Source organism: Prionailurus bengalensis, chromosome X (genome assembly GCF_016509475.1).
Source record: "Prionailurus bengalensis isolate Pbe53 chromosome X, Fcat_Pben_1.1_paternal_pri, whole genome shotgun sequence".
Classification (NCBI taxonomy): domain Eukaryota; kingdom Metazoa; phylum Chordata; class Mammalia; order Carnivora; family Felidae; genus Prionailurus; species Prionailurus bengalensis.
The window spans coordinates 126,183,960-126,327,375 of NC_057361.1; the positions used below are offsets into that span (position 1 = coordinate 126,183,960).

General features: G+C 45.9%; 3 protein-coding genes across 21 annotated transcripts; all 3 read left to right on the forward strand.

Moving 5' to 3' along the window:
* The first annotated feature begins 9,931 nt into the window (after positions 1-9,931).
* ZNF185 (zinc finger protein 185 with LIM domain) lies at positions 9,932-74,544 on the forward strand. 18 transcript variants are annotated; one of them, XM_043571593.1, is made up of 24 exons: positions 9,932-10,132; positions 23,944-24,022; positions 24,186-24,309; positions 24,735-24,800; positions 26,982-27,020; positions 27,127-27,204; positions 27,707-27,796; positions 28,590-28,676; positions 29,789-29,872; positions 30,119-30,160; positions 31,580-31,663; positions 32,133-32,222; positions 37,756-37,842; positions 40,876-40,977; positions 42,038-42,136; positions 45,010-45,099; positions 50,528-50,743; positions 61,765-61,980; positions 64,816-64,926; positions 65,979-66,059; positions 68,491-68,562; positions 70,189-70,291; positions 71,180-71,278; positions 72,218-74,544. In XM_043571593.1, exons 2-23 carry the CDS (start codon positions 23,989-23,991, stop codon positions 71,276-71,278), a joined length of 2,094 nt encoding a protein of 697 aa, XP_043427528.1. In that variant the 5' UTR covers positions 9,932-10,132; positions 23,944-23,988; the 3' UTR covers positions 72,218-74,544. The 18 variants fall into 18 exon arrangements, with proteins under 18 accessions (XP_043427528.1, XP_043427530.1, XP_043427531.1 ...); XM_043571595.1 differs by having other exon boundaries at positions 61,783-61,980; XM_043571596.1 differs by having other exon boundaries at positions 50,546-50,743.
* A 12,975-nt stretch (positions 74,545-87,519) lies between these two features.
* Positions 87,520-93,117, forward strand: LOC122477175 (paraneoplastic antigen Ma6E-like). Its single transcript, XM_043570035.1, has 4 exons — positions 87,520-89,351; positions 89,440-89,862; positions 89,926-90,276; positions 90,384-93,117. Exons 1-4 carry the CDS (start codon positions 88,887-88,889, stop codon positions 91,794-91,796), a joined length of 2,652 nt encoding a protein of 883 aa, XP_043425970.1. The 5' UTR covers positions 87,520-88,886; the 3' UTR covers positions 91,797-93,117.
* A 44,464-nt stretch (positions 93,118-137,581) lies between these two features.
* On the forward strand, positions 137,582-141,031 carry PNMA3 (PNMA family member 3). Of its 2 annotated transcripts, XR_006295677.1 has the most exons (3): positions 137,582-137,905; positions 138,192-140,187; positions 140,703-141,031. XR_006295677.1 is itself a non-coding variant. In XM_043570243.1 (2 exons), the coding sequence occupies exon 2, from the start codon at positions 138,299-138,301 to the stop codon at positions 139,688-139,690; it is 1,392 nt and encodes a 463-aa protein (XP_043426178.1). In that variant the 5' UTR covers positions 137,582-137,905; positions 138,192-138,298; the 3' UTR covers positions 139,691-140,616. The 2 variants fall into 2 exon arrangements, 1 of the variants encoding a protein (XP_043426178.1); XM_043570243.1 differs by lacking the exon at positions 140,703-141,031 and having other exon boundaries at positions 138,192-140,616.
* The last annotated feature ends 2,385 nt before the right edge of the window (positions 141,032-143,416 follow it).

The window sequence follows — 143,416 nt, forward strand, 5'->3', positions numbered from 1 at the left end:
ACTAGAAGGATAGTGTGACCACCAACTTTGTAGGGACAGCTATGGGAAGAATGAGTCTGGAAGAAAAGGCTGATAAGGAGTTTGGTTTGGACACCAAATACAATGCCTAATAGATATACAAGTGGAGATATTGAATAGGTCTTGTGATACAGGAATCTGGAATTCAGGGGAAAGGCCTGAGTTGGAGATGAAAATATGGGATTCATCAGCCTTCATATGGTATTTAAAGACATGAGAGTTCTGGGTTATTCCAAAGTTAAGTTAGACAGGGTAGGAGTGAAGAGAAGAGGTCAAAGGAAACTTAAAAGGAGCTGGTAAGGTCTAAGGGAAGCCAGGAGAGTAAGGTGTCCTGGAAGCCAGGAGAAAACTGTTTCCAGAAGGAATGTTTCCTATGTCAAAAGCTGCTGACATATCTGGTAAAATGAGAACTAGAAACTGACCGTTCAATTTAGCAACATGGAAAGCAGTGGTAGTTTTGATAAGAACCATCTCTGTGGAATGAGATAGAACAGGGAGTGTGGAGGGTTCTCTCCAGGATTGTTACTGAGAAGGGGAGAAGGGCAATAAATGGAGAACAGCTAAAGAGAAAGATGTGATCAAGAAAAAACTTTTTGGGGCGCCTGGGTGGCTCAGTTGCTTAAGCGTCCAACTTTGATTTAGGTCATGATTTTGTGGTTTCCAAGTTCAAGGCCCACATTGGGCTCTTTGCTGTCGGTGCCAAGGCCTGAGGCCCACTTTGGATCCTCTGTCTCCCTCTCTGTCTGCCCTTTCCCCGCTAGCACTCTCTGTCTCTGTCTCAAAAATAAACATTTAACAAAAGAAAAAACTTTTTTATGGTGGGAAAAATTATAACACATTTGCATGTTGATCAGAATGATCCAACCAAGAGGAAATAATTGATGACCCAAGAGAAAGGGCAAAATGTTAGTGGGATGTTCCTGAGTAAGTGGCAGGAGATGGGATCAAGAGCACAAGTAGAGACATTGGTCGTTCATCCCAAGCCAGGACAGGTCATCCTGAGTACCAGGACTCAGGACAAAAGGCTTAGACAATGATGCTGGCTAGTGGGTACATGTTTACCTGCATCACATTTTATATAATTTACATATATACCATTATGTGTGTGTGTATGTGTGTGTATATATATATATATATATATATATATATAATAAAGGGAATTTTTAAATGTTGGTATTGCTGGGTCAAAGGGAGTTTTCCTCTTTCATTTTGTTATATATTTCTAGATGACCCTTCCAGAAATGTTACAACAATTAATACTCTCACCCCTAGGATACCCATTTTCACTTTTCCATATCTGAGAGAGGGATAGGAATTTCTGACTACATTTACATTTCCTTCATATGTTAATGAACTTCTTTTGTGAATTGTTTGTTCCCTTCTTTGCTGCCTATTTTCCTATTTGCTTGCTTTGAAAGGAGCCCTTTTTTATTTTAGGATGATTAAGACTTTCCCTGTCATATGTGGTGCAAATAGCAAATAACTCTTCCTCATTTGTCATTTGTCTAATGACAGTTACAGTGGGTTTTGCCATGCAGAAGTTTTCAATTTCTCTGTCTTTTATTTTATGATTTCTGGTTTTCATGACATACTTAGAAAGACAGTCCACACCCCAGGATTCCTTCTAGTACTTTTATGGTTTCAATTTTTTTACATTAAATTTCTGAGCCATCTGGAGTTTATTTCAGTGTGGAGTGTGAGGTAGGAAATCCAGCTTGTTTTTCCAAATGGCCAGTTGTTCCAATATCATCTATTGAATGATACACCTTTAATCCGCTGATATGAAATGCCACCTTGATCATACACACTGCATTTGAAATGAACCTTTATCCTTTCCTTCATTTATTTGGCAAATATTTTTTGTGTACCCACTCAGGCACTGTACCAAGTGCTTGGGTGAGTGGGTAAGCATGAGATGTGTTTCTTACTGTATCCAGGAGGAAGGAAGGAGTGAGACAGGAGACAGTGACTTTGCAGAGTAGTGAGTGCTGGGGCAGAAGGGCAGCCCAGGAAGAGATACTTAACTGGGTCTTGGAGTGGGAGAGGGAAAGAGTAGTATCAAATGGCACCCCAGTTTCCAGTTTGGACACCTGGGTGAATGGAGTTACCTTATCACTCAGACCGAGAGCATAGAGGATCATGGCTCTGGCTGACTTGTGGTCAGTACATGCAGCAGGGCAAGACTGGAAGCTAGGAGACGTTGGTGAGGTGAATGAAGACACTGGCTAGGACTAGCCTGGTCGTGGCAGTAGAAGTGGTTAGAAGTGCTCAGGATCTGGGTATATTTAGAAAGTAGAGCAGCAATCAGGACTTATTGATTGGTTACATGTGGAGATGAGGGAAGAAAGAAAAATCAATTTAGCCTTTGACTTGCACATCTGGGAGGTGCCACTGATGGAGATTAGGGAGACCTAGAGAAGAGAGATTTGGATGGGATGGAGTTTTGTTTGGACATGTTTAGCTTGAGTGGACCTTTATACATTGAAAGGGAGGAAAAAGATTTCCTGAACCCTCTTAGGGTCTTTGGTTGGGTCTTAAAACTAGACTGGCAGAGACAGATTAACAAGAGAGAAGCATACACATTTATTTAATATAAGTTTTATGTGATATGGGAGCCCTCTAAGGAAATGAAGACCTGAAAAAATGGTTAAACCTGAGTGTTTTCATGCTAGGTTTGGTGAAGAGTGGAGAGTTGTGAAAAGATATGACAGGGTAAAGAGTTTGAGCTAAGTGTAATAAACTAGGGGGAACTTAGCAAAGCCTGTTTGTTCAGATACTTCTTGGCATTTCCCTCCCCCTTGGATGTTCTTTTCCTAAGAGTATAGGGAGAGCACTTCTTACATGAGGGTCTTATGATCTGCTGTGGGGGGAGGGGCGGAGCAGAGGGAAGGTTGGAAACCTTCCTGCTTATGCTGTTTTGTCAAACTCCTTCATCTCAAAATATTCAATATACCATGGTACCATGTTTTGGGGTAGCATGTCCTAAAGCCCATCAATAGCCATATGGTGATTTCATTGAGCATCTCTCTATGTAACAAGCTCTATTCTTAGTACTGTCCATATAACCTTTACAATGAGGCAGATGCTGGTATTCTTACCTCTGTTGTACAGGTGAGAAGTGGAAACCCAGAGAGGACAAGTAACTTGCCCAAGGTCACACTGCTATTTATTGGCACAGCCAGGATTTTCACCCAGACAGTCCATTTCCAGAGGCTGTGCTCCTAACCTTCAACACCTCCAGATAAGTAGGGTGTCATAGACACCAAGAGAAGCATGTTTTTCTATAATTAAGGAGTGATCAACTATGGTTAAGAGGTTAATAAGTAAGGGCAGAGATGTGACCACTGGGCTTGGCAACATGGAGATCATTTGTAACCTTGACAACACTTTAGTGAGTGTTAGGGTTGAAATCCTAACGGAAATGGGTTTATGAAGAATGGGGGAAGAAGTAGAGATAGTGAGTCTAGATACCTCTTTCATAGAGTTTTGCTCAGTAGAGCAGCAGAGAAATGGGACACTAACTGGAGGTGGGAGTGGGTTAAGTGAAATTCTTCTTTTATTTTGTTAATGTTGATGGGAATGCTCCAAATGATGCAAAATAGAAAGGGATAATTACTAAGAAGGGAGTTCTTGTGAATGTGAGAAGGGGTAGGATCCAGAAATTTATATTGATACTATTTTGCATAGTTCTGTGACCTGTGCCAGTACTATCATTGCCTTGGGGCAGGCATGAAGAAAGCAGATGTTTGGATTTGTCCAGATTTGATGCCATGTCAGGTGGAGGTGACAGACAGTGCAATAAAGGAGATTCAGATGTTGACAAGAGAGTTGTTGAAGTGATGGGCCATTGTCTCTAAGCTGTATAGGGCGAGAAGTGAACAGAGAAAAGGGTTAACGGATGGGAGGAAAGTAGAGGAGCAAATGCGTGGGAAGTCCCCATGACCTGGAAAAATAGTTGTTGCTATCTTTCATAGAAGGTCAATGAACAAGCCTGCTAGAAAAGAGGAGGTAGGGGTCAAAACGTGTAAGGGCTGCAGTGAGATTCCAGAGGTGACAGGATGCAGACTGCCTGTTGGAAGAGGAGGTTGCAGTGGAATTGACAGGATCTTCAGAGATGTCAGGGTCAAAGACCTGGGAGGCCTGAAGGGTGGTGGCAAATGGTCTACAGGCATGGATGCTGAAGTCACACACTTATTATTCCACCTCCCAGTCACTTTCTCACATCCATATGATCTGGGTGGAAAAGCAGGATGAGCCAGATACAAAGACTTGCCTGAATGTTGGATGGTGTATTAAGCAGTTGGCCTGAGCTGCTGAAGAGGAAAGGTTTTCAACCAAGGGCAAACTAGTCTATCCAGAGATAGATGGGATATGGTAGAAGGAAGAGGCTTACAGAGCGGAGCTGCAGGAGGACTTGTCAGTTAAGGATGAAATGGAGAGTTTCCCTCTAAGGAGAATTGGAGAAGATAGAGTGACACTGTCCAGTAGAACTTTCTGCCATGATGGAAACATTATCTATACAGGATCTGCTAACCACATGGGGCTATTGAGCACTTGAAATCTGGCTATTGTGACTGAGGAGCTGAATTTTCAATTTTATCTAATTGCAATTAATTAAATTTAAATAGCCACATGCAGCCAGTGGCAACTGTACTGGCTAGTAGAGCTCTACAGAAATGTGCTGGTTAGGGAGCTGCAGTCCTCAAAATCACAGCTGGGCAGCCTGGGGAGGAAGGGAAGGGTGCAGGACACATTGCCAGTGAGCCTAAAAGCAATTGGTCAAGGTACAGGTATAGGTTACTGGAGCCAAGTGGAATGGACAGGGAACAGGTGTGCCCCACATCCTGGCTTTTCTGATCCCTTGTGATGAGAGCTAGACCCTTCCCTCCATGCTCACAAGATGTGAGTTTCCGCCAAAGGGGACTTTGGCCGACAGCTCCTTGGTCCCGCTCAGATGGATGAAGAGGCAGCCTCTGAACTGTTCCTTCCAATCTCTCAAAGGCTGTTTCCCTTGAGGAGCTTAAGGCAGCTAAGCACCCAGGAAAGTTTCCAGAGACTAATAGAGAAGCATACATCCTACAAAAAGTGAGTCACAGTAACCTGGTTCTCCAGTGTAAAAGAGTCTCGGGGATCCACTGCATTTCCCCTTCCCAGGTGGGCATTTCCCAAGTGCAAGAGCAATGCTTAGCTAAAAAGAACAAATCAGAAACTCTTGGAGCTGGACAGACCCTCAGGTTGCTATAGCCTCATCTCTACTGGCTAGTGGTTTAGCCAGGCCAGGCTTAGCAGGGTCCCTGAGTGAGAGGTCCCACCCTTGCCAGACAGATCTAACTATTACAAAGTCAGTTTTCCCTTGCAGCCTGTATCCCCCTGCCAGGTCTTCCACCTCAGGGTGCTAGTCAGGTCAGAGGCAGTTACACACACCCCAACACTCTGGCCTTCCTGTTTTTTGAGCAGGTGGTAGCTTCCACACCTTGTCTCTTCTGGGCCAGTCCTCACAGTGCACAGTGGGAATCAATCTTTCAAGAGGGTTCTGGGAGTCTGAGCTGCTTCTGTCACCACCCCACCACCCCCACCACCCCACCCTCACCCCCCCACCCCCTGCCACACAGGGCATCCAGGGGGCAGGGCTTGGGACTAACTTGGGGGAGGGACTCCCAGCACGGCCAGACAGCTTCCAGATTCCCCTGTCACTGAGACCCTCAGCGTGGCCCTTTGCCCGGAGTGGCTGAGCTCAGGGATGAGGGGGCGCTGGGAAGGGAGCCCACTGTCTCCTCCTCATGACTTCCCTTCCTCCTCCTCCCAGGAGCCTCCTTGCCGGCCAACTGTACTAAAACTCCGGAAAACCATGGCGGGGAGGTTTTCCAATTAGAACATTCTTTTTCCGATCTGTGGATGATTCTTAAAGCAGCAAAAATCCATTCTTCAGGGCATGCGGGGATTTATCTGCCAGCGAGGCCTTGGCTCAGCTTGTGCACTCGTGCTCTGGAAGCCTGACCTGGGGCTGCTTCAGAGCCAGAGACAAGAGACAGTCTGCATTTTGGGGCATCAGGTCACACAGGCCAGAAGCAATGGCAGAGTGTTTCGTGAAGTTATTCAAAATGGTAGATTCAAAAAGCAGTGGAGAGTCCAGGCTGCAGGGATGGGAGATGTCAACATGACCTGGGGAGGCCCGCCTGCGTGACCTGACCTCCCTGATCCCAGGGAGGCCACTGTCCACAGAGCAAGAAATCCCAAGGCGTGGATTTCGCCCCTTGGAGCTGCACTGGTCTGCCATTCCCATCAGACTGGGAACTGCTCCAAGCCAGGACTGGGTCTGACTGGTCTCTAAGTGGGTGGAGGGTGTGGCAGTGTGGTGGGGAACAGGAGGCCCAAAGGGGGCACTTGGTGAGTGAGAGTATATATTTGTGCCAGGTAAATGGACCAGTCCCTTAGCTTGGAGTACAGGCTCAGGGCAGGGTGGGGGCCCCCCAAAGGCAAGACTGGGCAGGTAGGGTCTCATCCCATGTGCTGACAGATTGGACCAGCTCCCAGCAACCTGGAGAGCAGGTTACAGACTCAGAGGTCTGGCCCTGCAAGTTCAGAGTTCCATAGGGGCCACTGGGGGTGCAACCATGCCTGGGGACCCCTGCCCTGAGTGGACCCACCCTGCTTGGAGCCAGCAGAGTCACCCAGCAAGTGAAAACTGGTTGAAGAGCTTAGGAGGATGAGGCAGCAGGGTGAGCCCTGGAAGGAGGGAGGGAAGAAGCGGATTAGGGTGCAGACAGGAGCCCAGCCCTCCAGACATGTGAACCTGAGCACCCTAGCTGGGCAGGGGCTCCATCCAGAGTAACTGGAGACCTGGTTTTCATCCTAGCTCTCCCTCAGACTGGTTGTGTGGCCTCAGCTAGATGCCATACCTGTCTGGGCCCATTTCCCCATTTGTACAATGGCAGAGTTTGGGTCAGTGCTTTGTCTCCAGTGGTCTTCAATATGAGGACACTCTTACCTGGGTTGGCTTTGAGGCCTGACAGCTTTCAGAACCCCACCCATTATCTCCCTCCCTAACCTGGGAACTCTTCAGAGCACTGCTGGCCAGTTCTTTCCAAACAGCCACTTATCCCCCTACTCATCTGCTTACTTCAACCTGGTCTCCCAGAGAATCTGTCTTCTTGCCTACTCATGAGCTGTGGACTCCCTTCCCCTTCGGGGGGGGGGGGGTTGTCACCTGCCCACTCCTGCCTCTACCTTCCAGGCCTTTTGTCTACCCAAACAGCCCAGCCTGGCCCCACCATGAGGCTCACCTTAGTTAGAGACTTGAGCAGAGAATAGAGAGGGACAGGGCCAAGCTCAGGCCAGGCAGGGGTAGAGCCAAGTCTGGGGGCAGCCAACAGTCACTAAAATCTTGACCTCCAAGTTCTAGGCCAAGGCAAAGTTTGTGAATGAGCCAATGTTGTGGTTGAGAATGGGCAGAAGGTCACCACCAAGGGGACATCTTGTGCAGGGGTCAGTGGTATGAAAGCACTTGGTGTGTCTGGGCCCAGGTGCCTGAGAACAAGGAGTCAAAGAAGAGGCTGATGAAGTTGGCAGGGACCTTGAAGTCTGGCTGAGGTGGCTGGGGGTGGCCCTGGTAGGAGTGGGGGTTTCTGTTGGGACAGTGAACAGGTGGGCAAGGCAGGGCAGGGTAGGGCAAAGCAGTTACCATTCGAGTCAAACCCGTTTTAGGTGAGATCAGCTGCAGGGCCTGGCAGCCTGGGAGGGAGGGAGGGAGGAGTTGAAGAAAGGCTGGTCTCTTAGGCTGACACTGTCATGGCATATCTGGCCTGGGCAAGGGCTGAATCACCTGGGACATGGGAAGAGCTTGAGGCTCCAGGGAAGCCCAACCCAGGGCAGCCTTCACTGACTGGTCATTGGTGGCTTTGGACCCCAGTCTTGTGTTCTGTAGCTGACCCACCCATACTTAAGGCTCTGGAGCAAGCTTTCCCCTTCCCACTGGAGGCTTTGGGAGGCAAGTACCACCTTCTTCCTCACCCTTATATCTAACCCATCACTGTGCCCTCTACATCTGAAGTTTCTTGAAAGGAAAGGGGATGTGATACACCCTAGGTCATATAGTGAGTATATTTAGGAGCTAGGAGGCCAAGCCAAATCCATGGCCACCAGCAAACCAAGCAGAGGATGGGAAGGCATTAGATACTGGCCACCAGAGTGGAAGCAGAAAAATGCTGGTTGGCAAGAGACAGATGAACTGAAGTGACTTTATATACAATCCCCCCATCCCCACTCCCTATACACATAGTCACATAGACACAGGGTCACTTCCTCCCTACTTGATAAAGCCCAGGAAGAGAATAATGAGAATTATTTCTAGAGTCTCAATCACCCCTCAATTCCCTCCTTCTGCAAATCCCCTCCAACCCCTTGTGCTTGTCTTTGTGTCCCAGCGATGACTCAGATGTGGCCCTGCCCTCTTGGAGCTCACCATGTAGAATAATAGAGGTGATGGCCACTATGCTAGAACTATGTCATCAGAGGGAACTGGGGGAGCACACAGAAGGAGGCAATCTACTTGCCTGGGTGGCACATGCAGTCAGAGAAGGATCTACAGCCACTTGAGTGAAGGTTTGGAGAACGACTAAGACAAGGGGACAAAGGACATTGTAGGGAGTCTGAGTGCCAGGAGCAAATACCCCAAGGAGATAGGACTTGTGATATTCAGAAGGCAGAAGCAGGGGAGTGTGGCTGGATGTGCAGAGAGAGGTTGGTGCCACAAATTCTTGGGGCCCCTTAAAGTTTGGCTTTTATCCTGAGAGCAACGGGAAGCCATCAAAGAGTTGCACGCATATAAACTATTAAACTGACTTGTGTGTGGAGACAGGGTGGGAAGAAAGGCAAAACCAGAGGCAGGGAAACCAGCAAGGAGGCTGGTCCTATAGCCCAGGCCTGCACTAGGGTGGTGGCAGTGGGCATGGACAGAAGTCTATGGATTGGAAGGCCATTTGGGACATAGACTTGACAGAGCTTGATGAAGGAGGAACTGTTGGTCCATCCTTTTGATCCCATCATCTGATAGGCCAACTTTTAGCCAACCCTATGCCGTCTGTTCGACGGCAGTTAAGTTCCTCACATAAGAGGCATTCCCTGGACCCACAGGCAGGGTTGGGGCTTCTTTTGAAGCTCCCTCCTTCCTAGTCCCCAACCCCGTGCCTTGCACATAGCAAGTACTCAGTAAGCATGATTCAATGACACAAGTACTCAAAAAGCACAAATGAATGACACTTATCAAACTGCACTGGTCCTAGGGATCTGGATGTGTCACCTGTGAGGTGGCCCGGCTTGCTGACAAGGTGCTCCCAGCATGGCCTTCCAGGGTGAGAACTTCTCTAGTGTTGCCGGTGAGCCAGGCTCCCTCACTTTCTTCTTCTTCCCAGCCTCTGGGATTTCCTGTATGATCTCAGCCTCTGGCCCCCTTCCCCCCCTCCCCGCCCCTGTCTGGGATCTTCATCTGTAAAATGGATCTAGGAACAGTAGTTCTCGACAGAATTAACCCAAAGCATCTGTGGAAGTCATTGGCCTTGAACCGGGGCCAGATCGCGTCGGGTGTGGGCAGGGGCGCAAGTAGGCAGCCGGGGCATTCATGTGGCGGAGACCTCCCGGTCCGGAGCCGGGAGCCCAAAGGAATTTGCCTGGAAGTTTTCCACCGTGGCAGAGCCTTCTGGAGCTTGCTCTGTGCTCGCCTCGGGGTGCCCCGGCCTTGATTTCTCCAGTAGCCCCGAGGGGCGGGGCTGGGAAGGAGCGGGAGGGCCGAGGACACTGGCGGGAGAATGTGCGGAATGTGCCAGGCGCATCTACCTACCCCAAGAGAGGGCAGAGGAAGGGGGCCGGCCGAGGGGAGGGGCGAGGGGCGAGGCACTGGGCGCCGGTGAAAACCTGTTTGTTCTCCTGCGGGTGGAGCCCAGTCCGCGCCTCCTCGCTGCCCTGCACGCTCTTCGCTGCACCAGGCTCCCGCCGTCCCACAACCGCCGCCCCGGGCCCGGCCTGGCCTGGCCCGGTTGGGCGCTGTCCACCCGAGGGAGCCCGCGCCCCGTGTCCGCCCGCTCCTCGGCCCACCCCGCGAGCCGGGCACCTGTGCCAGGTAGGGCTGTCGAGTCGCCGTTGGCGCGGCCCGGTGGAGAGGCAACGGGGTGGGGGTGGGGGACGCCCCGCCCATACCCAGTCAGGTGGCGGGGACAGCTCAGGGCCTCAGTTCCCCCTTCCATGATCCTCACCCGCTCCAAGCATTCCTCCTGGGCTTCCACCAAGGAGGCAATGAACTTGGTTTTCTGGTTTTCCCTGTAAGCAAAGAGAGTAAACTAGAGAGGCAGAGAAGGCTAGCCTGGTCCCTCTATTCTCACCCTTTCTGGAAAAATGATTTGATTGTTAGTGAATGGCCTGGGGCCAAGGTGCTGTAAGAGTTGACTGCAAGCAAAGGAATCAGGGCATCTCAGATCAGCTAGTTCACCCTGTGTCCATTTTATAGATAAGAACACTGAGACCCAGAGGCTGGCTCACCCTGGAGCCCAGAGCAGGGGGCTCGAGGATTGCTTGTGATGAGCATGTGCTGGGCACAGGGCAGTCTCCTGCAGGGCTACCAGAAAGGTAGCTGCCCAGACAGAAGGCGCCGAATCAAGTGTCACTGAGTGTTATCAACAGGATCTGCAGCAAACGGGCTCTGTGGCTGAATTGTTTGGATGGGGGTAGGGGAGCCAAGAGCCTTGTCCTCTTTGGAAAGGTAGAGTGATACCTGGCCTCAGGAAGACTGAATGCTCAGCATCTCTGTCTGCTCTGCTACTTCCGAGCTTGGGGGCATTTGGGCAGCTCCATCAGTCCAAGGGGTAACACACCAGGCCTCCTCCCACCCAAGGCTGTTGGGGGTTCAGATGAGGTCAGTGTGAGCGGGCCTGGGCTCTGGAACATCTGAGATGTGGTAGGAATTGTGTTCTCACTGAGCTGTTTGCACTTAGATTTGACACTGTAGATGGCAAAGCATCTCAGGATCACACTCTGTGAACCCTGAGAGAGACATGCCCTCACACCCCATCAAGCAGTAGAGCCAGTCTTGCTTTGGTCTCATGGCCCTTTAGATTTCTGGTCATGGTACCTGGCTGGGGACTGGAAGCAGGGTCCCATGAGCTGGGTCCCACCCAGCATGCCTGGTGCTCTTTGTGTTTCTGCCTAGGCAGTGGGGAAAGGCTCTGCATTCCTGCTCCTTCCTCACCAGCTCACATAATACTGGGCAAGTCTGGGAGAAAGGGGAAGCAGGAGATGTACCTACCTTCCCAGGGTCTCCACTGCCTCATCGGAAAAATCAGGGGCAGCCCAGAGGCCAGCTCAAAGGCCCTGGTTGCCGCTTAGAAGCAACTAGCTAGGACATAGATGTACAGACCAGGGGCCAGCTTGCTGGCTGGTCTTGGTGCCTGTGCTATTTGTTTCATTACCCCTGGACCATAGGATGGGAAGGAGAAGACCCACCTCACTTTCCCTACCCACTTCCATCAATTATCAGCCCCAGCCCTTGTGCCTTCCTGGCCTGGACTTCAGATGCCCTGGCCTGCCTGGAGTCCCTATACTCAACTATTGTAAGCTGATGGAAGGTACACAGAGCAGCACACAGCAGGTGCTTCACATCTGTTCATTTCCACTCTTTGGACATCACAAGTCAGTGACAGAGGTACCCCATTTCCATACTGGGTGCTGCAGCTTTGAGTAGCATAAACACAAGGGGCCATGGGAGCCTGGAGCAGGGGAGCAGCCCTCACTGGGAGTATCAGGGAAGGCTTCCTGGAAGAGGAGGGCTTGGAAGTAAGGGAAGGAGCTTGGCAGCTGCCAGGGCAAGGCCTATATATCCACTGGGGCTGCATGAGTCTAGCCTCCCCCGTGTTCCTGAAAGACCAAAGCCAGTTCTTCCTAAGCCCCTATATGTTCTACCCAGAGCTGGACAGTGGGGGCCTGGAGGGAAATCACAGGCAGGCTTTGCCCCAAGGAGTGACAGGCTAGCTGGGGAGATGGACAGCCACTCAGTAGGGAGCAATGACCAGCATCGAATTTGTCCACCTCACTTCCTTCTCAACTAGAGTCCAGATTTCAGCCACTGAAGACAGTGACCCCAGGGGTGGCTAGTGTTTCACCTCAGCTTCCCTCAGCATGCCTGGTGCTCTTTGTGTTTCTGCCTAGTGCCCATGTAGCCTCCTGAGATCTAGCAGGGCAGATAGGCATCAGCAGCTAGTCCCTGAACTGTCCTCAGTTACATGGCAAGAAAAATCCCAAATCTGACTCAATGTACTCTGGAAGCTGGAAGCCTGCCTTCTTCCTTTCCCACTCAGCCTCCACGGGTGACTGATCCCTTTGGTCTGGATCTTGCTTCAAGCCACAGCCCATAAGGTGCCAGCTCATGCATAACACCAGCTTTCTTTGCTTGCTGAGTCCTGAGGCTGCCCCACTGCCAGGCCCTCCTGGCATGGGACAGAATCATGGCTGGAGAAGAGGAGAGCCATTTTCCATGGCTTCAGAGCTGTGAGCAGCAACCCACATGGTGCCCCAGGCCTTTGGCTCCTGTGATTAGGATCCATCAGGGACTCTGTATTCATTTCCACTGTGTCTGCAGAGAGCTGGCTGATGCCAGGACAGGGGCAGTGCACCTAGGGGACCCACATGCCTGAGAGTGATGTTCAGGAGAGGTCGGCATCATTGCTTCTGAGGGTCAGCAAGCTGGCAGGAGACTGATGAAGTGGAGCAGAGAGATGAACAGTAGTAGAGTGTGTGATGTACCAGGGAGGTGTCTTTACAGCCTAGTGGTAAGAGAGAAGCTCAGAGGTCAGATTGGGTTCAAACCCCAGCTCAGCCACCATCTAGTTGTGCAAACCTGAGCAGACCACACAACCTCCAGAGGCCTCGGTTTTGTCACCTGTACAGAAGGGAGGCTGAAGCCAGGAACACCTGCTGCACAGTGTCCTCCTCCAGCGACTGTGATGGCCAGGGCTGAGGGTGGGCCCAGCTTGGGAGGAATGTGGGTTCCGCATCTAAAGAAAAATGATTTAAAAATCACTACCAGTCTGTACCAGTGAGGCATATGGTGTCTACCCACAGTTAAATATTTGCCACAAAACATTTAATTCTTTTTTTTTTAATTTTTTTTTCAACGTTTATTTATTTTTGGGACAGAGAGAGACAGAGCATGAACGGGGGAGGGGCAGAGAGAGAGGGAGACACAGAATCGGAAACAGGCTCCAGGCTCTGAGCCATCAGCCCAGAGCCTGACGCAGGGCTCGAACTCACGAACCGCGAGATTGTGACCTGGCTGAAGTCGGACGCTTAACCGACTGCGCCACCCAGGCGCCCCGTCACAAAACATTTAATTCTTAAATTCACTTCTGGATGCCTACTAAAATCTGATTTGCTTCCTTTTTTTCTAATAATGTCTACTGTTTTCATTTTTAACTGTTTATCTTGGATTGATTTAAAACGCACAGAAAAGTTGTGAGAATGATACAAAGAACTCCCTCAAAGTCTCATCTGGATTCCCTGCTGTTAACTTTTCTGATAATTTTCGTTAGGAAGGGGGAAGTTGACATGGGAGCACTTGTGTGACAGTAATGTTCATTGAGGAGTGGCCATGGAGGGGTCAGGGAGTGGACAGGGCTCGCATCAGTTCTTTTTTCCAAAAGGGAAACTGAGGCACAGAGAGGTACCCACTCAAGACTCACTTGAGGATTAAGAATGGAGCCAGGTTACTTTGTCTCACAGATAATGTACATGTTTGGTGAGTGTTTTCTGATTACTTGCCTGTGTTGGGCACTGGGGCACAGCAGTGAATGAGAACTGAGAAGGGTAGGGGAAGGAAAGCAGAAGGGACAGGTATGGGTGGAGAAGGGGCTGAAAAATGAAAGTCAAGAGGCCCTATGGATGTCATTGTCAAACTCTAATGTGGGGAGTCAGGAACTTACAGCTTAAGCGCATGTCCCAGGGGTTTTGTATTCTAGAGGGACCTAGAGGCCACTTTCAGAACCACTGTCTAGGTTTTTCCTGTGGGGAGTGTGCTCATTTCCAACTGCAAGAGGAAACCAAGAACTGGAGCCACTGGTGGTAGCGGTGGAAGTAGCTGTGGAGCTCTGTGGCTATGCCCTGGGTCAGGGAGGAGACCTGGCCTCTGGGACCAGTGGTGGGCAGGCCTCATGCTGCTGCAGGCTGTCGCTGGTGGTCCTGACCTTTACCCTGTAGTCTGGTTCCTGTGATAATTGGCTCAGCACACCATTTTCTGATGACTAGGTCAGTTTTCCAGAGAGCTTGATGTGGCAAGGGTTCCAATCATAAGAATGAGTGAAAATGCTTACACCAGGCAGTGCCTGGTTTAGACTAAAAACAAAACAAAACAAAACAAAACAAAACAAAACAAAACCCCAGGATTTGTCTCACCACTTCTGCCCGGTGAGCTCCCACTTATTCTTTCATTCTTTTGGGACGGCCTGAGCCAAGGGCACTTCCTTGGGAAATGCAGCACTCTGGCAGTGCCCTAGAAGGGCTGCTATAGGCTCCTGTCCGTCTGTCTGTCTGCCCAGTACCCAGCCTGGCTGTCAGGTCTCCATAAATGCTTGTTGAATAAATGAAAGTGTGGCCTTAGGCAAATTCTTTCTCCTCTCTGAGTCTCCATATTCTTATTTAAAAAATGGGGACAGTGATAATAGGTAAGGGTGGAGCTCAGGACACTCTGGGTCCGGGGTGGACAGGAAGGGGAGAAAGTAGCTGGGAGGAGGCCTGTCCAAGCTCGGCTGGGGTGGGAGGTATTGTTGGGTGGGGAGAGGGGGCTCATTCCTCTTTTCCTCTTGAGCTTTACTCACAATCACCTGTAACTAGACCAAAAGGAATTCTTTGGCCAGTGTTAGTCAGGGGCAAGTGGGGGAGTGGGGACTTGTGTGTCACCAGGCCTGCTTTGGCAAAGGCTGAATAGGTGGCAACATTGAGGATACAGGGGTATTCTTGAGGAGGAAGTTGGTTAAGGTGGGGGGTGGGATCTATGACCCCTGAATCCCTTTCAACCCCTTTGGCTGTCTGTGTGCTGATGGGGATAGCATCTCTGCCCTACTGGGATGAGCTTAAGACCACCTTGGTTCTTAGGTCCAGGGGGTGAGGAACCAAGCCAGCCCAGGCCTTGAAGGAGAGCTCCCAGGGTTCCTCTGGGCCTCTTCTCATGCTACAGCATGAGAGGTAGAGGCCCTGGAAACAGTGGGAATAATTCATATAGATGGCTCTGGCAAGGGGCTCTCTTTGGGGTAAGGGTTCATGGGCCCTGCTATCCCCATCGTTTTAACCCTGCCCAGACCCCTGGCCTCCACAAAGTATCTCAGAGGACCCTGCCAAGAAGCCCTTGCTGGTCCCTGAGGCCAAGCTACCTCTGAAATGGACCAGTCACCCCAAGCAGTCACTTGTATCCAGCCTGTGGAAAACTAGAAAGTGGGCACAGGACAGCCAGAAGGAATCCTGGCTCCTCAAGAGTGACAGGCAGCCATGGCTCCCTTTACCCCCTTGGGGCTTGAACTCTACACTGCCTCTGAAGAGAGTTGGCCTGTGTCAGACCCTCAGATAGCTGCCTTCCAGGGCCCTCCAGCACTGACGCCAAGAAGTCTAGATTCTGGGATGTTGGGGGTGGGCTGAGGGAAGGTGAAATTCCAGACTTTCATGTAGAACTCATTTACCTGTAAAGCACATTTACAAATACTACCCCCCCCCCAGGCATTCTTTTTCCATATTACATTTTTCCCTCTGTAATCCAAATCTCCTCCAGCTCTTTTTTCCACGTGGTGCACCTCCTTCCTTCTGCCTCATTAGCCTCCACATGGGAGTCCCTAGGACTGGAGCATCACATGCAGGTCAAGGGGCTCTGCTCCACTGGGGCTCCTGGGAGCTGTGTGCTGAGTAGCAGACTGGGGGTCTCTGACATGACCCAGCTGCTCTGCCATCACTCTGGCAGGCCTCTGAAGGGCCCCTTCCAGGAGGAAAGCAACCTGTCTGCTGATCGTCCTCTTGCCAGATGCTGAGACTGGGAATCAGGATGTCCTCAGTCATGAGACCTGGCCACAGGAGACCGCTTCATAACACATTTGATCATTCTAGCACTTGGCTGCCTGAGTATTGGCCTGGGTCCAAACCTAGACATTAGGCCAAATGCCTTCAGAAAAGACTGGGTGAGGGCACCCAAGCTGGGGGTGGAGGTCACACTCCCTGACTTTTGGCATCCCCAGCTCTTTCACACTCCATGCTATATCCTGCCTGTGGCCTCACTCCATTCATCTCTTTGTCCAGGCCTTTCTCAGCCTGGCATGTGGAGTGCATGCCAGCCCATTCTTGCACTTCCTGCTGCAGCCTCCTGGGAGAGCCTGTCCCATGGCCTGCCCAGTGTCTTAGGCATTTGTCCTCCAGGGGATGTTGCAGAGGGAGGACAGGACAGGGAGGGAAGCTCGCTGAAAACAGCACTGCATGGGGTCCCATGGACTTGCTGATGAGCAGACGGGCTGCACTGAGACGCATGCCTTCCTCCTATGACTAGGGACTTCATCTTCACCCAGAGAGAGTAAGTGACATGTCCAGTGACGTGTTTTGACAGAACTAGGACTTGGACCCCTTGTCTAGTGCTCTTTTATTTGTATCCGAGTTTGAACAGACATCACAGATGTGTGGCTTCTTGGCCTTGGCCAAGTCCTCCACATCTCTAGCAGCATGAGTGTGCCTCTCCCATGAAATGACAGATAATGAGCCCAGCTGGCTTGGCTCTACAGCTATCTGAACAAGCATGGTCTCCTACCCCCTTCTTGCTTCTGTTTCTGGTGCTTAGAGGGAAAAGGTAAGAGGCAGAGTCCTCTAGCAGGCATGCTTGACTACCTTGGTGTTACCCTTCCCCTGGTAACCCAGACCACCCCAATCCTAGTATAGTTCATTACCCTGAAGGGGCTTAATAGGGGCCTCTCATGGGTATTTATGCACAAGGGAGGACTCTAATCTTGAAGCTCAAAGGCACTTGCTTGGAACACACCCAAAGAGGACCTAGATGTGCATTCCAGAAGGTGGATCTAAGGCACAGGGTCTTTTCTTTGAGACTTTCTCTCCATCCTGGGACCACTGATGGCTCTGTGTTCAAAGGGAGTGTTTACAGTGAGAATGAACAGGAGCCTCATCCCCATGGTCAGAATCCCCCATTACCAGTTGGGCCAGAAGGGAGGTATGGAGGGATTCTGGCCAGTAGAACTAGAGCCTTGGTGTTGTAGAGCCCAACTTAGGCTGTTATAGTAAGGCAAGAAGGAACAGGTATGACAGCTGGAGTCATCCTTGCAGGCTGTGTCTTTCCACTGTTTAGTCATTGATACCCTCACCCAATGATGGGGAGCCAAGGTCCCATGCAAAAAAGGAGTGTCCTTCCTGTCAGTCCAGCTGTCTTCTCTGAGACCGCTTGACAGTGCCCAGTGGAAGGATCAGAAGTGGTTGGATTTACTCATCTTAGAAACAAGTTGTTGAGAGACAAGGGACTTTTCATTACTTCACCTCTTCCCTCATGACCCAGATAGGAGCACTTATGTTTTTGCTGAAGTGATTCTGGGGCTCTGCCTCGCTTAGGGCTCCCTGCTTTGGAGTCCCATGAAAATGCTCACAGACAGGGGCGCCTGGGTGGCTCAGTAAGTTAAGTGGCTGACTTCAGCTTAGATCATGATTTCATGGTTCATGAGTTCGAGCCCCACATCGGGCTCTGTGCTGACAGCTCAGAACCTGGAGCCTGCTTCGGATTCTGTGTCTCCCTCTCTCTCTCTGTCCCTCCCCACTCATACTCTGTCTCTCTCTCAAAAATAAACATTTTTTAAAAATTGTTTTTAAAAAATGCTCACAGACAAACCTTTACTCAAACGTGGCCTGAGGTTGGCCCAGCAACTGGCCCATGCACCGGGCAGCCCAAGGCCTTGTAGCCTTCATGTATATGTCACTTACCACATCCATAGTTTGTCACTGGGCTTGGCCACATGGGCCATGCTTGGGGTTGTGTCTTCTTGTCCTGTCCCACTGGCTTCCTCAGCCAACTCCTGACTCACACCTAAGGGGTCAACCCAGAGTTGAGCTGCAGGCTCAGGTTCCAAAAGACACAACTGCATGTGATCCCTGCTGGACGGGGATGGGGTCCACAGAAAGTTGGTACACATAGGGAAACACAGCCAGGCTCCCTCTCAGCCTTCTGGGTGCACATTGTCAAAACTCACCTCTGGGTAAGAAGTCCCACCTCTTACTCTTCTGTCTGTGGTGTGCCCACTCATGATTGCTCACTGTGGCCAGCGCCCAGCACACACACATTCAGACAAGTCCCAATACCTGTGTCCTTTGGCTGCAGCTCCTTGGTGTGCAAAGCTAAGAGTGTTTTGTTCCTTTTCCCTCCCAGTTTGCCTTGGAGATCCCTGCCTGGCATTCAGCATTCCCTCATTCCCCAGCTACCCACTAGTTCAACTTGTCTCTTTTCACACAAGCCCTTGGTACAAAGATCCCAGGCCAGGGTCACTGGGGCTGGGGTGGGCCCATGGGATAGATGTCCAGGCTGTTTGTGTTCACAGGCCTAGCCACTTCACCTGCTCATTGGTGTTCACCCAGTTGTCTGTAAGAAGCCAGCTTGTCCCAACTGTGATGGGGGAGGTGAGGAAGGGCATTTCAGTCCTGAGGCAGGCTAGCATGAGGGCAGCAGCAGCACCAGACTGAGGACTCCAGGATGGGTGGCACTCAGGGGCTGGAGACAGCCACAAGGGCAGATGCCTGTCCAGGTCCAGCCTGCTGTGGTGTCTGCCTGAGGTGGACTCTGCCCCTATTCCTTCTTCCTCTCCTATGGTTTCCTTTTCCTTCCAGGTTATTGGGAAATGCAGACATTTTTAGTGCAGTGTGACCGAGAATGGGATTAGCCAAGGGGCTGTGGGACTTGATGGCTCCTCTGGGACATGCTTCCTGGGCTGAGGCTCTAGGCCATTTGGCAAAGAGGTAGCTGCAAGGGCAAAGAAACAGAAGCCTGCTTGAGAAAAAGGGTGTGCACAACATGGAGAGTCAACCTGGGTGGCAATTCTAGAAAATTTTCTCTGAATTAGTCTTCTCATCTTGGAGGCAGAGCACGTCCTTGTGGGGCAGAGGCTCTTCTCCTGCTGCTTCTCTCTCCATCTCTGTCTCCTCATGCATCAGCCAAGCATTTGCGTCACTGTCTTCCAACTCCCTGGCTCCCTCCCTCCTGCTAATCTGCCTGCATCAGCTCCAACTCCACCCCCTGACCACACCAGGCTTGCTATGGCCTGGGGAAAACAAGCTCCTTGCACTCCCTCATTGGCTCTTTCCTTCTCTCTATCCAATCAGGGCCAGAGGCCCCTTCCCTGGGAGGTTGCTGGAAAGCCTTGAGAGGCTTCAGCAGTTGGGAGGAACGTGCATTCAGAGACCATCTGCATCAGGAGTGCCTGTCCCCATCTCCCCCCAGTCATCCTTGCTAAGGATGCTCCCCCCTGCCTACCCCAAGAGGCATCTGCAGGCTAATGGAAGAAGGAGGAATAAGGGTATGAAGGGCAAGGAGGGTGGGCTGGGCACCCATTTAGTGTCTGAGGTGGCCTGGCCTGCTCAGGAGGACTTAGACTTGGTCCTGAGCTGCCATGGGACAGGCTGATGTAGTCTGGGTATATACCCTTGTTTGGACTTGGCACAAGGAGTTACCCTATGAAGGATAGCTAGGGTGGAAAGTGGCTGATAAGCCACCTGTTCCTTTGGTGGTCTAGGCCAGGCCCCTAAGCAGGGCAATATGACCATTCCTAAGGTACCAAAAGATTTCCTATCAAGGTAGAAACAGGAGCTGTACTACTGAAAGTGTACACAGAGAGGCTATCCAAACTAGAAATGCACTCACACGGGCCATTTGGAAGATGAAGACACCCACCAACATCATGACACCTAAACTATGGGATGGAAAAGAACTGGTACCAAATTCTAGTCAGTGACACATGCTGTGGCTTGGGAATATCCTGTCAGGAGGAGACCCAGCGAGCAAGTCCATGGGCTTGGTGGCTTGGTGCCACTTTACAGATGAGATTGAGGTCCAGGCAGTGGGACAGTGTCACAGCCATGTGAAGCCACTTAGGGATGAGGAGCAAAGATATCAGCTGTCAATCCAGGTGGCCCTTCCTGATGTGCCAGGGAGGCCTAGGAGGCTGTGCAAGAAACCCAAGTGCCCCAAGGAAGAGTAAGACTAGAAGTAAGGTGGGAGATACCCCCCAAAATGCATACCTGTTCTCCCTCCCACCCAAGCTGTGTGCAGAGAAGACCCAGGATCCTGGAGGAGGCTGTGTGTGTGCCCACGGGCAGCAAGGCTCTGCTCAGAGCAGCCCAGAGGGACCCTAGAGGCACAGGGCACCTTCCCCAGGATGTCTACCCCAGAGGAAGGAGAGAATTCCCCATGCATCCATTGGCTCTCCTCACTTCCCAGTCCTTCCTTGGCACTTTTCACCTTGCGTCAACTTTGGAGATCCATCATTACCTATCCAAGCAGCCTCAGCTCCCATTTCATTTGGTTAAATGACTGCTTGTTTAGTCTTTTAAGTAAATAGCACCATCCTACACATCTTTTTGTTTAAAAGCTTTCTTTCACTTAATGATATATGGAAACCATACACATGAAACTTGTCAAATTACATCATATATCCATATCATTTGTAATAAGTGCATAGTATTTGCTGGAATCATGTATCATAGTATGTTTAAATATCACTGTTGGGAATTTACATTATTGCCTAATTTTCGCCATTATACTCAACACTGGGACACCACCCCTCTTGTATACTTTGTTCTGCTTACTCATTTGTCTCCATAGGAGAGATTGCTGTGAGGGGAGCTTCTGGACCAATGGTCTTACCCTCTCAAGGCTTTCAAAACATATAGAGATTTGTCTTCTGAAAAGATGAGTCCATTGATCTGCCCACCAACAGTATGTGAGTGCTGCCTGGGAAACATACTCCTGAGTGGTCTGCATCCCATTCTTCAGAGCTGTTCCTGTCTCTAGTGAGGGTTTTCCCAGCTGTCCATTGATTGGGGATGAAGGGGATGGTGGGTCTGAGAAGAGACTTGGGTCCAAGGAGAGGTGGCAATGTATGGTTAGTCAAAAGCATGGCTCCTGCCAGCCTTCAGTGCAGAAAATTAGTGCAGAGTATGTGTTGGGTGTGTGAGGGGATGCTTCGGTTTTGTTCTTGCTGAGGCTGGTAGAGGGAGCAGGTCTTGTCTGGGAAGACTTTGATCAACAGTACCAAGGCATGCAGGTCAGATGAGGGGAGAGTCCCCAGGAGCAGGAGCAGGCAAGACAGGTGGGCCCCTGAGGTAGAGGCAGGGCTTAGCTCAGCAGGAGGAGTTGAATGGCATCCCAGTTGGGAGGAACCAGCATAAGCAAAGGCATGAGAATTACTGTGGTAGGGCCACCTTCTACGGATGTTGAAGTACATGGTCTTCTTGGAGCACAGTGTCAACATTGAAGGTCATTTGTGAGAAAAGTAACTGGGTCTGGACACTGGAGAGTTTGCCCCAGGCTTAGAGACAATGGACAGCCAGCAGAAGCTGAGTGAAAAGTGAGGGCTGATGTGGGCCAAGCTGCGGGAATGAGGCACAGATGAAGCAGGTGCAGGGAGAGGAGGGACCAGTGAAGTGGAGGGAAAAGCCAACTCTGTAGCTGGGACATTGATTCATACCTCATGTGTCCATTTGTCTGGCTGGGGCGCATCACTTTAAAGGCTCCTTGTTCCAAAGAGCTGCCTTCTTCAAGCCCATGGGAAGACTCTACTTCTTGACTATTTCAGATTTACTGTCCCATCAAAAGGGGACATTTGACTTCTGAGATGTAGCATCAGCCCTGCTCTTTGCCTGGTGAGGTGGGGCATAAGCCTTGAGTCTTCTGACTGGGGTCTTAGTTGTGTGGATGGGACCTAAGGCAACTCCACCCTCCCTTGCTGTGGGCTCTTACATGTATCCTTGCCCCTTTGGCCAGGGAGTTCCCAGTGGTCCCTCTGCCTCTGTCATTCTGCATGTGTGTGAGTCTATCCTGATTTTGGAGGTGGCTTATTTGGTTCTGATTTGACAGGAAACTTCTAGGCAATGTGGTCAACAGGTTTGTCAAGAGGAAACTGATGAATTCCTGAAGGAACTTAAACACTCAGCAGTAGGAGGCCCTGAGCTGAGGCCCAGAGGTGAGGTACTGGCCCAAGGTCTCACAGTCAGTCAGCAGCACCAGGAGACTGAGGGGCCAAGATCCTAGGTAGCAAGTGTGTCTGTGTGTCCTGCCCGGTGGGGCTACTCCATGGGCTGCTGGGATGGGACAGTTGGATGTATGTGGTCTAAAGATTGCTTATGGAATGAGTTCTGCTCAATATAACTCTGATGTGGCAGCCTTGGTGGAGGGGCTGAACAGCGGGGCTGCCATTTGCTGTGATGAAGTGCCATTCCTGGCACGCATCAGGCTTGAGCCTCCTGGGCTGCTCATTCAGTGCAATTTATGGGAAAGCCAGCTCTTGCTAACATGGCAAATTTGGTTTGATCTTGGCCCCTGCCTTAGCCATTTTAGTGTGCCCTTGACCTCTAAAGAAACATGTCCGGGCCTTGCCAGCTGGCAGCGGGGGGGTGGGGGGGGTGGGCAGCGGGTAATAGGCTCCTAAGGGAGAGGCTGCTCTGCCTCAGGACTATGCCAGCATGGCCAGGGCCCCTCATTCCCATCATGTCCACTTGCCGGAACCTCTAGTAATTCTATTGAGGCCCACAGGGCTAGTTGTGGCAGGCCAGAGCTGGGATTAGACCCACGATATGGGCCTTCCATCTGCCTTTAGCATTGGGCCGTTCCCAGCCTGGACAGTTGGCTTCCTCACCCCAGCCTCTTCTGAGACAAACATCTTCACAGTGCTGTGAGGCTCTGGAGGTCACTGTGGTCCACCTTTCACTGGCTACAGGAGGGAAACACATGGCTAAAGGGCAGAGAAAAGACAAGGAAGGAGAGCAGGGCAAGAATAGAGAGAGGAAAAGAAAGCAGAGCACAACAGCAATTCCTTACCAGATCCCAACCCTCACCTGGTCCCTGAGCACTACTAGAAGTTGGCAGGAGGGCCCTGGGCTTTCCCCACTGGAGATGAAGCAAACCCGTGAGCAACACAGGGCTGCACACTCTCAGGCTTGGTGGTTTTGATTGAGGACAGCTGACAGTCCCCTGTCCCAGTGAAGACAGGTTGAAACTCAATTGCTCCTTGGCTCCTGTCCAACTGCCCTGCGATCTTTGCTGTGCCCAGGTGGTGCCAGGCATTTTCAAGAACATTGGTGCATTCTGCCTTCATGGCAGTCCTGAAGGGTAGAGTTTTTAAAATTCCATGTTACAAATGAGGACAGTGAGGCAGACTGGACACATTAGCTGACCTGCCAAAGGTCTGTCAGACAGCTACTAAAGAGTGAGAAAGATAATCCAACCCCAAAGGAACTGGTCTCCCAGCCCCCACCCTTCCTTTAGTCCTTCTTTCTGAGCCCACTAGTGCCAGCCCTCAGGAAGCCTACCCTGTGGAGGTTCCACTGCTTCCCCTCTCTCCCCTACACTCATCTGGGCCTGGAATCTGGCCATCAGAACTCTCTAGGGGGGTTGTGGTTTGCCCTTATAAGCCATCTGTTGAATATACAGCTCCATAGCAGCCCATTCCCCATGTGAGCAGCTCTGGGCAGACAGGTGGTTTTACTATCAGACAATGACAGGTCCAGTGTGTGCTCACTCCCTGGCCTCTGCCCACCACCCAAACTCCAACAACTCTTGCCTCCTTATACACAAAGGGCAGTCAGGGACCACATGATGACCTGCAAGCCATTATAAATGCATGAAGTGACAAGCCATGTGCTTGCCTTTGTCCTCAGGAGCCCTGTTGAATCAACTGAGAAGGGATCTGCAGAGCAAGCGCCATGAGTATCTCAGCTCTTGGAGGCAGCACCAAAGGTGAGGACTGCACTCCCTCTTCTCCCAGGCTTGGTGTGTGGCCTGCCCTGCAAGGGCCACAAGCATGGCAGCAGAGAGCAGCATATTGGGAAGACTGGCAGGGAGGCATCAGTGTCCTGGGGCTGGGTTCCCCTTCTGAGGCTGCCTGGCCTTGCCCCTCCAGGGAAACCACTACTACCAGGTGAGGAGGAACGCAATAATGTCCTCAAGCAGATGAAGGTTCGGACCACGCTGAAGGGGGACAAGAGCTGGATCACCAAGCAGGATGAATCAGAGGGCCACACCCTGTAAGTCCAGGAGGCTAGGAGGCCAGCAACAATGAGGTGGGGTAGGGCTGTAATCCACAAAGGCCCGTCGATGCCTGGGGATCCTGAGGGACTTCCACCATTCAGACTTCAGTGGGGACATGTGGCCACAGGCAAGCTGGGGAGGGCAGAGCACGGGAAAGCAATCCAGTTGAAGGCAAGACTCAACCAAAGTTACAAGGTGGGAAAGCCCTTGACGCCGAGTGGGCATGTACATACTTGCCTGTGGAATGTGGAGAAAGGCCAGGGAAGGAGAAGGTGAGACGGGAATGGTGAGCCAAGTTCTTGTGATGCATGCACTTCACCCCACCTCACCTGCTTTGGGGCTCAGCAGACAGCCTCTAAGATGGAGGCTGCAAGGTGGCTGATGGCAGAGAGCCACTCTTTCAGGATCCCTTTTTCTCCAGAGAGCTGCCTCCTGGTCGGAGTCGAGCCACATCCTTTTCATCAGCTGGGGAAGTCCCGAAGACCAGGTAAGAGGTGATGCCTGGTGGCCAGTGAGTGGGCCTCATGCTGCAGTCTTCAGGGGATAAGGAGGAGCCCAAACTCAAAATAGATGTTAGGGTCTGCAGTGAATCATTTCAAATCCACAGGAGAGACAGGCTTTTCTACTCTGCTTCCTCTTGGGAAAGGGAGTGCAGATGTCACTGGGTTCAGATCCCTGGCCTTGCTGTGTGACCTTGAGGCTGGCTACCTAATGGGCCTCCATGGTTCCAGCTGCCTAGTGGGCATTGGGAAGTCTCTGTAAAGGGTGAGACAACATATCTGAGGTGATTTACACAGTGTTGAGAGTCACACATGACTCTCTTGTAGGTAGCCCTGATTGCTGAGTGCACTGCGGAACCAAAGAACTGCCCACAGTTTGATTTACAGCCTTTGCATAGCTCTCTGGGGTGCACAGGTGAATTTTAGGAAGGAATCAGGGTGTCAAGGAGATGGACACATTTGTTCCAATGGTCTCCCAAATTCATGATGACATATTCTGACATGTGGCCAAAGGGAACAGCCCATCCCGTCTGCATTTTGAAGACTTTTGCCTATCGGTGTCTAGGGGTGCTCCAAAGCACTGCCAAGTCAGTGAGTGGTGGGAATGCAAACCTCAGGCTTTAGTCTTGCTACAGTTCACTGGCAGTTGGCAGTGAAGGCAGTGCCAGGATCTTTCTCAGGTGGTGATAGAGGCAGTGGCAGCAGCTTGAAGGGAGGGATCCAAGTTCACTGCTAAGTCTCTGGGGCTGCCTCTAACAACTATGGACTTGCCCATCACCACCCCTCCCTGACTCGGCATCCAGTACCAGCCAGGTCCTGTGCTCTCTCCTTGGGGAACTAACATCTTAGCAGGGAACACAGGCATGGACCAAATAGAGAGGTGAACATAAAAGAGAGAATTATGGATTGTGATTATTGCAGTTGGCAAAGTTGGTGAAGGCCTGAGGATGGTTTAAAGACAGTCTACTCACTAGGGGGCTAGTTTACTTTGGGTGGTATGGTTCTCACCCTGGGCTTCTGTTTGGGGCTATGTTTAGAAAGCACATCCCAGGGCACTGTGACTCAGGGCCTAGAGCAGGGATACCTGGAAGTCTACATAAACTTCGGCTCTCCTTTTCTCTTGGGGAAAGAAGTGGATCCAAGGGACAGCCAGTGATCATGGCCTAGCCTCCCCAAGCCAAAAATGTTTGTGTGGCTAGATGGGGGGAAATGGCCTTTCTTTCTCAGGCCCCACCCCAAGTGTGCTTGCAAATTTGTCACCTGCAGGCTGCTGTCTCTATTAAGGACAGGGTCTGCCATGATGGAGAACACTGTGGCTCTGTGCTGCCCTTCTCACCTGCTTGTGTGGGGTTCCCTTAGACCCACTTTCCCTGTTCTCCAGCCCTTAAGCTACTGTCTTCCTAGAAAGAAAGGCCATCTGCTGAATCCTTGTCTCCTGCCCCTGCACCCCAAACTCACAGCTCTTTGCTGCCTACCACTACTGGCCCTCTGAACCCGCTCAGTTGCTCCCAAGCAGGAGACACCCAGCATGTGCAGTCTGTTTTCCAGCCATGCCCTCCAGTCCCAAACTTTCATCAAGTCTGTGATGTGGGCATCTCAGGAGCTGGAGGAGAGAGGCCCCAAAGGAACAGGAAGGGTGGGGAAGCTGCCTTTGGTTCTACCCCTTGGTCCCTCATGAGCCTTCCCAAAGGAGGCTGTGTGGTTAGGTCCGGGACCCTGGGCTCTCCCTGCCATGCCTCAACCCCAGGCCTCTGACCATGCAGCCTCCAGTTGTGAGAGTAGAGAGTGGGAGCGCTGTCATCAATCCCAGAAGACTTCTTGTTCAGGGGAGTGCTGGGTCCTGGAAGGTGAGAGAAAAACTTGAGTTTGGAGGAGACCCCTCTGCGGCAAATGTTTAGCCATGGAACACATCTTCCTGGGCACTTACTGTGATCCAGGGCCATCCTGGGCTGGTCCCAGTACTTTTCCTGGGGAGCATGAGGGAGCAGAATAGGATGCCTGGCTTTGGATGAAGGGGTAGCTGGCTCTCTTGAGAAATGGCCAGCCACTCTTGTTCCCCTCATTCTGACCACACTGGGGCATCCACCAGCCAATCCACTTTGCTGGCATTGGGTGCAGGGGAAATAGGGCGTCTTTGCTTCACCTCATACCTTCTTTTCCCTCGGCAGGCCTCCTAGCACAAGGGCTCCCACTGGCTATATCATCCGGTAGGTAACCATAGGACCCTGCCTGCCTCCACATGCCTGCACACCACTGCTCCCTGGATTCTCACAGGGGAGCTCACAGGGCTACTTCTTCTGGGCTTTCTTATAGGGGAGTGTTCACCAAGCCCATAGACAGCTCGTGTCAGCCACAGCGGCAGTTCCCCAAGGCCAATGGAGATCCAAAAAGGTGTGTGTCCTTGGGGTGAGGGCCTAGGCCAAGCACCAGGCATGAGGGCCTAGGTCAGGCTTATGGCAGAGAGATTACTCTATCTGTCACGGGTGGGGAGGGGTGGTGGATGGTAGCTCTCCTGTGTAGGGCAGGGCCCTGGAGAGTAGTGCTGGGACACAAAGCCCCAGGTGGATGTATGACCCAGATTGGGCAGTCCTGTTTCCCAGCAGCTGTGTGCTTTACTTTACCTTCTTCCCAGAAGGCTGAAGTGGCATGTCATCAAAGCGCCTTGGTGTCAGGTTGAACCTGGGCTCCATCATAAAGGCAGGGTCAAGGGGCCTGGGTCAACCTATGGCAGGAGGGCTGCCCTGCTCAGGGTGGCACAGATGGGATGGGTGTGTGGCAGGGCTGAAAGAAAAGAAGAAAGGCCACCAGCCACATTCCTGCTGGGGCATGTAGACAAAATTAGAAGCAAGAGGGGGCTTGGGAGTGGGCACATGGAAACTCCTTTCCTCTCCAGTGCTGCTGGTCTGCTGAGAGCAGCTCCCAGTGGGCTTCCTCGGCCCTCCTCCTCCGGCTATAAGATGACCACTGAGGATTACAAGAAGCTGTAAGTATGCAATGGCAGACACAGTTCAGTTCACTCCTTCAAGGACAAGCCCAAACAGCAGGCCTGACATTCCTACCAGTTGCCACTATGACCTGGAGCACATTGCTCTTCTGATCTGTGGTGAAGCAGGGGCTCTAAGAAGCTTATAGAAGGGGCCAGTGAGTCTGGAGGAAGGGTCATGGGTCATATCTCTGGGGCTGATGTTGGCTGACTCTGTTTCCTGGACATGCCTCTGCACCCCTCTGGGGTGTAGGCTGGGCCGCGCTGGGGCCTGATGATCCTGAGCATGATGATAGCCCTGGCAGCCAAGTAACTGGCATTTTGTGCTGAAATCTGAACTGCTTCTTGGATATAAATCTTTGGGGCTCCCCTTCTGGCCCCTATCAAATATGCCCCCCACTATGTGGCCAAGGAGGGGGTTTCTGGACAGAAGTGTGGGTTGAATCTGCAGTTCCCAAGGGCCCCACATCTTTATATTGCTTTATATCCCTTGTCACAACCATCCAGTGACATGGACCAGGTAGGAAATCTTTCTGGAGAAGGGGAGAGGCTTGAACTGGGTCTTGGAGGACAGTTAAGGTTGGAATAAGGAGAGAGGAGAGGGCTGGCTCTTGAGGAGGAAGAAGTGACATGAGCAAAGACTCAGAGGCAGCAATGCCAACATGTGCTATTATTGTTGTAAGTCAGGAAGCCAAACTGCTGAGGGTGGCAGCCTGTGACAGGGAACAGGGGCAGAGATGGGGGAGGAGGGGCCACAACCAACAGCATCCTCACACCCTCTCCCCTCCCCCAGGGCACCCTACAATGTCAGACGCAGCTCAGCATCAGGGGATGCTGAAGAGGAGGAGGTTCTCTTCTCATCTGATGAGCAGAAACGGAGGTAATGGTGCCCGCTGAGCATCCCACAGTCAGGGCAGGGGCCCAAGTTTCTGTGGACCAGTAATATAGGAATGGTGCCAGTTGCAGTGACAAAATGCACAACATGTACAATATCAGTGCTGGCTTGTTTGCTGGAGGAGTGGCTTCCAGCAACAGGTGTCATTCATTGAATCCCAGAACCACCCACTCAGTGTTGGGCCAGCTCAGGGGACCCTTTATGAAACTTTCATGGAACAGAACCTAGGTAATGAGGGCTGGGGGAAGCCTCCCCTGGGTGGACAGAGTGTACAGAGGGAGGTGCTTCAGGACTTTATATCAATTTGCTAAAAAGGGTCCTGAGCAAATTGAACCAAAATCGGCCATCCTCCTAGGAGGAGCCCTCTGTGTGTATGCCGTGTGTGCTGTGTGGATGCTGTGTATGCTTTATGCTGGGCAGGGCCCGCATGGCTGGGTGGCAGAGCTACACTCTGGAAGTGCCAGTGCCCCTCACCTCAAAATGAGGCTCAGGTACTTGGGCAGCAGCTAGGCTCTGAGGAAGTAACTGCCCCCCCCAACCCCAGGCTGGGCCTGCCCCCACTGCCAGTGTCTGTTGGGCCCTCTGCGCCTTAAGAAACACAGCAAAGCTCCTGTGCTGAAGGTCTGGCAGATGGACAATCCTACGGCCAGAGTCTGCAGTGACAGTGGTCCCTGGGCCCGGGAGGTACAAGGGAAGAGCCAGAAGTTCAGGAGCCAGGCTGCTGAGCATTGACTGCCCACTTTGCCATCAGCTAAGTGTGTGGTCTCACACAAGTCACTAAAGTTTCCCATGCCTCAGTTTCTTCATCTGTAAATTGTGGGTGATACTAGCACCTACTTTCCTAAGTTGTAAGGACTCAATGAGCCAGTATGGATTTGCAGCATGCAGCACAGGGCCAGGCCCACAATCTATGCTTGATAAATGTGGGCTGCATGGTCTCTGTTTCCTTTGAATAGTTCTGGGAGCAGGCGCTAATTTGGCTTTGTGCACTTGCTTCCCTGGGGTGGCCCTGAGCCATCCTGGGTAGCTGCTGGGCTATGCTGGCAGAGTGAGTCCTGCCTTATGCCATTAGATACTTTCTCTCTGTGCCACCGCAGGTCAGAGGCTGCAAGCAGTGTGGTGAGGAAGACAGCCTCCCGGGAGCACTCCTACGTTCTGTCAGCAGCCAAGAAGAGCACCAGGTGAGTTATATGACAGGAGACACAGCAGGGCCTGGCTTCTGGGCCAGCTCAGCTACCAACTGGCTCCCCTCCTTTCCTCCTGGCTAGACCTTCCAGGATTATCAGATGCTCTTCTGGCTCCAGCCGTCAGGGCTAATAAGGTACTGGGAGTGAGAGAGAGGCCCAGGACCCTATAAAGCAAAGTGGTCATGATGTCACTTGTCCATGAGTTCTGTCCAACACATTGCCTTTCTGCTTCCTTTGCAGCAGCCCTGCCCAGGAGATGCAGGCTCCGTTCATTGCAAAGAGGTAAATGTCAGCAAGGGAATCTTTGCAAGCCTCTTGCTGGCTGCAGAGAAGGCCTCCTGCCAGCAGAGGTGGAGTATGATCACCATGGAAAGCAGGTGCAGAGTGGGAAGGGGCCTCTGTCCCTGAGCAAGGGAAGTTGTGAGGGCCTAGTGGCTTTGGTCTGGAGGCCAGATGAGCAAGTAGGTGGGTATGGTGGCACTTGTGGCCTCAGCAGGCAGTTCTGTGTAGGCAAGATCTGGCTGACAGAACGTAGCTTGTGGCTATTTGCTAACAGGGCTAGGCCCCTAATCCCCAATAGAGCCTTAGTGTTTCCAAGGGCTTCTGGGGTTTGAAGCAAAAGTAGCTACCAGGCTAAAAAGGAGTTGTTCCCCTGCCCTCCCTCCCACTCTACCAGGGACAGGCTGGACAATGCCTCAGCAGGAGGGATTACTGGGCTGGGTCCAGAGGCTTATCATCGGGAGCCTCTGCCTGGCCAGGCCCTTGGAAGTGACCATAACATTGGAGATGGGCCCTAAAGGGTGAACAGAATTCAATACGAAATTATCAGGACATTAGGACACTCCAGTTGAGTGAGAGAGGAGTGTCCCCATCAGTTGAGACAGAATATCTTCTGGGAGAGAATATTTGGGGAGTATAGGGAAGAGACTTCCAGAAAGTTGAATTTTAGGGACATTCCATGAGGTAAACAAGGAAAGCATCCATGACAAGGTTTCATAGTGAGCTGAAGACTGGAATACAGTCAGGAAAGGGTGATGGCAGCATAAAGGAAGTGACAGATAATGATGTGCTTTTACTGGCTGTATTAGGTTGCCAGGGCTGGTATAAGAAAGTACCACAAACTGGGTGGCAAAGACCCGAGAAATGTACTGTCTCCTGTTCTGGAGACTTTAAGTCCAAGATCCAGGTGTCAGCAGGATTGGTTCCTTTTGGAGGCTGTGAAAGAGAAACTGTCTCTGGCTTCTCTCCCAGCTTCTGGTGGCAGCAGGCAACCCTTGACAATCCTTGGCTTGTAGACACATCACTCCAGTCTCTGCCTCTATTGTCCTATGACCTTTTGTCTGTGTGTCTGTGTCCAAATTTCCCTCTTCTTATAAGGACACTGGTCATTGGATTTAGAGCTCACCCTGTTCCAGTGTGACCCGATCTTATGTTGACTATATCTGCGAAGACCTTATTTCCAAATAAGGTCACACTCACAAGTTCCAGGCAGACATGGATTTTGAAGGGATACTATTCAACCTGATATGCTGTCCTTTATCCCAAACTGGAGTTGCTGAGCCTCCAGGCTGGGCCACCTCATGGCCATAGACAGCACAGAAGGAAATCATGTCCTTTAGGAACAGCAAGCTGTAGGGCAGCTGAGCAGGCCACAGGTGCCCTGGGGACAAGTGGTGCATCTGTTTCTCGTCTTGCCTAAAGGGTTGAGGTGGTGGATGAGGACAGGCCTTCTGAGAAGAGCCAGGACCCACCTGCTCTAGGAAGATCCTCTCCTGGCTCGAGCAGGTAATCAATTACTCATCTCTGTCTGGGGCTGGTGGCTTCCAGGCTTGCCTGCCACTGTTACTGCGGAACCTCTGCTAGGTCATCTCCTTGCAAAGCCTCAGGGTCAGTGTCCCCATGTGCTCAGTGTCAAGACAGGGCACAGAAATCAATAAGAGCTTTTTGGCTGGATGTCCTAGGGCTAAAAGGAGCAAAACAGCCTGACCTCCAGGGAGAGAGTACATCACTCTTGTCTTTTTAATGTTATCTGTGTCATCTTATCCCACTTGTGGCCATAGCATCCTAGGAAAAAGTACTAGCCATAGAGTTTGAGAGGGCCTACCATCAGAGTGCTAGCCCTGCCATTCTTGGGCTTGTTAATAGCTCTATTGTAAATTGTCCAAGTTCAGCCTGCCAGCTATGTCCTCTGTCCTCTGCTGGGGAAGGAGGCTCTACAGCCCCCAGCCCCACTCACAGCTGCCTTCTTTGCCAGTGTGGATGGAGACAGAGCCAAAGTGTCTCAGGGGATTTGGATTGAGCACATGCTGACTCTGCCCAGCCCTGCCAGGAGCTGGGAGCCCAGGTGGGTGCCATGAGCTGGCTTTGGCCTGTAAGCTGGTCAGATGGGACAGCCTGGGACTGGGGTGAGAGGGCAGGGGGGCAGACTGAGTGCTGGTAATCTCACTACAGACGGGGTCCGGATTTGGTCTGATTTCTGAGCCCTGAGTGTCTGGGCAAATAATGGTGCTCTCTTGTCTGCAGATGAAGAGAAATCAATACCTCCTTGTACTTTTCAGTGAATCAAGATAAGTCCTGTTCAGAGCACCACTTCCCTGTTGTTGCTGCTGTTTAAAGCTCCTGCCAGGACTGGGAGCTTTGTCCAAATCCAAGTCTGCTAAGTGGTATGCCTCCATGGCACCCTTGGAAGACTCTGAAACCAGAGGGGCAGAGCACCTTTGTCTACAGGTCACTTTTAGGGACCCCAGGGGATTTTCCAGCTCTTGTAATGCCACTGCAAGCCCCTACTTTCCTCCCCAGTTCAAGTCCCACAAAAATTTGTATGTGACCATGGTCCCTCAGGACTCCCTCCTCTGTGCCAGGAGGGAGATAGGGCCACCTGCCATAGCATAGACTGGTGGAGAGCAAGGCTGCAGACCTTCTTTCCTAGAGGGAGCCAGGAGTGTGAGGCCATCCTGAGGCCATGGCTCCAGCAGCACCACTGCCCCTCTTCTTCACTGCCTCCATGTCGTGATTCTCCCTGTTTGTCTAAACTTTTGTCCATTAGAATTTTTATTTATTTTTTTCAAGTTGATTTATTTTGAGAGAGACAGAGACATTGTGAGTGGGGGAGGGGCAGAGAAAGAGAGGGAGAGAGAGAATCCCAAGCAGGCTCTGAGCCATCAGCACAGAGCCCGAAGCAGGGCTGGAACTCACAAAACCCTGAGATCATGACCTAAGCTGAAATCAAGAGTCGGACACTTAACCGACTGAGCCATCCAGGTGCCCCTGTCGGTGAGAACTTTTAAACAAGTGGAAATATTTCAGAGCTCTTCACAAGGCAGCACTGATGGGACTTGGGGATTGATGGGACATAGAGGCTGTCTTAGTTTGCTAGGGCAACTGTAACCACAGATGGGGTGACTCAAACAACTGAAATGTATTGTCTCACAGTTCTAGAGGCTGGAAGTCTGAGATTTAAGTGTCAGCAGGGTTGGTTCTTTCTGAGGGCTGGGAGGGAGGCCTCTCCTCGATTTGTAGATGGCCACCTTTCCCAGTGTGTCCTCACATGCTCTTCCATGTGTGTGTGTCTGTGTTCTAATCTCCTCTTCTTATAAGGACATCAGTCATGTTAGGTTAGGGGCCCACCCTAACTGAGTATAACCTCATCTTAACTAATTCCATCTGTAGTGACCCTATTTCCAAATAAATGTACCATGAGGTACCAGGGTTAGGACTGCAACATATGAATTTGGAGGGGACATAATTCAGCCCCAAACAGTGCACATCTCTGATTTCTCCTTGTCTTTTGTGCAGAAAAAGAAGAGCAGTGAATGGTTTCAGATGCTTTTTAAAAGAGAACTTAGGAGAATTAGGTTGTGCTGTATTATGTATTTGAGAGGCATTTTGACATATCTTTTGGGTGTTTAATACCCTTCATCTGCTGTCATAGCAGGGTGGCTATAGTGGTTTGTTAGGGCAGCAGTAAGAAAGTACCCCAAACTGGTGATTCAAACAACAGAAATATACTGCCTCACAGTTGTGAAGGCCAGAAGTCCGAGATCAATCTTGCCTGTGAGGCCCCAGGAAACAGAATTGGGACCAGATTACAGAAAGTTCTAGATACCAGAGATGTTTCATAATGGGGAAGCCTCCAATAGGAAGGAAAGAGTTCTCATCAGAAGTGTGCAACAGGGGCTGGTCAGGGAGGCTTACTTTGATACTTCTCATAGTGCTTCTTCCCTCAGATTGTGCAGTCACAAAATATCTGGAACCCTGCCAGGCAGCTTCCAGGTGAGCCACTGCCTGGTCCTGGGTGGCCTTCTTTTCTGACTCCACTGTACCAGACAGGTCTTGCACTGGTCAGGTCAGGCAACCACCATCAGTTCCCCATACCCAGCCTCTCTCTGCCTGGTTATCTGAGAACTCCAGGCTAGATTGTGCCCTTGAAGAAGTGCAGCTCCATGGGGAGCAGTGACTCAACCAAACTCTGGGTGCTGTACTAACTCAGAAAAAGCTGGTTTATGGCAGAGTGGGGCAGGAAAATATCACAGCCTTGTTTCCAGGTATGGATCTGAAGAGGCTGCCTCTTCCCCAAGTCTGTCCTTGCAATATCCTCCTTGGCTCAAGTCTGATGTAACTTCCTCATCTCACCCAGCAGGCCAACCAGGAGTAAAACCCTTGTCTTAGGTGCCAAACCCTTCAGGGACTTCAGGGAGGGCTGAAAGTTTGGAATAGGAATGCACCACAAGAACACCTACAGGCTGTGTCCTCCGGGCTGTCCAGCTGTCATTTCCCTTCCATCAGATGCCGGACCTGCCTGGCATCTCAAAGGTCCCTCAGCTCCAAGTGCTTATATCTGAATTACTTGTCTCTACCATCACTCCCACCCCCTGCTCAACAGTGGAGGGGGCCTTCCCTCCATGCACCCCAAAACTTGTTTTCTTGGGTTCATCTTGTTTTTAACCCTCTCATTGTGGGACAACTCCTATATACCTTCTGGACTGAACTTATTCAGATACCCTCTTCCAGAGAAACTGGTATGCACAAAGGCCCCCAGGCCTGGTTGCTGTCCCTGTCACAGCACTGGTCAAGCTTCCTTGGCTTTCTGCCTCATTCGACCATGGTGAGGCCTGCAGGCTGTGCCCCAGCATGCTGTCTGACAGAGTAAGCTGGAGAGCACTGAGTAAAAGCACAGGTTTTGGCACAAGGCAAACCCTGGCATTGCCTTATACTGGCCTTGTGCAAGCCACTTTACCTCTCTATGCCTCAGTTTCCTCATGTATACAATAGTGAGTAGTGATACCTACCTCCTGAGGCCTTCTCAAATACTAAAAGGGGTAATACATATGAAATCCTTGGCACAGTGCCTGGGTGCTCCCAGTTATAGGCTTGCTGATTTGCAGGGCAAATGAAGAGACCAATATCGCCATCTTGTGGGCCTCTGAGGGAAATGCGGTTGTGGGTGCGGAGAAGGAGGTACTCCCACAGGCAGCTGGGTCCACACTGGAAGAGTGCCCCCGGTCTCCATTGGCTCTCAGCCTAGCTGACAATTTAAGATTGGACTAGAGCCATCTGTGGTTGAAGGTCTGGTGAGAGGGGCTGGTGGGCTGCTGCAGAAGAGACACCGGAAGGCCCCTGTATGAGTTTGCTGGAGCTGCTGTCACAAGTTAACACAAATTCGGTGGATAAAACATCAGAAATGTGTCTTCTCACACCTGGAGGCCAGAAGTCCTAAATCAAGGTGTCAGCAGGGCTATATGTTCCTTTCAAATGGTCTGGGGGAGGATTTGTTCCAGGTCTTTCTCTTAGCTTCTGGTATTGCTGGCAATCCTTGGCAGCTCTCAGTTTGTAGATGTATCACTCCAGTCTCTGCCCCTGTCTTCACATGGCCATACTCCTTCTGTGTGTCTGTGTACAAATGCCCCCTTTGTATAAGGACACCAGTCACACTGGATTAGGACACTCTCCTCCAGTATGAGTTTATCTTAAGTTTATTGTATCTGCAATGGCCCTATTTCCAAATAAGGGCACATTCATAGATACCAGGGGTTAGGACTCCAGTATATCTTTTAAGGGGACACAGTGCAACTCATAACAGCCCCTCTGGAAGAGGTGCCACTTGAGCTGGGTCTTCAAGAAGGGATTGCTAAACGGGGTGACAAAAAAGGAAGAAGGCATTGAGGGAGAGGTGCCAGCTTGGGCAGGTTGGGGTGACACTTTGTTCCTATTTCCTCTGCCACATAACCAGAAACACCAGTGAGGAAGTATGTTTTACTTGCTTGTGATGTCCCCAAGTGGGGTGTGTCCTGGCCAGGTGCTTTATGCTGTCATCATTGCTATCATGGGAGGAGACATGCACAGATCAGAGCTGCCCCTGTGCACCAGACCCCCTGTCCCTAGAAGCCCTTCCATTTCCCCCTGTCATCTCTAATGTGCGACCTCTCAGCCAAATCCCAGGAAGGACATACACAGGCAGACCACTGACCCGATCCTCTATGGCCTCCTAGTTTAGCTTGGAGCCGGACGTCAGGATCAACTCCAAGGTGACTTTCCAAGGAGAGCAGCCAAGTCACACCAGCTCACCCAAGGTGAAGACTACCTATTTCTCTGCCTTCACCCTGGCCCCTCCTTCCCTGTCATGGACCCAAAGGGGCCTTTCTAAAGTGCCAGTCTGATCATGTGAAGCTCTTCACCCCCCACTTTAAGCCCATTCCATGGCATCCCTTTGCCACACCAGATCTGGTTTCATCATTTAAGGCCCCTGCCAGCCTCCATCTCTTCCTCTCCCACCTGCCTCCAGCTGGCCCCCAGCGAGGCCACATCTCCATGAAGCTTCTCAGGTGCCCTTGGGGCTGAATTTGTGCACAGTCTTACACTTTAGTAGAGTCAGGACCCATGCTACTCTGTCCCTGTTTTGCCCCCCCCATACACACTAGGCTGGGGGCTTCACCTGGCCTGGGACTCACCCCCATCTATAACCCAGGACCCAACCCAGTGTCCACAGGCAACTGAAGAAAGGAGGGAGTGGCTGTAAGTGGTTTGGGTCTTAAAGGATGGCTTAGGCCTTACTTTGTGGACCTAGAAAGGTATGGTCTTGAGTGAAGAGTACTCCCACAAAGCCAGAGAGCTCTAGATTGTCTCTGGCTCTGGCCATCACCATGGCCCAAGCCTGCTGGGGGTCAGGTCCTGCAGTGGAATCAGACTTGGCAGGATGTATGTGGTCAGCTGTGGCCCAGGCTCTGAGCACGGGAATCCTCAAAGGGAATCCTCAAAGGGAATCCTCAGCATCCTCTGAGTGCTGAGAATGTCTGATTCTCTGTGGACTCCAGTTCACAGGCAACTGGTCACTTTCCTTCATCCCCCAAGTCTCTGATATCCTACTCCCACTGGCTCTCCAACTTTGGCCTGTAGGTTTCCTGATTATCTTGTTTGTCATCAGTCCCCATCAGCCTATATACCCAGAATTCTCACTGGCTTCACAAATAGCCACTTTGGGCATTCCAGTGGAACCATAGCCAGGGCTCATCTCTGCAAGTGGGTGACAGAATCATGACAGCAGCTACAGACAGGGAATTGGGGCTGGGCAGTCCCATTTCCATCCAGAATCCACTTGCTATGCTTAAAGGGGGCTGGGCTCAAGAGTGGGAGACTGGTAAAGGGGTGTTTCACTCTCCTTCCTCTGCGACCTGGAGGTCAGTGGGTCAAGCTCAGCTGTAGCACCAAGAAAGCTAAAGGCCAAAGAGGAGACAAGAGAAAAAAAAGACAATGGTTCTGGGTCTCCCACTGCATTACCCAGGAGGCCTCTGAAGGAGAATGCCCTTGGACCCCTGGCACAGATGGGAAAATGGGGAGGCTTTCCTTACCAGCAACTCCATGGCTATCTTTCTTGGCTGCAGTACAAGAGGTGAGGAAGTTGTCCACCTGCAGATCACGACACCTGGGGCAAGACTCCGCCTGATGACCCCAGACCTGGAAGGAATGAGGTATGGGGGCCCTGCTGGGCTCCTTCCACACCATTTTAGAGATGGGATAAGCAAGGAAGGGATGCAAATGATTAGGCCCAGGGGCTGGTTGGTAAGAGACATGGTCAACCTAGGTTCTCTGCCTCCATTCATGCTTTCACCCCACACCTCTTTAGGGGCAAGTACTTGGTTCATGTGAGGCAAACCTGGCCCTGGCAAGCCAGAGGTGACTGTCCCCTGGCCAGAGATGCTGACCATCTGCCTGGTAGGGGAGGCAGATGCAGACACCAGCAAGCTGTGAGGGCTCAGCCCTGCCAAGCACTGAGAACAAGACAGGACAGCTGTGCTGGGTTGAGACATGGGCTCTGCAAAGCCCCCTGAAGCCGCTGGGGCAGTTGCTCTGCTTGTGTGACAGGACTATTGGGAACAGGGTAGGGTCACCAGGTCAGCCTTGACAGCTCATGATGCCACCACACCTGGTTCTGGGGAGGGTGAGGGACAGGAGGACTACAAGGAGCACAGAGGGCCCAGCCCCTGCCTCAAGATAGGAGGCAGAGAGCCATGCAATAGGCAGACAGGATGGGGGATGGATTGCTAGGAGCTGGGGCGGGGACAAGGGGAGATCTGAGCATGGAAGGGCCAATTCTCTTTGGAGGGACAAGTAGTGGGAGGGATCCTGCAGCACTCTCTCTCCTACTCATTTAGCTATTCACTCAACTAACATTTACTGAGCCCCTGATGCACACTTGACCCCTGTGCCAGGGCCTAGAAGGCAGCTGTGAAGCAGCCAGACTGAGACTCTTCCTCATGAATCCCAGAGTCTGGGGAGGGAGGCCAGAGTGTATGCCCACTGGAGCAGTAGGAGCTCCAAAGGGGCCTCTCACTAGCATAAGGGTGGGTTGGTTAGGGAAGGCTTCCTGGAGGAAGTGTCATCCAAGATGAGTCCTGATGGATCTCTAGGTACCTTTACTCTCCTCTTTGGCGCCTTCTTCTTCACACTCCCACCCCAGTCTGGCACTGAGTCCTACCCATTCTATTTTAGAGATATTTCCTATTCTTATTCTCCTATTGCCCCATCCCTAGACCCTCCACATCTCTACCTGGGTGAGATTTCTAAAAGGCAGAAGTAGTCATTCCAGCCCCCCTGGGAAAACCCTGCAATGCCCCCCACCCTGATTGGGCTCTGCAGCCTGAACTCAGTACTCCTCGTATACCCCTCCCTCCTTGGGCCCTTGTCTCCAGCCTCCCAGGTCTCCATGTGGTGCCTATGCACAGTTGTCCACTCCTGGATCAATATTCCCTAAGAACTCTGAGAGCCTGGAGGGCAGGGGCTGCAGCTAAATGTTCATTACATTCCCTCTGGCCCAGAACAGAAATGTGAGAATGTTTATTGCTGGAATGATTGAGGATCATCCAGTGTGACAACATCTTTAATAAGGTAACATTGGAAGCTGCTTCACTGATTTTCCTAAGGTGACAAGTCTTTGAGAAACAGGGTCCAAGTAACCCCAAGAGATGCAGGAGGAAGCCAGGCTGCCTCCAGTGAAGATCCCTGCTGTGCCTCCTGTCTCCAGAACCCACAAGGCTTCTGGTACTTTGTCTGGGAGTGGCAAAGCTACAACCATTGAAATCCCATGGGGGTGCTCCTCTCCCACTTTCCAGAGAATCAATTTGGGGAAAGAAGAAAGAGAGAAAGCTAGAATTCACCAAGCCCTGCCCTGCCTCAACAGCCTAGCAGGTATCCTCATGCATGATGCAGATGCAGTCACTATGTCTATTTTACAGATGAGGAAACTGAGACCCTGAATGGTCAAGTAACTTGCTCAAGGTTACATGGCCAAGAGCAGGCAGATCCAGGACTCCACTCAGGCTGCCTGACTCCCACTCTGCACCTTTTGCTCCATAACTCACCACACTACTGAGGACCAGGGGCAAGGGACAAGGAGGGGTGATATAAATACTTAGTATTTTTAAATGAATATATAATGAGTTTACTTGTGGGCAACCAAATACAAATTGCTGGGAGGCATTTGAGGGTTTGTAGTTGAGGTTTGGGAGAGAGGTCAGGGTTCAAGAAATTTACATGTTATATGCAGACAGATGAAAGCTGAAATAATGGGATTCAAAGTCAGTGTTTACATGAATTACAATATCAAGGGAATTGAGAGAGGGGCTAGCAGGCTGGGCACAGAGCCCAGTGTGGAGGTGGCAGCTGCCTGGTCATCCCCCCAACGGCAGCTGGGAATGGCAGTCAATTCTAGCCATGTCGAGGGTGAGCTGACCGAGGGACAGTCTGAAAGGCATTGGAGGTATGGGTCAGGAGCACAGAGATGTGCAAACATGTGAAAGTCATTGGTTTGAGGGTAGCAGTTGATGTCAAGGAGGAGGAGGTGGGCAAAGAGGTGGAGCATGCAGATGGAAAGGAATGCTGATAACACCAACATTAAGGGGCAGAAGAGGAGGGAATGGTGAAGGAGACTGGGAAGGTATGGCAAGAGAGGTAGGAGATGGTGTCACAGTCATGACAGATGAATTGGGGAAAGAAGACAGGAGTGGCCCACTGGGTCAGTGGTCCTGAATGGTGATAATGAAAGGAGTGTATCCATTGCATTGGACACCATGAGGCTCCCCGATGACCTCAGAGAGAACATAGGGAGGTTGAATTAGCAGCTTAGGAGAAGTCTCAACACCATGGAGGATTATAGTACAGAACTCTGAAATCAGACTGGGTTCAAATCCTAGCTCTTCCCCTTGGGAACCTTGGGGCAAGTTGCTTGGGCTGTCTGTGCTCCCATTCACTCATCTAGAAAGTAGGCAGGGATAAATATAGTGCCCATATCCTGGGGTTTATGTGGAGGGTTAATGCATGCAAAATCATGAGAATGGAGTCTGACCCTAAATCAATAGTAGCTATTAATAATGATATTTTGAGAATTGGCTAGTCCTGCAATATCAGCTTTTAAGTTCCTTGGAGACAGTTGGCATCTGAGTATGAGATAAATGCCTTCATCTGAGTGTGGTTGGATGGTTAACTTATGTTTCTTTCCTCCATAGGTCTTCCCTGGGCTCCAAATACAAGGAGGACCCCAGCACTAGAGAGGCCAAGGAAGACTTGGCTGGTGAGGAGGCCTGCAAGGGCCCCAATCTAGACCTAAGGTAACTGAGTGCAGGGACATAGAGCCCATGTGGCCTATGGTGTAAGGTCCATGGATAGAGCTGGGACCAGGACTGTCCAGTTCCCCCACTGTGTCCCCAGTGCCTGGGGCAGTGCAAGTCCTCAGTGAATATCTTTTGAAAGAATAAATGAAGGAATGTATGAGGTTTGGAGAGGGGCAGGCCCCTGCCAAGATCCCTCAGAAATCCAGTTGCAGAGGAGGACAAAACTCCAGGCCAGACCACCCCCACCCAGCCCTTGGCCCAAGTTCACTGTGCCTTTGCCCCCACTGAAAGCAGTCCTGCTGATGGCCAGGGCAAGCAAGCCTGCCAAGTCAGAAGTTTAGGGAAGTCAATGACCAAAGGATGCATTGACCTCAACAGAGCATCTAGCATAGACTTCCAGGATGAACTGTGGATAAAGGGAGACATGGCAGGTGCTGGCAAGGATGGGAGGCAGAGCCAGTGGTGGATGATGAGTCCAGAAGGGATGGTTGTGCCCAGCCATCCTATGACTATCTCATTGAGCTGTCCTTCATGCTAGACCAAGGAAGCCTGGGTGTGGTGAGCAACGGCTGAGAGTTGAGTGTTTCTTCAATGGGAAGTTGGTAACCAGTAATGGATAAGAGCCCACAGCCTTGCCTGTCTGCCTCCATTTTATCAGTGTGGGGTTCTGGACCCCCAATGGGGACTCAGTCATGAAATGAGGGAAGGGGACCTGGGATGTCTGGGGGAGCTTGTTTCTGCCTTGGGCTCTATTATTATCAGTGGCCCCAAGTGCTTTGCCCTTTGTTTTTTTGACCATTGGCTTCCCCACGTTGTGCCAGCTTCCTCCCAAGTTGCCATTTTGCTCTGTTTTTTGGCTCCACTCTTGCTCCCATTCCATCAGGTTTGGAAGAAAAGCAGAAATACTTGCTGATGTCCAGTTGGCTCTAGTTGGAGCAGCGCAGGGTGGCAACTGGGAGCCTGGCCTTCTAGTCCTTGAGGCCGGCTCTCAGGACATCTTAGTTATATTAGATCAAAACCTAATCAGAGTCAGCAAATGTTTCTCTTCCCATAACAGGTCAAGTGCACAGTCAAGTGATGGCAATGTGGGATCCAGAGCCATGGGCTTCCCACCTGAAGGCTTGATTGAAGCAGACATTGACTCTGGGAGAGGAGGGTAAGCTGCCTGGAGGAGGCAGATGGCCCCAGGTTACTGATTCTCTCATGTCCCTGGTGACAGGCCAGGGTCAAGCTGCCAAAACTGCCTGGGTTGCGGGGGACTGAACACTGGTCATTTCCCATAGTCCTGTCTACAGCTTGCTTCTCCAGTTGCTCCCACCACATCTTTTGTCCCTGTGCTTTCCACTTATCAGAATTGCCTATGCTTGAATCTTGCTCCTTCTCCTGCCCTCTGCCACTTGCTCTCAAGATCCTCCAGAGCAGGCACAAGGGTCCACTTGCAGCTGGAGGTTCAGCCCTGCCTGGGCAGGCACCAGGAAGTAGAATGAATATGTACGGAATGAGTGAAGGGATAAATGAATGACCAAATGATGGGTTAACCAGTGCCTTCTCTCTTCTTGGCTGAGCTCCGAGGACAAGCTAGAAGGAGGTCCTTCATCTCTGCTTTCCTCTTTTCCTTCCACAAATCCTTAAGCTCCTTTTCCTGTCCTGCCCACCTCCTCTGGACAGCTATGCTCTGTGGTTCAGTGAGAGGAAAAGCAGTGGCCCCACTGAGAAGATAAACACGTCTGGCTGGGCTCTAAGTTCCTGGATCTGGGTGGAGTCAGGGTCCACTTTCTCAGGTGATTCAGGGAGTGGTTCCCAAGGTCTCACCTGTCCCTAAGTGGCTACAAACCAAGCATGAGTCATCCTTGGGGACAAAGTATAGGTATGCTGATGTTGGCACAGATAGTTCAGCTCCAAGTTGTGCTAGTGCCCTTATGGTTCAGAGCAGACGGACAAAGCCAGTGTCTGCAGAGAGCCACAAGGGCATGCTGCCAGCCGGCACACCTGCCCTACCACTCTGCTTCAGCAGGTGCAAAGAAAGGCCACTGGGTTGGGGCCTTGGCTCTTTGAGCTGCCACTAGTGGAAACCACTGTCTGAAAGGCCAGCACTTGCAGCCTGCCTCACTGTGTCCTGGCCAGCACAGTTGTGCAGATTAACTGTTGCTGTTGTAGACCTCTGGTCCAGTGTGATTGGGTAAAGTTCTTGACTGCTTTATCTTTGAATATTCATCCAAATCATTCTTGCTAACATACCCTCCTAAAACAAAGTCTTTGCTTTCTGCTTTCAGTTTCTTTAAAATTAAGCCAAACATCAAATTAACTTGCAAAACAGTCTAAAGACTTAACCTAGTTTTTTACATCGTCTTAACTGTACATATTTTGGCAATGATTTTTAAGAAACTTACCTTTATTGTATTTCCAAGGAAAATGTTTCTTTTTTTAAGATTTTATTTTTAACTAATCTCTCCACCCAACGTGGGGCTTGACTTTATAACCTCGGGATCAACAGTTGCACGTTCTACCGACTGAGCCAGCCAGGTGCCCCATAAAATGTTTCTTATGCAAAAAGCAACCACTCCTTTTCCATTCACTTTTATGAGTCTAATAATTGAATTTAGTAATTATGGTTGCAAGTACAACTGGGATAAATGGATGTGGGAACAAACATGAGGAATCTTAGTGAGTGTGTTACTCAAGTGCAGGCTTGCATGGGCAATGAGGTGCTCTGTGAGCTGTGACTTCTCAGCTTGCTGTTAACATCAACCTGCCTGATTTACAGAGACAAAGAATGCAACCTACCCCTGGAAATACTGGGTAAGACAGCACCCAGTCACTCAATCTGTATCAAGTTGATGGATACAGATAGACTACAAAGGGATGCTGCTTCTATAAATGTCCACAGGCCCCAGTAATAAAAACAGGAACAATTTAGCACATGTTAGGGCCCAGGCATTATTCTAAGTACTTAGCATCTATTATCCCATTTACTCTCCTCAGAAAACTTATGAGGCAGACACAATTATCATCCCCATTTCAGGTGATGTGCCCAAGGTCACACACCTGAGAGGTAGCAAAGTACTGATTTGAATCCAGGCAATGTGCCTGCAGGGAGCCTACACTTAACCACAAGGACACGGTGGCCCAGTGTCAGGCAGCTGTGTGATTTAAGTGAGTACTGTGCCCTGAGCATCTGTTCGAGCAGTCCTTCAGTTTTCATCATCTGTTGGGGATAGAATCCATCCCTTTGGGAGGAAGTACACATATAGACACAAAGTCCTGAACCCAGACCAGGCTTGGACTCCTTCCACAGAGTGTGCCCAGCTGTTGGCTTCCCTCTTCTCCTGGATGATCAAGATGTGTGTGGTGAAAACTCTCAGCCTTGAAAGCCCAGCATGTATTCACAAGGACCCAAGCTGAGGTGGCAGAAGGGATGGCATTAGGAAGCACAGCCTGGGAATAGACCCTCCTGTAGGGACTGCAGCCCAATCCAGCAAGCAGGAGTCAGAGGAAGGAATCCCAGGGACAGCCAACTGGCACTAGAATGCTCAGTACCAGGGAGCACATGGAGGTGGCTGAGGAGGGCACATGGCTCTAGAGTGCTAAGGTGCAATGGGAAGGGGTTGTGCATTCCCAAGCTGCAGGCTTCTGCCCTATTCCATCTACCAGTCCACCAGTAGGGGTGGCCAGTTTGCTGTGGGTGTGCAGAGCATTTAGTAAAGAACAATCTTCCTGGACTCCCACACAGCCCTAAGAGGTGTATAGGTCAGGCAAGGACACTGGAGCCCCAAACCAGGAGACTTCCCCAGGGACCCCTGAGCTGATCAGGGGCAGTGCTTGATCTTGAACTCAGGTGCCCAGTTCACAGCTGGGACTCACAAGACGTTATCACACACAGTGGCATCTGTGCCACACTAACAGCAGGACTGAGATGCCATCCTTTACTGGCAGATGTAGGTTCCCCTTTCTGGTGAGAAGGCAGCTGGCAAGGGCCCCAAGTCTCCTTTGCTCTAAGGCCTCAGCAGGCCTGTGTGCTTCCTCCCTCAGCTCCAGCTCCACTTTGGCCTCTGCTGGACCAGCTGACCAGAAGAGTGACAGTCCAGCAGACCTGGAGGACAAGGATGCACACTCGAAGGGGTAAGGCATCAGGGAATAGTGCTGAGCTTCTGAAGTGGAGAGATGCAGGTCAGGTATGCACTGGCCTTTGGGCTTGGAAGGTGAGGCCAGCAAGGCCTGTGAGCTGGTCTGAAGCATGTGGCAAGAGGTGAAACTGCAGCTAGAACCCTCTGGCTTCTGGCTCTGAGGCCAGAAAGTCTTCCACTACACTTTGCTTCCTCCAGCCAGGAATTCTTCCAAAATCAGGAAATCACCCAGTCTTTTTTTTTTTTTTTAGTGTTTATTTATTTTTGAGAGGGAGAGAGTGCAAGCAGGGAAGGTGCAGAGAGAGAGGGAGTGACATAATCCCAAGCAGGCTCTGCACTGTCAGCACAGAGCCCAGATGTGGGGCTTGATCCCACAAACCATGAGATCATGACCTGAGCCGAAATCAATGCTTAGCCAACTGAGCAACCCAGGTGCCCCAGGTACCCACACTTTCCATCAGCAATCACTTGAATGGCACCTGCCCTGTGCTGGAGGCTGGAGCACACAGATATGGCTGATGGGAGGTAAAGCCCATCCCAGATTGGAACAATACATTATGCTGGAGAAGGGGAATGGGGCACTCAGGACAAATTCATGGGGGAGGTGGCTTTTGAGCCTAATCTTGAAAGGTGAATAGGAGCCCTTCAAGCAAAGGGAAAAGGATATGCAAAAGACTCCAAACAACCTGGTATTTCCTGAGCACTGTATGCAGTTGAGTGTGGCTAGTACTGAGGGTCCTTGTGGAGGAGTGGTGGAATAGAAGGCCTATTGAGGTATGAAAGGGCTGATTCTTTAATACTGGATATTGTTAATGACCACAATAGCTACTTAACTTTGGGTCACCTACTGTGTGCACTCCACTCTACTCACTGTGTCTCATACAGTGCTCCCCACAATCCTGTGAGGTTTGCACCCAGTAGGAATGAAGAACAAAGGTGTGAAACCTAAGTCTCTGTGCCTTCTGGGAAGAACAGTGCTCTGAAAGAAATACCCAGAGGGCTAAGATAGAGTGGTGGCAGTGAGGAGGGCTAATACATGGGGCAACTCAGGCAAGCTCCCATAAGGAGAAGGAGCCAATTTTAGAAAAGAGAAAAGAGCTGCAGACCTAAAAACACTGCTGTGGGAACACACCAGCATGTTCCAAAGCACAGAGTGGCTAGAGCCTAACCAGTGACAGGGATGATAGATGGAGTAGGGCTTTGGTAAGCTATGAGGTATGAGGCCCTATTTTGTGACTTTTTGGTTTCAGGCTGCACTGACAGTTAACAGAGTGAAAACAGTAACTGACACCTATAGTGTGCTCTGCTGGATGCTTTACAATCTTTCAAGCAACTCTGTGAAATGAATAAGATGGGGAAACTGGGGCACAGAAAGGTTAAGTGACTTGCTCAAGGGCTTACAAGTGGTAAAACTGAGTCCCAACACAAGAGCCTCTAAAAAAAAAAAAAAAAAAAAAAAACCTTCAGGAAAAACTTTAAAAAGCTAGTTTATGAAGTCTGTTGTTTGGAACCTATCCTTAAGATCCAGAACCAGTAACTCTCAGCTGGTTAAGGTGTAAAGCACTCTGCCTGCATGATCTCATCTAATATTCCCTGAACTGGGACAGGATCTAGCTTCTTATGCAATAGGGCAGTGGAGAAAACTCAGGCCGCACTTGAGAATCAACAGGAAAATATTTTAAAAACAAAAAAGCTTCCTGAGCCCTATGCAGAGACTTAGATTTAATTGTTGTGAGGTGGCTTACACCATCATTGTCTTTTTTAAAACTCCCAGTTTATTTTCATGTGCAATCTAGCTTGAAAATCTTTGTTCTAGGGTAGTGGTTCTGAACCAGGGGCAGCTTCCCCACCTCCTGAACCCCTAGGGATCACTTGGCAATGGCTGGAGACACTATTGTCACAATGGGGAGGAGGTTGCTATTGGCAAATAATGGGTGGAGACCAAGGATGCTACTCAATGACCTACAATACACAGACCAGCATCCACCATAGAGTAATCCAGTTAAAATGTCAATAATGACGAGGTTGACAAGCCTTGCTCTAGAGCCTTCACGATGTCTGTGGAAAGCCACCAGATGCTGGATTGGAAAGAAAAATGGTTGAGATCCCAGCACTCCTCCAGGAGTCTGAGCAGCCGGGACACAAGTCCGGTTTCGCGCGTGCGCTCCTGATTGGCGCGTCCCTGTGTCCGTGCTCCTAGTGGGGCGCGACACCGTCTTCTGTGTGCCTGCGCGCTGGAGCGAGAGCGCTGAAGCTAGTGTGCGCCTGCGCGCACCGCCATTTCCTTGCAACCGGAAGCTTGGGTAACTTTGCCCATCGGGAAATGCGACAGCCCACAGGGCGAAATGGCTGCCCTGGGGGAGAACGGCCTCAGTGTAGCTTTTCTTGCTGCCGTGCTGATTCCGGCCGCTAGATGGTGCGCGAGGATCACAAATGGGCTAGGCCTACCGTCTGGGAGGCTCCCTGGGCTCTCGCTGCCCTTGCCCTGCTGGCCCAGTGGGCTCTGGTGGTGCCACCGACCTTGGGGTTGAAGCAGCCCCTCTGACCACGTGTGGACGGACCATCGCCACAGTCCAGGCGGAGGCGAGAAAGAGAGAGCGAGCTGGGTGCCCGTAAGGAGCTGAACGGGGCTCCTGTGGTCCCCGCCTGTTTGGCAGGGTGCCCCGGCCTCTCGGTCGTTTCTGGCCACTGGCCACTGATCTTCAGAGCTGCCCAGGGGCAGGGGCTGTGGACATACGGGGAGGGCAGCGGATCCTCCACCCATGAGGGAACTTCCTGGGCAGATCTGCCTGGGCAGGGCTCTGGGGTTCTATGGAAAGGCAGCTTAATTCCCAGGGGTTGGGCGAGGAAGGGTGATGGGGGCAGGGGGCAAGGCTATCCTGCGGAGTAGTCAAACTGTTCCAAAGTTGATGAACTCTTCCCTAGTCTAACTTGGTCTTGCTTCATCACATGTACAGGAAGAATTGGTATAGTATGGTAATCAGGAGCATGTATTCCTGTGCATGGTCTTATGCTTAAGCTCTGTCACTCGCTATTTGACCTTGGGTATCATTTTAATCTCTTCTAACCGAGTCCAAGCTCATTTTGCTCACTGCAAGACAAGCCAGTAAGTGGAAAGGCAAGACACTGGGGTAAGGAAAGCGACTTTATCCAGACAGCCAGCAAACCAAGGAGATGGTGGACTGTTGTCCTAAGGAGCTATCTCCCCTTGGCATGAAATTTGAGCTTTATAAAAGAAGCAAAAGAAACTTAGCAAAAGGAGGAGTCAGGAGGGAGTGGAGTTAAAAGATGACTGACATCTGTAGACATCCCAGGAAGGTTGTGTAATTTCTCTGTCCTTGGTCAGTTTATCTTTGTTTACAGGAATTTGGTCATGTTGTTCCTGTAAATCTTAAACATAGCATAGTCATTTCTGTGCATACTTCCTTATCCCCTTGGGTGAAGTAAGTTTTGGGTAAAGAGTGGTTTTTGCCAATCTTAGCTGTAGCCTGCCTACATGCAGGGCTAAACAGAAGTTTCTAAGCTATAGGTCACAGTAGCAAGGGAAATAGAAGCAATATGGAGTCAGACATGCTAAGTTTCTTCCTCTTACACTCTGTGTTTGTATTTCCTTACTGTAGAATAGTGGTAATAATAGTTCCTATCACACAGTGTTGTTCTGAGGGTCAAGTGAGTTTGTCAAAAGCATGTAGAACATTTCTTGGCACAAAGTACTATGTCAAACTCTCTTTTTATAAAAGACTTCAAGCTAAATAAAGCAGCCCCAGAGGAATGCCTCCTTCCACCTCAAAAAGACACTGGGAAAACTGGCCTCTGCTTCCTTTTACCAGCTTATTGGCCTGATTTCATTTAATAAGACAGAGTAGTTCATTTCTTCCCCAGCAAACTTTTGTTATTAGACTTTACATCTAAAGCATAGGCTGTTTTCCTCTTTGTTATGTTGCAAGTCTCAGATTTTCAGGTTTATGTTCTTTCTGCATGAGAAGCATGTGAACTTTAAGCACATGTATTCACTGTGAAGAACCATTGACAACCAGCAGAGGAGTCTTTTGGGGGTAGTTTAAGAATGGAAGGTATTGTTATCTTCCATGTGGAGAGTCTGATTGTGTCAGGAATTGGCAGTAGCCGTGTTAGGCTACCGGATCTTTGATCTAGTTACAGGTGTATCTCTAAGCACGTGACTTCCAGGCAGTTCATTAGGGGCATGGGAGACCTCTGGGATATTACATTGCTCAGCAAGACTGCCTGTGACTGTTTTAGTAAGATTTACTTTTTATAGGTCAGGTGGATTACAACTCCTATAATCATAGTGGCTTTGCTCTGAGGCCTAGGGCAAAGGAACCTTATTCACCCACTTGCCACTGTGTTGCAGTAGACCCCAAAATTACTCTTTGCAGAAATCTTGACTTGATTCACAAACTTCATAAGGACAATCTCTGTTACTGTAATTCTATAACAGATAGGAGATGGGACAGCACTCTGATTAAGTCCATGGCAAAGCTAGCTCCAGGCTTACAGAGGCAGGAAACAAGCTCTTTGGGCTTCTACGTTTGTTTTTGGCTCAAGCATGTATGTCACAGATAAGGGTGGAGTGGGTGTGTCAGGGTATCTTGCTGATTAAGGGACTGGCATTATCTGAGCAGACCACTTTTGGTATCTGGCTGGGCTGCAGCAGACCATTAGGGTAGAAGCAGCACAGGGAGACACAACACCCACTTGCCTGCAGATCTGCCTGGGCAGCTGGAAGTGGTAATAAGTTTATTGTCTCTGCTGGGATATTTTTGTTCCTCTCACCTGAGGCTGAAGAGTCGCATTGCTTTCAGGGCATGCTTTGCAAAAAGTATGGTCACTGCTCCACTTGAAGCATGAAGGCAGGGGGCATGCCTACTATGGGATTAACTTCTATGAATAAAAGATCCTAGGGCTGGAGGTAGCTGGTAGTGTGATCTTCTTGTTCCAGGGGAGCGTCATCAGTGATTGGAGGCAGGCTGCTGATGTTGGGAGAGTTGAGTTTAGCCTGACTCTGTGTCCCTGGCCTAGTGGTCATATAACATCTTTGAGGCCTCCAGGAAGCAGCACCATCACACTAGAGGTTAAGGAGGAAGCACCAGGAGAAAGAATGAGACCATTGGAAGCACCTCAGATGGGGATGGAAGGGTGTGCAAGTGTAGGCATGATGTGATTCCAGGGAGGAAGAAAGATCTCCCTTGATGCCTAGACAGCTGAGAATCCGCTTCCTCATTGCTAGATTGAGGGTATGGCAAAATCATCAGAGGCTCATGCTTTCTCTGGTACAAGTGGGGATTGCCTTTGGGCTCCTCTCTTCCCTACCCTCTGGGAGAGGAGCCTGTTATGGCCACAGGAGGTGACATCAGCATACAGTGGGTGAAGAAGAACTGGTCCCAAAGTCTCATTCCATAAAGGTGTTCACTCTTCCTCAGCACCTTGGCTGATTCTGAAGACAAGAATGTGGCTGCAAAGGTGGGAGAGACCTGGCAGGAAAGGCCTGCAGTCCTGAGAGGTGGCCATGGGGACCCAGCTGCACCCTCCCAGCAGTCTGCAGCCCCCAGGACCCCAGAGCAGCAGAGCATCCCCAGAAGACCAGAGCAGCTTGTGGAACTGGACAGCCAGGCCAGCAGGTAAGTATTAAACTGTGCTGGGTCCCTGCCTACCTGAGCTGGAGAGTTGTCAGGGGCCATGACCCAAGTGGGACCCACTCTTACCCCATGTTCATGCCAGTGCCTGGCACATCACACACCAAGGTGTTCAAACTCCTGCTCCATGAGTGGGATTGGGATAGTGACTCCCTGGGTGCAAAGCAGTGTTTAGGGGCTTCCTACAGCACAAGTAGTTGGGATAGGGCTGGGATAGGAGCTGGTGTATGTATGCAGAGGTAAGAAGCCCTGGCTAATTTCTGACATGTGGACCAGGAAGGAGGTCTCCCAAGATGGGGGTCATAAGTAGGAAGAGGACTATTTGTGTGTGTAAAATGGCACTGTGTGTGTGTGTGTGTGTGTGTGTGAGAGAGAGAGAGAGAGAGAGAGAGAGAGAGAACATTCTTCAGACAACCTCATCCACTCTGCAGCCCCTAGTATAATCTTTACTCAACTCCAGACCTACTGGACATTATTGTCCAGATTCCCTGTAGGCACTTTACATTCAGCATAACTCAAATGACCTTATCATATCGCTGCACAGCACCTCTCCCCAACTTCCTTGCTATATCTCAGCTCATTCTTTCCACAGCTTGCGACCATCACCATCCACTCAGTTGACCAATTCTGAAATCTTGGAAAAGCCTTGGCTACCACTTTCCTTCAACTTTACATTTTATAAGTCAATAAGACTTGTGGCCTTATCATTTCTCTGTTGACTGAGCAAATAGTTTCCTAACTGGTCTCCTGCATCATCTTACTTTATAATGCCTGGCCTGATTCTCCACATGGCAGCTGGAGCGAATCTTCCTACAAGTCATGTCTGATCTGTTCATGATTAATATAGCATTAATGTTATTAATGCCAGTTTTGTTGTTGTTTAATGGATGTGGAGTTTCCCTGGTCTCTTGTTTATACTGCTGGCCTCCCTTCCTCCTCTTTTTCTCTTGGGCAGGAATGGCTAATTGGTTGCCACATTGGGAACAGAAACTGCATGGATCCAACTTGGCCACCAATCCTCCTTGTCTTTGGAAGAAAATGGCTTCATATGTACAGCCAAGAAGGTTCCCCCTGGATTCTTTGCTTTTGTCTACAAGCCCCTGGGGTCAGTTGTCCAGCCAGGCTCTTGGCTGGGTGAGTAAGGCCCTGTGGTTCAAGGATGTAAGGGGTGCCCTCCTTTTTGGCTCTATGTGTAAAGCCATCAGCTTCATCAGTGGACCTTTATCTCCATTTTCTGTTCTTTTGTCTAAAAAGAGGTGTTAATTATTGGCCCCCTAAAACTCTGAGTCCATACAATGAAAAAAGATAAAAATAAGAGCTTACAAAGGCAGATTGGGTCAGAATTCTGGCAAATAATATTGAAAGGTCTTGTAGCAGAAGAGGATCTGAGAGGGGATACTGAGAAAGAAAGTTTTGGATAAATGGAAGAACTTGGAAAGAGTACTGTCATGGAAACCAAGCTAGGCTGAGCTAACTTTCCAGTATGCTGTGGACCTTTAAATAAGACCACAGGATTTGGTAGAATGGAGTTTATGGCTGCCTTAAATGGAGGGCAGGTCAGGGAGGCAGAAAGGTTTGGTTGACTTATAGCAGATTGAGGAAGAATTTGGAGGTGAGGTGGTGCAGTTGGTGGAGGTATACAACTCTTTCTAAAATGTTGGCCAGCAAGTGATGGAAATTTGATGGGTGATTAGATAAATACAGCTACAGGATGATAGGAAGTGCTTTCTAGAGTGCATGCCTATGTTCCCAGGGAAGGAAGTACACTGTTGGTAAAGACAGTTTGATATTTGAATAAAGAATGAGCAAATCCAAAGGTTAATGGTCACTGAATTTATGGTGGGCTTAGGGTGGGGTTCTAGAGTCTTGGGAAGGAAGTAGAGGGCTCTGTTTTTGAAACAGGAGGGAAGGATGAGTGCAAATGTAGGTTGGAGGGCAGGGGAAGGAATACACAGAGTAATGTGGGCTCCTTGATTTTTTCTGTGAGTTAATGAGCCACACATTGTAAAATTAAACAATATTTTACTTAATGACTAGCCCATGCCAAGCCATGTCCTAAGCACTGGAGATACTGACCTCAAGGAGGCGTGGATAGGTTATAATGGCAGCATAGTAGGAGTATGTGACTTGGCTGGCTGCATGGAATCAGAGAAGGCTTCACAGAGGTGACAGTTGATGTTCCTCTTGAAGCACTTTGTAAGGAGGTGAAGGAGGGGCCCAGGAGTAAGGGTAATCTCCTGTGCTGAAGGGTAGATGGCAGTGTTGCATGCTTCGCAGCACCCTGTGGTTTGATATGACTGTGGTTTATGATGAGAAAGCCATTGAAAAGTTGACGTTGGGCAGACAAGAGTTAACCTAGCAGGCCTGAGGCTACTCTCTTTAGAAAGGGCTGCTTGTGGGGTGCCTGGGTGGCTCAGTCAGTTGAGCGTCCGACATCGGCTCAGGTCATGATCTCGCAGTCTGTGAGTTCAAGCCCCGTGTCGGGCTCTGTGCTGACAGCTCAGAGCCTGGAGCCTGCTTTGGATTCTGTGTCTCCCTCTCTCTCTGCCCCTCCCCCCGCCCATGCTCGGTCTCTCTCTGTCAAAAATAAATACACATTAAAAAAATTAAAAAAAAAAAAAAAGAAAGGGCTGCTTGCAAGATGTGCCCTTGGCTGGCCTCCAGGAACTTGAAGAGGTAAACAGTTCTCTACACTGATATGAAAATTTCCCTAAATGATGAGAGTTAAGGGTGACCACCTGGATCACTTGTACAAACAACGTGCTTTATGCTGAGTGTCTTCTTGCCTCCTGGGAGTTGGGAGTTTTGGTTCGTGCCAGGCAGAAAGTTCCTATGTGACCAGTCTCCAGTAATAATCTTGGGTCGTGAATGAAAATATCACCTTTTTCTTTCACTGATTTTGCTTGGTATCCTTCTATGGTCATAAATCTTAGCCTTGAGGATGACTATATGCTGAGTCTTGGCAGTGCTCCTAGTGAATCATGGACCCTGGTGGTGGTCTTAGGGTCACCAACACACCATATCAATCTAATAAAGGACAAAAGCTGCATGATCACAGACACAAATGCGCAGAGTCTGACCTTTATGCCTTAACAAGGGATTGGACTTTCTCAAGAGGACAAAGAAGAGTTAGGAAAGTTTTTTTTTAATTGTTGTAAAATTCACAAAACATAAAAATTACCATCTTAACCATTTTAAAGTATAAAGGCAGTGGCATTAAGTACATTCATGTTGTTATGCAACCAATTTCCAGAACTCTTTCTGTCTTGCAAAACTAAAACTCTTTCTCTATGAAACAACTCCCATCCCCTTCTCCCCAGCCCCTGGCACCCATCATTCTACTTTCTGTTTTTATAAACTTGACTACTCTAGGTTTCTCATAGAAGTGGAATCATGCAGTATTTGTCCTTTTGTAACTAGCATCTTTCATTTAGCATAATGTCTTCAAGGTTCATCCATGTTGTAGCATATGTCAGTATTTCCTTCCTTTTTAAGGCTGAATAATATTCCATAATATAGACATACTGCATTTTGTTTATGCATTCAAGTGTCAAGAGATACTTGAGCTGCTTCCTCCTTTTGGCAAATTTGAATAATACTGTAATAAACATGGGTGTAGAAGTATTTCTTTGAGATCCTGCTTTCAGTACTTTTGGGTATATACCCAGAAGTGGAATTGCTGGATCATATAGTAATTTTATGTTTAAATTTTTTGAGGAACTGCCATACTATTTTCCACAGTGGCTGTTTTCTACCATTTTACATTTCCACATACAGAGCCAGAAAAGTTTTTTTTTTAATTTCTTTAAAGTTTCTTTATTTCTGAGAGACAGAGAGTGAGAGAGAAAGAGAGAGAGAGAACGACTGGGGGAGGAGCAGAGAGAGGGAGACACAGAATCCAAAGCAGGCTCCAGGCTCCAAGCTGTCAGCACACAGCCTGATGCGGGGCTTGAACTCCCAAACCGCGAGATCATGACCTGAGCCGAAGTCAGACGCTTAACTGACTGAGTCACCCAGGCACCCCCAGAGCCAGAAAAGTTTTAAGCAGGGAAGTGAAATGGTCAGAGTTGTGCTTTAGACTTATTTCTATGGTGGCAGTGTGAAGAATGAACTGGACGTGGGAAGAGTGGAGGCAGGGAGAAGAGCTACAAAGAGGTTCCAGTCCACTAAGTAAGAGATGATGGGGCCCCAGCTAGGGTGGTAGCTGTGGATATGGAAATAGAACTCTTAAGTAAGTAAAATGGACCCAGAATTGGGCAGCTGATAAGACTTGGGGGAGCAGTAAGGGAAAGAGAAGTGTTAAGTCAGAAAGTCATCTTTGTGGCTCAAGTGGAAGAGTGGAGTGTGTGACCCCTTCTGGCCCAGGTTGTGGGAAGAGTATCTCCAAGCTATTTTCTAACTGCTTGGAGCCAATTGAGCAAATGCCCAGTCCATGGAGACACCAAGACAAAGCGGCACACTCAAACAGATTGGCAGACAAGGGCACCTGAGGCAAGGCTCTGACTTTCAGACAGAGGCTCTGCCTGGGCCAGCCTGGATGAATTGCCCTGGCAATACTGTTCTGTTTCTAAGGTGGGCAGCAACACCTTGCAACTGTCCTTCCTTTCTTCCTCCTAGTAGTCCAAATCCCCAAGCATGCTGGGTGTGGTTGTGGAAAAGTCTTCTTTCTAGAACCGTCTAGGTCTTCCATTTCTAGTCTTTGGGTCAGGTCACTGGCATGGCATCTTGGTAGACTAGGCTCATCAGCAAAGGTGACATTTGGAGTCTTTGGGCCAGAGGATTAAAGACCACTACTGCTAATAGTCCAAAGTAGCAGGGAGACCCTTAGCCCCATTCTGGGTATGCACCAGGAGGAAAGCCAGTCAGTGCAAACCTCCTAATGGACAAGGCTTGACTAGTCTAGGATTCCAGGAAGTACAGAGGGAAGTAGAGTGAGACCTGCAGGGATGTAGCCAATGATAACAGCAGAATTGTGAGGGAGAGTGGACAGAGGATTGGAAAAATCCCTGTGGGTATTTTAGAATGTATGAATTGACCAGGTTAAACTCTTCCAGAGCCCAGACAGAATAGGGATTTCTCATGGGTGGTCCAGATATTATTTCACATGGGGACAGTTGGTGTGACCCATCAGGAGAGGATCAGAGGATGATCGGTGCCAAGGATAAAACCTTAGGCTATGGGAGATTGAGTTCTTCCATCAGTTTAGCAAACTTTAATTTTTATAGTTCATTAGATCTGTTATCTCAGATGACCGACAATGATAAGAACAATGTAATTGGGGGAAGGAGAAGAACCTGTTGGATTTCTTAGATGACTTAACTGGTGAAATGGATTCCTCAGTCACTTGAAGGAGCCAGAATTCCCCACGTGGGTGTACTTGTTCTCACAAAGGTTTAGCAACAGTAGTGGCAATGACCCTTTTAAAAGGGAACGTTTCAAGCTAGTGAAAGACAGACATATGGTAGTAAGAACATATTTAAGTTACATTTTAAAAATAATTAAAATTATGACTGATAACATTGTGCTGTTGTTTTAATATTTGGCAAGGCAGCACCAAGACAGTGAGGGCACTGACAGATCGCTAGGAATTTTATATAATTTCTGAAATATTTGTATAATTAAAATTTTACGCCTTAAAATTTAACTTAGGAAAGGCTCAGCATTATTATTTTTGGATTTGACACTGCTTCCCATAAAATGTATACAATATTAAATAAATATGAATAGTTTTAGTACTGCTCTTGTTGCAAGGTGAAAGAACAAATAAATCCTTTGGGCCCTCTGGGAAATCTCAGTGTCAGTTTTAGGTGTAAAAGATATTTCAGATTTGATTTGGGGAAGTCAAAATGTCAAATGTTATCAGAAGGTTTGAGGATTTGATAACGATTATGGGATAGTGAGAAATACTACTTGGTTATCTATTAAATCAAAGTGTGAGAAAAAATTAAACATAGGAGATAAAATGATTGTAAACACTGTTAGAGCCTTTAAAATGTCTTTTTTAAATGTTTATTTATTTTTTAAGGAGAGAGAGAGAGACAGAGCGTGAGCTGGGGAGGGGCAGAGAGCAAGAGAGACACAGAATCCCAAAGCGGGCTCCAGGCTCTGAGCTGTCAGCACAGAGCCCGACATGGGGTTCGAACTCACGAACTGTGGGATCATGACCTGAGTAAAAGTCGGACACTTAACCAACTGAGCCACCCAGGTGCCCAAAGACTATTAGCTCCTTTAAAATTAAGGCCTTTTAAAAATAATTGACATGATAAAGTCAACATAAAGAATAGGATATTAGTTTGATAAGACATAAAAACTTTTCTTTTTAGATAGTGTTCACCTTAAAAATAAAAAGGCAGTTATTTTATCAGCAAAATGGGTTTATTCAGGAATAGCAGAGAATTGCAATTCAGGACACACAAGCTACAGCAAAAGCAAGTCCAAGAGCAAAGAAGAGGAACACTCTATTACAGAAAAAGGAGAAACATTGGGAGGGCTTGTTATAAACAAAAAGTCCATTGGAGTGAACTGGGACTTTGAAGTGTAGCGGCTTTTCCTTGGCTGAGTTGTTACAGTCTCTCATGAGCTGGGCTATTGCTGGGCAAGGAGAAAATCGTCCTCCTGCTGCAATAGTAAAATTTAGGCTTCTTCCTGTTAGTTTTGCAAAGGACACCAAGGAGTGGTAGGGCATGAGAGCTCCCACTTCTGGCCTCCTGACTCCATTTTAGTGAGGTTTTCCTTTATTCATTTTCACAATAGATTACTGGGGAAAAAAAGAACTATCATTAACCTTTTATTAAGAGCACACCAGTGAGCCAAGAAAACTCTTAACTATTTTAACAGAGAGAAAGCCCAATTTTAGTTTTTTATCGGTACAATACTTGATACCAGAGCTCTTTTTTGAAAAGACTATAAATAATCTCGGGGCGCCTGGGTGGCTCAGTCGGTTAACCGTCCGACTTCGGCTCAGGTCATGATCTCGCGGTCCATGAGTTCAAGCCCCGCATCGGGCTCTGTGCTGACAGCTCGGAGCCTGGAGCCTCTTTCAGATTCTGTGACTCCCTCTCTCTCTGACCCTCCCCCGTTCATGCTCTGTCTCTCTCTGTCTCAAAAACAAATAAACGTTAAGAAAAAATTTAAAAAAAAAAAGAAAATACTATAAATAATCGCACTTAATTTTAGTAAATTTTGAACACAGCAAATAAAATTTCTTTTCTGTAAACATTTTATAATTTTAAATCTACTTACATTTCATCTTACAAAATTTTTGGAACCACTATTTTAATTTAGGACAAACTTATTCTTTTTCCTTAACAAAAACATATTTTCATACCTTGCATACAAAGTTGTTCTCCTTTGCCTTATTACTTTTAGTAGTCTCATTTATACATATTGATTATAATTTTAAACTGTTAGTAACTTTTATTTTACAGAGAAAAATAGATGTAGATCATTTTGAATTCTCTGTCATATACCAGCATTTTGCAGTAGACTAGTAAAGCTTATGAATATATATCTTATAAAACTTTATAGTTATATACTTTTTTATAGTATAATTTTTCAGTGTGCACAAATGAACACATTTATTATCAAATGTATGTACAACCTCTCTGTACTATAAAAAATAAGAAGCAAAAAGTATATAAACTTAAACTTAGGCTTAGTAACTAATATTTCAGTATTTTATCTTACTTAGAAATGATCTAGGTACTTAGTAAATATCTGTTAATTTAATTTAGCATCAATCTAAGGTTTTAAATTTCCAAAAAGATCTTGGAAACTGTCTTTAAGCTGACATGTTATAAAACATAATTACTGCTGAAATAGAGTTTGTCAGAATAATGCCTCAGTTTGATTAAAAGCAAATTTATATTTTTATAATCTATACATAGATTATATATATAAAATGTAAAATAATATATTTTATAATATAATACTATATTACATCTAGTAGATGTAATACTAGCTTACGTGGCTAGTTAAACCATTTAAGTTTATGAAGATTATACTCAAGTATAATAAAAATACATGTGGGGCGCTTGGGTGGCTCAGTCGGTTAAACATCTGACTCCCACTCAGGTCACCATCTTGCAGTTCATGGTTTTGAGCCCCGCATCGGGCTGTGCTGACAGTTCAGACCCTGGAGCCTGCTTCTGATTCTGTGTCTCCCTTTCTCTCTGCCCCATCTCCCATTCATGCACCTGCACTCTCTGAAAAAAATAAATATTAAAAAATTAAAATACGTGCTTCTATTATATGTAAGGTTGATAACTCACAAGACAGCTGTTTTCATTAAATTAGGAATATTAAACTACTCTTGTTTGCCAAAGATTTAGCTAAGTTTTTGAACTAGAAATTTTAAAATATTTGGGTTTTTGTTTTCTTTTTTAAGTTTTTATTTAAAACCTAGTGAGTTAACATATATGGCAAAATTGGTCTCAAGTGTAGAATTTAGTGATTCATCACTTACATATAACACACAATGATCATCACAAGTGCCCTCCTTGATACTTATCACCCTTTTAGCCCATCACCCACCCACAGTTCTCTATCAACCCACAGTTTGTTCTCTAAAATTAAGAATCTCTTATGGTTTTCTCCTCTCTCTTTTTATCTTCACCTATCTTCATCTCTTTTGTTTCTTAAATTCCACATATGAGTGAAATCATATGAAATTTGTCTTTCTCTGACAGACTTTTTTCGTTTAGCATAATACAGTCTACCTTCATCAACGTTGTTGCTAATGGAAAAAATTCATTCTTTTCAATGGTTGAGTAATATAAATGCACACACACACAACATTTTCTTTATCCATTCATCAGTCAATGCACATATGGGTTCTTTCCATAGTTTGGCTATAGTTGATAATGCTGCTATAAACATCAGTGTTCATATGCCCCTTTGAATCAATATTTTTATATCATTTGGATAAATACCAAATAGTGAAATTGCTGAATGGTAGGATAGTTCTATTTTTAACTTTTTGAGGGAATTCCATACTATTTTCATAGTGGCTGCACCAGTTTGCATTCCCAACAACTTTCTCCACATCCCCACCAATATCTGTTGTTTCCAGTGTTAATTTTAGCCATTTGTGTTAGTTTTTATAAGAATACTGTTTTTTTTACAAAGTATTAGAAATTGTTTCTTTAATTTATGAAAGTTTTAGGAATGTTTAATTTGTGTAAGTGCTTATTTATCTCTAAGTTATTTGGAATAGAAGATAAGGGATTTTATAAATTAATTTGGTATACTCTCCAGAGATAAGAAAATATTATACATATATAACATACATATATACACAAACATATATACATAAACATATAGACAAACACAAGCAGAGATCTCATGGCTTTAATTCTAAATTTTCAGCCATGAGCAGGTATAAACACACACACAAATTCACTGGTTTTATGAGTTAGCTCTTGTCTTTGCCCCACTTTATTTTTTATGAGAATTGTGTTTCTGGTGGATGGGTAAATTGAGGTTACCTGCTCCACATGAAGGCTAAAGGTTCCTACTACTATTTGTAGAGGAGGGTTTTAAGAATTTTTTTTGCCTTGATAGTAATCTTATGGAGACTGTATCTAAGCGAGGAGTGAGGGAGCAAGAGAAACAGCCCTTGGGTTGTTTCCAAGGCTCATCTACCTGGATAAAATATCCAGAGCATTTCAAATTAAGTTTTTCAGCTTCAGATGATTGCTTTTGGGGTCCCTGAGATTCTGGAGAGTCCCCAGTGGGGGCAGGGGCTAAAAGACCAGATATTGGTACTAGGCACAGATAATTTGGGATATTGGGAAGCAATAGTAGCTTCAGTGGAGAGTTGACAAGGAAAAATGAGTCAAGAAGTCACAAGAGTAAGTGTAGACAGCTCTTTCATAATGTTTGGCTGTTGTGGGGGAAGAAACTGAGGTTTTTCAAACTTTTGTTTGTATACTTATCTCTTATTTCGGACATTTAAGTGATGAGCTCTTGCTTCTGCTTCCATTCCACTTTCATCTCCCAGGGAGGGAGGCTGAAGTTCCATTCTGACTGCCATTTATGACCTGCAAAGGGACCCTCACCCCAGATTGTTCATCGTAAAAAGAGGATGAAAGTACTATTACCTCGTAATAATAGCTAGGACTACTTAGCAATAAAGAAGACACATACTCCTAGCTGTGAAAATAAGACTGCCACAACAATACGTATGCACCTGCCTGTGTGTGCGCCAGGCTCCTACGCATTTCAGTGTGTGCGTACCGGGAGCACCACCATTTCCTGCAGCCAAGCGTTCTGACCGCGGTGCCTGCTGGGAAATGTGACCATCTATAAGGAAAATGGATGTACTGGGCAGGGCTTATGCTGCAGTCTTGCCCATACCAGCCACCAGATGGCGCTTGAGGATCACAAATGGGCCAAGGCACATATTTCTGGCCTGGCCCAGAGTCTTTGGGTATTGGTGACCAATTTTGGGGTCATTAGCCCCTTTGAAAACCCAGTGAGCATTATGGTCTGTTTCCCTTTTTTCACCTTCACCCAGCCTGCCAGGGGAGCCTAGGGGAGATGCTCCTTCCCACACAGCTGGGCACTGGCAGGACTGGCTGTGTTCATAAGTCATCTGAACACTACTGCTTGGGGAAGAGACCAGATGGCTTGAGGCTTTTTAGACAGGACAGATGGACTGGGACAGGGAAGCGTTGCAAAAAAAAAAAAAAAAAAAAAAAAAAAAAAAAAAAAAGATGCCAATGGAAGAAGGGGACAGGAATGCCACTGTTTCCAACTAGAAGAAGACTGTCTTTTAAAACCTCATTGAAGTCATCATGTGTTCTTGGAGACTGTCTTTGTCAGTAGGAAGGGAGCAGTAGTGCTGGGATACCCCCAAAAGGGAGATAGACTCTCCCTGGGGTGGGGGCCATACTGGGCTCCTCTCTTCCCCACCCTCTGGGAGAGGAGCCCATTATGGCCACAATAGGTGACATCAGCATGCAGTGGGTGAAGAAGGACTGGTCCCAAAGACTCATTCCGTAAAGGTGTTCACTGTTCCTCAGAACCTTGGCTGATTCTGAAGACAAGAATGTGCCTGCCAAAGTGGGAGAGACCTGGCAGGAGAGGCCTGCAGTCCTGAGAGGTGGCCACGGGGACCCAGCTGCACCCTTCCAGCAGCCTGCAGCCCCCAGAACCCCAGAGCAGCAGAGCAGCCCCAGAAGACCAGAGGAGCTTGTGGAACTGGGAAGCCACACCAGCAGGTAAGCGTTACACTGTGCTGGGCTCCTGATATAGCCCAAGTTTCTTTTCATGAGCCACCATCCAGAACAAACCCTAACATGTTAGGCAATCCTCTCTGCAGATATAAGTGGCCAGTAAGCAGTGGAAAGGTGACCAGCAATGAGTGCCAAGGGGTAGGTCCTCATGGGCTTCAGTTTGAAGCCATAGCATCAAATCTTTTAGACCAATCCTGGAACAGAGAAGGTGAACAGAGTACCATGTTTTCTGGCATCCATCTGGAGCATGAAGATCTGGGTCAGGAGAGGGATGTGGAATGCCTTTGCCATTAATGGAGATGGAAGATCTCTGAAGAAGGTGTACCCTGGTGTGAACAGGAGCTCCTATCAGAGATAAAGGATGTTGGATGAACTCTTGCACTGCCACCCCTACAAGGGTGGCCTTGCATGGCAACATTTTGGTGTTCTCTTTGCTCTCTGGAGATCTTTCCCCAAAGCAACCATGAGTTTGGAAGTAAGCAAGAGCCATGGGCCTAGAGACAATATATAAGTACCTTCTATGAACCAGTTGTAGGTATCACCCACATTGAGCAAGAAGGCCAGGCCCCTGAGCACTCACCCTCAGGGACTGCATGGTGTACCAATGAATAAACACTATAGCAACAATACCATAATGATAACCATTAGTGTCTGCTGTGTACTGAAAATGTGCAGGCACTGTTCTTGTGCCTTATGTGTACTTGTCTCATTCTCACACCAACCCTATAGGGGAGGTGCTATTATCTCAGATCTACAGAGCAGAGACTAAAGCAGAGGGAGGTTAAATAGCTTGCCAACAGTCATTTGGCCAGGCAGTGGTCTAACAGGGATCAGTACCCAGACAGTCAGAGTCCAGAGCCTGTGCTGCTAATGACTGTGCTCTATTTGTGCTTCTCCATTTGTGATAAGCCCAGAAAAGAAGGAAACTGGGTCCTCTGATGGAGACAGGCTGGGACAAGGAGTGTTGTAGCTCAGATTGTTGGGGAAAGCTTTTCTGCTAAGAAGGATACAATTAAGTTGAGGCCTGAAGCACAAGGAGGAGCCAGACTGGAAAACAACCTGGAAAGACACAACATGGGCAGCATGTACAGAGACCACGATGGGAGAGGGAGCTGAGAAGAAGAGAATAAATGAAGGGTTCTGTGGATGGAGGGTAAGAAGTGAAGTGAGGAGGGGGAAAGGAGACCAGGTGGGCAGGGCCAGGGCTGGATCTTAGATTAGGAGGAGGAGACTATGGGAGGGAGGTGGGATGTTACCTGACCAGGAATAAGAGCCTTCCTGGTGGGGGTCCTCTATTGCTCACATTGCAGTCCTAGAAGGATCCCCACGGGATTTTTTTTTTACCTTGCCCCTTCAGCTCTATTGTCCCTTCAATTATTGTGCTAAGTGTGGACCACAGAATGCCAGACACTTGCTAGTTGTTCCTTCCTCATGCATTCAGTTTCTCCTCATACTCTGGCTCTGTATTTTATCCCCCATCTGTCTTTCCCATGGGGCCTCCCTTCCCAGTCAGTCCACCTCCTCTAGTTTCCATGGTTCATTCCTATATCATAGGGTGACATAAGAATAGGCATAGGATCACTGGGCACATAAAAGCAGGGTACTTTGCCCAAAGCAAGGTACTTCTCTGAGGTGATAGAACAAGTACTCCAGAAGGGTTTCTGAAAGGAGAAGGTGGTGTTATGTGCAAAGGTATTAGGACAGTTAGTGTGGCTAGAGATTCAGGTGTGTGTGTGTGTGTGTGTGTGTGTGTATGAAATAGTTTGAGAAGATGAAGCTGGGGAGCTAGGCAGTACAAGATCATGATTGTTCTCGCTCCTGCCCACTGTTAAACTAGTTGAGGTCTTGAACACTGGATTCTGTAACAAGGGAGTGATACCCCAGAACCCGGGTCAGGTTGAGACAGCCACATCCAGAACTTGATCTGAGCAGCAACATATTGGAGAGAAGCCCAATTCATCCCAAGACAATGTATGCCTATAGAGCTGTCCCAAGGCCACTGGAGAGTGGGTAGATGTAAAGGGGATGGCACAAGTTGGGGGGGGGCAGTGGTGGTGCCCAACAGAATGCCTTCGATGGCAGCAAGCAGCTATGGCAGCTTTGGGTATGGGACTGGTGACCCAGGAGCAGGCAGAGTGAAAGCAAGTAAGGGCCTGGCCAGAGAAAAACCTTGCAAGCCAGCTAGGAGGTCAGATTCTAGGCCAAGGACTGTGTGTACAGTCAAATGGTGGAGATTCAGAAAAACCATCATATGTGTCAGTTTCTTGCCTCTGCTTGTGGCAAATGCCTTCCAGAATAAGGTACATCCAAGTCTCTTCTTTGGTGATGCCTAAATTCATTTGTCCCTCTCTCCCTTGGCCTTCTATTCTCCAGAGAGTTCTCTGGAGGATGGGGGATAGAGCTGATCCTAGGAAGGGGCTGTCCCATCCAGTGAGGAGGTGAGTTGAGTTGTTCTGTCAAGTCCCTGTCAGCCCAATGGCTCTGCTCAAATCAAGTGAGTCACAGGCCAAGGCCTTTGGCTGTACTGGGGAGTTCTGGGAGGATCTGTAAGATTAAGGTCTTGCCACTGACTCAGTGTTACCTGGGTCACTTAACCTGGATTTTCTTATCTATAAAGTAAGTGGTTCTACCCACTGATCTCAGGAGACTTGTATAACTTGTATAAGCTCCGTGATTTGTGTGGGTTGTTTTAAAAACATTGGCATATTTTTAAACTCCTTCAAGTGGCAGTCTCAGGAGTAGGCCCCCAAACCCTATTTGACCTTGACAGATGTCAGCTCTCAGTGTTGACACACTCCCCCCTCCATTTACTTCCTTCAGGGTGAAAAACCCCTCGAGCTGTATGGTCACTGTTACCATTACTCCTTCTACTGAGCAGCCTCATGTTTACATCCCAGCCTCCCCAAATGAATTGGACTCCATTTCAACCAGGTAATAAGAGACAACCTGGGAGGTGTTCTCTGGGCTATATCCCCCCAAGAGCTAAACGACTTGGTTTTTGTCCCATGTCACTTCCCTAATATTAGCTCTAGTGCCACCCCCAATTCCCAGAATCCCATTGGTTAAGGGACCACATAGTGTAGTCCAGATCTCCCCAATTTAAAGTCCTGTTTGTAAGCCTGGACAGAGTCTCATTGTATCCCCTTCCCCCTATCCCAATGTCAATTCCTGGTGCTCTGCCATCTGTAGGACCTTGCTAATAATATCTCTTGAGAAACATGTGGTAAGGCCAGAGAAAGCCCACTGAGGCCAGGGCCTATGTCTGTCTCTCTCACATTATTTACTGCTTCACCTACACTCCTGGCCTCAACTGCAGTATTAGCTATTGCAGGAAGGCTGAGTGATGTGTGTGTATGGGGAGGGCAAGGAGATCAGAGCACTCTCTGGTAACATCAAGCCAGCTTGATAAAGGTCAAATTCAGGGCCATGGTAAGCCAAACATGGTGCTGACTTCCAGTTTTGCCACAGGCCTATCTAGGATTGAGAAGGGAGAGATTTTATTGTTGCTAGAGATTCACACAGAGTGGCGAGGACCAACAGTCTACGGCTGCAGTTTGGAAACTATCTGGAGCCGGGGCAAAAGGGAAAGAAAATGCAGTCAGAGAGGAAGATAGGAAGTTCACTTTACTTCAGTCTGGGGAGGTGGGGGACAAGCCTCCCATAGTATAGAGATCTTCATGAAGGAAAGCATGTTGACATTGATTGCAGGGAGCCTTTTTCCAGGGCTCTCACATTTGTACACAGCAAGCTGAACCCACAGCCTCCAATTTCAGCCCAGTCAATAGTACACTCAACAGTGCAGCAGCTCCTGTTTGCCATTTTCCTTGCCTGGTGGCAGTTAGAGCCCATCAGTGCCTCTACCTCCAGGGCTTACCATAAGCTCCTTCACTTCCTCCCAGCCTTGGGACCCTCCTTTGGGCAAGACCCAGTGCCCTGGAATCTTTCAGTATACCTCTTTCTGTTTCACTGTGCTTCTTTTACAGCAAAGGGATTCTCTTCATGAAGGAATACATGAATGCTAGTGAGGTATCCTCTGGGAAGCAAGTGTCTTCATGCTATGACAGGTAAGAGCAAGTCTCAGATCCTTCCATGATCCTGAATCCCCCATACCTCATCCAGGACTTGGCCCAGAGTTGTTTCTGTGTAATCATTTATTGAATGGATGATTGATATAATTGCCCACAGACATGATTTCAAGCTGTTCTACCTAAGTTGGTACCTTTGTGTTCCCCTTTATTGTTAATTCATCCTACATCCTACTTCCAGTGCCATGCCCTTCTGCCTAACTTTTTTTCTTGGTAGACCACAAGCTTTCTTTAGTGAAATTCTAAGAGCATTCCTCTTTACAGAGCTGGCAAAGCCCTTAAGGACTTTTTATCTAGTTAATTCCATCCTGTTCCAATCTCTTTTATCTAGTTAATTCCATCCCTACCATCTCTTAAGCTCCCATGCCCTTTCCAGCATGCCAGGGTTCCTCACATTTAATTGCTGTATGGCCACTCTATGGCCATGAATTGCACACATTTGAGCACACATTTGACTACAGTTTCTCATATATACTTAACTTTTCACTCATCATCTCTATATCTGCTTGTTTCCTGATGCCACATGGAAGGATACCTTCATGCCACCTCAGTTAAAAAGTAATCTGCACTGACATACCATTCTCCCAGGAATCTTTTTTTATGGCACATCATCTCATGCCTAGAATGAGGATTTTAGTTACAGAGAGGAGCTCCCTGGCCTTATTTCATGATTGGGCCTCTGGGGATTCTGGACCAGCTTTCATGGGTGTTGTGGGATAATGGACATGGACGTCAAGTTCAAGCCCTAGCTTGGCCCCCATTGGTTGGGTCATTTTTCACAAGATTCTCAACCTTTCTGAGCCTCAGTTTCTTCACCTGTAACTCCTAAGGGTGGTTTTTGTCAGTAACTTTATTGAGATATAGTTCACATGTCATAAACTTCCCTCTTTAAAGTGTGCAATTCAGGAGCGTTTAGTACATTCATCATGTGTGCAGCCATCACCACAATATAATCCAATTTTCATCACCCCAAAAGGAAACCCCATAACCATTAGCAGTCTCCCACACCACCGGCCACAGCCCCTGGCCACCACTGATCTGTTTTCTGACTCTATAGCTTTTTTTTAGGGAGGTTTTGAGATTAGAAATAATATATGCAAAAACCCCAGCACCCCCGAGGGAGCTGTCCCTGCCATCCAGAATTTGCCTCTAGGAGTGTTACTTGACTGAACTCTGTCTCCTGGGTTTTCTTCTGTCATTCCCACTCCTCTGTAAACTTTAATTCTTACCATATGGCAACTACATTTATTTGAAAAAAATTTAATGTTTATTTTTGAGACAGAGAGAGAGAGAGAGAATGAGCAGGGGAGGGGCAAAGAGAAAGAAGGAGACACAGAATCTGAAGCAGGCTCCAGGCTCAGAGCAGTCAGCAGAGAGCCCAACACGAAGCTCAAACTCACGAGTTGTGAGATCATGACCTGAGCCGAAGTCAGACGCTTAACCGACTGAGCCACCTAGGCATCTTATCTAAATTTATTTTAAAATTGAAGTTTACATTCAGTTAAAATGTTATGTCTTATGAAAAAAGCAGAGTTTCTCTATTGGAGGATTGTGTAGTGTATTGTGTTTCCCCCTTTTTCTTTACCTTCCAGGAAGCTTAGAGATAAGCTTAATGCTGAGAAACACACACACACACACACACACACACACACACACACAAAACCAGAACCTGGACTGAAATTCTAGCTCACTCCTTACTCCAAGCATGACCTTAGGCAAATCACTTAACCTCGGAGCAGCAGTTTTTCTGGCTACCTCTCATGGCCACCACATGGCTCCTGTGAGAATGGCAGCTTCACTAAAGTGTATCCCATGGCTTGTAGCTGGTCACACTTTCCTGACAATAGGTTTTTTTTTTTTAATCATTTGTGTTTATTATCAAAAGTCATATTGAAAATGAAGATGCGAAACAGAAAAAAAAAACTTCAACCCAATTCCCCCTGTAACTCAAACACAGGTAATATGTCAGAATCTTTCCTTCTTTTGTTTGCTCCCATTCCTAACGTCTGATTTCTGCTGTGAGTGGGCTCTTAGTGACTCATATTATAACCCAGACGCATATGTGGGGAGAAGAGCCATGATCCTTTCCTACTGGTCAGTGAATCTGGGAGGGTGCCTCCTGGAATACACAGCCTTAAGAATCGTGGCCACCGCCCTTGTCATCTTCCTCAGCATGGTAGGTATTCTTTGCCCCCATGCAAGAGCCCTTCTCCAAGAGAATTATGCCTCCCTGGCACCAATTTCAAAGCTTCCACTTCCCTTCAGCATAACAGATGATGGCTGGCCATGCAGAACCATGTCTCAGCTTGTGGCCACAGGATTAAAAATATAAAAGCATTTCCGCTCATGAGTGTGGTAGTCATCTGGTTCCCATCTTCTGCCCTTTTCTTCCCCATCACACTCTCTGCAGCATTAGAAGCATTGAAGACTCATGTGATGTGGAGAAGAAACCTGCATGTGACAGCTCTCTGTACTCTGAGAGGTAAGTCTACTATCTTTCCAGGGAGCTCTCAGGTCTACAGAGAAGAAACAGCTGAGAGACATTTCCACACTAAGTCTATTTGCTTTTGTCTTCCATTTGGCTGCTTCTGATCCACTTGCAGATCTGTCCTTGGGATGTCACACTTGTGGCAACTAAAGCCTTTGGACGCAGCTAAGACAAAGAGGGCAAACTCAAAAGGCTACTGAGAAGGGAAATTATGATGCCTGAAGGCCCAGGGAGCTCATGTTAGCAGGAGAGGCCCTTGGAATTAGAACCTAAATGATCACTTAATTAACCTGTAAATATGACCAGAAAGAAAAAAAAAAACTAAACTACAAAAGACAGCAATAGGTGGAAAGTGAGGAAAAATGGGTTGCTATCATCAAGAAGCCAGAGAGAGCCATTCATGTGAATTCAATGAAGGTGCAGACATTGCTTCATTCAGCAGTTTTTAAAGCTGTCACTAGATGACAGTGGCCACAGGATGGTCTTAATGATAAAGAAGTCATATTTTTAAATTCTTGAAATAAAAGAGAAAGGAGTCTTAGAGATGCAGTTCACTCAGGTCACAGTGAAGGGAACAAGCCTGAAAAGAATAATGTACCTTATGTTACACAGGGAGTTAGTGGCAGAGCCAGGACTAAATCCCAGGTCCATGACTACTCCCAGGTCAGGGGTATTTCTACTGTGTTATCTGACTAACTGTGAGCTGAAACTGGTAATGGTAAAATACATGGGGGGGGGGGGGTGGGGAACAGGATTTTGATTAAGGCAGGAGTCTTTAGCAACACTGTTAAGAGACTGAGCCCTACATGATGGAGGGACCAAACCTGAGATGATCATGGTAATTCTGGGCCCTTGAAAGGAGGATCCTGTGTGGCTCCAGGTTGGTAGCACCACCTCTGGCTTCTGTCAGAAGCATATCCAAATCTCTGAAAGAAAGCACTCCCAATTTATGCCTGAAGAATCATGGCGGGCAGGCACTTTGAGCAGGTTCCCTCTGAGGAGGAAAAGCAGTGGTGACTCTCAGAAACAAAAGCAGGGACCCTCAAAGTGGGAAGATACTCAACCTAGAAGTCGGTATCTAGAACTCCAACATGATGTCCCATCATAATCTACAGCCAGACTGTCTTTGGGATGGTCATTGGAGTATCACAGGGCAGGGTGGGTCCAAGAGTGTAGGATCTGAGAGGCAGGGCTTAGTGGCCCCAGGCATGAAGGGAAGCATCATGAAGACAGGGGGCCAGGTAGGGAAGACAAGGGCACATGTCCTATAGAAGAAGGCATGGGTCTTCCTGTTCTAGAGGAGAGTAGTGCCCCCAGCATGCCAGGCAAGGGGTCAGGGAGAGGTAAGCTGCCTGGAATAAAAATCAGACCAAGGGGTCCACACATATGATTGTGAGTACGGTGAAGATACATGACCAATTTCTGGAAATATCATGAAGGTCTATAGTAAACTGAGGCCCAGCCAAGGGATATGTAACCAATTTCACACTGCAGAAAAAGATGGCAGGCTGAGAATACAGGAACATAGGGCTGTTTGTGTCAAATCAGAGGGTCTGGCTGCATCACATCAGTAGCCTGCATGCCAGCCTGATTGCCAGGTTCTTGTTTTTCATCTCACAGAACAACTGGAGGGATCTGTACTTACTGCAACCAGGAGATCAGAGACTGTCCAAAGATTACCCTAGAGCATCTTGGCATCTGCTGCCATGATTATTGCTTTAAGGTAAGGAAGAAGGGTGGTGCTGCTAACATCGTCCAGACTTAGGGAGCCTCGTGGATCAAAGACTAGAAAGAAGGCTTGATCTCTGTGTGATTGTGCTCCATGCCAGAGGCTTGGGAGAAGTGGGAACTGAATGAGTGGATGGAGTTGAGGATGCCAGCAGTCATTTCCACGGTGCTCAGCATCTTTTGCAAACTGGAAGCCAGAATGCCTGATCAGCCCAGGGCAGCCATGGAGATGGTTGGAGACCTAGACACCTAGGAACTCATGACCCCTCTTATTCAAGACTGTCTGCAGGAAGGTCCACTGTAGATGACTGGCCACTTTTGTCCTTCAGATATCCACTAGAGTGGCAGGTGTGAGAGTCCTGAGGACAGCAGAGCTACACTGTTGTAATAGCCTTCCCTTTCATTAGGTTTTCATATCACCTTCCTTTGGACCTTAAATATCACAATTAAAGTCCCTCAGCCCTCCTACAACAGCAATGGCTTACTTTACATATGACCCCAGGTTCAGTGTCCTTTATGGGCTACCTCACCATACCCTTATGATAACCTGCCAGTGTGCCCACTTTATATATCAGGAAATAGAGTCTCAGAGAACCTCAGTAACTTGCCCAAGATCACCCCGCTAATAAACAGTGGATTTAGGGCTAAAATCCAGGCACAGTTCTGAAACCTGGGCTCCTAACTACTATGTGATCATCATGCCTGCTAATTTGTGTGGGTTTGTTTGTTTGAGTTTTGTCTCTGTTTTCTACCAACTTTTGTTCTCTGCTTCAAAGTCCAGGATGTGCCATCAAGTCAGTGTCTGCTCAGGTGCACCCTCCACACTCCACTAATTTATGTTGCTTCACTTGCATGTTGACCTCTAGCTTGCTTTCTCTTTCAGTGTGGGATTTGCAGTAAACCAATGGGTGAGCTCCTGGATCAGATCTTCATTCACCATGACACCATCCACTGTGGGAAATGCTATGAGAAGCTCTTCTAGGTGGGTACCAAGCAGCCAGGAAACTTATTTGGGAGAAGAAATGTGCCCGGGTCTCTTCCTGAGTCTCAAACCAGAATGCTACTATCTCTCTTAGCCTTGAGGCTTTGAAGTTTTAGGTGGTACAGATAAAGACCCTCCCCAAAGACCCTTCTAAGTTGCAGGAGTTATAGCATCTTCGTCTCAATAAGTACCTTTCATGCAGCATCTTATCTGAGCTCTCTAGCTTCCCTGGGATGCTGGCCAGGCCTGTGTTGTTAGCCTTATTTGAGAACAAGCAAATGAAGACCTAAAAAGGAAACAACTAGCTAGTGGATGGCAGAATCAGGATCTCAACCCAGAACTTCTAATTCAAATCCAAGGCTCTCTTCTAAATTCCACCATTGGATCACTTCCACCATTGCTTATATAGCATAAAATCAGGACTCAAAAAGCAAGGTGCTCAGTGAAACTAGAATCAGGTGGGGGACCAGCAGTAGGTAAAGGCCAGGATAAATGGTCATGTATGGGAGGGGATGGTGCCATCCTGGGGCTGGCCCAACCAGGAAGGGCTGCTTGGGTAGCCTCTGGACCACATCCCCAACACTGCCTGAAGACAGGTTTGCATGCTAAAAGCCAGTAGAACTGACCCAGACTCAGTGTCTGAGCTGCATGGGACCTGGTGCCTATAGGACACTGCCTTTCCAAATTCTGGGAGCCCCTTCTCCTTAGCACCTCCTCAACTAGAAACACAGAGCAGAGTATCCACCTTGAAGACAATGGAAATGGGTAGCAACCAGGCTCTGCACCAGCTATAAGCCTGTCCTGCCTTCTCTCTAGAAGACACTTGACCTGGACTATTTTACCTAATGCCTGGAGGCATCAGCCACCCCAAGAACCTCTGACTGGTTATTGGATTGGATGTGCATTTCTAATCTAATGGCTACTACTATTTTCTTTTAGCTCTTCCAGGCTGAGAAGAAGTTGATGACTCCTGGACAAGTTTGGCTGTCCCCAGTTGCCCCAAGTTGCTAGCTCCTCTTCCCTCACTTTCCTCCTCCCCATTTGATTTCTTCAGACTTTTGCCCTTCTCAAGTTGAACTGATTGCATCTAGTAGAGTATCTTAATGATGACAATAATGTGTGTGTATAGCTTTTAATAGCTTAGCAAGCACTTTAAATCTATGATCTTATTTAAGGCTCAAGAAAAAAAAAGATTGAACAAGAATTCCATCTTGGCTTTCTTAAGATAGGTTGGCTTCCTGATGAGTTTAGATGGTCTGGTACGATAGGCAGGAGCATGAGTTTCAGCGTGTCCTGACTTTTGGGACAGAGAGCAACCCCACATTCTAGGTTACAGCTCTAAGTGTATCTTTGGGGCTTGAAAACAAGAGGTCCCCTGAAGCTTCTGAGGGGCCAGGTAGGTAAATCTCTGGTGGGTAAATTGCAGACATTGAATGCTAGGGATTGGCTTAGGCTAATATTTAGCTTGTCTGTTATAGTTGCCATATATATGTGTGTATGTATGTATACATATATATATACATACATTTATATATTTAACTTTCCATACACATTTAAAAATAGTTAATTGCTTTTTATTGAGTTATATAGCAGATTTTAATTATCTTCTTCCCACTTTTCACTATAATTGAGGTTTTTTTTTTTTCCTGCAAGCTTGTGGGCATGCATTTGAAAGTCTACACAGATAAGATTACATTCCATGGGGTGTGATTCTTAAGAGGCCACTGACCAAAGGAACATCTGTCTCTGAATCTTGATAGCTGATTAATACCTTTTCCCTCAATTCCAATAGTTACACAGAAATCTTCAAAAGTAGGTTTCAGGTTGTATAGACTCCAGCAGGATTAAGAAGGGAGAAAAACAGTTAACATTTCTCAAGGCCTTACTACCTATCAGGCATTATCACAAAGTGATGGCATCAATCCTCATACTAATCCTATGCAGAGGTTATTTTTGTCCCCAATTTATAGATGGGAATATCAAGGCTCAGAAGGTGGTCACTACATCGTGTGGAACCATTGCTGTCTCTCTCCAGAACCCATGTTCTCAGTAACAGTAACCATATTACCAAGCATTGATTTAGTGTTGTGTGCCAAGGTCTGTGCGGAGGTTACCTCATTTTACCAAGTAACATTGCCCTCCATAGGTCTCCCCTGAGGCATACTCTTACAAAGAGAGGAAAGTATAAAATCATGTTCCTCCTCTGGGCATCCTAGGTCTCCCTATGAAGTACCACAAAAGTCAAAGTGCCCTCCTTCCCTCTCCTCCCCTTTCTATGAAAATAATTTTGAACTGAGATACTCTTCCAAACTTAGATTTCTCTGCTGGGTAGAGACTTGACTCACAGACCTTCCCAAAGAAGAGCTTGTCGACCCAGGGAAAGCCACAGTGAGCTACCCGATCTGAGCTAGCCAGGATATCAGCAACTACTGGAGTCCCAAGTACTTGGAACAGAGAAACCTGTTGACTGTCTAAACAAATTGCAGGCCCATCCATGTGGTCAGCTGATACTCTACTCAGGTTCAACTAAGCTCATCTGCCTTTGGGACCAGGATCACTGTGTAAGGTCCTTGAGAGGAAGGACAACCTGAAAGTTTTCTGATGAAAACTGAGGGTCTGTTCCCTTAATTTAATTAGAAAATGTCTCCATCTCTCTCCAGTGTCTGACTCCTACGCACATTGGCTGGTGAACTTGTCTTCCTGTCAAATGATCAGAGAGGAACATTCCATTTATTTGCATAGATGTGCATCAGATTTGCTCTGGAGGGGAAAAGTGATACAATAGGTCATGTACCACTAAATATGAGCTGGTATTCCCCAGGTATAGCCCACAGCGAGGGATTTGGCACATGATAGACACTGACACATAGGTGCTAAATGAATGAATAAAAGGGAAAGAAAGGCTGCTCCTTTGTGTTGGAGGTACCAACCCTGAGTCAGTATAGCCTAGTTGATCGAGTACAGGATAAAGAGATCCAAGATAGGGTGACTTCTCCACCTTTAAGATACACTGTGCCTTTAAGGGAGTTTTAGAACCAATATGCAAGAAATTGATGGAAAGCTTGTAAGATCAATATTGATTTCTGTTCAAAACAGACACTTTCATGTCTAAAAAGGCACAAAATTCTGCAGACTTAAGAGAGGTGGTTGCATTATACTTTTGCTTCTTTTTAATTGTCTACTGTTTTTAATCACATATGCTTAACCCAAATTAATGTACTCAATTATAATAAATATTGAGATATTAAATATGTCAATGTAGTCAATGTTAAGGTTTCCTTTTTTTTTAAGTGTAATAACTTGGTGTATTGGCTGTGTAATTTATTTTCTAATATTACCTGAAGCCATTCTCTATAAAAGCAAATAAATACTTCAAGAAGTATCAAATCTAAAGAGGCAAAAAATAGCAAAATCTAGAAATCATGCATGCACAGGAAGCATAGCATTTTAGACTAGTCAGATATTTTTGTTTTTTTTAAGTTTATTTATTTATTTTGAGAGAGAGAGCAAGTGCACAAGTGGGAGATGGGCAGAGAGAGAGGGAGACCGAGGATCCGATGTGGGCTCTGTGCTGAGAGCACAGAGCCTGATGCGGGGCTCAAACTTGTGAACCATGACACCATGACCTGAGCCGAAGTCAGATGCTTAACAGACTGAGCCATCCAGGTGTCCCTAGACTGATGAGATCTTAAAGAATATTTTATTCTTTTGGGTCCATCCTCCCCTTTATTACCATTGCATACAGATGGCCATCTAGTCCTTATTGTACACTTGCAGTGATCAGCTCAGTCCCATACAATCCCACTCTGTGGACAGGTCCAGTTTCAGAAAATGCGTTGTTCAGTTAGAATCTTTTCCTTTTAACTGTCACCCACTGGTAATATATCCTCCCTTGCCCATGTGCCAGCCCCTAAAGTAATAAAGATGCTTATTGGGTTCTCCCTCATCAACTCTTCTCCCATCTAAACAACCCTGGTCCCATAAACTCTTCGTTGACAATAATTCTAAATATCTCTCAAATATCCTTCTCAAAGGTGCCCACACACCATCTGAACCCATTCCTCCAGAAGTGTACCAGTAGTCAAGACTTTCATCTTTCTCATTAAAGTCAGTGCTACAGAATCCTGTTGAATCATCGTGCTGCCTATCAAGTGACCCACACTTCTGAGTTTTATATCCCAAAATACAATTTTCTTACTGTATATGTCTTAATATAGCCCAGGGATAAAAAAAGGTGATCAAAAGTCCAAAGATAAAAGACATGACAGAGGAATCCTTCCACTAGTGAGCAGGGACCTTGGAACCCAATGTTCAATAGCTATTGAGCTAGTGTCCCTGGAGCTACTTTCTCACCCCAACCTCAGTCACCATCTTGGCTACATGAGTACAATTGGGAATGGAAGAAGAGGTTTTGTTACTTCAGAAGATAAGGACTACAGCAGTAGCTCCTAACCAGATATTTCTAGGACTCTGTTGATGACAGTATATGACACAAATACCTAAAAGGAAAATATGGTAGTGTTATTTTGAAAAATCACTTAGCATACCATGTTTCCACCAAGAAGGTTGATCCCAGAACATACCCTCTATTCCTCCCCCACCTCCCCCATAGATCTAACCCATGAAGGCCCCCAACCCATGAACCCTCATGTGGTGTACTCTAAGGACTCTGCTTATGAATGTCTTCAACCTGTAGGTCTCCAAGAACACATTCCTCTTGTGATGCTTCTTTGTACAATATCTTCTCCCTGCGGAGGCCCCAAGGGAGGAAAGCTTTCACCAGGGGAACCAACAATGGTTCCATTGAACTGAAAGTTGAGACTGCCACATGGCCATGTGGGGGTCCCTCATGCCACTGAAACAACAAAGAAGAGGGTTAGTGGCTGGTTGATTGCTTCTGATTATCAAGGGGAGACACGGTTGCTGTTACATAGTGGGGGCAGGAAGGACTATGTTTGAAACCTAGGAGATTGATCCTCTGAGAGTGTTTCTTAGTCTTCCCATGGCCAATAATACAAGTTAATGGAAAACTATAGTGACCCATGCAGGCAGGACCACTAAGGGCTCATACTGGTCAGAAATGAAGATTTGTATCTTCCCACCAGGTAAACAACCTAGCCACCTGAATGAGGTCATAGAGAACTTGAAATACTGGTGGAAGAAGGAAATTATAAATACTATGACCTCATGACCAGCTTCAGAAATAAGAGCTATAGAAACTATGCATATTTTGTCTTGCTTTGTTGTTATATATTTGAATCTATTAGCCCAATTTTCCTTCTCTCATTTATTAACCTCAATTTAAATTGTGTGGGTGGTGCTTAATCTTATAGTCTGTGGATTACAGCATATCAAAGTGTAATTGTGACAGAACTAGAAAAGGAACAGACATCCCGCAGAGAATGAGGATGTGTCTAATGGGATTTTTGACACTGCTTCTTGAAGATGAAGGCACATTCCCCTATATGAAGAATGTTTGCATTATGCTAAGCAGAAACATAGTATTGCTATTGAATATTTGGGAGAAAAATATGGATAGAAGAGTATTATGGGTGATGAGTGGTCAAAGAGGTGGCCCATGCTGGATTGGCTGTTAGCAACTAGGCAGCATGCTTGCCTCTTTGTGCATTCTCTCCCCTATATAAGGGAGAATACTCGAAACTACAGGTCCCGGAATCCATCATCAAAGTGTTTCTGGGATCAGTTCTTCAGGTACTTGAGTATTCTAAGAGGTAATTATACAGGATTTGGAAGGCAGAAAAGAAGCCCTTATTCTCTGGCAGCAACACTGAACACTATGGGTTGTCAAAAATAGGGTACACATGTGTTTTTTCAGTGGCCTCTGGAGAACCTGAGGATCATGACAGTCCTTTTGGAAGCTGGAATCATTGGGGTTTTTTCCTTATGTTCTGGTGGCAGCCTCCCTGATCTTTGTTGCTCTAGCCTTCTGTTGGTGTAAATCATGGAGTCCCTGTTCTCAACTCTTCCTGCTTGAGAAAGACTGGCACTGCTTTCCTGATGGGCTTCCTTGTTAACGCTGTTTCCACCCAGCCTTCTATGAATGGCCTCTGCAACATGCACTGTGCCTGTGAATGTTTTCTATCACACCATCTGCTCTGCGAAAGACCCATGCTTCAGACCCTCTTCACCGTACACTGTTATTGAACACTTTCTGCACAGTGCTGTCTCCTAGGGAGCAATTTGTATGCCAGGCCTGTTATCTAACTTTATCGGAAGGATTCCTTTCTCTCTGAATGTCATATGAACACTGAGCCCTGCCTATGAATGCTGCCTGTGACCCCAGTCCCCCCCTCCCTCCCACTGCTCAGGAACTACTTTTGTCTGCTGCATTCTACATAATGTGATCAGCACAATTTCTTCCTCTGGGTGCCTTCTGCACCTACTTTCTGGTTGGAAATATGTGTGTCTCTCCGTGAAGTTTTCTCTGGCTGTGAGAGATAACTACAGGGCATTTTAATTTGTAAATGTTTTTGTACATTCATATTTTTAACAGCTTTACTTTTAAAAAAATTTTAAATGTTCACTTTTGATAGAGATAGAGCATGAGGAGGGGAGGGACAGAGAGAGGGAGACACAGAATCTGAAACAGGCTCCAGGCTCTGAGCTGTCAGCACAGAGTCCGACGCAGAGCTCGAACTCACAAACCGGAAGATCATGACCTGAGCTGAAGTCAGACACTTAACCAACTGAGCCACCAGGTGCCCCTTTAACAGCTTTGTTAATATATATTTAACAATAAGAAATGGCACATATTTAAACCGTACGTGTTTAGTTTCACACATATATACATCTGTGGACCCATCACCCATTAAAATAGTGAACATATGCATCTACTTTCCTTGTGCCTTTTTGTAATCCTTCCACCCTGAAGTCAGCAATCTATTTTCTGTCACTATGGATTAGTTTGCATTCTTAAGAGTCTTATATAAGTGGAATCATACAGTATGCACTCTTTGATGGAGTGATGGAAACATTCTGAATCTTTATTGCAATGGTGATTATATAAATGCATACATTTATCAAAACTCATGGGCCTGTACAACTAAAACAGGTGTGTTTTATTGTATGTTAAGTATTTTCAAATAAAACAAACAAATACAGATTTAGTAAGAAGAGACTTTTATTCAGAAGAATTATTACAAGAGGGAAAAGGGGCTATTGCAATAGGGAGAATGCTGTGCTGTGACCATAAACTCTTCAAACATCTGAAGAGTTATGCAAAAAGTGTTTTTCTGTATAAGAAGAGTAAGCAAGGCTAGAAAGAATCAAATGTGGAAAAGTGGGCTGGAAAGGTGGTATGATCACATAGTATACCAGAGAATATTTTCCCCTGAGGCCAGTCTATTCTCAGTAGGCGCTTAGGCTGGGGGAAGGCCAAAGTTCAGGGAACTGGAGAAAGGAGAGAAGCTGAACCAAAATTTTATTCATGAGATGGAAGCGAAAAGAAAGCTGGGGTAGCAATATCGATGTTGGACAAAATAGAGTTTAAAATAAAGACTGTAACAAGAGACAGAGAAGGGCACTACTTAATGATCAAGGGAGCAATCCAACAAGAAGATATAACAATTGTAAATATGTATGCACCCAACATGAAAGCACCTAAATACACACAGCAACTATTAACAGACATAAAGGAAGAAAGTGATAGTAATACAACAGAAGTAGGGGACTTTAACACCCCACTTACATCAAAGGATAAATCATCCAGGCAGAAAACCAACAAAGAAACAGTGGTTTTGAATGACACATTGGACCAGATGGATCTAACAGATATATTCAGAACATTCCATCCAAAAACAGTGGAATACATGTTATTTTTATGTGCACATGAAACATTCTACAGAATAGATCATGTTAGGCCACAAAACAAGTCTCAACAAATTCAAAAAGATTGAAGTCATTTCATGTATCTTTTCCAACCACAACAGTATTAAACTAAAATCAATCATAAGAAAAATTCTAGAAAGACCACAAATAAATGGAAGCTAAATATCATTCTACTTAACAGTAAATGGTTCAACCAAGAAATCAAACAGGACATTAAAAAATACATGGTGAAAAATGAAAATAAAAACAATAGTCCAAAATCTTTGGGATACACAAAAAGCTGTTCTAAGAGGGAAGATTACCACAATACAGGCCTACTTCAAGAAGCAAGAAAAATCTCAAATAAACCACTAACCTTACACCTAAAGGGGCTAGAAAAAGAACAAATAAAGCACAAAGCTAGTAGAAGGAAGGAAATCATAAAGATCAGAACATATATAAATGAAATAGAGACTAAAAAAAACAGAACAGATCAATGAAGGCAGGATCTGGTTATTTGAAAAGATGAATAAAATTGATAAACCTTTAGCTAAACTAATCTTTTTTTTTTTACAAAGAGGGAGGATTCAAATAAATAAAATCCAAAATGAAGGAGGTGAAATAACAACCAACATTGCAGAAATATAAAGGATTATAAGAGAATATTGTGAAAAAGTATATACCAACAAATTGGACAACCTAGGAAAAAATAGATAAATTGCTAGAAACATTCAACCTTCCAAAGCTGAATCAAGAAGAAGTAGAAAATTTTAACAGACTAGTTGCTAGTAGTTAAATTGACTCAGTAATCAAAAAACTCCCAACAAACAAAGGTCCAGAACCAGATGGATTCACAGGTGAATTATACCAAACATTTCAAGAAAACGTAATGCCTATTTTCCTCAAACTATTTCAAAAAATGGAAGCGGAAGAAAATATTTCAAATTCATTCTACAAGGCCAGCATTACCCTGATACCAAAACTAGATAAAGGCACTACAAAAAAGAAAACTACAGGCCAATATCTCTGATGGACATAGACACAAAAATTCTTAACAAAATATGAGCAAACCAAATTCAACAATACACTTTAAAAGTCACAACAAATGAGATTTATTCCAATAATGCAAGGTGGTTCTATATTTGCAAAGCAATCAACATGATACATTACATTAGCAAGAGAAGGGATAAAGCTCATATAATCACTTCAAGATGCAGAAAAAGCATTTGACAAAGCACAACATCCATTCATGATTTAAAAAATCTCTCAACAAAGTAGGTTTAGGGGGAACATACCTGAACATAATAATGGTCATATATGAAAAACCCGTAACTAACTGAGGGTGAAAAACAGAACTTTTCTTCTAAGATCAGGAATAGGATGAGGATGTCCACTCTTGCCACTTTCATTGAACATAGCACAGGAAGTTCCAGACACAGCAATCAGATGAGAAAAAAATAAAATGAATCCAAATTGGTAAGGAAGAAGTAAAACTTTCACTATTTACAGATGATATGATACGATATATAGAAAACTTTAAAGACATCACCAAAAAACTACTAGAACTGAAAAATGAATTCACTAAAGTCACAGGATAAAAAATTAACATACAGAAATCTGTTTCATCTTTATACACTGATAATGAAGTAGCAGAAAGAGAAATTAAGAAAACAATCCCATTTACAATTGCACTCAAAATAATAAGATACCCAGGAATAAAACTAACCAAAGAGGTGAAAGACCTGTACTCTGAAAACTATAAAACACTGATCAAAGAAATTGAAGACAACACAAAGAAATGGAAAGACATTTCATGCCAACAGATTGGAAGAACAAATACTGTTAAAATGTCTACACTACCCAAAGCAATCTATACATGCAATGCAATCCCCATCAAAATAGCAACAGTATTTTCCATAGAACTTCAACAAATAATACTAAAATTTGTATGGAACCATAAGAGACCCTGAATAGCAAAAGCAATCTTTAAAAAGAAGAACAAAACTGGATATATTACAATCCCAGTACTCAAGATATACTACAAAGCCATAGTAATCAAGGCAGTATGGTATTAGCACAAAAATAGACACATAGATCGATGGAACAGAACAGAGAGTCCAGAAATAAATCCACACTTTTATGGTCAATTAATCTGTGACAAAGAAGGCAAAAATATACAATGGAGAAAAAGATAATCTCTTCAACAAATGGTGTTGGGAAAACTGGATAGCTACATGCAAAAGAAAGAAACTGAACCATATTCTTACACAATATACAAAAATAAACCCAAAATGGACTAAAGACCTAAATGTGAGACCTTAAACCATAAAATCCTATAAGAAAACATAGGCAGTCATTTCTTTGACATAAGCCCTAGCAACATTTTTTCGAGCTATGTCTCCTAAGACAAGGCAAACAAAAGCAAAATTAAATTATTGGGACTACACCAAAACAAAAAGCTTTTGCACAGTGAAGGAAACGATCAACAAAACAAAAGGGCAACCTAATGAATGAGAGAAGATATTTGCATGTTATATATCTGATAAGTTGGTTAATATCGAAAATATATAAAGAACTTATAGAATTCAACACCCCCTCAAAATAATCTGATTAAAATAGGCAGAAGACATGAATAGACATTTCTCCAAAGAAGATATACAGATGGGCAACAGACACATGAAAAGGTGTTCAGCATCACTAATCATCAGGCAAATACAAATCAAAACAACGAGATACCACCTCACACCTGTCAGAATGGCTAAAATCACAAACACAAGAAATAACAAATGTTGGTGAGGATGTGAAGAAAAAGGAACCCTCATGTACTGTTGGTAGAATGCAAACTGGTGCAGCCATTGTGGAAAATAGTATATAGACTCCGAAAGAAAGAAAGAAAGAAAGAAAGAAAGAAAGAAAGAAAGAAAACAGAATTACTGTATTATGCAGTAATTCCACTATTGGGTATTTATCTAAATTAAATTAAAACACTAATTTGAAAAGATGTATGTACCCCTATGTTTACTATAGCATTATTTACAACAGCCATGATATGAAAGCAACCCAAGTGTCCATCCATAGATGAATGGGTAAAGAAGATATAATACACACACATACAATGAAATATTAGTCATAGAAATAATTAAACCTTTCCATTTGCAACAACATGTATGGATATAGAGAGTATAATGCTACATGAAATAAGTCAGTCAGAGAAAGACAAATACCTTATGATTTCACTCATATGTGGAATTTAAGAAACAAAACCAAAAAAAAAAAAAAAACAAAGGAAAAAAGAGAAAGAGAGAAACCAAGAATCAGACTCCTAACTATAGAGAACAAACTGATTGTAACCAGAGGGGATGTGGGGGGGATGGGTGAAATAGGTGAAGGAGATTGAGTATATTTATCATGTTGAGCACTGAGTAATGTATAGAATTGTGGAATCATTCTTTGTACACCTGAAACTAATATAACCCTGTATGTTAATTATACTTGAAAAAATGATGTAATCACACCAAGTATGCTCTTCAACCACAATGGCATGAAATTAGAAATTGATAGCAGAAGTACAAGTGGAAAATTCACAAATATGTGGAAATTAAACAACACATTCCTACATCACAACTCAAAGAAGAAATCACAGAGAAATTACAAAATACAGCAAAGTAAATAAAAATGAAAGTACAATATATTGAAATCTATGTGATGCAGCAAACAAGTGATCAGAGGGAAATTATAGCTGTAAACACATATATTAAAAAAGAAAAGGATTTCAAATAATAACCTAAACTTCCACTTTAAGAAACTATAAAAGGAAGAGCAAACTAAACCCAAATATACAGGAAAGAAGGAAATAAAAAAAATAGAAATAAATAAGGAATAGGAAAACAACAAAGAAAATGAGCAAAACCAAAAGCTGTTTCTTTGAAAAGATCAACAATATTGACAACCTTTAGTGAGACTGGCCAAGAAAAAAATAGAGAAGTCTCAAAATACTAGTATCAGGAATGGAAGAAACATTACTAGCAACCCTGCAAAAATAAAAAGGATCATAGGGAATACTGGTGAAAAATTATATGCCAACAAATTAGATAAGCTAGATGAAATTGAAAAATTCCTAGAAAGACACAAACTGCCAAAACTGAATTATAACTGGAGATTGAGTTAGTAATCAAAAAACTTCCCACAAAAATAAAGCCCAGAACCAGATGGCCTGACTGATGAATTCTAACAATTAAAGAATAATTAAAATGACAACCTTTTCAAATCCTTCCACAAAAATAGGAAAGAACACTTCCTAACTCATTTTGTGAAGTCACCATTATCCTGATACCAAAACCAGACACAGACATCGGAAGAAAAAGAAAGAAGAAAGAAAGAAAGAAAGAAAAGCTACAGGCCAATTTCCCTAATGAATATATATATGAAAATATCCCCAACAAAATACTAGCAAACTGAATCTAGCAGAATACAAAAAGATAATACATGACCAACTGGGATTTATTTCAAGAATGCAAGGTTGGTTCAACATACAAAAATCAATTAATGTAATGCACCATATTAATAGAATAAAAGGAAAAGCCTATATAATCACCTTAATAGATACATGAAAATCATTTGAAAAAGTCCAAAACCATGGCATGATAAGAACAGTAAAACACACATACACACACAAACTAGAAATTGAAGAGAACTTCCTCAATCCAATATGGAACATCTAGGAAAAAACCCACAGCTTACTTCATACTCAATGGTGAAAAACTGAAGGCTTTTTCTCCAATATCCTGGAACAAGGCAAGGATATTTGCTCTCATAACTTCCAGTCAACATTGCTCTGAAGGTTCTAACCAGTGAAATTAGACACAAAATGAAATAAAATATATCCAGGTTGGAAATGAAGAAATAAAACTATCTCTACATGTTTATGACATAATCTTATATAAGGAATACAAAAAAAAAACTAATAGAGCTCATAAATAAATTCAGCAAAGTTGTAGGCTACATCAATATATAAAAATCAGTTATATTTCTATACACTAGCAATAAACAATATGAAACGAGCTGAAGGAAACACTTTTATTTACAGTAGCATCAAAAAGAATAAAATACTCAGCAATAAATTTAATCAAAGAAGTGAAAGACCTGAACCCTGAAAACTATAAAACATTGTTGAAAGGAGTTAAAGATCTACATAAATAGAAATACATCCTGTGCTCATAGATTAGAAGACTTAATATTGTTGATAATATTATCCAAATTGATCCAAAGATTAAATGTATTCCCTATAAAAATCCCACTGGCTTTTTTTTTCAGAAATGGAGACACTAATCTTCGAGTTTGTATAGAACTACAAGGGACCTCTAATAGCTCAAATAACCTTTAAAAATATGAACAAAGAAGACTCAACACTTCCTGACTTCTAAACTTAATACAAATTTAGAGTCATCAAGACTGTGTAGTACTGGCATAAGGGTAGACATATAAATGGAATAGAATTTAGAGTCAATAAATAAACTTATATGTCTGTGGTCAATTGATTCTGACAAGGGTGCCAAGACCTTCCATTAGAAAATAATAGTCTTTTCCACAAATCGTACTGAGATGACTGGATAGCCTCATGTAAAATAATGAATTTGGACTCCTATCTCACCTCTTATACAAAAATTAACTCAAAATGCACCAAACACCTAAATGTAAGAGCTAAAATTATAAAACAGAAAAAAAAATAGGTATAAACCTTGTGGCCTTTGATTAGGCAATGTTTCCTTAGAAATGACACCAAAAGCACAAGCAACCAACGGAAAAATAGATAAACTGGACTTAATCAAAGTTTAAAACTTTTGTGCATCAAAGAACACATATCCTCTAAGGATACTGTATGTGCTGATGGCAGTAGCCAGTGAAGGACAAAGGCAGATATTCTTCGGGCAGTCTGGAGTCTGGAGGAACATCTTTGCCTTAGCCCAGGAAGAGCTGCACTTTTGCCACTAGTCTCAACAGGGGCAACATTAGCAGCCAAATGATCTGCCTTTTTGTACAACCCCCAAGAGACAGCCATGGGGCATTTCCTTTTCAGGACTGCTGTGGTGAATTCCTAGCTCTAGGAAGCTTATATTTACTATTTGCCATGGGTAAACTGTGAGAATCCATGTCACTATACTGAGTTACTACATCTACTTATTTTTGTTATTATATCGCTATCCACTGTGTTTCCTATTTCTATCAATTGTTTTTATTACTTTTTCCCACATGCCACAACATCTCAAAAGCTGTGATGGCACTACAGAACATTCCCCCAAATGATCCTAGGATAAAACACAAAATGTTTTTGTGAACATAAATATCTCACAGTGATGCTGGTTTATCATCATGTGATACATCCAGGAGAGACTGATAGAAATGTTGTGAACAATTCGTATAATAAATATGGATACAAAATTCCTTTTTGCCTTAGAAGAGAACAGTCATTTGTTAAATACTCAATTTCACCTTGTCTAGTGAACCAGCATTAGGTTCTCAAGTCTGGCTTTACAATGTCCCATTGTTCTAGTATTCTACATAAAAATTTGAGAAAACTGTTGGGGCACCTGGGTGGCTCAGTTGGTTTAGAGTCTAACCTCAGCTCAGGTCATGATCTCTTGGTCCATGAGTTCGAGCCCCACATCAGGCTCTGTGCTGACAGCTCAGAGCCTGGAGCCTGCTTCAGATTCTGTGTCTTACTCTCTCCCTGCCCCTCCCCCACTCGTGCTCAGTCTCTCTCTCTCTCAAAAATAATAAACATTAAAAAATGTAAAAATTGAGAAGACTGTGAATAAGAAGTGTGGGGTGGAAAAATGAACACTTTGACACTTATCTAGGTGATAGGCTAATAAGAGTCTCAGAAAAATAGCCAGTGGATATCTTTTCCATTGATAAATCTGGTGCAGAATTATGTATACTTGCGACTAGCATAGCCAGGGAGCAAAAGGAAGCCCCTATTACTAATATCCATAATTCAACAGAAATGGACCTTTGGGAAATTATAAATCCATCAGGGTCCCCTTCCGTCTCGTGTCAAAAAGTCACACACACTGGATACCCCAACTACCTTAAGCAGTTCTAGTATTAAAAGAGAAATTATTTAAAATGTCTCCAGAGAAAGAAATACCTTCTTCATGGATCTGGAATAAGCTCGTTCTGTCTTCTGGTTAGACTGTACATCATGACAGAGCATTGATCCCACTGTAACAACTACAAGAAATCAGATGGTCAAACAAAGTCGCATATTTTTAAAGGACATTTGAGAGTTCTGGGTGTAATGAAGTCTAAAGTAACTAAATTCCAAAGAGAGACAAGCACATACCAGTGGCCATTGTCCTCTCTGGCAAGAATTGGCTTGGAAGTGAGAGAATTGGGTCAGTCATGGGCTTAAAAAACTGCTAGGATGAGGATCTGGTAATGACTGTGTGGCCTGGATAGACAGATTGAAATCTGAACAAGCCCCAAATGCATAGCTAGTTCTCCCAATCTATGGATTCTCCCAGTAGGTTTTTTAAATATATAGTGATATAAGTAATATGGCAAATTAATGTCTTAGCCAGAATTAGGGGTGGGGGAGAAAGTTGGAGTTAAGTCTATAAAAGCAGAGAGTTACACTCTGTCATCTCAGTCGATCCTTGTGTTTCTCAGGAAAACAGTTCCAATGTTTCCCTTCACATCCCCTTTTTCCTCAGGGCTCAGACTTGGGACCACTGAGGTGGCTGTAACAACCAGCCTTCAATACCCACACCACTGCTTGCCTCACCACATCCTTCTATTCCTACATCATTGTGTCCACTACTGGAAGATTACCATGTGTCCAGTCTGAGGTAAAGCTCCATGAATATGCTGGAAGAAGAGTGTTCTTTAGTTTTTAAAGTTTGTTTATTGGGGCGCCTGGGTGGCGCAGTCGGTTAAGCATCCGACTTCAGCCAGGTCACGATCTCACGGTCCGTGAGTTCGAGCCCCGCGTCCGGCTCTGGGCTGATGGCTCAGAGCCTGGAGCCTGTTTCCGATTCTGTGTCCCCCTCTCTCTCTGCCCCTCCCCTGTTCATGCTCTGTCTCTCTCTGTCCCAAAAATAAATAAAAACGTTGAAAAAAAATTTAAAGTTTGTTTATTTAAGACAGACAGACAGTCCAGTCTGAGGTAAAGCTCCATGAATATGCTGGAAGAAGTGTGTTCTTTGGTTTTTAAAGTTTATTTATTTAAGACAGACAGAGTCAGTGTGAGTTGGGGAGGGGAAGAGAAAGAGGGAGAGAGACAATCCCAAGCAGGCTCTGTGCTGTGGCATGATGCAGGGATTGAATTCATGAAACCGTGAGATCATGACCTCAGCTGAAACCAAGAGTCAGACGCTTAACTGACTGAGCCACTGAGGTGCCCCTGAAGAGTGTTCTTATTGTCCAATTTACAGATGATGGAAAGAAATTCTCAGTAATTTGTGCAAGGCCACCCAGCCACTAGGTGAATCCAGCTTTGCCTGATTCCAAACCCCACAATCTCCAATTCAGGGCCTGCCTAAGAGGTGAGAGCTGGTTTTGCAGCATAAGAAGCTGTAATTAGGCCTTTGAGTTAGGAACAGCCAGCCTGTGTCTGTTATTGATGTTTCTGGCATGATGGGGTTAACCTGTGAATGCAAAGTGGCACGAGGGACATTGGCACCCAGCTAACCACCCACTCCTATTTTCCAGGCCCCATTCACAACCATTGAATTTTCTCTCTACTAGCTTCACCCAACCTTACCTTCCCACACCCCTATTAAACCATTTTGTAGCTGGAGGGCCAAAGGGTGTGCCTGTTGCTTCTGGAGGCTCCAAGGCTTGTCACATCAAGCCCTAACCAAGCAGGTCCCGTTGTCACGGCAACACGGATGCCTCTTCTCCTGCTCTCCTGATCCTGGCATTTGCCCTGCACTGAGATACCGAGATCTTGTTCCCTCATCCACCTGGGGATTCTGGGAACACCGGGAAGCCCACGTGGCCTTAGTACCGAGGACTTGGGAGACCTGCTGGACTGTGCAGTCCTGGGCAGTGCAGCTGAGGTGCATTCTTCTGATCCTGTCGCTCCAAGGCTTTGAGGTGGCCTCCAGAGTCGCCCCACAGCTCGCAGGTGGCGTGTCCCTGCCCAGCAGCGCCTGCAGAGTCAGAGAAAGTGAGCCGGAGACCAGGGGCTTTGCTCCAACGGGACCCTGGAAGTACCGAGCGCCTTGGGTAAGGGCTGGATCTCTGCCAAGGCAGGCAGTGGGGGCAGGAGGCGGAACCCAGTCGGCGCTGGAGGGGAGGGGTGGGAAGAGCGGAGGGCGGCTCCAGTTGCAGAGGGGCAGGTGCTGGTGGGAGAGGGCGGGACCCGGTGTCTAGGTTGCCCAGGCAGAGCAGGGGTGCCCTGGGTCCAGCCCTAAGAAAGAGAGGATGGGAGGGCTCCTGGCTATGGGGATCAGGAAGAGAGGGCTCCCGGCTGCTGTGGGGTTGCAGACGATGGTGGGAGGGGCTCCGGCTGCAGTGGCCCCAGCAGGGGTGTCGGACAAGGCGAAAGGGGACCTTCTCCTTGCAGAGGTGAAGGGCTGCATGGTGGGGGTTCTGAGTCGTGGCCTGGAAGACGTGAACTGGCCAGGGAGGAGATCCAGGTCGGTGTGGGGGGCGGTGCGGTGGGCTGTCTGGCACCAGTGTCCCTCTCTCCCCTTTGCACCCACAGGCCTCCACTGCAGAGCCTGCGACAGTCTGCGCGCCCCTGTGCGATCGTGCCCCTCCCCCGCAGGTATCCGCGATGGCACTGGCTATGCTTCGTGGCTGGTGCAGGTGGATGGGCGTGAATGAGCAGCGCTCGCTGCTCATCCTGGGCACTCCCCACGACTGTGAGGACCAGGAATTCCAGGAGGCCGCGCAGGCTGCCCTCCAGCCCCTGGGAAGATACCGAGTGCTGGGCAAGGTGTTCAGAAAGGAGTTCAGATCCAAGGTCGCCTTGGTGGAGATGGCTCAGTATTTAAACCGAAGTGTGATCCCCCGACAAATACCAGGCATGGGAGGACCCTGGACTGTGGTCTTCCTGCCCCAGGCCCCAGAATCAGAGTCACAGGATACACCCAATTTCCTTGCACAGACCCAGAGGCAAGCAGGGGTTGCCTTGGCAGGCGAGGCAGGAGCTGGGGATGGGGCAGGAGCTGGAGGCAAGGCAGCTTCTGGAGGCAAGGAAGGGGCTGGAGGCGGGGCAGGAGCTGGAGGCCAGGAGGGAGCTGGAGGCGGGGCAGCGTCTGGAGGCGGGGCAGCGTCTGGAGGCGGGGCAGCGTCTGGAGGCGGGGCAGCGTCTGGAGGCGGGGCAGCGTCTGGAGGCGGGGCAGCAGCTGGAGGCGGGGCTGGAGCTAGAGGCCAGGAGGGAGCTGGAGGCGGGGCAGCGTCTGGAGACGGGGCAGCAGCTGGAGGCGGGGCAGGAACTAGAGGCGAGGAGGGAGATGGAGGCGGGGCAGCAGCTGCAGGCGGGGCAGGAGCTGGAGGTGAGGAAGGAAGCGAGGCAGAAGCTGGAGGCGAGGCAGGAAGTGAGGCAGGAGCTGGAGGTGAGGAAGGAACTGGAGGCGAGGCAGCGGCTGGAGGCGGGGCAGCGTCTGGAGGCGGGGCAGGAGATGGAGGCGGGGCAGCGGCAGGAGGCGGAGCAGCAGCTGGAGGCGGGGCAGGAGCTAGAGGCCAGGAAGGAGCTGGAGGCGGGGCAGCAGCTGGAGGCGAGGAAGGAGCTGGAGGTGAGGAAGGAGGTGAGGCAGGAGCTGGAGGTGAGGAAGGAACTGGAGGCGAGGCAGCGGCTGGAGGCGGGGCAGGAGCTAGAGGCGAGGCAGGAGCTGGAGGCGGGGCAGCGGCTGGAGGCAGGGCAGCAGGTGGAGGCGCAGAAGGAGCTGGAGGTGAGGAAGGAACTGGAGGCAAGGCAGGAACTGGAGGCAAGGCAGCGGCTGGAGGCGGGGCATGAGCTGGAGGCGAGGCAGCAGCTGGAGACGTGGCAGCGGCTGGAGGCGGGTCAGCGGCTGGAGGCCAGGAAGGGGCTGGAGGTGAGGAAGGAACTGGAGGCTAGGCAGCAGCTGGAGGCGGGGCAGGAGCTGGAGGCAAGGCAGAAGATGGAGGCGGGGCAGCGGCTGGAGGCAAGGAAGGAGCTGGAGGCGGGGCAGCAGCTGGAGGCGGGGCAGCAGCTGGAAGCCTGGCAGTGTCTGGAGGCTGGGCAGCAGCTGGAGGTGAGGAAGGAGAGGAGGCAGAAGCTGGAGGTGAGGAAGGAACTGGAGGCGAGGCAGTGGCTGGAGGTGAGGAAGGAACTGGAGGCGAGGCAGTGGCTGGAGGTGAGGAAGGAACTGGAGGCGAGGCAGTGGCTGGAGGCGAGGAAGGAGCTGGAGGCAGGGCAGCCGCTGTGGGCCAGGCAGGGCCTGAAGAGGAAGCAGGAGAGTCAGATGAGGAGGGAGCCGCTGGGGACGCAGGAATTGCAGGTTTGTTAGGATCTGTGAGTGTGGCAGGAGCTGCAGGTGAGGCGGGACCTGCAGGTGAGGAAGGAGCTGTGGGTGTGGCAGGAGCCATAGGTGCGGGAAGATCCTGGACCCAGCCTTGGAGCCCGGCCTGGCAGCCTGTGCTGGAAAACAGGGCCTCTGTGAAACTGAGAACCTTTCCTGGAATGGAAGAGCCACACCGAGAAGAAGAGTCCTTTGAGAGCTGGCTGGATCACACCAGCGACATGCTGTACCTGTGGTGCCACATCACAGAAAGGGAGAGGAGGAGGAGGCTGATGGAGAGCTTGGGTGGCCCCGCACTGGATCTCGTGTGCGGCCTCCTGGCAGAAAACCCTGACGTCCCTGCACAGGATTGCCTGGCCGCGCTGGTCCAGGTGTTTGGGAGGAAGGACACCCCCACGGCCGCACGGCTGAAGTTCCTGACCTGTGGCCAGCGGCCCCAGGAGACTCTCTTTGTCTATGTGATTCGCCTGGAAGGCCTGCTGCAGTCGGCCGTGGAGAAGGGGGCCATCCATCCCAACGTTGCGGACCAGTTGCGCGCCCGGCAGGTGCTGATGCGGGCCCGCCCCAACGAGATGCTCGAGAACAAGCTGAGGAGGATGCGGCTGGACAGGAGACCACCTGGCTTCCTGGGCATGCTGCGGCTCATTCGGGAGACCGAGGCATGGGAGGCCACCGCAGCTAGGAGTGAGCACTTGCAAGTGGAAGAGGGGGCCCGTGTGGGCACCGGAGGCCTGGCCGCTGCCCGGGCCAGTGGAGAGGTTGCCGAAGCCTCCCCAGCCAGGGAAGATGCTTCCCAGGCTGCCCCGGCCAACCTAGGGGCCAGTGAGGCCGTTCCTGGCAGTGCCGAAGCTGATACGGCTGCTCCTGAAGCCCATGATGCCGCCAGGGCAGCCCTCGTCCCTGAGGAGGCCCCCAAGATCTTCCCTGCCATGCAGGAAGATGAAAATGCTCCCGCCTCTGCGGGCCTAGCTCAGGCAAGGCCCTCAGAGGCCCCTGGGGGCCCCACCCCTGCCCAGATGGGCAGCGCTTCCAGGGAGGGCCCGGGAGGTCCTGGCTGTGAGCCGGAGGGCCTCGCCCAGGCAGGAGACCAGGAGGCTGGGGAGCCCCTGGAGGAGGGGCCCAAGCCCATCCCAGAGGAGTCGGGAAACGAGGACGGGGCTGGGGAGGTGAGGCCCCCCAAGTCCTCCTCGGGCAAATAGGCTCAGAAGGCCCAGGGGCCCCCTCTCCTCTCAGGCAGCAGCGCTCTGGAGGCAGGGGGAGGCCACGCCAGGGCAGCAGCCTCTCCCCACATGGAGGCAACAACCCACCCAGCCCAAATTCCCAGGACCCCATCTTCCCAAGGCACCCTGGCCACCACCATCAGCCCTTCCAACGGACCAGGATGACCATACTTGATGCAGAGTGGGGCAGGGAGAGGTGCCCCCTCCCATGGCAGCTCCGCCCCAGCCCCAGCCCCAGCCCCAGCGCGAAACCCTGCCAGTCCAGGCAGCCAGCCTGGGAAGCACCCCTGAGTGGCTGGCCCTAGCCTAGGTGAGGGGCACCTGAAAATGTGTGCCACCCACACTGGCCTGGGAGATGGTAGGGGCCGTCTCAAGGGTGCCAGCCCCTCGGGCCGCCCAAGAGGGGGACCCTCATTCACTGACCCGTGGAGCACGTCACTCCACGCTCTGAGAAGCCCACTTGTGCCTCTGTAGGCCCCTTAGTGACCCCCCCCCCGTGTCAAGTGGCACCCCCAGCTCCCCCTACACGCACCCTAGTTACCATTCCCGTGCAGAGCCCTGAGGTGTGCAGGAGCCCGCGGCGGGTGTCCTGGCCTGACGCAGCAGCCACCTCTCAGCCCCGGGTGTGTGGCACGAGCTTCAGTGCGAGCCCAGGCTCTGCTCGCTGTCGTGCGGTGTCGTGAGCTCAGCCCATGCTTCCTCGGTGTAGGTTTAGGCCAACTGCTGCTTGTTCTTGTGGAGATGTGTGTGTGTTCTTATGTGAGCAGCTGCCCCCACCCCGCCCCGGAGACCTGTCGAAGCCCAGTCCCAGGAGATGGCGGGAAGGACAGAAGGCATGGTTGGTGCTCACCCCATGACCTCAGGAAGGAAGAACTGGACCAAGGACAGAGGTGGCCTGTGAGAGTCTCCACGGAACTGTGCTCTGATGTACCACTCTCTTGCTACTTGTGACTCAGTTTCTTCGGCTTGTCCAAGTGTCCCCTGCTGAGTTTTCCAGCGTCCTGTGACTGTCCTGTGTAGGCCATAGGGCAGGACCAGGCCCCAGCATGTCAGCAAGAGGGGAGGGTGCCCTGGCTAGCATCCATCATCCTGGCCAGAGACTGTGGAGCCCTCAGGAGGGGAGACTATGGGTGGATGCCATCATGTTGGGGCAAGCAGAGGCACCTTGTTTGGGACCTGAAGAGGAGGGGAGCCACGACCTGTGGGCTGTAGTACCTGTTAGACATTCTTCTCTATGTTGTCATTACCTCTCTTCAGTGGTTTCAGTAAATGTCTTCAATAAAGTGCATTGAATGTTTCAGCTGAGTCTGGCCTCTGCTGTGGGCAATTGAAGGAAGGGCCTACTGGTATAGGAGTGGGGTCAACAGTGGCCTGGTATCCCGAGTTGGTAGTGAGGTATGGTGGAAGCATGGTCCAAGATAGGGTATGGGGTGCCTCATGTGTAAAATTTGTCACCACACAGGGAACAGTGGCTTATGGATCCTGTAAGGGAACTGAGTAAGCTAAATTTTGTCCATCAATAGGAGTCTGGTGTGTGCCGGCAGCAGCTCATTTAATGTCCTGAGCATACACTGAACGCTATGGAGATAACTAGGCAAGACACTGAAAGAAGGAAAATAAATAATATATTTATTATGAATAAATATATATATATGTGTATATATATATATATATATATATATATATATATATATATATTTCGAGAAAGAGAGAGAGAGAGACAGAGTGTGTGAGTGGGATAGGGGCAGAGATGGAGGCACAGAATCCAAAGCAGGCTCCAAGCTCTGAGCTGTCAGCACAGAGCCCAAGACAGAGCTCAGCTCAGGAACTTTAGGATCATGACCTGAGCAGATGCCTAACCGATTGAGACATCCAGGAGACCCAACAGAGATATATATTGAATAGATCCTGGTTTTATTCTCATTAACTCAGTCTCTGCAATTAATGTTCTAGAGCCTTCACGATATGTTTGGAAAACAAGGAGATTCTGGATTGGGAAGAAAAATGGTAGAGATTCCAGCACTCCTCCAGGAGTCTGGGCAGCCTGGACACAAGCCTGGCTTCCCGCGTGCGCTCCTGACTGGCGCGCGTCTGTTCGAGTGCGCTTATTGGAGCGAGACAGCATCTTCTGTGCGCCTGCGCACTGGGCCGAGCGCGGTGAAGCTGGTGTGCGCCTGCGCGCACCGCCATTTCCTGCAACTGGAAGCTTGGGTAACTTTGCCCATCGGAAAATGCGACAGCCCACAGGGCGAAATGGCTGCCCTGGGGGAGAACGGCCTCAGTGTAGCTTTTCTTGCTGCCGTGCTGATTCCGGCCGCTAGATGGTGCGCGAGGATCACAAATGGGCTAGGCCTACCGTCTGGGAGGCTCCCTGGGCTCTCGCTGCCCTTGCCCTGCTGGCCCAGTGGGCTCTGGTGGTGCCACCGACCTTGGGGTTGAAGCAGCCCCTCTGACCACGTGTGGACGGACCATCGCCACAGTCCAGGCGGAGGCGAGAAAGAGAGAGCGAGCTGGGTGCCCGTAAGGAGCTGAACGGGGCTCCTGTGGTCCCCGCCTGTTTGGCAGGGTGCCCCGGCCTCTCGGTCGTTTCTGGCCACTGGCCACTGATCTTCAGAGCTGCCCAGGGGCAGGGGCTGTGGACATACGGGGAGGGCAGCGGATCCTCCACCCATGAGGGAACTTCCTGGGCAGATCTGCCTGGGCAGGGCTCTGGGGTTCTGTGGAAAGGCAGCTTAATTCCCAGGGGTTGGGCGAGGAAGGGTGATGGGGGTGGGCAAGGTGATCCTGCAGAGCCGTGGAGCCTTACGTTTCCTAGGTCCTGAGATCATGTGGGCCTTTCTTTTTTAATCAGTAGAAACTGAGTTACAAGAAAAATTAAGGGATTGTTGTGGTCATAGAATTACAGAGCTAGGCTTCTTATGTTTGGGAGTTGTGCTCCTTTCATTCACTGTACAGTTTCCATTTCATAGATAGTTCTTAACTGCCATGGCCTTGATGAGCCTAGTGGGATAGTTGCTGTGGCAGTCAGACTGGATGTGAGGGAGGGGTCAGCTAAGGCTGAATGATTCTCCAAGTGTCTCCTAAACAATCCTGTCTTATTTTACTTCCTGCCTCCCTGATATTTGTAACGGTGCTCCAACACTTCTATTCTATTTAGAAATCTACTATTCTTGCTCCAATGGACCGTCTGTATCATGTAATTAAAGCTCAGTTGTTATACTTGAGGGGACTTCATGAGTGACTCTCCTGTTGTCTTTATTTTCATGGAATCTTCTTGATGCATTCACACTAAAGCAAGTAGTTTCTGTTAACATTGGTACCAAGCAGCTGAGAGGTCTTAATGTCATCTCCATTTCCATAAGTGCTGCCTTTCAGCCTTATTGCATTTTTATGTTTTCTAGAAAAATCTCTCCCTGACTTAAGACAGACACAGTACAGGCCATTTTGAGGCTTATCTTTCAAGTTCTAAGAGTCTCCATTTCCCAAAGCAGAAGCAGTGCAGGAAGGGGCACTGCTCCCAGCCTTTATTCCCCCTAGAAACTACCTTTCCTTTTCAGATGTTTCCCTCTTCACCCTGTGCTTCATATCTGGGCAACCTTGTAAGAAAGCCTGGGTGCTCCCTCCTTTGGCACCAGAGAGAGATTGGAAACAATCATGCCTCTGCCTACATATGGGAATGCTCACCCTGGCCCCAGTCACTTCCTTGCTTTCACAAGCCATTTTGCAACTGCTTGAGAGATCTTTCCCTCTTCAGAATCCTCAATTATGTAAGTAATGAACCTTTTTTTTTTTTTTGGCCTCTTGGTATGTGTGTTTTGTCATTAGTCTCAACATCCAAAGGAAATTTTAGGTGGGGGTCTATCTGTCTCTTGGAAACCATAACATTGTTAAAATCCATGTCAAAGTCTAGGCAACTGCACCCCCCCACACACACACAGCCAAGAAAGTGAATTACAAACAATGTTACAGGAGGCATGGTGGAGATTAGACCCTTCATATCTTAAAGATCTGAAGGATACTGAGGTGGTTGTACCCATCGTACCTCCATTTGCTTTGCCAGTCTGAATACTCTATACTTACTGCCCGAAACTTCACCAAGTAGTAGTCCCAGTTATAGATGCTGTGTGCTGGATGTGGTAACATTGCCCAAGCAGTACCTAAGGCCTTAGGTACTAAAACAACGAAGTATAGAAGCAGATATTGAGGTCACTCTTGCTCTCATTAAAGTAGGGTGTGTCTCCACCTCTGGTAGGAATATGTTAGTGGGTCTTGTGGTGGCGGTGATAGTGGTTGAGATTTTTGTTCTTGTTGTTTGTCTTAATGTTACAGCTGTTTCTACAAAATAGTGGTGGAGTAGTAGCTTTATTTTAATTCTGGAAAGCAAAAGGACATAACTAAAACCTTTTACCAATGAATATTTTAAGACCCATATGTCAACATTTATGGAGTGACTTATACACTTTAAATTAAAAGTTTTTAATTTAAATAAAATAAATTTATTTACACTTTTGTTAAAAAAAATAAGGCCCTAAGGTATATGGCCATTGACCTAACAAATGCATTCCTTTCTATCCCAAGCAATCAAGCAAAGAGGATAAGAAGCAGTTCTTAATTATGTGTACATGCAAAGATCTTTAATTTATAATTTGTTCTATGACTATGTTACCTCTACTACCCTATGTCATACCTATCCTCTCATAATATAGTCAGAGATGTGGATCAACTGAACAGCCTATAGAACATCACTACATCACCCATATCCATTACACTGACACCATTATACTGATTGGAGAGGATGAATAAAAGGCTTCTGTAAGATATAATGTGTTCCAGAGGGTGGGAGATAAACCCTGCAAAGATTCTGAAAGTCACCAATTCAATGAAGTTTTTAGGAGTCCAGTAGTCAGGGGCATGCCAGGATGCCTCCTCCAAAGTAAAAGACAAACCATGTCTTGAATCCTCCACCAAAAAGAAAGAAGTAATGTACCTGGTAGGCCTCTTTGGGTTCCAGGGACAAAACATTCCACCTCCAGGGGCATCTGGGTGGCTCATTCAGTAAAGCATCTGACTTCGGCTCAGGTTATGAGCTCACAGTTCATGAGTTCCAGCCCTGTGTCAGGCTCTGTGCTGACAGCATGGAGCCAGGAGCCCGCTTTGAGTTCTGTGTTTCCCTCTCTCTTCTCTCTGCCCTACACCACTCATTCTCTCTCTCTCTCTCTCTCTCTCTCTCTCTCAAAAATAAATAAACATTAAAAATTAAAAAAAAAACTCCACCCCAGGATTATTGTTCTTGTCCATATATCAGGTGACACAGAAGGCTGAGATCTTTGAGAAAGGCAGGTGCAGGAGATTAATCTACAGCAGGTCCTGGCTGCAGTGCAAGCAGTCACTTGAACCATCTCATTTGGCAGACCCCATGGTGTCAGAGGTATCAGCAGGGGGAAAGGATGCAGTATAGAGTTCAAGGCCTGCCTGTGTAGGAGAATCACCACCCTGACACCTGGGGTTCTAGAACAGGGTTATGCCATACACCTTTCTAGAAATAGCATCTGATGTGTTTCTGGGCATTGGTAGAGACCGAATGCTTGACTATGGGGCTCCAAATGACGGTGCATCTGGAACTTCCTATTATGAACTGGGACCTATCAGACTCATAAAGTCAAGATCAGATGGCCCATCAGCAATTAACTGTACGATTAAATGGTATGTCTGGAATACAACCTGGGCAGGAAAAGAGGTGTAGTAAGTTCTGTGAGCAGTAGCTCAGATACTCATATTATCCATCACAGTTACAAGATAGCCTTTATCTCAGCTCACACCTATGGCCATATGATCCTGTATTGGCTTGGTATTTGGGTACCAGTTGAAAGCGAATGGTTTCTGCATTCTAGATATAGCCAGGGATGTCCCTGAAAGAAAATGGAGAAGGAAGATCTTCCCAATGAGTGGAGGTAAAACATAAGTACATCATCCTTTTTGTAGAAATAGCCCAGGATGAGACTATATACAGGCTCCTGAGCAGTGGCCAATGGCCTAGCTCAGGTCCTGGAAGGAAAAGAATTGGAAGATTGGAGACAAGGAGGTCTGGCATAGAGGCCTATGGCTATATATATGAGAGTGGGCATGGAGAGAGAATTTTATATTACATACTAATGCTCACCAGAAGACAACACTTAAAGAGGAACTTAGCAGACAGTTGGAAAAAAAAAGACTTTTCAAGTTGATGTTAGCCACCCTTCATCATCATCCAGCCTGGAATGGACACAATGGACACATAAATGGAGTGGCTGCAGTAGGACAGATGGAGACTGCTCATGAGTCCAACATCATGTAATCCTACTTATCAAGGCCTATATTGCCACTGCTGGCTATGAATGTCCAATCTTCCAGCAACAGAGACCAATGTTGAGTCCCCAATATGGCACCATTCCTCCATGTTTACTACATGTTTGTCCCTTATATCTTGGAAGGAACATTGGTTCTTTCTTACAAGAATTTTAACCTATTCTGATAATGGGTTTGCCTTTCCTGCTGGCAGAACTTCAGCCAGCATCACTATCCAGGTGCTTTCAGAGTGCATGATCTTCAGGCCCATAATACCACACAAGATAGTATACTACCAAGGGATATACTTCAGAAAGAAAAATGTGTGTGAGTGGGCCCACGGGTATGGGATCCTCTGGTATCACCCACTACATCACCTGGAAGCTGCTAGCTTGGTAGAATATCAGAATGTCCTGCTGAATGTGCAGCTGAAGCACAAGCTTAGAGGTAATACTCTCTAAGGATGGACTACCATCCTCCAAGATGCAGTATATGCACTGAATCTAAGACTTCCATGTAGTACTGTGTTCCCAGTGGGAAGAATACATGGGTCTGGAAACCAAGGGATGGAAACTATAGTGGCCTCACTTTCCATCTTTCCCAGTGACCTACTCAGGGGTGGACCTTCACATATTCCAAGCTCTGGACTGTGCAGAGGTAGAGGTTATGGCCCCTAAAGAAAGTGCACTCATACTAGGTGACACAACCAGAGTCCTGTTGTGTTTATAGATATGGCTGCTGCCTGGGTATTTTTTTATTTTCTGTGTCTAGAGACCAGTAAACAGGAAAAGTCACTATTTTTGGCAGTGGTAATTGACACCTATCAAGGAAGGGGTAGAACTGCTGTTACAATGGGGGCATAGCGGAATATGTGGGGAACCCAGATGATCTCCTTGGTTGACTCTTTGTATTCCCTTGCCCAATTATGACCATGAATGGCCAAATGTAGCAATTCTGGTGTGAGAAGAGTATGGATACCAGGTACTCAAACACCTCAGAGATGAAGGAACATCACCAAGACTGAAGAAATGATAGGTGAGAGTGAGAAAAACCTAGAACGAATAGTGGAGGAGGGAAATAATGAGTACCTATTGCAGCTACAAGACCAAATGTATCAATGGGGTTGTACTTTGTCCCACCAACTTCTGTCTTCTAAGTTTACCTTCAGGAAGAGAGGCCCATGGGAATAATGTAGAAACTTCTCCCTAAACAAATGGAGTAGTGGGTCTGTGTGGCACAAGGGGTGGACTGTGGTAGCTGTGGAAGTTCACTACTTAGATATCACTTTAAGAGAGGAGTACATTAAGATGACTGCATCAAGGTGCAACATTTTCAAGATTCACTGCAGCATTTGAGCAGAGGCCATGCTATTCCCAGGCAGCTCCCAGTCAATGACTTACCACAGCAGGACTACTGGAGTAATTTCTGCTCAATGTGGAACTCTCTATGGGCCAACTTTGTACCAGATTGCCCAGTTGGGCTGGCCAAGGATTTTTCAAAGTAGCACCACAGTATGAGGCTCTTTCTTCCAATCCTTTTTCCATCTCCCTTTTCTTCCACACGTGAGACCTTCACTGTAATCTGAAGGTCTTCCTGACCTCTCCTGTGCCCTCTCCCCTTTATCTTTATCAATAAATCTTTTGCACTTATAATTCCATCTTGGCTTTCTGGAGGGTCAAAACTGACACATATGATTTGGAAGGGGTAGAGAGAACCCCTCCCTCTCCTTCATGGAAGAAGTAGGGGGAAAAAACAGCACACACTTTCCTCCTACAAATTCCATTTAAAATAACTTGGAAATATCTGATCTTTTCTTAATTAGCCTTGATATGATGGTGCTTACTGAAGTGGTTTTGCCATCTTTTAGTAAATTCAACACTGTAGGGTGTTTGAGGGATTTGGGGGCTGATCAGGAAAAATATATGACCAAGAAAGGCAGTCACACAACAAACTTTACTGGGCTGCACTTGGACAAGGTTGCACACCCTTCATAGCATGAGACCATCCAGAGGCTTATGGGTAGACTAGGGGGGCACCATCCAGAAAAGGAGGAGAACAAGGTAACTTCCAAGAGAGAGAGGATCAGGCAGGGTGCATAAGTGTCTTGGTGATGGGGAAACATCTTTGGAATCAGACAATTCTGAAGAACAGCAGTAGTTTGGGGTCTTTATAACCACCAGCCTTCATTTTATCAATGGATAGCAGATGTAGGGTAAGGTGTCCTGGAATATACAAAGAAGACAGACCCTAACTGGCAAAAATCTGCTTGTTTGGACCATTTTTAAAACAATTAATTGTGTAAAAATTAGACTTTTGCACCAATGGGCTTTTGAACTGACAGGTCTCAGCCTGCAGTGAAGAAATAAAAAACCTATAAGCCAATGCACATAGGCCATGTTAGGCTAATTTACATAACAAGCATTGTGTTATGTTTCCACTGAGACTAGAGACTGTGCAGGGATTTAGCACCTCGTATCCTCAGATTTGGGTGAAACTCCTGTGGAAATAGGCAACAGTCCCTCTAACATTCTGTTACATATTCAATAAATACTGAATAGCTATGGTCTGCCCTACCTTGCTCCTGGTGCTAGGGATACAATGGTTAACAAAACCACTCACGGTCCCTGATGTCACAGAACATTTAATTGCTTAAGGAATTGCACAAATACATATATAATTATTGTGTTAAGTGCTTAGGAAGGGTAAGTACTACAAAATTGTGTTAGAGAGGGACCTAAGTTAGATGGGGGCAGGGTGTCAGGTGAGGTGCCCTTGCTGAAAGGACATAAATGGCGAAACCTGAAGAAAGAGTAGGAGTTGGCCAGACAAAAGGTGAGGGAGGTCATGCTCTGGAAAAAAGAACACAACATGCAATGGGCACAAAAATGACCTTGATCTCAGCCACTGTCTCCCACTGACACATCCCAGGCTTTGTCATCTCCTGTAAGTATCTCCTTGAGAATCAATCGTTCAAGCATCCCATTCTCTGAGCACAGATCTCCTACTGTGATCATTTTCTAACCTCTTCAGGGCCTTCAGACATTGAATCCTCTGATTTTTCAATGTGTCAAACTTATCTTTTTTTCACCTAATCTTTTAATTTAAATTGCTTTATTCAGGTGTTTTTGACATGCACATATTTAAAGTGCACAATTTGATTAATGTTGACATATGTATACACCAATGAAGCCATCATCACAATCAAGATAATAAACATTTCTATCCCCACAAAGCTTCCTCATTCCCCTTTGCAGTCCCTCCCTTCTTGTGATTAAATTCACTTATTACTTCTAAGAGCTTTCTTGGTAAATTCCGAGATTTTGTACATAGAAATGTCTGTAGATAAAGACAGTTTTACTTCTGTTCCAATAATGAATGCCTTCTTTTTTGTACCATGAGACACAGTAAAGAAAAGTACTGTCTTAGAATGGCTTTCTGCTTAGCTACTTAGCTTATTACTGCACATAACTTGAAAATTCAGCATAGGTCTTGAGGGGAAATCCTGCGGTGTGACATACTCAGTCACCTGCCTCTACCTTCTCTTTGCAATCTTGGCTTTTTTTTTTTCTTAACCGTATGATGCAGCAATTGCACTACTAGGTATTAAACAAAGAATACAAAAATACTAATTTGAAGGGACACATGCACCCTAATGTTTATAGCAACATTATCTGCAATAACCAAATTATGGAAAGAGCCCAAATGCCCATCAACTGATGAATGGATAAAGAAGATGTGGTATATATACACAATGGAATACTACTCAGCCATCAAAAAAGAATGAAATCTTGCCATTTCCAATTACATGGATGGAGCTAGAGTGTATTATGCTAAGTGAAATAAGTCAGTCTGATGAAGACAAATACCATATAATTTCATTCATATGTAAAACTTAAGAAACAAAACAAAAAAGCAAAGGGAAAAAAAGACAGAGGGAGGCAAACCAAGAAACAGACTCTTTCTTTAAAAAATTTTTTTAATGTTTACTTATTTTTGAGAGAAAAAACATGAACAGGGGAAGAGCAGAAAGTGAGGGAGATGCAGAATCTGAAGAAGGCTCCAGGCTCCAGGTTCTCAGCATTCAGCACAAAGCCTGGCACGGGGCTTGAATTCACAAACCATGAGATCATGACCTGAGTCGAAGTTGGACACTCAATTGAATGAGCCACCCAGACGCCCCAGAAAAAGACTCCACCAGAGAGGAAGTGGGTGAGGGATGGGTGAAGTAAGTGATAAGGATAAAAGAGTGCACTTGTGATATCACTGGGTGATGTATGAAAGTGTTGAATCACTATATTCTACACCTGAAACTAATATCACACTGTATATTAACTGGAATTTAAATAAAAACTTAAAAAACAATCTTGGCATTTTAAGTCTCCAATTTTGTCTCTCTAGCCATGTGAGACTGCTGAAATGTCTCTTGGTTTTATGGTTCTCTACTGTTGTCATCTACCTGGGTGACACCTGTATTCTCAGCCTCTTGCACTGTACACAGAATTGGCAAATGCCCCCAGTGGGAAGAAAAGCAGCAAAATGTCAGTTCACCTTTCCATGGTTCTCCTTTCCTACATTTTGGCCCTTTGAATCTCGATCAGTTCAATAGTGCTCCAATGGCTTTAAACTGAACTTTTTTTTTTCATGTGTTTTTGTTTTTACTATTAAAAAAAAAGTTTTGGGGCACCTTGGTGGCTCAGTCAGTTAAGTGTCCAGCTCTTGATCTAGGCTCAGGTCATGATCTCACAGTTCATGGGTTCAAGCCCCACATTGGGCTCCACACTGACAGCACAGAGCCTGTTTGTGATCCTTTCTCTCCTCCGTGCCCCTTCCCCACTCATGCATACACTTTCTCCCTCAAAATAAACATTTAAAAATAATTAAATATATATATGTGTATATATATATATATATAAATAATGTTTTGATTTGCATTTCCCTGATGATTGGTAATGTTGAGCATCTTTTCCTTTGTCTTTTGGCAACTTGTATGTCTTCTTTGGAGAAAATGTTTGTTCAGGTCCCCTGATCATTTTGAAATCAGATTTTTTGTTTTGCTCTTGAGTGGTATGAGTTCTTTACATATTTTTAGATGTTAACCCCTTATTGTATATATGATTTGCAAGTATCTTCTCCTATTCAGTAAGTTGTTTTGTTGTTTTGTTGGTGGTTTCCTTCACTGTGCAAAAACATATTATTTCGTGTAGTCCCAATTGTTTATTTTTGCTTTTGATTCCCTCGCCTGAAGAGGCAGATCCAGAAAAATATTGCTGATGCCAATGTCCAAGAGTTTATTCCATTTTCTTTTAGAGTTTTATAGTTTCAGGTTTTACATTTAGGCCTTTAATCTATTTTTTAACTCTTTAAAAAATGTGTATTTATTTTTGAGAGAGAGAGAGAGAGAGAGCACAAGTGGGGAAGGGGCAGAGAGAGAGGGAGACACAAAATCCGAAGCAGGCCCCAGGGTCTGAGCTATCAGCACAAAGCCCGATGCAGGGCTCGAACTCACCATGAGATCATGACCTGAGATGAATCCGGAAGCTTAACGGACTGAGCCACCCAGGTGCCCCATGCCTTTAATCCATTTTGAGTTTATTTTTGTGTATGGTGTAAAAAAGTGGTCCAGTTTCATTCTACTGCATGTAGCTGTCCAGTTTTTCCAGCACCATTTGCTGAAGAGACTGTCTTTTCCTCATTGTATATTCTTGCCTCCTTTGTCATAAATTAATTTATAATATAAGCATGGTTTTATTTCTGGACTCTCTATTCTGTTTCATTGATCTATGTGTCTAATTTTGTGTCAGTACCATGCTGTTATGATTACTATAGCTTTATAGTATAGTTTGAAATTTGGAATAAGACCTCCAGCTTTGTTCTTCTTTCTCAAGATTGCTTCGAAAGGGACTAAAAGGTACAAACTTCTACTTATAAAATGAATAAATCACAGCGATGAAAGGTACAGCATAGGAAATATTGTCAATAATATTGTAATAACCTCGTATGGTGGTAGATGGTAACTACCCTCATCATGGTAAGCATCGTGTAATGCATAAAATTGTTGAATCAAATGTTGTATATCTAAAACTAATATAATATTGTATGACAATTATAATTCAATTAAAAATAAACAATTTTTATTAAATATAACACATATGCATAAAAATATCATGTATGATGTATATCAACACTTTAAAGACCAATAGAAAACTGAACAACCCATGAATCCACCATGCATGTAAGCTTCAGGTACAGACCCCTCCTTGACCCTCTTCATTTATATTCAGTTCTAGTCCACCCTCATGCCACTACCCTACATTACTGTAAATTTTAAAGTTTCATTTTAATTGAGATATAACTGACATATAACATTCTGTAAGTTTAAGATATAAAGTGTTGATTTGATATACTTATATATTACAATATGTTACCGCCTTAACCTTAGCTAACACCTCTATCATGTCACATAATTATAATTTCTTTTTTGTGGTGGAAACATGTGTCACATTTTAATGGGATTTTCTTGTTCTCTATAGGAGCATTTGTTGGCCAAATGCTACCTTACCATTTATCCTCATTTCCTCTACCACCATCCTCATCCAAATTATGACCATAACTCCCATGTTAGTGCAGTAGCCTCCTAAATTGATGTTGCATCCACTTTGCCCCCTTCTTATGCGTTCCTCATATAGCAGCCAGATTGTTTTTTCTTAAAATTTATTTTGAGAGAGAGTGAGGGCACAAGCAGGGAAGGGGAAGAAAGAGGGAAAGACAGAATCCCAAGCAGGCTCCACGCCATTAGTGCAGAGCCTGATGCAGGACTTGAACTCACAAACCATAAGATCATGACCTGAGCTGAAATCGAGTCGGACGATTAAACGACTGAGCCACCCAGGCACCCCAGAATTATTTTTAAAAGACAGATCAGATTATGTTAATTCCCTGCTCAAAACCCTTCAAGTTCTTCTCACTGTTTTCTTAGCATAAAATGAAAAATGTTGTTAATAAATGGCATTTGCTGAGTTGTGATAATGTCCAATGTACCAGACACTACGTCATCTGACTTTTACAGTAATGCAAAGATTATTTAATTTCCATTATTTACCTCATTTATACTTATGGGGAAGCAAAAATTTGTAAGTTTAATTTAATTGCTGAACGTTACAGTTAGAAGTGGTGGAGCTGGAATTCCAAGCTAAACCTTTTCAACTATAAAGTATGTTTTTGTTTTGTTTGTATTTTATTTTATTTTATATTTTATTTTATTTTACTTAAGAGAGAGGGCACAAGTGAGGGAGAGTGGCAGAAAGACAGAGAGAGAGAGAGACAGAGAGACAGAGAGAGGGAATGTTAAGCAGACTAAGTTTGGAGCCTGTCGTGGGTCTTGATCCCACGACCTGGGATCATGATCTGAGCCAAAATCAAGAGTCAGACACTCAACAGGTTGAGCCACCCAGGTGCAACCAGGTGCCCCCAGAGCATGTCTTGAAGCAGAGAGAGTCCTGAATGAAGTGGCTTATTTTGTACATTTTCATCTCTCTGTATGACAGAAACAGAACCAATAGGGAATATATAGATTACATAGATAGATAGATAGATAGATGATAGGTAGGTAGATTAGATTAGATAGATAGATGAATGATAGATGATAGAGAAAAGAAGGAATTGGCTCATATAATTGTGGGGTGGGAGCTGGTGAGTCTGAAATGTTCAAATCAGGAAGGCAGGCTAGAGACCCAGGGAAGAGTGAATATTGCAGCTCAAGTCTGAAGGCAGTTTGGAGAAAATTTTCTTTGTCTTTGAGGGACCTCAAGTCTTTTCTATTAAGGCCTTCAAGTATTTGGACGTGGTCCACTCAGATTTTTGACAGTAATATACTTTATTCAAAGTCCACTAATTTAAATGTTAATCACATCTAAAAATATATTCACATAAACATTTACATAGATATTTGACCAAGCAACTGGGCAGTATAGCTTAGTCAAGTTGACACATAAAATTGACCACTGTACTCCCTGACTATATTTTCATGGTAAAAATTTAAAACAACAAGAGGTATGCTGAAGAAATACTAAAAGTCACACTTCCAATTCTTTTCCCTTCCCTCCAGAAGAGGTGAGCACTGTCAATCTCTCAGTGAGCATTCTTCCAGAACTCTGTCCCCTCAACACTAATACATATAAACATATATGTATATATAATTTGGTTTTATTTTATTTAAATAGGATCATTATTTTTTTAATTTTTAACTTTTTTTATTTTTTGAGACAGAGAGAGAGCAAGGTAGGGCAGAGAGAGACAGAGACACAGAATCTGAAGCAGGCTCCAGGCTCCGAGCAGTTAGCACAAAGCCTGACATGGGATTCGAACTCACAAACTGTGAGATCATAACTTGAGCTAAAGTTGGATGCTTATCTGACTGAGCCATCCAGTTGCCCCTAAATGGGATAATTCTATAAGTATTGTTTGATGTCTTGTTTTCCCTCTTGAATGGTAATTCATATATATTTATCTTTTTTTAGCTTGGACAAACAAAACATTTATCCAATGTTTATACCATTGAATGATAAAATTGAATAAAAAACAAAAAGAATCTCTTTGACTCCTTCATGAACCTCACTCATCTCCTCAAAGGTAAATGCTGCTATCATTTGGTGTGTACCTATGAAAACCGTAGACAGAATACTATATACACAGGTGAAGATGGCAAGGTTTGACTCTGTCCCTTTCATGTGCTTTCTTCTTGTCCATTCTCACTCCTGCATAAATTATATCATTAATGGCATGATATGACATTGAGATTATGTCATGTGACATAATCTATATACAAGAGAGAAGCTTGTTTGACTTGCAAGTGTGCCTCTATAAACCATGTGAAAAACCTAAATCTATTCTTATGTAGGACTGTCAGTGACTGGCAGCTGTAGAAATCACCCTTTCTCTACAAAGCCGGAGTCAAGTACTATAAGCACCCAGATTGGCTAGGTATATAACTGTCAAGAATAATTTTTCAACTATAAAGCCAAGACTTTCATTGTGTGGATTTATTAGGCACATAATTATTATTTATTATCTGCAGGAGCTTTCCAAGACAAAATATCAGGGGAATGGAGAGGTGAGCCCAGTGGGTTGGACCAGAGCAGGGGCATGAATTGGGACCTGTGGCAGGCTGTATAAAGACCTCAAAAGATAGTAGGTTCTAATTCCTGGAGCTAGAAAATATTACCTTATTTGGGAAAAAGGATTTTGAGATATGATTAAGTTAATGATTTTGACATGGGAAGATTATCCTTGGTTATCCAGATGGGCCTAAAATCCAATCACAACTGCCCTTAGAGAGATAGTAGAGATCTACCCCCCTCTCTTACACACACACACACACACACACACACACACAGGAGGAGGAGGAGAAAGTTATGTGAAGGAGTAGAGACAGATTAGAAAATACTGACCTTGAAGATTGGAGTGATGTGGCCACAAGCCAAGGAATGCTGGCAGCCAAGAGAAGCTGAAAGAGGCAAGAAAGGATCCTCCTCTAGAGCATCTAGAGAGAGCTTACAGTTGCCAACTTTGATTCATCCCAGGGACACTAATTTTGGACTTCTGTCCAACAGAACATTGATAGAATAGATTTCTGTTGCTTTACACCACCCAGTTTGTGGTGATTTGTTAAAACAGCCACAATAAATTCATACAGGACCAAATCCAACTTTTCAAGTGTCAGCCACAACTTCCATACAGCCAATGTTAAAGATTATCTGGTCATAGAGGACTTAGGAGCTTTGGAGAGGGAACCACCAACATGCTTAGATCCATAGGCTCCAGGGCAAGAGGGCTAGGGAACTATGCATAAACATTTTTATTTTGGGGATCTCCCTGTGACTGAGGAATGGAAAGAGAAATTGAATGGGAAACTGAGGTGTTAAATCAATGTGTACTCCTTTGTGAGTAGCTCGTGAAGTACACAGAAGAGGGAAACAGTGAATAGAGTTACAGGATCCTCAGTCTTTTAGGAAGCACTCCAGGGGAAAGGCTTAGTCAGAGGTCAATGATTATAGGGACTATGTTAATGAAGTCTTAAGTATTAGCACTCTAGCTAAATCAAGGAGCTGGATGTATCTACATTCACAGTGATGAACAACAATTCCAGAGGACATAAAATGGTCATGCATGGCAGGATTCTGTATAAATGGACACAGAGACTGCCTGGAGGTCAGGGTGACTTAGATCACCTTAAACAGCCCATTGCTATGTGTAAGTCTCAGGAGAAGGAGAACAGGCATACAGAGTAATATTTATTGCTATTTGTACTTTGTTTAATGCTCTTTTTATCAATTTTATGATCTTGAAAGCAACCAGTTAATAGTTATAATAATTTTTAAACATTTTTTGAGTATAATTGTTACACATGTTACATTAGTTTCAGGTGTACAACTTAGTGATTTGACAAGTTTATACATTTGCTATGTTCATCACAAGTGTAGCTATAATCTGTCCTGTTACATCACTATTACAATATTGACTATATTCCTTACACTGTGACTTTTATTTCCATTCTGTTTTCTTTGGTTTGGGGGTTATTATTTTATTTTTAAATTTTTCTTAAGTTTTAATTTAAATTCCAGTTCGTTAACATAGAGTGTTATATTAGTTTCAGGTGTACAATATAGTATTCAACAATTCCATGGATCACCCAGTGCTCATCACAAGTGTACTCCTTAATACCCATCACTTATTTCACTCATATCCCGCCACCTCCCCTCTGATAACCATTAGTCTGTTCTGTATAGTTGAATATGTTTTTTAGTTTCTCTCTCTCTCTCTCTCTCTCTCTCTTTTTCCTTTGCTCATTTGTTTTGTTTCTTAAATTCCATGTGTGAGTGAAACAATAGGGTATTTGTCTTTCTCTGATTGACTTATTTTGCTTGGCATTATACTCTCTAGTTCCATCCATGTCATTGCAAGTGGCAACATTTCATTCTTTTTTATGGCTGAATTATATATAATAATATAATATAATATATAATATAATATAATATAATAAATATATATCACATCTTCTTTATCGATGCATCAATTGATGGACACTGGGCTGTTTCCATAATTTGGTCATGGTAAATAATGCTGCTATAAACATAGGGTTGCATGTATCCCTTTGAGTTAGTGTTTTTGTATTCTTTGGGTAAATACCCAGCAGTGGGATTACTAGATTGTAGGGTAGTTCTATTTTTAATTATTCAAGGAACTCCTATACTGTTTTCCACAGTGGCTGCACCAATTTACATTTCCATCAGCAGTGCATGAGGGTTCCTTTTTCTCCACATTCTTCCAACATTTTTTACTTCCTGTCTTTTTGGTCCTAGCTGATCTGACAGGTATAAGGTGATATCTAATTATGGTTTTGATTTGCATTTACCTGATGATTAGTAATATTGAGCATCTTTTCATGTGTCTGTTGGTCATCTCTATGTCTTTTTTGGGAAAATGTCTACTCAGGATGCCCATTTTTTAATTTAATTATTTTTGGGGGGTTTTGAGTTGTATAAGTTCGTTATACATTTTATGTATTTTGGATATTAACCCCATTTAGTAGAACATCTATTTGTTTTGTTGATGATTTCCTTTGCTATGCAAAAGCTTTTTATTTTGATGGAGTCCCAATAGTTTAATTTTGCTTTTGTTTCCATCGCCTTAGGAGACATATCTAGAAAATGTTGCCATGTTCAATGTCAGAGAAATTGCTGCCTATGTTCTCTTCTAGGAATTGTATACTTGCAGGTCTCACATTTAGGCCTTTAATCCATTTTCAATTTATTTTTGTGTATGGTGTTAGAAAGTCATCCAATTTCATTCTTTAAGTGTAGCTGTCCAGTTTTCTCAGTACCATGTATTGAAGAGACTCTCTTTCTCATTTCATATTGCCTACTTTGTCATAGATTGACCATATTAGTGTTGGTTTATTTCTGCTCTCTCTATCCTGTTTCAGTGATTTATGTGTCTATTTTTGTGCCAGTACCATGCTGTTTGGATTACTACACCTTTGTAGTATATCTTGAAATCTGGGATTGTGATACCTCCAGCTTTGTTCTTTCCTAGGATTGCTTTGGCTATTCAGAGTCCTCTGAGGTTCCATACAAACTTTAGTATATTTGTTATAGTTGTGTGGAAAATGCTTTTGGTATTTTTATAGGTATTTAATTGAATCTATAGATTGCTTTGGGTAATATGAACGTTTTAACAATATTAATTCTTCCAATCCATGAGCATGGAATATCTTTCCATTTGTTATGTCATCTTCAATTTCTTTAATCAATATTTTATAGTTTTCAGGGGACAGGTCTTTCACTTCTTTGGTTAAGTATATTCCTAGATATTTCATTCCTTTGGGTGCAGTTGTAAATGGGATTGTTTTCTTAATTTCTCTTGCTGCTACCTTGTTATTAGTCTATAGAAATGCTACCAATTTCTGGGTATTAATCCTACAACTTTACTGAATTCATTTATCAGTTCTAGTAGTTTTTTGGTGGAATCTTTAGGATTTTCTACATATAGTATCATGTAGTCTGCAAATAGTGACAATCTAGCTTTCTCTTTACCAATGTGGATGACTCTCACTTATTTTTCTTGTCTGATTGGTGTGCTAGGTCTTCTAGTACTATGTTGAATAAAAGTGGATATCCTTGTCTTATTCCCGATCTTATAGGGAAAGCTTACTGTTTTTCACTGTTGAGTATGACGTTAAGCTGTGGGTATTTCATATATGGCCTTTATTATGTTGAAGTTTGTTCCTTCTAATCTCACTTTGTTGAGTTTTTATCATGAACAGATGCTGTATTTTGTCAAATGTTTTTTCTGCATCTATTGAGATGATCATGTGATTTTTATCCTTGGTTTTGTTGATGTGGTGTACTACCTTGATTGATTTTCAAATACTGAGCCATCCTTACATTCCTGGAATGCATCTATGTTCATTAGGGGTACAGGCCTGTAGTTTTCTTTTTTTTGTGGTGTCTTTTTATGGTTTTAGTATCAGAGTAATGCTGGCCTCTTACAATGTATTTGGAAGCCTTCTTTCCTCTTTTATTGTTTGGTGTAGTTTGAGAAGAATAGGTATTAGCTCTTCTTTAAATATTTACTAGAATTCACCTGTGAATCTATCTCATCCTGGACTTTTATTTTTGGCAGTTTTTAAAAATATTATTGATTTAATTATGTTACGATAAGTCTGTTCAGATTTTCTATTTCTTCCTGGTTCAGTTTTGGGAAATTGTATGCTACTTTTTTAAAGTTTATTTGTTTTGAGAGTGGGGGTGGAAGGGCAGAAAGAGAGAATCCAAAGCAGACCCTGCACTGCACAGAGCCTGACACAGTACTCAATCCCACACCATAAGATTACGACCTGAGCTGAGATCAAGAGTCAGTCACTTAACCGACAGAGCCACCCAGGTGCCCTGAGATTTTGTGTCTAAGAAATTATCCGTTTCCTCACGGTTGTCCAATTTATAATTCATCTTCTTTAAATATTAATGATAACCTTGCTGAGTAGAGTATTCTTGGCTGTAGGCTTTTTCTTTTCAGCACTTTGAATTTATCATGCCACTTCCTTCTGGTCTGCAAAGTTTCTGCTGAAACATTAGCTGATAGCCTTATAGATTTTCTCTTTTAGGTACTTATTTGTTTCTCTTTTACTGATTTTATCTTTATCTTTAACCTTTGACATTTTTATTATGTGTGGTGACGTGGACTTCCTTGGGTTAACCTTGTTTGGAACTCTCTGTGCTTCTTGGACTTGGATGTCTATTTCTTTCTCTAGGCAATTTTTCAGTTTAATAATAATAATTTAAAGAAGACAAATGGCCAGGGTTCCTGGATGGTTTAGTCAGTTAAGCATCTGACTTCAGCTCAGGTCATGATCTCTCCGTTTGTGAGTTTGAGTCCCACGTTGGGCTCTGTGCTGACAGCTCAGAGCCTAGAGCCTGCTTCGGATCCGTGTCACCCTCTCTTTATTCCTCCCTCCTCTTGAAAATAAATAAAAAATAAGACAACAAAAAAAGAAGGCAAATGGCCAAAATACCTCTGAATGAACATTCCTTTGATGTTTATGATTTTAAGAAAATGACTTTCTTCAAACCTTTAAGCATTGGCTAAAAACCTAAGAGAACACTTAAGAAATTTATATAAATTACCTGCCTAGTATTTCAGGCTCTCTTTCGTGTTCCATACACCTTTAAAAGCAGGCAGAAGTGGAAGACATGTTTGAACTGTCAGGGTCTCAGTGACCCCAGGCTAGACTCCAGGACTGTGCTGGTACTAACACCCCCCACCAGTACGGGGTGGTAATCCAGACAACATGGCCTCTGGACTTGGAAAGGGAGGAGGGGTCTGAGAACTGCTTTTTGCAGGTCTCCCCTGATCCCTCTCCCCCTACACAGAATCCAGAATATCTGGGGAGGTGCTCTTCCCACAGGATGATGGGGAACAGAAGAACCTCTTGCCTTCATGAAAGGAGTATGTGTGTATATATCATATATACCATCCACTGACAGGATCATATGGTTCTTATCTTTTCTTTTATTAATGTGATATATCACGTTGATTGATTTGTGAATGTTGAACCAGCCCTGCATCCCAGGAATGAATCCCACTTGATCATAGTGAATAATTCTTTTTATATGCTGTTGAATTCGATTTGCTAGTATCTTATTGAGAATTTTTGCATCCATATTCATCAGGGATACTGGCCTGTAGTTCTCTTTTTTTACTGGGTCTCTGTCTGGCTTAGGAATCAAAGTAATACTGGCTTCCTAGAATGAGTCTGGAAGTTTTCTTTCCTTTTCTATTTCTTGGAATAGCTTGAGAAGGATAGGTATTATCTCTGCTTTAAACGTCTGGTAGAACTCCCCTGGGAAGCCATCTGGTCCTGGACTCTTATTTGTTGGGAGATTTTTGATAACTGATTCAATTTCGTTGCTGGTTATGCATCTGTTCAAGCTTTCTATATCCTCCTGATTGAGTTTTGGAAGAGTATGGGTGTTTAGGAATTTGTCCATTTCTTTCAGGTTGTCCAATTTGTTGGCATATAATTTTTCATAGTATTCCCTGATAATTGTTTGTATCCCTGAGGGATTGGTTGTAATAATTCCATTTTCATTCATGATTTTATCTATTTGGGTCATCTCCCTTTTCTTTTTGAGAAGCCTGGCTAGAGGTTTGTCAATTTTGTTTATTTTTTCAAGAAACCAACTCTTGGTTTTGTTGATCTGCTCTACCGTTTTTTCAGATTCTATATTGTTTATTTCTGCTCTGATCTTTATTATTTCTCTTCTTCTGCTGGGTTAGGCTGCCTTTGCTGTTCTGCTTCTAGTTCCTTTAAGTGTGCTGTTCGATTCTGTATTTGGGATTTTTCTTGTTTCTTGAGATAGGCCTGGATTGCAATGTATTTTCCTCTCAGGACTGCCTTCACTGCATCCCAAAGCGTTTGGATTGTTGTATTTTCATTTTCATTTGTTTCCATATATTTTTTGATTTCTTCTCTAATTGCCTGGTTGACCCACTCATTCTTTACTAGGGTGTTCTTTAACCTCCATGCTTTTGGAGGTTTTCCAGACTTTTTCCTGTGGTTGATTTCAAGCTTCATAGCATTGTGGTCTGAAAGTAGGCATGGTATAATTTCAATTCTTGTAAACTTATGAAGGGCTGTCTTGTGACCCAGTATAGGATCTATCTTGGAGAATGTTCCATGTGCACTCGAGAAGAAAGTATATTCTGTTGCTTTGGGATGCAGAGTTCTAAATATATCTGTCAAGTCCATCTGATCCAATGTATCATTCAGGGCCCTTGTTTCTTTATTGACCGTGTGTCTAGATGATCTATCCATTTCTGTAAGTGGAGTGTTAAAATCCCCTGCAATTACCACATTCTTATCAATAAGGTTGCTTATGTTTATGAGTAATTGTTTTATATATTTGGGGGCTCCGGTATTCGGTGCATAGACATTTATAATTGTTAGCTCTTCCTGATGGATAGACCCTGTAATTATTATATAATGCCCTTCTTCATCTCTTGTTACAGACTTTAATTCAAAGTCTAATTTGTCTGATATAAGTATGGCTACTCCAGCTTTCTTTTACCTCCGGTAGCATGATAAATAGTTCTCCATCCCCTCACTCTTAATCTAAAGGTGTCCTCAGATCTGAAATGAGTCTCTTGTAGACAGCAAATAGATGGGTCTTGTTTTTTTTATCCATTCTGATACCCTATGTCTTTTGGTTGGCGCATTTAATCCATTTACATTCAGTGTTATTATAGAAAGATACGGGTTTACAGTCATTGTGATGTCTGTATGTTTTATGCTTGTAGCGATGTCTCTGGTACTTTGACTCACAGGATCCCCCTTAGGATCTCTTGTAGGGTTGGTTTAGTGGTGACGAATTCCTTCAGTTTTTGTTTGGGAAGACCTTTATCTCTCCTTCTATTCTAAATGGCAGACTTGCTGGATAAAGGATTCTCGGCTGCATATTTTTTCTGTTCAACACATTGAAGATCTCGTGCCAATCCTTTCTGGCCTGCCAAGTTTCAAAAGAGAGATCAGTCACGAGTCTTATAGGTCTCCCTTTATATGTGAGGGCACGTTTGTCCCTTGCTGCTTTCATAATTTTCTCTTTATCCTTGTATTTTGCCAGTTTCACTATGATATGTCGTGCAGAAGATCGATTCAAGTTACGTCTGAAGGGAGTTCTCTGTGCCTCTTGGATTTCAATGCCTTTTTCCTTCCCCAGTTCAGGGAAGTTCTCAGCTACGATTTCTTCAAGTATACCTTCAGCACTTTTCCCTCTCTCTTCCTCCTCTGGGATACCAATTATGCGTATATTATTTCTTTTTAGTGTGTCACTTAGTTCTCTAATTTTCCCCTCATACTCCTGGATTTTTTTATCTCTCTTTTTCTCAGCTTCCTCTTTTTCCATAATTTTATCTTCTAGTTCACCTATTCTCTCCTCTGTCTCTTCAATCTGAGCCGTGGTCATTTCCATTTTATTTTGCATCTCGTTTAAAGCGTTTTTCAGCTCCTCGTGACTGTTCCTTAGTCCCTTGATCTCTGTAGCAAGAGATTCTCTGCTGTCCTCTATACTGTTTGTTTTCAAGCCCAGTGATTAATTTTATGACTATTATTCTAAATTCACTTTCTGTTATATTATTTAAATCCTTTTTGATCAGTTCATTAGCTGTTGTTATTTCCTGGAGATTCTTTTGAGGGGAATTCTTCCGTTTGGTCATTTTGGATAGTCCCTGGAGTGGTGCGGACCTGCAGGGCACTTCCCCTGTGCTGTGGTGTATAACTGGAGTTGGTGGGCGGGGCTGCAGTCAGACCTGATGTCTGCCCCCAGCCCACCGCTGGGGCCACAGTCAGACTGGTGTGTGCCTTCTCTTCCCCTCTCCTAGGGGCGGGATTCGCTGTGGGGTGGGGTGGCGTGGCCCATCTGGGCTACTTGCACACTGCCAGGTTTGTGGTGCTGGGGATCTGGCATATTAGCTGCGGTGGGTAGGCAAGGTGCACGGGGGCATGAGGGGCAGGCTTAGCTCGCTTCTCCTTCGGTGATCCACTTCAGGAGGGGCCCTGTGGCAGCAGGAGGGAGTCAGACTCGCTGCTGGAGGGGTGGCTCCACAGAAGCACAGCGTTGGGTGTTTGTGCGGAGCAAGCAAGTTCCCTGGCAGGAACTGGTTCCCTTTGGGATTTTGGCTGGGGGATAGGCCAGGGAGATGGCGCTGGCTAGCGCCTTTGTTCCCTGCCAAACTGAGCTCTGTCGTCCCAGGGCTCAGCAACTCTCCCTCCCTTTGTCCTCCAGCCTTCCCGCTTTCTGAGCAGAGCTGTTAACTTATGACCTCCCAGATGCTAAGTCCCGCTTGCTGTCGGACACACTCCATCTGGCCCCTCCGCTTTTGCAAGCCAGACTCGGGGGCTCTGCTTGGCCGGCAGGCGCCCCTCCACCGCGGCTCCCTCCCTCCAGTCCGTGCAGCGTGCCCCGCCTCTCAGCCCTTCCTACCCTCTTCCGTGGGCCTCTCGTCTGTGCTTGGCTCCAGAGACTCCGTTCTGCTAGTCTTCTGGCGGTTTTATGGGTTATTTAGGCAGGTGTAGGTGGAATCTAAGTGATCAGCAGGACGCGCGGTGAGCCCAGCGTCCTCCTACGCTGCCATCTTCCTATCCTCCATACTTTTTTCCAGCTCATATATACCATCCAAACATGGGTGTTCCAACCAGAGTTAAAGTGGACTTGCAGAGGTAGCTCTAGAGTGTTGTTTTAGGCTGCAGTGGATTCATCCAGGTTATAATATTTGGAACAGCCTTTACCCACTGGAGAATACACAGGGAGAAAGACAACATCTAATACAGCAATACAGCAGTGTGGCTGGGGAGGTATGGAGGAGGGATGGGGACCCCCCCCCCCCCAGGACAAGGATCTACCCACATAGGAAGAGAAAAAGTTGACTCCTTTTTCTTCTGTTTTGTTTTTGGGAAATCCTGTTGGTGCTCTTTTCTTCATGGTTTCCACTTCTTTTTTTTCTTAAGAGAGTTACTCAGTTTTAACTTTCAAGACTCTAATTTAGTCATCAGCAGTGTCATCAGCCCTTCTATTGGAATTTTTTGTTATTTGGGGAAACACAAAAATTTCAAAGATTCTCATTACTTCTCTTTCAAATTAGCCTTTAGTGTTATCCAGTCTAACTAGATATATTTCTAGCCTGTTGTTAGTGGCAACAAAGACACTACTTCTGAAAAGTTTCTAGATGTGAACATTGGCCTTCCTGTCAGACCTAGAGGAGGCACCCTGATTTGACATTGGATCCTATGCAGGGATAGGGAACTGAAATTGCCACTTCAGAGGATTGGCAGCTAATGATGTTAATGCATTTAAGATTTTAGCTCTTCAACTAGTCTGTCCAGGGCCTAGAAGTTGTCTGGGTTAGCTGCCTACTAGCTTTAGGGACCCAAGTACATATGACCTTACAAGTTCAACACTTAATTTGCAAAACGAACAAACACATGCTCAAAGTGAAGCTTTTTGGAGACCAAACTACACCTGGCATCTCCAGACCCAGCTCAGTAAATACTGTTTTTGCCAAAGACCATCCACATTCTGGGGAATCCCTGAACCACTACTCAGTCACTCAGGAAAATTCCTCCTATGCTTCCAATAATCTCCTGGCCTCTCCTTTCTTCACCATGTCATTGAGGCTGAGGTTTAAGATGTAATATGAGGTTTTAGATGTAATAGTGAGGTTTTATATTTAATATGTTCCTTATTGGGAGAAGGACACTTACAACTCCGTTTATGAAATGCCAGTTATGAAAGCTGTTATTTTTTGAGATACTGATTTAAGTTTACTCTGTCACTGAAGTATGGAGTTTAGGTTTTGTGACTCATTTCTTTATGGGACTAAAAGGAACTTTCTGTATATTGAAATTTTTGTCATGGCAATTAAGAGCATGCATGCATGCTGGGATGACCAAATTCACTGAGTATGTTTCCACCTCCATCTGCTTTGGTTGCTAAGAACCACAGGTGATGTTAGAAGCGAAATACTAGTTTAGAATAGAAATTCTTTTAGTTTAGAATAGAAATTCTAAGCCCTTGAATGGAGTACTTGGATAGAAAACTATACTGGTGTATGAATTTGGAACCTTTCGGAACCTGACCCCTCAAAAATGAAAATTGAAGACCTTCCTCAAGGACTGACAGGAAAACCAACATTTCTAGAGTTTTCAGGGTTATTAGACCAGAGAACTAGAAATGAAAAGTCTGGAACCAGCTACTAACGTGTCATCACTCTCACTCATACATAAGATCACTGCCCAAGGTTGGGACTCAGGCAGTACTAGGCAGGCATGGACAAAACCTCATGTATTCATGAGCTGGTGAAGGTTTACAGTATAGTGATTAGCTACAAGAACTATTGGCCAAGATAAAGACACTCCAGCTTGTCCAAATCTAGCCCTACACACTACTGATTTCAAGTGGGTAACACCAATATGTTGCCTCCACGAGGCAATCCGCCTTCATCATCCCAAAGACAGGCTACACAACATTGTCTAGCCTACATCTCTGTGCCTCCTGTGTGTTCCTCAGAAGTGCCAAGTTCAACCTCAGTCATGGGGACCCTCTAGTCATCATATACTCTAGAGTGGCCATCAGGGTGACCTCAAGAAGCCAAGTCAAGTAAATGTGACAGCACAGACCAGCCTGAAATAAGGGAAAAAAATCCCATATTCCCACTGGAAAAATACCAAGGGGCTCCAAATTCCAAAATCCAAAGTTCACCATAATAGTGATAATCCTAAAAATTGTATAAAACATAATGGCACATCAGTATACAAAATGGCACATCAGTATACAAAATCTCTATTTACATTTTTCATGAGGGCCCAGATATCTGAAAAAACTCATAGTCTTTCTCATGAAAAATTACCCATATTCCTCCTACTTAGAAACAAGCAGTTCCATTGTTAATTCTTATTTTCCATTCAATTCTCCTTATAACATCATTATATTTGGTTCAATAGGATCTCCATTCAAAGCACCATTCCATGCCCAGTTCTCAGTACTATAATATTACAGGTTATGTGTTCCTTCCCATTAAGCAGGAAAATGATGCAAAACATACAAAAAAAAATTAGGAAGACTCAATGTTGTCAAGATGTCAGTTCTTCCCAAGTTGATCTGTAAATTGAACACAATTTCAATGAAAATCCCAGCAAGCTATTGTGTGGATATTAACTGATTCTAAAGTTTATATGGAGAGGCAAAAGACCCAGAATAGCCAACTCAATATTGAAGGAGAACAAAGTTGGAGGCCTGACACTACCCAACTCTTAAATTTTTAAAAATGTTTGTTTATTTTTGAGAGTGAGAGAGAAAGAGACAGAGCATGAATGGGGGGAGGGGCAGAGACAGAGGGAGACACAGAATCAGAAGCAGGCCCCAGGCTCTGAGCTGTCAGCACAGAGCCCAAAGTGGGGCTTGAACTCACAAACCATGAGATCATGACCTGAGCCAAAGTCAGATGCTCAACTGACTGAGCCACCCAGGGACCCCTAACTTTAAGACTTACTATAAAACTAGAGTAATCAAGAGGGTGTGGTATTGGGAAAACAATAGACAAACAGAATAATGGAACAGAATAGAGAGCCCATAAATAAACCAACATAGTCAACTGATCTTTCACAAAGGAGCAAAGATAGTCTTTTAGACAAATGGTGCTGGAAGAACTGGACACCCACATGCAAAAAAAAAAAAAAGAATTTAGACATAAACTTTAAACTCTTGATAAAAATAAACTCAAAATGAACTATAGACCTAAATGTAAAACACAAAACAAAAAAACTCCTGGAAGATAACATAGGATAAAACTTAGATGCTCTTGGGTATGGCAATGGCTTTTAGATACAACACCAGAGACACAATGCATGAAATAAATGATTGATAAGCTGTACTTCATTAAAATTTAAAAATCCTGTGAAAGATATCATGGGAGTTAGAAGACAAGCCACAGACTGGGAGAAAATATTTGCAAAATAAAAATCCTGTGAAAGACAATATCAAGGGAGTGAGAAGAGAAGCCACAGACTGGGAGAAAATATTTTCAAAATACACATCTGATAAAGGATTATTGTTCAAAAAATATAAAGAACATTTAAACTCAAAAATAAGAAAACCAACAATTTTATTGAAAAATGGGCAGAAGACCTGAAAATACACTTCACCAGAGAAGACATATAGATGGCAAGTAATCACATGAAACTATACTTCACATAATATGTCACCAGGGAAATGCAAATTAAAACAATGAGATACCACTACGCACCTTAGAATGGCCAAAATCTGGAACACTGACAACACAAAATGCTGGTGAGAATGTGTAACAACAGCAATTCTCATTCATTGCTGGTGGAAATGTAAAATGGTAAGGCCACTTTGGAAGATAGTTTGTAGGTATCTCACAAAACTAAGCTGACTCTCACCATATGATCTAGCTATTGTGCTCCTTGGTATTTACCCCAAAGAGCTGAAAATTTATGTCCACACAAAAACTTGCACATGAATGCTTATAGCAGCTTTATTAATAATTGCCAAAACTTGGAAACAACAATGATGTCTTTAAGTAGCTGAATGGAGATTTGAGGAAGATGGCGGCGTAGGAGGACGCTGGGCTCACCACGTCCTGCTGATCACTTAGATTCCATCTACACCTGCCTAAATAACCCAGAAAACTGCCGGAAGACTAGAAGAATGGATTCTCTGGACCAAGAATAGACGAGAGGCCCATGTAAGAGGGTAGGAAGGGCGGAGAGGTGGTGCACACTAGACGGACTGGTGGGAGGGAGCCGGGGCAGAGGGGAAGCCCACTGCAAAGCAGAGCCCCCGAGTCTGGCTTGCAAAAGCAGAGGGGCTGGATGGAGTGTGTTCTGACAGCAAGCGGGACTTAACATCTGGAATAAGTCATCAGCTCTGCTCGGAGAGCGGGAGGGCTGGAGGACAAGGGGAGGAAGAGCTGTTGAGCTCCGGACAACAGAGCTCAGCTTGGTGGGGAACAAAGGCATGCACCAGTGCCATCTCCCTCTCCCATCCCCCAGCCAAAATCCCAAAGGGAACCAGTTCCTGTCAGGGAACTTGCTTGCACCACACAAACACCCAACGCTGTGCTTCTGTGGATCCATCCTTCCAGTGGCAGGTCTGACTCCCTCCTGGTGCCACAGGGCCCCTCCTGAAGCAGATCTCCGAAGGAAAAGAGAGCAGAGCCTTCCCCTCCCACCCCTGTGCACCTTGCCAATCCACCCCAGCTAATACGTCAGATCCCCAGAACCACAAGCCTGGCAGTGTGCAAGTAACCCAGACGGGCCACGCCACCCCACCCCACAGTGAATCCCGCCCCTAGGAGAGGGGAAGAGAAGGCACACACCAGTCAGACTGTGGCCCCAGCGGTGGGCTGGGGACAGACATCAGGTCTGACTACGGCCCCACCCACCAACGCAAGTTATTCAAGACAACACAGGGGAAGTGCCCTGCAGTCTGCACCACTCCAGGGACTATCCAAAGTGATGAAATGTAAGAATTCCCCTCAAAAGAAACTCCAGGAAATAGCGACAGCTAATGAACTGATCAAACCGATTTAAACAATATAGCAGAAAGTGAATTTAGAATAATAATCATAAAATTAATCGCTGGGCTTGGAAACAGTATAGAGGACAGCAGACAGTCTCTTGCTACAGACATCAAGGGACTAAGGAATAGCCAGGAGGAGCTACAAAATGCTATTAATGAGCTGCAAAATAAAATGGAGGTGATCACAGCTCGGATTGAAGAGGCAGAGGAGACAATAGGTGAACTAGAAGATAAAATTATGGAAAAAGAAGTAGCTGAGAAAAAGAGAGATAAAAAAAATCCAGGAGTATGAGGGGAAAATTAGAGAACTAAGTGATTCACTAAAGAGAAATAATCTATGCATAATTGGTGTCCCAGAGGAGGAAGAGAGAGGGAAAGGTGCTGAAGGTGTACTTGAAGAAATCATAGCCGAGAACTTCCCTGATCTGGGGAAGGAAAAAGGCATTGAAATCCAAGAGGCACAGAGAACTCCCTTCAGACGTAACTTGAACCGATCTTCTGCACGACATATCATAGTGAAACTGGCAAAATACAAGGATAAAGAGAACATTCTGAAAGCAGCTAGGGATAAACGTGCTCTAACATATAAAGGGAGACCTATAAGACTTGTGACAGATCTCTCTTTTGAAACTTGGCAGGCCAGAAAGGAATGGCAGGAAATCTTCAATTTGTTGAACAGAAAAAATATGCAGCTGAGAATTCTTTATCCAGCAAGTCTGTCATTTAGAATAGAAAGAGAGATAAAGGTCTTCCCAAACAAAAACTGAAGGAATTCGTCACCACTAAACCAGCCCTACAAGAGATCCTAAGGGGGATCCTGTGAGTCAAAGTACCAGAGACATCGCTACAAGCATGAAACATACAGACATCACAATGACTCTAAACCCATATTGTCGCAGCCGGCATGACAAACACCGAGGTCAGGGTCCTGCGGGTAGGGGAATGCAAGAAAAAAAGAGAGAAGAGAAAGTTTGGGAACAGGAGGGTCCCCTGGGCTGATGGCCCAAGTGACGGCTTTATTGTTGCTGTACACAATCTTTTATAACCAGACTCTTATGGGTTAGGTCATTCTAAGAATAAACAGGTTTCACATAATTGCTGCCCACCAAAACATTTAGTTCTGTGTTTCTTGTGCATTTTCTAGACGGGTCACAAGACCTTGTTGATAAGATTGCTAGCAAAACACAGTTCCCATGTTTGTTTCTATCTGACTCAGGGTAGAAAAAGGGAGGTAGCATTACTGCCAACACCTGCAGACCACAGTCTTCAGGAATTAACTCTCTCAGCCTTGACAAGGCTTTCGTATGCCCTTGAAAATGGGGGAATGGGAGGGGGAACCACCGGGTTGGCTTGAGTCAACGGGAAACATTGCTCGACCCGGTCTCAGCCTGGCACCAGGGCCCGGCCCCCCACAGGTCCCCCTATTGTTTGTAATTGCAACATATACATCCTGGCCTGGTATGTGGTAAAGGCAGTAAGACCCCATCTCCAGAAATAACACAGCAAGACAAGTATAACAGATATTACAGAAACAATTCCAATAAAGATCCAAAAGGAATGCTGAAGAATATTAAATGGATTAAACCCATTAAGTTGGTGCAGTATGGTTTCAGCGAGATCTCCAGGGTCAGGGAAACTGAGTGAGCTACTTGCAACAGCATTTATCTCTTCTTGTAGCTGTAAGAGGTCTAAGCTAGTATTAGCATCATGCCAAACCCCTTGTAAATGACGATGCACTTGTCCCCATGTCACATTGGTATACTCTAAAGGGGTAACACAGATATGCTTATATGCATCATGACAAATTAAAGAAAGTCTGGTACGCAAAACAGCAAACTGATCACCAAGATACATTAATGCTTCTTGTAGTGCCTCTAATTGGGCTTCCAATTTACGATCTATTTGTTCTTGAGTGGCAAACACTTTGGATACATTATAAGCCAATTCATTTACATGGGATGCCGTTTGGGCACTTTCATGTAAGGATATTACAGATACAGTTGCAGAGGCAATTACAGTCACTGCTGCTATGAGTCCAGCAATTAAGAGTCCAAGAAACCATTTGGTCCTGCGCAGCCATTTACTGATTTCTAAAGCCAATTGCATACCATAATTAGGATACCAAGGTCCTGTAACATTTACTGGCAACATCCAATAGGGAGGTTGTAAGACCAGATAAACCTTCATTCCACTTCTAGAGGGTCCATCTACTGGTAGACAATTGGTCAAAACACAAGCAGGACACGTCAGCCGGTATAACTGATGACCATCTTCTTTCACCGGAGTAATGGTCCCGTCTCCAACAATCAGATAGTAGGGTGGAGGAACACAGGCACACAATTGCAGAACTGGAGAAACATAATATTCTGGAAAACTAAAGCTGTCATTAGTATATATTTTATCAAAGGTAGCATATAATTTCCAAAGATCAGAATGAATTCTTCCTTCAGGGGATTGCAAAATGGTTTGTGGGAATAATCTTGTGGTGTACGTGTACCTCGCTAGGAGGTGGACCCACGACCCTGGGATTAGGAGTCCCATGCTCTACCAACTGAGCTAGCCGGGCCTTTCGGGAATAATCTGTAATGGTATAGTTTATGTCTTTAGGAGTCATCCTCAAAGAAGAGGATTGGGCACATATACCCCAAGGTGAGTCCCCAGTAAGGCCTTGACCAGCTGAGGGACATATAGGAAGACTCTGAGGGGGATCATGTGGTCCAAAAAACACCCATTCTCCTAATAATTCTCTTTTGCCAATAAACGGCAACGGAGTGGGGTACCCATTCAGAAGGACACTTGCCATTTTGCCACAATGTATAAGTAATAGACCGCCCTACTGGTTTCATACCCAAACACCCATAAGCAAGTTTGTACGGCGTAGATTCCCTTTGCAGGCAGATGGGTACTCCTGCAGAGAGTGCCGTCCAATTTATAGAGGCCGACACAGTGGGCAAAAACCCTGCATCTTCCCCTCCCATAAAGGTGAGGTTGGTGTATACTTTGGGTGTGGGGTCTCTCCATGTTACAGGTTGTACTGTAGGAGGACCTACCATGTATGCCCAATAGAGAGCAGACTCCCCGGTTGTAGTTAGAATGCACAGGCATGCCAAGAAGACATGTGTGGCTGTTACCTCTCTACCTGAGGCCATCACTACATCAGTGGCCTGGGTCAACAGGTTCTTTATCTGTCCCCATGTGGGTGTACCCGCCTTATGACTCCGCCGTTGTCGCTTCTGGGAGGGCTCCGTCGCTGTCAATTTGGCCATTTTTCGGTGCAACTGTAATGTCTCTGAGGAGCCGAAGCGGGACCCAGCGTGGCGCTTCCTCATCCTGTGGAAAAACACAAGCATACCCTCTCCCTTTTTGAAGGACTGGGTCTGGGCCTCGCCAAATGCCTTCCGGCATATCTTTCCATCTAGCCATCAAGAGAGGTTCTTGACTTTCCCCAGCGACGCTCTGCGGCAGTCATCCCTGCTTCGTTGACATTTAAAAAATTTAAAACATACAACACAAGAGTGAGATGTACATGTGGGGAATACTTTATCTTTCCCTTTAATATCTCCCCTTCTTTAAGTTTTTGCAGATATTGTTTTAGAGTCAGGTGAGCTCGCTCAACAATAGCCTGTCCTGTGGAATTATAAGCAATGCCAGTTGTATGCTCAATTCGGAATCGGCGGCAAAATTCTGCAAAAGATTTAGAAGTATAAGCACTACCATTGTCAGTTTTTATTTTATGAGGTTTGCCCATTGCAGCAAAGGCAGAAAATAGGTGATTTTGAACATCAACAAATGCTTCCCCTGAGTGGGCTGAAGCATGTATATAGCCTGAGCAAGTATCTACAGACACATGTATATATTGCAATTTCCCAAAAGGTAAATATTGGGTGACATCCATTTGCCACAAGTCATTGGGCCGAAGACCTCGGGGGTTAATGGCATAAACCGGCTGTGGGAAGAATTGCGGACAGATGCCGCATTGTTTAACAATTTGTCTGGCCGCTTCACGAGATATTTTGAATTCTCGTCGAAGGGCTGCCGCATTCTGATGAAAATTATCATGACTCCTTTTGACTGTTTCCAAAGAGGTGGTAATGGGCAGAACTTGCAATAAATGGGTTGCTGCATCGGCTATCCGATTCCCAGCAACTAGGGGACCAGGCAGGTCGGTGTGAGCTCGAATGTGGGAAATATAAATTGGACTGTGCCGTGAATTAAGAAGTTTTTGTATAGCATGAAATAGATGATAAAGTTCCTCATCTGCTGTCAGTATAAAGGCAGTGGGAAGCTGCAACACGGCTTTGACAACGTATTTACTGTCAGAATAGACATTTATAGATTCCGGGTAAGTTTTTAGGGCTACCTGTACAGCATAAAGCTCGGCCCTTTGGACAGATTTAGTCGTATAATTTAAAGTGATCAAATTTTTATGTTGAGAAGTGACATAATACACTGCAATTTTACCCTCTTTACTAGCATCCACAAAAATGGAAGCAGCATCTTTAATTGGCTGACAAACAATAGGATTATAGGGTAAAATATCTATAAGATTGAAACCTTGTATTAAAGAATCAGAAGGTAAATGAAATTTAATTTGACCTGTAAAATTAGCCAAGGCAAGTTGCCATTCGATGGACTGAGCAAAAGCAGCGTCCACCAGCTTCTGTGTCAGAAAGGCACAGGCAATAAATTCTGGATCGTGTCCAAAGAGCTGAACAGCTCGGGATCTTCCTCTAATGATGAGAAGACAAACCATAGATAGCAAAGGATTAATGACATGCCGAGAGTGTAAGGCTAAATGTAGCCATTCAAGTGGGCCGTGAGATTGCCACAGAATTGCAAAGGGGATGACCTGAGGTTTTAATATGATTAGATACAAAGGCTGAGAAGGGTCAACTCTAGTGACTTGGGCCTGCTGAATGGCCTGTTCTATAAGTCTTATAGCTTCTTTCGCTTCTTGAGTGAGACTTTGCGGGGATGCTGGAGAACCATCTCCTTTTAGAATATTAAACGAAGGCAGTGATTGTTCTGTGGTGACACCTAGTGTATTTCTAATCCAATTTATATCTCCTAATAATTTCTGAAAATCATTTAGAGTAGTCAAATGTCCGGTTCTAATTGATACTTTCTGAGGTCGGACAGTTGATTTGGAGATGAGATACCCTAGGTATTCAAAAGGTGCTTCCCTTTGAACTTTCTCAGGGGCAACAATCAAATTATATGCTTTAAGGCATATTTGAAGAGAAATAAAAGTCTCCTGTAATAATTCCTCAGTTTCAGCAGCCAAAAGTAAGTCATCCATATAATGGATACAATATACATGGGGAAAACTCTGTCTTAAAGGGGCAATTGCTCTGGCCACAAACTCTTGACATAAAGTCGGACTGTTAGCCATGCCTTGCGGTAAGACCTTCCATTGATACCGCTTAGCAGGTTCCTGTAAGTTAGTGGAAGGCAGAGAGAATGCAAAATGTTCTCCGTCGCCAGAGGCCAACGGAATGGTAAAAAAAAAATCTTTTAAGTCCAAAACTAACAATTGATATTGTAAAGGAATGGCCGATGGGGAAGGGAGGCCAGGTTGCAAAGCCCCCATGGGCTTCATGACAGCATTAATTGCTCTCAAATCCTGCAGCAACCTCCATTTATTTGACTTTTTTCTAATCACAAAGATTGGGGTGTTCCAGGGACTGGTGGAGGGGACTAAATGACCTAATTGCAGTTGTTCCTCTATGAGGTGAGCAGCAGCCTCCCAGATCAAGGACCTTTTTAATACAGGTCCAAGTAGACCACAAAGTCCCTGGAACTGCAGCTCCACGAATCTTCATTTGATTTTTAAGTTCCTGACCAACTCGCTGCCAATCCTTTAAATCAACTGTACCCCTGTCTGGAAACCATGGGCAATAATCATGCACTATGTCAAAAAATTCCCTAAGGGCTGACTGAGAAACCTTAATTCCCTTCTCCTTCATAAGAGCCTGCAAGGCAGTTATAAAATATCCCTGTTCCATAGACTGTTTCTGTCCCATAGTTTTACTCCCTTCGTCTGTGCTGCTGGCACTGTTCCCCTACCTGAATTAGACGCCGCGCGGTCCGCTTTCACTTTCCTCCTTGTTGTCTCAGGTCCCTGTTCGGGAGCCACTTGTCGCGGCCGGCACGACAAACACCGAGGTCAGGGTCCTGAGGATAGGGGAATGCAAGAAAAAAAGAGAGAAGAGAAAGTTTGGGAACAGGAGGGTCCCCTGGGCTGATGGCCCAAGTGACGGCTTTATTGTTGCTGTACACAATCTTTTATAACCAGACTCTTATGGGTTAGGTCATTCTAAGAATAAACAGGTTTCACATAATTGCTGCCCACCAAAACATTTAGTTCTGTGTTTCTTGTGCATTTTCTAGACGGGTCACAAGACCTTGTTGATAAGATTGCTAGCAAAACACAGTTCCCATGTTTGTTTCTATCTGACTCAGGGTAGAAAAAGGGAAGTAGCATTACTGCCAACACCTGCAGACCACAGTCTTCAGGAATTAACTCTCTCAGCCTTGACAAGGCTTTCGTATGCCCTTGAAAATGGGGGAATGGGAGGGGGAACCACCGGGTTGGCTTGAGTCAACGGGGAACATTGCTCGACCCAGTCTCAGCCTGGCACCGGGGCCCGGCCCCCCACACCATATCTTTCTATAATAACACTGAATGTAAATGGAATAAATGTGCCAACAAAAAGACATAAGGTGTCAGAATGGATAAAAAAACAAGACCCATCTATTTGCTGTCTACAAGAGACTCATTTTAGACCTGAGGACACCTTCAGATTCACAGTGAGGGGATGGAGAACTATTTATCATGCTACTGGAAGTAAAAGAAAGCTGGAGTAGCCATACTTATATCAGACAAATTAGACTTTGAATTAAAGTCTGTAACAAGAGATGAAGAAGGGCATTATATAATAATTACAGGGTCTATCCATCAGGAAGAGCTAACAATTATAAATGTCTATGCACCGAATACCGGAGCCCCCAAATATATAAAACAATTACAAACATAAGCAACCTTATTGATAAGAATGTGGTAATTGCAGGGGACTTTAACACTCCACTTACAGAAATGGATAGATCATCTAGACACACGGTCAATAAAGAAACAAGGGCCCTGAATGATACATTGGATCAGATGGACTTGACAGATATATTTAGAACTCTGCATCCCAAAGCAACAGAATATACTTTCTTCTCGAGTGCACATGGAACATTCTCCAAGATAGATCATATACGGGGTTACAAAACAGCCCTTCATACGTATATAAGAATTGAGATCATACCATGCCTACTTTCAGACCACAATGCTATGAAGCTTGAAATCAACCACAGGAAAAAGTCTGGAAAACCTCCAAAAGCATGGAGGTTAAAGAACACCCTAGTAAAGAATGAGTGGGTCAACCAGGCAATTAGAGAAGAAATTTTAAAAAATATATGGAAACAAATGAAAATGAAAATACAACAATCCAAGCGCTTTGGGATGCAGCGAAGGCAGTCCTGAGAGGAAAATACATTGCAATCCAGGCCTATCTCAAGAAACAAGAAAAATCCCAAATACAAAACCTAACAGCACACTTAAAGGGAATAGAAACAGAACAGCAAAGGCAGCCTAAACCCAGCAGAAGAAGAGAAATAATAAAGATCAGAGCAGAAATAAACAATATAGAATCTAAAAATCTGTAGAGCAGATCCATGAAACCAAGAATTGGTTTTTTGAAAAAATAAATAAAATCGATAAACCTCTAGCCAGGCTTCTCAAAAAGAAAAGGGAGATGACCCAAATAGATAAAATCATGAATGAAAATGGAATTATTACAACCAATCCCTCAGAAATACAAGCAATTATCAGGGAATACTATGAAAAATCATATGCCAACAAACTGGACAACCTGAAAGAAATGGACCAATTCCTAAACACCCACACACTTCCAAACCTCAATCAGGAGGAAATAGAAAGCTTGAACAGACCCATAACCAACAAAGAAATTGAACAAATCATCAAAAATCTCCCAACAAATAAGAGTCCAGGACCAGATGGCTTCTCAGGGGAGTTCCACCAGACGTTTAAAGCAGAGTTAATACCTATCCTTCTCAAGGTATTCCAAAAAATAGAAAGGGAAGGAAAACTTCCAGATTCACTCTATGAAGCCAGTATTACTTTGATTCCTAAACCAGACAGAGACCCAGTAAAAAAAGAGAACTACAGGCCAGTATCCCTGATGAATATGGATGCAAAAATTCTCAATAAGATACTAGCAAATCGAATTCAACAGCATATAAAAAGAATTATTCACTATGATCAAGTGGGATTCATTCCTGGGATGCAGGGCTGGTTCAACATTCACAAATCAATGAATGTGATACATCACATTAATAAAAGAAAAGATAAGAACCAAAGATCCTGTCAATCGATGCAGAAAAAGCATTTGACAAAATTCAGCATCCTTTTTAATAAAAACCCTCAAGAAAGTCGGGATAGAAGGACCATACTTAAACATCATAAAAGCCGTTTATGAAAAGCCCACAGCTAACATCATCCTCAATGGGGAAAAACTGAGAGCTTTTTCCCCGAGATCAGGAACACGACAGGGATGTCCACTCTCACTGCTGTTGTTTAATATAGTGTTGGAAGTTCTAGCATCAGCAATCAGACAACAAAAGGAAATCAAAGGCATCAAAATTGGCAAAGATGAAGTCAAGCTTTCACTTTTTGCAGATGACATGATATTATACATGGAAAATCCAATAGACTCCACCAAAAGTCTGATAGAAGTGGTGATACATGAATTCAGCAAAGTTGAAGGATGCAAAATCAATGTACAGAAATCAGTTGCATTCTTATACACTAATAATAATAACTAAACAACAGAAAGACAAATAAAGAAACTGATCCCATTCACAATTGCACCAAGAAGCATAAAATACCTAGGAATAAATCTAACCAAAGATGTAAAAGATCTGTATGCTGAAAACTATAGAAAGCTTATGAAGGTAATTGAAGAAGATATAAAGAAATTGAAAAACATTCCATGCTCATGGATTGGAAGAATAACTATTGTCAAAATGTCAATACTACCCAAAGCTATCTACACATTCAATGCAATCCCAATCAAAATTGCACCAGCATTCTTCTCGAAGCTAGAACAAGCAATCCTAAAATTCATATGAAACCACACAAGGCCCCAAATGGGCAAAGTAATTTTGAAGAAGAAGACCAAAGCAGGAAGCATCATAATCCCAGACTTTAGCCTCTACTACAAAGCTGTAATCATCAAGACAGCATGGTATTGGCACAAAAACAGACACATAGACCAATGGAGTAGAATAGAAACCCCAGAACTGGACCCACAAACGTATGGCTAACTAATCTTTGACAAAGCAGGAAAGAATATCCAATGGAACAAAGACAGTGTCTTTAACAAATAGTGCTGGGACAACTGGACAGTAACATGCAGAAGGTTGAAACTAGACCACTTTCTCACACCATTCACAAAAATAAACTGAAAATGGATAAAGGACCTGAATGTGAGACAGGAAACCACCAAAACACTAGAGGAGAAAGCAGGAAAAGACCTCTCTGACCTAGCCATAGCAATTTCTTACTTGACACATCCCCAAAGGCAAGGGCATTAAAAGCAAAAGTGAACTAATGGGACCTCATGAAGATAAAATGCTTCTGCACAGCAAAGGAAACAATCAACAAAACTAAAAGGGAACTAATGGAATGGGAAAAGATATTTGCAAATGACATATCAGACAAAGGGCTAGTATCCAAAATCTATAAAGTGCTCACCAAACTCCACACCCAAAAAACAAATAATCCAGTGAAGAAATGGGCAGAAAACATGAATAGACACTTCTCTAAAGAAGACATCCAGATGGTCAACAGGCACATTAAAAGATGCTCAACATCACTCCTTATCAGGGAAATACAAATCAAAACCACACTCAGATATCACCTCACACCAGTCAGAGTGACGAAAATGAACGAATCAGGAGACTATAGATGCTGGAGAGGATGTGGAGAAACGGGAACCCTCTTGCACTGTTGGTGGGAATGCAAACTGGTGCAGCCGCTCTGGAAAACAGTGTGAAGGTTCCTCAAAAAATTAAAAATAGACCTACCCTATGACCCAGCAGTAGCACTGCTAAGAGTTTACCCAAGGGATACAGGAGTACTGATGAATAGGGGCAATTATAGCCCAATGTTTATAGCAGCACTCTCAACAATAGCCAAATTGTGGAAAAAGCCTAAACGTCCATCAACTGATGAATGGATAAAGAAATTGTGGTTTACTTTCTCACACCATTCACAAAAATAAACTCAAAATGAATAAAGGACCTGAATGTGAGACAGGAAACCATCAAAACCTTAGAGGAGAAAGCAGGAAAAGACCTCTCTGACCTCAGCTGTAGCAATCTCTTACTCGACACATCCCCAAAGGCAAGGGAATTAAAAGCAAAAGTGAATTACTGGGACCTTATGAAGATAAAAAGCTTCTGCACAGCAAAGGAAACAACCAACAAAACTAAAAGGCAACCAACGGAATGGGAAAAGATATTTGCAAATGACATATCGGACAAAGGGCTAGTATCCAAAATCTATAAAGAGCTCACCAAACTCCACACCTGAAAAACAAATAACCCAGTGAAGAAATGGGCAGAAAACATGAATAGACACTTCTCTAAAGAAGACATCCGGATGGCCAACAGGCACATGAAAAGATGCTCAGCATCGCTCCTTATCAGGGAAATACAAATCCAAACCACACTCAGATATCACCTCACGCCAGTCAGAGTGGCCAAAATGAACAAATCAGGAGACTATAGATGCTGGCGAGGATGTGGAGAAATGGGAACCCTTTTGCACTGTTGGTGGGAATGCAAATTGGTGCAGCCGCTCTGGAAAGCAGTGTGGAGGTTCCTCAGAAAATTGAAAATAGACCTACCCTATGACCCAGCAATAGCACTGCTAGGAATATATCCAAGGGATACAGGAGTACTGATGCATAGGGCCACTTGTACCCCAATGTTCATAGCAGCACTCTCAACAATAGCCAAATTATGGAAAGAGCCTAAATGTCCATCAAGTGATGAATGGATAAAGAAATTGTGGTTTTTATACACAATGGAATACTATGTGGCAATGAGAAAAAATGAAATATGGCCTTTTGTAGCAACGTGGATGGAACTGGAGAGTGTGATGCTAAGTGAAATAAGCCATACAGAGAAAGACAGATACCATATGTTTTCACTCTTATGTGGATCCTGAGAACCTTAACAGAAACCCATGAGGGAAGGGAAGGAGAAAAAAAAAGAGGTTAGAGTGGGAGAGAGCCAAAGCATAAGAGACTGTTAAAAACTGAGAACAAACTGAGGGTTGATGGGGGGGTGGGAGGGAGGGGAGGGTGTCTGATGGGTATTTAAGAGGGCATCTTTTGGGATGAGCACTGGGTGTTGTATGGAAACCAATTTGACAATAAATTTCATATATTCAAAAATATTTTAAAAAATAAGTCATGTGTAAAAGAAAGAAAAATATGTAGCTGAATGGATAAACTATGGTGCATCCAGACAATGGAAAATTATTAAGCATTAAAAAGAAATGAGTTATCAAGTCATGAAAAGACATGGAAAAATGTTAAATGTATATTACTAAATAAAAGAAGTCAATCTGAAAAGGATATATACTATATAATTCCAGCTACATGACATTCTGAAAAAATCAAAACTGTGGAGACAGTAAAAAGATCAGTGGTTGCTAGGATTTAGTGGGGAGGAAAGGATGAATGGGCAGAACACAGAGGATTTTTAAGGCAATGAAACTACTTTTTATAATATTATAATGGTGGATATATGTCATTATATTTGTCAAAACCCAGAGGATGTACAACACCAAGAATAAACTTAATGTAAACCAGTTTGAGTAATTGTAATAAATGTATCACTATATTGTGAGATGTCAATAGTGTAGGGGGTTGTGTGTGTTGGGGAATAATGAGTATACAGGAAATTTCTATATTTCCCACTCAATTTTGCTGTGAACCAAAACTTGCTCTAAAAATAAAGTTTATTAATTCAAAATAATGCAAAATTATGGCTGCATAACTTTTTTTATAATTACATCTGCAATGAATGACTTTAATTGCAAATAAGGCCACATTCTGATATACTGGAGGTTAGGATTTCACCATATGAATTTTGGGAGGATATAATCCAACATATAGCAATCTTAAATAATTAAGGGGAGTAATTTCTGTCTATACATGCATTCTCCCACAGAAATTTATTATAGTCCACAGCAAAAACTTCATTGACCCACGAATGGTAATTGAGAGGAGGTATTGTAATCTGACTGTGTGTAAACATTTAGAATGTTATTGGCTGTGAGTACCCAAAATACGATTCAATGTCAGCCATGTGAGTGAGCCATCCTTGGTTTCCAGCCCAGTTATGCCTGCATATCATTAAATTCCCAGCTCACATCTTCAACCACATGAGAAACCCTAAGTGAGAACCGCCCAGCTAAACTTTCCCCTAGTTCCTAACTCACAAAATTGTGAGCAAAATAAAATGGTTGTTGTAAGCCAGTATGCTTTGGGTAATTGGTTACCAATTGGTTACCAACAAAAGTAACTTAAATAGAAAAGGTTTCCAGATTACACAAAGAACTCCTATGAAGCATAAAAATGAGAAACTTCCAATAAAGAAATGGGAAAGATTAGTAAGAATTTCAAACAAAAGGAATCAGAAATGGACCTGTAACTAAGGTATTAAACCTCATTTATAATCAGAGAAATTCAAAGTAAAACATAAGAAATAACAATTGGCATCCCTCTAAATTGGCAACATTTAAGTCACGTAATATGTTGGTGATGATGTGGAGATTGATGGAGGTATAAATTGGTATATCAAACTGAAGAACAGTTTGACAATGTATCTTAACACTAAAAATAGTCTTTGACCCAGCAATGCCACTGCTAGGTACATACCATAGTGAAACTCTCCAACAATATTTTAGAGAAGCATTATTTGTGATACTAAAAATGAGAAACAACTTAAATATCCATCAATATGAAAACTTATAAGTACATTTTTGTATACACACACACACATACACATACATACACCCCTACAATGGAATATTATATAGAAGTGAAAATTGATGTACCGAACTTGCATGTATCAAAATGGTGATTCTCACAAACAATGATTAGTTAACTAGATGGGTGAATACCAACAATATGATACCATTTATACAAAGTTTAAAACATGAGAACACAGGGGCGCCTGGGTGGCGCAGTCGGTTAAGCGTCCGACTTCAGCCAGGTCACGATCTTGCGGTCCGTGAGTTCGAGCCCCGCGTCGGGCTCTGGGCTGATGGCTCAGAGCCTGTAGCCTGTTTCCGATTCTGTGTCTCCCTCTCTCTCTGCCCCTCCCCCGTTCATGCTCTGTCTCTCTCTGTCCCAAAAATAAATAAACGTTGAAAAAAAATTTTTTAAATAAAAAAACCATGAGAACACAATACTTCCACTTGTTTAAGATAAATTTATTTGCAGTGGAAATAGAAAAGAAATGCAAATGCATAACATTGCTTCCCTCTATGGGGCAGAGAGCAAGAGGCTATTGGGAAAGAGTATGCAAAGAGGTTAACTTCACTGGCAGTGTTTTACGTCTTAGGTAGTAGGTATCAAAGTATTGGTTGTACTTTTTATGACCTTTTGTATGTTTAATGTTGTAGAATGTATTTTTTATAGTATTTACTTACCAGAAACTCTGGTAAAAAAAAAAGAAATCCCAGGTCTATCTCAGACCCAGCAGATCAGACTCCCCAGAGGTAGGGCTCAGGAATTTGTTCTCTAAATAACCCTGACACTACTGGTCTAAGCTAGGAGAAGGCCACTCCAGTGGAGGTGGCCTCCTTCATGCTCTATTATACTTTCCACTTTAAAAGTGGAATTTATCTACCAGTTCCTCAATTTTAGTGCCTTTGTGCTAGAACCATGCAAGGCAATGGAGACATAAAAGCAAATAAGATATTTTTACTGGCATGAAAATCCTTCTATTTAAATAGAAGAAACATTATTCTTTACCATCCTTTGAGCACAGAGTCAAGGAGGCCCTAAAACCAGAGGAAAGGTTATCTCCAATTACAAAAGGGTTCAAAAAGTTTCACACCAAGCATATTGAAATATATCACTTCAACCCTGGTGTCTCCAAATCACTCTTTCCTGACATCCAGGATATCCACAGATATGCTGCATTGCACCTGGCTAGGACCTCTACATGCCTTTTCCCAGAGAAATTCTGAATGTCCCCTTTTTCCTTGGAGATGCCTTTGCATCTCCTCTTGATGTCTCATAACTTTGCCATTTACTCATTGTGTCATTTTGGGCTGGTTGTATTCCTTCACTGAGACTCATTTCTGCTTCTGTAAGTTGAGTAGATGGTTAAGTCCTCTGAGTGACAAAACTGGGAACTGTATGTAGTCTTCCAGATAACTATGCTATTTCATTGCCATCCCAGGATCACAAAAAGCTGATTTGGAAATTGGCAACCAAGTGTTTTATAAGAGACATGGATTTTGAGTAACTTAGACGTTTTTAAGAAAAAAAGATACACATGGTAGACTTTCAAAGCACCCTTGAGTAGTCCCATTCCATATGCCATAGAAAGTGAATCACCACTTTTGAGAAAAACAATTTTTAACAATTTTCCCATTTTCCTACATGATTGAATAGAAGGAAACCTACAAATCTAAAGTTGAGCCAATTTACTCTCTAGTAAATATGAGGAGGATTTTTCCTCCTCACATGGACTGTGAGTGGACAGAAATAAGGGAAGTAATTCTAATGTGGATGACATAACCAGAATAGAAATAGTCCTAAGTCTACTCAAAGGGTTATGGGGACCAATTTAGAATCTAATTTCAGTTCCACCTGCATTAAGGTGCATGCTTTTGTATATGTCCCTTCACCTCTCTGAGCCTCATGAGTCAAATAAGGATGCTAATACCTACCTCTCAGGGTTCTGGTGAGAGGTAAAAGAAATAAGTTTTATGAAGTCTTGGTAGGAACGTTTATCCAGTTTGAGCAGAGAAAAGCACTTAGAGGTCATTATTACATGGTCCTTGTCAGGCAAACAGAATGCATCATCACAATGTGGAGTGGGAATGCAAGTGAACAGTTCTTTTTTTATATATTAAATATAATTTATTGTCAAATTAGTTTCCATACAACACCCAGTGCTCATCTCAACAGGTGCCCTCCTCAATGCCCATCACCCACTTTCCCCTCTCCCCCACCCCCATCAACCCTCAGTTTGTTCTCAGTATTTAAGGGGCAATTGTACCCCAATGTTTATAGCAGCAAGTGAAGAGTTCTTTGCCACACCCAGTACAAGGTGTCTCTCCAGACTTGGCTGGATGGGTGAGCCTAACCTGGGCATCCACCACAGGTCCCTCCTTCTGTAGCTTGGGAGAGCTCTGCACACAGGAGGTGAGGATGTAGTTGGCAGAGCAGGCAGGAGCACAGACCACTGGACCTTTTGCCTGAAGGGCAATCATTCCTTTCCTCTTTCTGATACCACTGGGACCCTACAGATGCAGTACAACCCACAGCCCACTGCCATCACGAAAAGGCAGGTCCAAGGGATTGGGCTCCAAATGGAGTGCTTTCTTTTCCAGACAGTGGACTTGCAGCACTCAAAATGGAAAAGGACCAAGCAAACCAGTACGCTGGGTCACCCTCTTTGGGGCAGGGCCCTGGCACTGGGGCAGCGACGCATCTTGGCCCGTCGTGTGCCCACAGCGGCCACGGCCCCCGCGCGAGTATGGGGATTGCTGACCCCCGGTTGCGGTGGTGTGTGCGAGCGCTCATGTGCTCAGGTGGCATCTATTCCACGTAGTAGCACCCGGACGAAGTGCTTCTCGCCTAGCTGGGACAGGACCCGTTCTGGGTGGAGTGGAGGAGGGGCGGAAACAGGTGAAGGAGCCCCAGAACGCGCCCCCATCCCGCGCTCCACCCATGCCAGAATGCCGCGCTGGCGGGCGCATCTCGGGCCTGCCCAGCGGCTCTCTGGTGGGCACCCGGGGATATGGACCCCTCGCCAGGCTGACGCCCCGAGAGCATGTTCCGGGAGGGGCGGGAGGTGGGCAGGGTTGGGTCTAGGATGGGGGCACTGGCTCTCGGGTCCCCAGGATCCCCACCTGTGCCAGCGCCCCCTCGGGGGCGGGGGAAGGAGCAGGTGACGTCACGCGCGGTCCCGGGGTGCCCGCGGCGGTGGCCACAGCCTGGCCGCGTGACCCGCGCGCGCCAATGGCCCGGCGGTCTCCGGGGCGACGCGGAGGGTCCGCGCTCCGCCGCCACTGCGCCCCCGCCCCGAGTCCGCACTGCAGAGAGTGGTGGCGAGCAGGCGCCGGCGCGCTAGCCCACGTGCCGCGCTGAGAGAGGGACAGGGAGAGGAAGAAGGAGAGGGAGTGAGAGGCAGCCAGGAAAAGAGGGGCGCACGACCCCGCTGCCGCTCGGCGCAGCCCCTGCGCCCCACCTGCTGGGACCTCGACGAGGAAGGACCCCGACCCAGAGGAGGGTAGGTACCAGAACCGGGGAGGGTGCGCTCAGCCCTCCGGGAGACCCGCCCGCCCGCCGCCTGCCCTCCGCCCGCCCCAGTAGGACTGCGGCAGCCCGCGGGGGCGAGAGGGACGCGGTGGGGAGGGGGCCGTGGCCCCGGCGGGCAGGTGGAAGGCGGGGCAGGGGTCTAGCCTGGGCTGCAAAGGCACCGCCCCGGGGGAGGAGGGTCACCTGGGGGGTGGGCGCGGCGGGGCGGAGCGGGGGGGGGGCGCTTAACTTCGCTCTCGCCTCGTTTGTATTCACAGGCTGTGGAGATCTGGGCTGTCTGCTGTCGCCCTGGGAGTTGGCCTGATACATGTGCACCACGCAGTGATCATTATCACCTAAATTAGGCTCCACAGAGATTGGGGACATGCCATTGACCCTGTTGCAGGATTGGTGTCGGGGGGAACATCTGAACACGCAGAGGTCCATGCTTATCCTGGGGATTCCTGAGGACTGTGGTGAGGATGAATTTCAGGAGACTCTTCAGGATGCTTTCAGGCACCTGGGCAGGTATAGGGTCATTGGCAGGATGTTCAGGAGGGAAGAGAATGCCCAAGCATTTCTCTTGGAGCTTGCCCAAGATATTGACTATGCTTTGATCCCCAGGGAAATACCCGGAAAGGGAGGGCCCTGGGAAGTGGTTGTAAAACCTCGGAACTCAGATGGGGAATTTCTCAATAGACTGAACCGCTTCTTAGAGGAGGAGAGGCGGACAGTGTCAGATATGAACAGAGTGCTTGGATCAGACACCAACTGCCCTGCTCCAAGAGTGGCCATATCACCTGACTTCTGGACCTGGGCCCAGACCCTGGGGGCAGCAGTGCAGCCTCTGCTAGAACAAATGTTGTACAGAGAACTAAGAGTCTTTTCTGGGAACACTGTGTCCATCCCAGGGGCGTTGGCCTTTGAAGCCTGGCTTGAGCACACCACTGAGGTGCTACAGATGTGGCAGGTGCCTGAGGGTGAAAAGAGGCGGCGGCTGATGGAATGCTTGCGGGGCCCTGCTCTGCAGGTGGTCAGTGGGCTCCGGGCCAACAATGCTGCCATAACTGTGGAGGAGTGCCTGGCAGCCCTGCAACAGGTATTTGGACCTGTGGAAAGTCGTAAAATCGCCCATGTGAAATTTTATAAGGCCTATCAGGAGGTGGGAGAGAAAGTCTCCAGCTTTGTGTTGCGTTTGGAACCCCTGCTCCAAAGAGCTGTAGAAAAAAATGCAGTATTGCGAAGGAATGTGAATCAGGCTCGCCTGAAACAAGTCTTAAGTGGGGCTACCCTTACTGACAAACTTCGAGACAGGCTTAAGTTGATGAAACAGCGAAGGAAACCACCTGGTTTTCTGGCACTGGTGAAGCTCCTGCGTGAGGAGGAGGAGTGGGAGGCCACTTTTGGTCCAGAAAGGGGGAGGCTACAGGGGCTGGATGCAGGAGTAAGGGCATCTGCCAGAGCCAATGCTCTCAGAGCAGTGTCTTTTGCTGCCCCTGGCAGCACTCTTCAGGCCAGGCCTTCCCAAGGTTCCCGGCGCAGGAGAGGCAGAGGACAGCATCGAAGGGGGCGTGTGCTAAGGGCCAGCTCCCGAGTTTCAGGAAAACGGAAACATCACACATTCTGCTATAGCTGTGGAGAAGATGGCCACATCAGGGCACAGTGTAGCAACCCTCCAAACCCGCTCTTGGTAAAGCAGAAGAGACAGGCTGCAATGGAGTCGGGAAATGGGAACAGGGCTTGGGAAAAGAGCCATCCCAAGCCCAAAGCCAAGTAGGCTCAGGAGAACAGGGCACCTCTTCTTATTTCAGGCAGAGGAAACAAAAGAGATATTGGAAAAAGGGAAAGGGGCAGCCCACAGAAACAGCAGGGGACTTGAGTGGGGTAGAGGGGCAAAGAAGCCATTCCCAGGCTGAGCCCCCTCATCCTCTGCCAGATGAAAAAAACTCCACTCACCAAGCTACATGGGACTCAGTGAAGGCCAACAGTGCACTGAAGAGGTGCCAGAGACACAACTGGGGGGTTGCCCCACCCAGCACATGGGGTGCACCAGCTGCAGGCAAAGACCCCAACACAGCAGAGGCTGAAGAAAGTAGAGCTGGGGACTCATTCATCAGCCCCATCATCTGGCCACCCCCAAATGCCCACCCTGTGGGCTCTGAGCTAAAGATGCCAACTGGCCCGCAGGCCACGTGGGGCCTGGAGGAGCCTTCCCCAGGACCAGCCCTGCCTGAAGGAGTCATCTTAGGCAAAGAAGAGCTGTACAACAGACAGGTAATGCCCCAGACAGGAGGCCACATGGTCCAGCCTGTTTTCAAGATTATCTATCTACGCTATTCTAGGGGACCCCCAGGAAGGCAGAGCCCTCAAGCCCCTGCACAAGTGAGGGCAGGAGAACCAAAGGCTCTGGGAGCCTAGCACCAGCCTACAGGCAGTTTCCTTCTGCTGCAGCCTGGAAGGGCTATAGGGGCAAGGAGAGCAAAAACTACAAGGAGAAGATCCTTGGGCCAGAGCTTCAGCTCAGCCTGGCAGGTGGGAGTACTGGTACTTGGTGGGCCAGTACCTCACAGCTGGCTTTGGTGTGAGTGAGTGTGTAGCAGAGAAACTTTGGTTCCAAAGCAGGAGGAGGAGGAAGAGAAAGAGAAGGAAGTGGAAGAGGAGGAGGAGAAAAGGGTGTAGGAGAGAAGGAAGAGAAAGAGGTAAAGAAGGAGGAGGAGGAAAAGGTAGAGGAGAGGAGGAGGGGGGGTAGGGCTTGGTGGTGGGAGGTTGTTCTGCTTTTGTTTATACAGTGCCACTGGAGACCAGGAGCCTGCAGGCAAGGAGGCATGGGACTGGCCTGGTGAACGACAACTCAGCAGCTGGCAATGCCAAGGCCAGCACCAAACCCTGTCAATTCAGGCAGCCAGCCTGGGAAGCACTCCTGAGTGGCTGGCCCTAGCCTAGGTGAGGGGCACCTGAAAATGTCTGCCACCCACACTGGCCTGGGAGATGTTAGGAACCATCTCAAGGGTGCCAGCCCCTCGGGCCGCCCAAGAGGGGGACCCTCATTCACTGACCCCTGGAGCACATCACTCCATGCTCTGGGAAGCCCACTTGTGTCTCTGTAGGCCCCTTAGTGACCCCCATGTCAAGTTTCACCCCCCAGCTCCCCCTACACACACACTAGTTACCATTCCCGTGCAGAGCCCTGAGGTGTGCAGGAGCCCGCAGTGGGTGTCCTGGCCTAACGCAGCAGCCACCTCTCAGCCCCGGGTGTGTGCCACGAGCTTCAGTGCGAGCCCAGGCTCTGCTCGCTCTCGTCCGGTGTTGTGAGCTCAACCTCTGCTTCCTCGGTGTAGATTTAGGCCAACCGCTGCTTGTTCTTGTGGAGATGTGTGTGTGTTCTTATCTGAGCAGCTGCCCCCACCCCACCCCGGAGACCTCTCGAGCCCAATCCCAGGAGATGGCAGGAAGGACAGAAGAGAGCTTGGCTGGTGCTCACCCCATGACCTCAGGAAGGAGGAACTGGACCAAGGGCAGAGGTGGCCTGTGGGAGTCTCCACGGAAACCGTGCTCTGATGTGCCATTCTCTTGGTACTTGTGACTCAGTTTCTTCGGCTTGTCTGAGTACCCCGTGCTGCATTTTCCAGCATCCTGTGACTGTCCTGTGCAGGCCATAGGGCAGGACCAGGCCCCACCATGTTGGCCAGAGTGGAGAGTGCTCTGGAGTGAGGGGCCATGGCTCTCCATCATCCTGGCCCTCCATGGCATCCATCATCCTGGCCAGAGGCCGATCGTGGGGCCCTCAGGAAGGGAGACTATGGCAGGAGGGCCATGGTGTTGGGGGAAACAGAGGCACCTTGTTCAGGACCCCAAGAGTAGGGGTCTGCGACCTGTGGGCTGTAGTGGCCATTAGACATTCCTCTCTGTGTTGTCATTCCCTCTCTTCAATGGTTTCAGTAAATGTTTCTCTTCAATAAATTTCATTGAATGTTTCAGCTGAGTCTTGCCTCTGCTATGGGCAATTGAGGGAAGGTTCACCTGGGGGTGTGGGTGTAGAGGGGAAACAGTTGCCTGGTCAACATGAGAGTATGTGTAGGATAAGGTCCATGAGAGCTTTGAAATGTCTTAATTGCAAAAGGTGGCCAACATTTAAGAAACAGTGTCTTACGGACCTTGGCAAGGGAATGAAGCTAAGCAGAGACAGATGGTGCCAGTGAATAGGATGCTGGTGGGAGTGTGTAGTGGCTGTCTGGATTCCCAGGGAACTTCCAAGAATAAGGGAGGGTGAGGAACAGCAGGCAGTCGCCAGAGACTCCAAGATCCCTCACTGCCTCGTTGGGGCTCAGGGCATCCAGACCTGGAGCATCAAAATCAGGCCAGCCTGTGTCACTGTATCTGTAAGTGTGTGTAAAATGTAATTGTGTGAAAGTATGAGTGTATGAGTGTGTGAATATGTGCCTATATGTGTGTCAGTAAATGTGTGTGAATGTGTGATCAACTATGTAAGTCTGTGAATGTGTTAGTAAATGTATGTAAATGTGTGTGTTGAGTGTGAGCATGGGTGAATATGTGTTAGTTTGTATGTGGATGAGTGTGTGTGACTATGTGAGTATGTAGGTATGTGGATGTATGTTTATATACGTTAGTATCAGTGAAAATGTGTGTCATTGTGTGTGTATATATGTGAATGAGCAAAATAAGCATGTGTCAGTGAATGCGTGTGAGTATGTATAATTGTGTACATGGGTAATGTGTCTTGTGTGTGTGTGAGTATGTGTTTGTGAGCATGTATAAGTTTGTATGTACATGACTATGTGTGAGTGACTGAGAGTATGTGGGTAGCCAAGTGTATATATGAATGTTAGTGTGTATAAGTGGATTTGTGTCAGTGTATATATGTGAGTGTGCATGAATGTGTTCATGAGTGAAAGTGTCTGGTGTATGAGTGTGAGTGTGTGCATATGTATGAGTTTGTGTGAGGTAGTGTGTGCATGAGTATGAGTGAATGTGTGCTAATGGGGGAGTGTACATGTGTTAGTGTACGAGTGAACAAATGAGAAGATGTGTGAGTTTTGTATGAGTGCATGTGTCAGATGGTTGGTGGTTTTTTAATTCTTTGAGGAATCAAACAAGAAAGTTGGAAGAAGGCAGAACAAGGCATATGTCACTGCTTCACAAAACAAGAGCAAGACTTCTGTTGGTGCCAACTGATGAGTGGTACAGCTGGGCCTACTATGCAATCATCCATCTGCAGCCCCTGGTACATTACTGTTATCAAGGTGTCTACAGCTATGTGTGTTACTAATATTGGTGTGTGATCAAAGCCTATGTGAACATCTATTTGTGTCTTTTTGTGGACGTTTGTTTTCCTTTCTCCTGAATAAATACCTAGCATTGAAATTACTATGCCACAGAGTAGGGCTATGTTTATAAGAAACTCCTCACAGATTTGCAAAGCTGTTATGACAATTTGTATTCCCATCAGTAGTATCTCTTTCTTGGGCTTCTCAAAAATTTGGGG

Excerpts from the sequence above, each read along its gene's own strand:
- ZNF185 (XM_043571593.1), top strand. The coding sequence starts at position 23,989 with ATGAGTATCTCAGCTCTTGGAGGCAGCACCAAAG. Across the intron at positions 30,161-31,579 it reads GCTCCGTTCATTGCAAAGAG|GGTTGAGGTGGTGGATGAGG; the intron begins GTAAATGTCAGC and ends TCTTGCCTAAAG. Across the intron at positions 32,223-37,755 it reads GCCAGGAGCTGGGAGCCCAG|TACAAGAGGTGAGGAAGTTG; the intron begins GTGGGTGCCATG and ends TCTTGGCTGCAG.
- LOC122477175 (XM_043570035.1), top strand. The coding sequence starts at position 88,887 with ATGGCACTGGCTATGCTTCGTGGCTGGTGCAGGTGGATGGGCGTGAAT. Across the intron at positions 89,863-89,925 it reads AGCTGGAGGTGAGGAAGGAG|GAGCTAGAGGCGAGGCAGGA; the intron begins GTGAGGCAGGAG and ends GAGGCGGGGCAG. Across the intron at positions 90,277-90,383 it reads AGGCGGGGCAGCAGCTGGAG|GCAGTGGCTGGAGGTGAGGA; the intron begins GCGGGGCAGCAG and ends ACTGGAGGCGAG.
- PNMA3 (XM_043570243.1), top strand. The coding sequence starts at position 138,299 with ATGCCATTGACCCTGTTGCAGGATTGGTGTCGGGGGGAACATCTGAAC.